The sequence below is a fragment of the Plectropomus leopardus genome, chromosome 16 (assembly GCF_008729295.1).
Source record: "Plectropomus leopardus isolate mb chromosome 16, YSFRI_Pleo_2.0, whole genome shotgun sequence".
NCBI classification, from domain to species: Eukaryota; Metazoa; Chordata; class Actinopteri; order Perciformes; family Serranidae; genus Plectropomus; species Plectropomus leopardus.
The window spans coordinates 7,164,216-7,294,453 of NC_056478.1; the positions used below are offsets into that span (position 1 = coordinate 7,164,216).

General features: G+C 38.8%; 7 protein-coding genes across 11 annotated transcripts; 3 read left to right on the forward strand and 4 right to left on the reverse strand.

The window, feature by feature from the left end:
* Positions 1–8,408: 8,408 nt before the first annotated feature.
* Positions 8,409–12,458, reverse strand: pigh (phosphatidylinositol glycan anchor biosynthesis, class H). The gene is made up of 4 exons (XM_042503693.1): positions 12,282–12,458; positions 10,723–10,932; positions 10,507–10,590; positions 8,409–9,264 (listed from the first exon to the last, which is right to left on the reverse strand). The coding sequence occupies exons 1-4, from the start codon at positions 12,456–12,458 to the stop codon at positions 9,193–9,195; spliced, it is 543 nt and encodes a 180-aa protein (XP_042359627.1). The 3' UTR covers positions 8,409–9,192.
* A 48-nt stretch (positions 12,459–12,506) lies between these two features.
* On the forward strand, positions 12,507–23,368 carry zfyve1 (zinc finger, FYVE domain containing 1). Of its 3 annotated transcripts, none has more exons than XM_042503691.1 (13): positions 12,507–12,582; positions 14,733–15,228; positions 16,155–16,398; positions 16,736–16,996; positions 17,087–17,301; positions 17,457–17,563; positions 18,904–19,012; positions 19,097–19,194; positions 19,336–19,453; positions 20,731–20,901; positions 21,455–21,635; positions 21,742–21,855; positions 22,188–23,368. In XM_042503691.1, the coding sequence occupies exons 2-13, from the start codon at positions 14,740–14,742 to the stop codon at positions 22,418–22,420; spliced, it is 2,340 nt and encodes a 779-aa protein (XP_042359625.1). In that variant the 5' UTR covers positions 12,507–12,582; positions 14,733–14,739; the 3' UTR covers positions 22,421–23,368. The 3 variants fall into 3 exon arrangements, with proteins under 3 accessions (XP_042359625.1, XP_042359626.1, XP_042359622.1); XM_042503692.1 differs by lacking the exon at positions 12,507–12,582 and adding an exon at positions 13,315–13,496; XM_042503688.1 differs by lacking the exon at positions 12,507–12,582 and adding an exon at positions 13,315–13,475.
* A 20-nt stretch (positions 23,369–23,388) lies between these two features.
* On the reverse strand, positions 23,389–34,339 carry wdr21 (WD repeat domain 21). The gene is made up of 13 exons (XM_042503694.1): positions 33,929–34,339; positions 32,642–32,775; positions 31,703–31,860; positions 31,504–31,586; positions 30,933–31,038; positions 30,071–30,214; positions 29,908–29,957; positions 29,729–29,808; positions 29,379–29,471; positions 28,983–29,080; positions 28,659–28,835; positions 27,668–27,782; positions 23,389–27,008 (listed from the first exon to the last, which is right to left on the reverse strand). The coding sequence occupies exons 1-13, from the start codon at positions 34,039–34,041 to the stop codon at positions 26,761–26,763; spliced, it is 1,599 nt and encodes a 532-aa protein (XP_042359628.1). The 5' UTR covers positions 34,042–34,339; the 3' UTR covers positions 23,389–26,760.
* On the forward strand, positions 33,976–66,752 carry dpf3 (D4, zinc and double PHD fingers, family 3). Of its 3 annotated transcripts, none has more exons than XM_042503697.1 (12): positions 33,976–34,062; positions 47,251–47,411; positions 48,884–48,991; positions 53,044–53,177; positions 53,301–53,396; positions 54,809–54,881; positions 55,392–55,433; positions 57,677–57,814; positions 58,783–58,911; positions 64,685–64,797; positions 66,386–66,467; positions 66,621–66,752. In XM_042503697.1, the coding sequence occupies exons 2-12, from the start codon at positions 47,333–47,335 to the stop codon at positions 66,686–66,688; spliced, it is 1,062 nt and encodes a 353-aa protein (XP_042359631.1). In that variant the 5' UTR covers positions 33,976–34,062; positions 47,251–47,332; the 3' UTR covers positions 66,689–66,752. The 3 variants fall into 3 exon arrangements, with proteins under 3 accessions (XP_042359631.1, XP_042359629.1, XP_042359630.1); XM_042503695.1 differs by lacking the exon at positions 33,976–34,062 and adding an exon at positions 34,916–34,975; XM_042503696.1 differs by lacking the exons at positions 33,976–34,062; positions 55,392–55,433 and adding an exon at positions 34,916–34,975.
* A 7,033-nt stretch (positions 66,753–73,785) lies between these two features.
* LOC121955771 (protein LEG1 homolog) lies at positions 73,786–76,745 on the reverse strand. The gene is made up of 8 exons (XM_042503848.1): positions 76,408–76,745; positions 76,126–76,197; positions 75,965–76,038; positions 75,618–75,722; positions 74,795–74,913; positions 74,508–74,649; positions 74,308–74,404; positions 73,786–74,215 (listed from the first exon to the last, which is right to left on the reverse strand). The coding sequence occupies exons 1-8, from the start codon at positions 76,703–76,705 to the stop codon at positions 74,067–74,069; spliced, it is 1,056 nt and encodes a 351-aa protein (XP_042359782.1). The 5' UTR covers positions 76,706–76,745; the 3' UTR covers positions 73,786–74,066.
* A 3,677-nt stretch (positions 76,746–80,422) lies between these two features.
* On the reverse strand, positions 80,423–84,104 carry LOC121955180 (protein LEG1 homolog). Its single transcript, XM_042503027.1, has 8 exons — positions 83,807–84,104; positions 83,460–83,546; positions 83,258–83,331; positions 82,363–82,467; positions 81,186–81,304; positions 80,856–80,997; positions 80,656–80,752; positions 80,423–80,571 (listed from the first exon to the last, which is right to left on the reverse strand). The coding sequence occupies exons 1-8, from the start codon at positions 84,102–84,104 to the stop codon at positions 80,423–80,425; spliced, it is 1,071 nt and encodes a 356-aa protein (XP_042358961.1).
* Positions 84,105–89,402: 5,298 nt separating this feature from the next.
* Positions 89,403–99,184, forward strand: stx7l (syntaxin 7-like). Its single transcript, XM_042503320.1, has 10 exons — positions 89,403–89,451; positions 91,140–91,233; positions 92,095–92,164; positions 93,029–93,119; positions 93,233–93,370; positions 94,588–94,634; positions 94,716–94,806; positions 94,893–94,965; positions 96,430–96,512; positions 97,542–99,184. Exons 2-10 carry the CDS (start codon positions 91,149–91,151, stop codon positions 97,635–97,637), a joined length of 774 nt encoding a protein of 257 aa, XP_042359254.1. The 5' UTR covers positions 89,403–89,451; positions 91,140–91,148; the 3' UTR covers positions 97,638–99,184.
* Positions 99,185–130,238: the final 31,054 nt, after the last annotated feature.

Below are 130,238 nucleotides of genomic sequence, written 5' to 3' on the forward strand. Positions count from 1 at the left end.
TAGAGCTCCAGCACCAGGAAGCCACGCCCAGCTTCTGCAGGGACAGAAACACAGCAGCAAAACACACAGCCAAAAAAGTCAGAAAAAATACCAAAAAACAGACAAAATCCTCCATCCCACCACAAAAATGTTCTCCAAAATTAACTGATTTGTGATTAAAGTCATGTTGTGCATATGTGCCAACCAGTCCCGACACAAAAATGATTTAGTTACAAAAATATGAAGCAATGAGTAGAGACAAGCAACAGCAACATCTTACATCAAAATAGCTGAAAGTAGCTGATTCCTACTCTCTGGATGTACCAGAGGAGGATGAAAGGGAGACACTTATGTAACATACAAGTACCTCAGAGCTGAGTAAATGTACTTAGCACTGTTGACTTATCATATTAGTTGTTCTAAAAGCCAGATCATCTTTAAACTGTGTGATATAATGTAATAGAATCGGATGTGATGTGAATCTCATGCCCTTAAGATGCTAAAATACTGGCAGAAAATTCACATAAAAGGGTTTACATTGACAGCTCTACAAAACATGATATACGTGTTGCAGCATCAGGCAAACAGAGTAAATTTATCCAACGTCAACACAACTGTAGTTATGTAAAAGCACGCTTGTTGACCACAACTGTTTACTTCAGGAAAACAAGAAGCTTAAGCTGTAAATTGACGCAGAGATGCAGCAGACAAAAAACACAGCTAAGACTCCTGCAGAGTCCTCAGATCTGATAGAAAAACTGTTCAGATGCAATGTTTCCATTCCTCTGAGATATTTGAGTTTTTTGCGACTGTGCGGATGTGTCGTGCAATCATGACGGAACAGAAACTCGCTGCAGGGCGTCCCAGGAATCGAGAAATGAGAGCCTGCGGGATGAACCTCCTGTGTCATTTTCCAGAGAATTTGGAATACAGCAAAAAAATAACAATTTTATTTTATTTATGTAATTTTTTTTCATGAGCTGTAAGAAAAGTAAGCCCCTTCAGGTATCTAAACCTTTCCTGCACAATTCTTGTTATGTTTGTTATTATCTACTTATTTTTAATCAAATCTTGTGTGCTTATAAAATAAAATAAAATGTCTGAAGAGTATTTCCTCAACCCCCATGAATACATTCAGAGTGATTTCTGCTTTAGATTGAAAACACATTCGTTCAGTTAGCGGGTCATTTCAATGCTGCATTTACCAAAAAAGGAGCATATTTTACATTTTACCTGTGGTGAAGCGTAGAAAAAAGGTGGTAGATCCTAATTAGCAGACAAACATAAACTTTGTCCAATACTGCCTGCAGTTTTTGTTTTCATCTTGCCTCTCAGGACTTCCGCAGTTACAACACAGTTATATAATAATCCTATCTTTCATCTTTATTGCATTTGCATTCTGATCCTCGCTCACTCATCCCGTCCATTGTCTGTTGCATGTGATGTCATTTCGCGTGAGGAGCGTGTGCTGTCTGTATGTGGAAATCATGAGTATTTCTGAATGAGTGACACAGCATCTCCAAAAATTCACATCTCTGCAACAGCTGATTACAGAACAGGCACACAGCACTTATCTGTGTCACACACGCAGTATCTGTGCATGCCTATCTATTATCACACATCAAGGAAACATCCCTGTCATTATGTTGGCGTTTTAGTTTTTCAGCGTTGGGATGATTCATAAATAGACACAAAAGTTAAAGATGAGTATCACCAGCAAACTTCAGAAAAAGCATTATAGCATCACGGTGCTTTAATTTAATAACTATTTACATCTTTGATGACCCAGCTGGCCAGAGGGCTCTGAGGGGCTTACCCCAAGGATACATTTTTAGAAGATTCACTGCTTAACTGACCATTTTAGAGCATTTGGAGGCAAAAAAAAAATTAGGTCAGGACTTTTCAAAGCTTGATGACTGGGAGCCATCCATCAGTGGTGCCTCTTACACAGTGTGTGTGTGGCGAGGCGGCATAATGGTGCAATATTCCTGCTTTCAACAGGCAAGTAAGAGGGGCTACAGTAAGACAAAATGAAAAAAAAAATCAGATAGGGTCAAGTTGCAATTAATAGTAAAAAGAAAGAAAAATCACGATTAATGACAGAATTTCAATAGTTAATCACAATTAATCTAATTTTTTAATCACTTGTTTTCACTTACATTATTTGCATTTCAAAGCAGTTTTGAAGTGTCTATTGACAATATAGAGCAATTCTCACCAGATTGTCTTGATGGGAATCAAATGACAGTGAAACACTGCATGGGACGAGCATAAAGTGGACGTGTCTGTAAAGAGGAGACTCATGGGTACCCACAGAACCCATTTTCATCCAGATATCGTGAGGTCAGAGGTCAAGGGACCCGTGCTAAATGGCCCTGCTGTTATTCCTTCACCAGAGTTTAGTCTAATTTTGGAGCATGACATTTTTGGTACCACTGGATTCCTCAAGTCTTCTTGTATCAGATGACACCAGTATCATCACGCCAGCTTTAAAACTCAGCCCGGCACCATCACGTAAGGACGAGAATGTCAGACAGCGATATGTAACACTGTAATCAACATTTTAGGTTTCCACTTTTCAATACATTTGACATGAATGATATACAGACATACGGCAACACCATTTGGACAAAAGACACACAGAACCGCAGTACACCATAATATGATAACCAGAAGTAATAATAATGCCAATTTGTTCTGTATGTTTATGATTCTGATTACATTTGTGAATAAATGATTAAATTGGGTGGTAGCTCTTGGTGTTTTTTGTTTTTTTTTAATAATTTCTGCCTGGTAACATCAGCAAAGTCATACAAGTTGGTGGTGTTTGTTTGTGGTCACATTCTTCAGCATAAACACTCCATGAATTATAAGACCCGCTCTAAACTCACGTATGTTTATTAATGGCCTTTTTCAAAATTTATTGCCTTTTAAGTTGAATGCAAACCACATGATGTCTGACTCAATCTCTGGTCACAGACACTGCGGCACCACTCAAAGTCGAGAAGCAGAGGAGCTGTCATCACATAGCGATGGTATATGATTGATATGGGAGTGGAAATAAAGTGGTATAACAAGGGCGCGCACACAACAAAGGGACAATTAAATCACTTATTTCCACATTGATACAAGCAAAAATATGACCAGAGGATTTGAATATGGCAGTTGAACACTCACACACACTCATTACAGAGGCTCGGCTCTTTTCTCTGGAGACAAACAGAGAAAACGGATGTGTGTTTGCAGGCAGCTCTGTGCTGTCAGCTCCCCTGACAGACCTGTAGAGCAGGCCCGCTCTCTAATCTGCTGCCAGCTCGTCTGACGGGAAGTTTGTCTCACTTACCTCACATCTACCAGGTGACGCTGCAAGGGCGTGGCCTGAGAAGGTTTCATTTGTTTCATTGTCGTCCTATTTTTTTCTCAATAATTTGCATTTAAACTGACTGGCAGATTCAAAACTCTCTAAGGAGGGAGCTTAGGTAGCTGTCAGCCTGCCAACGGGCTCATCGAGTCGTATTAACAGTGTCATTAAAGGTTTCAGCAGAGTAGCAGGCTGAATGAGGTGACAAAAGCTTTCGGTAAATACATTTTGGCAGCACTGAGGTTCGTCACATGTGAGAGGACAGAAGGAGAGCAGCACCGGACTTTCCTGTCCAGGGAGGAACCCGGTCCCAAAACAAATAACAAGAAAGAAACTGAAGGAAGAAAGTATAAATCACACTGGTTGCAAACATCAAAAGCAACGCAATGCCACTGCTTTCAGTTACAGCATTGATTTTATACATAAATATCCAAGCACATAGGTGGATTTATAACAATAAAGGTTCTTGTCAAACAGCCACAGTGGTTTATTATTATTCTACTGTCAGCTGAATCATTTTTTCAGAGACATTTATGATAATAAATAATATTATCATCTATATATAAGGCAATTCTTGGTCTGCTCCTGTACTACATGTGTTTTTATCATGCAGAAAACAGCCTTCACTGCATTTTCAGGACCTGTTATTGCTCTTTGTCCCAAAAGCTCAGACAGAAACTAGGAAAGGGGCTTTTGGGTATTTGTGTATATTTAGGTATTGCACCCTTTGCCTGGAATTTGTTGAAGAATGACTTGAAACTCAGCTGGTGTCATTAAATGTTTTTAAATCAAAAATGAAAGACTTAGAGTCGATGTTTTTAGCTGCCTGTTTGTACAAATTACTTCCAGAAAACTGTCTTCTGACTCACAAATAGTTCTCTTTTATTGCAGATTTAGTGCTTGTGAATTATATTTTGTCTTAGCTACGGCTCCCTGGAAAAAATACTCAATCAGACTTAATCTCAATGATATCAAATTGGTTAAATAAAGTAAAAAAAAATTAAATAGAAACAATAGAATCGAGGATTAAAAACTGCACGTTTGAGACTTTTTCCATGATAACCTGTAGCAGATACAATGTGCCTTTCATCACAGATCGTATTGCCATAAAAGGATCTAGAGTTTGGAAAAGCGATCCTTTGTGCCAAGACCGGTTCTGCAATGCCACCCAGGTTAATCCCTTAGACTACAGCTCAGTCTTATCGGCACTTCTGTTGTCATTAATGTGAACACAATGCAGTTTAGTGCGGAGGAGGCTGAGCACTGTTGAACATGAATCAAATCTTTTTGTTTTGTTTATTTTTATAGCCAGGTCTCTACTTATTTAATCATTTTTCATCATCGTAAAGGGACACATATTTTTCCTCTTACCTGTAGTGCTATTCATCAGTCTAGATTAATTTAGTGTGAGTTGCCGATTGTTGGAGATATCAGCCGTAAAGTTGTCTGCTTTCTCTCCAAGATAATGGAAATAGATGGCACTTGGCTTCTGGAGCTCAAAGCAACAAATAAAAAATAAAAAACAGCAGTTTCTCTTTCTACCAAAGTACACCCGGAAACTGTATCACTGTGCAGAAGGAACAGTACATCTACTCAGGGATGAGCGGTTCATGTTAACGCCAGCGCCAGATGTGAACATTAATGGTGTCTTCCTTGGCTGAGCGGTAAAGTTAGTTAGATCTGAGGTGATACAATTGGCGGGCATAGTTCGGTAGAAAGAGAAACCGATAGTTAGTTTTTCAAAATGTATAAAAATAGAAAAAAAAAACTTTACTAGGGATACACAATAATATCAGTATCGGTATCGGCAATGACTTTAAAGTGAAATATCAGCATTAAAGTGATATGGCCAATAAGATGACACTTTAATTATGTGACTTTAATTAGCTGAAAAAGGTCAAATTGCCCTGGTTTTGACAATTGTCAGGATTGTTGTATGGAGAGCAACATTCAAACATGTTAAAGTGGGAGGAATTTTACGGTTTTATTTGAAATTTGTTACATAAATATAAATATGACATTTGTATATGTAAATTAAGAAGGCTTTCTTGTCTTCCCAGTTTATGTGTACTTTGTATTTTATGTCCACATCTGTTACACTGTTACCATTTTACTTCATTTGAAAAGCGAGGTGATCAAGTGCATTTTGAGCGTTACAGAGAAGAACAATAAGGCGGCAGTTGGAGTCCCTGAGGTAAGCTCTAGTGACAAACAGTCAGAGGAAACTGATATGGTGCCTTACATTGTTACCTGCCCAAAATGCAAAAATATATATACATTTTCTCCACTAACTTTTTACTTCATAAACAGTAAAGTTAATACAGTCTCATAAAATCCTGCATGGAGAAATTAGCCCGCAGGGTAACATGTAAATTCGTGTCCCACAGGAAGACACACTCCCACAGCTGTGTGTGTTCAGCAGACAGAGAACGAGGTGGCCGGTAAAACCTCCTCCTGTGAGGCAGGGAGGGATTTTATCATTCAAATCCAAACTGACATCAGGTTACACCTGCCTGTGTGGACAGGTAGGTAGAGTGGATAAACTGACACATTTCGAACAATACGGTGACGCTTTCTTCCTTCCACATCTGTCAGCCAAGAACTCAGCACACCAGGAAAACAATACAATGATGCAACGCTACATAGAATAATGGCATTGTATGAGGACAGTTTCTGTTGAGTCACATGACAAGCCTTTCTTTTAAATTTATTGGTCAATGTTTAAATTTTCTGTTTTATTCCTTTTGTTACATAGACAACTGCATACTATTTTATTTCTACATTTTGACTTCTGCACTTTTTATGTTCTACGTCTTGGATTCTCATTTTAACTTGCATGTTTTTCTTTTATACATTTTACATTGTTGGAGAGAATTTGAGGACAACCACTGCTCCAATACTCTGGTTAAGCTGTGGTAAGGTTTAGGCATAAAAAACTAAGGAAAAGATCAATTTGGTGGCACAATCACAGTGGGAGAAGCTGCTGATGTCTCTGGTATAAAACAACCTTTTTCAGATCTATCCTGGCTGGAAAAGCAGTGACGGGTCACTACAAAACACCCTTGTCTGGAGCCTAACAAACCGTTAGAAACACAACCCTCTATCCCCTCCACCTCCGGATAACGAAGTCAGCTCATATACAATGTCACTTTAGAAATGTTGATATGATTTGTCTGAAACATACAAATGTAAATTATCCTTGGTTTGCAGAAATGTGCAATGCCATACAATTGTCTTTTGGCGACTAAGCAGCCTCACAACTCTTGAACGTGTCATGATTGTGTTTTGATGAAGATTTTGGTGTGTGTATGTGTGTGTGGGTGTGTGTCAGTGTGCACTGCAGGTGGTGAACAGGCTACTCCCCATCTCAGTGGGACTCCGGCCTCTCCCACTAAACCACGAGTTTCCTACACCCAAAACACCATAATCTGATTTCACACATCCACCGTTTAGACAACGAAGATCCACAAAACTGACATAAAACACAAATGTAATGAAAACCAACTGCAACAGGACAGACGGTTTAAATTGCAGGCTATTTTTAAATTTCAAAACCGTCACAGAAATACTGGAAGTGAAGCACAAAAGCAAATGTGCAATCACGGCCCGATTATAAACGGAGGTAATTAAGAGTCCACACCTCTGGCTGCAGAAAGCCTCACAGTGTTTTTGTGCTGCCAAACCTCGACACTACCTATGATTTACACTCAGGGGGGTTACTGCTGGTTTATGGGGCCCATTCAGAAGCCCTGAGGTGTCCCTCCGGGTCACTCCCAGGTTTTCTCCTCTGCCTCAATTCTGGCTGTTTCGCACCTCCAGGAGGGACTATTATCCCGTCAGAGGGCCGCTCTTCACAGCCACGTAACGCTTCAGCCCGTGAAAATCACACCCTTCTGCTTGTTTTGATGGCCTGCGGTGCGTGGAGTTCACACGCAGGTCTGACCGGGAACTGCAGATGGTCATGGAGAATCAGAGTGGAAAAAAAACAAGGCCAAGAGAGGAAACAGAGGCGGAGAGGTGGTGAAAACAAGTTCTCTGAACTTAAAACTGTGGGCACAGGGGACCCTTTAACCTTTCAGTCATATTGTTACAGATGAACAACCAGGAGGAATTATGAAGAGGTAAACTCTTATACTGGCAGAAACTTACAAACATATAATTAATGTCCTCACTTTAATATGTAGCAATGTGTAAACAGTGTTACTTAACAGCACCGTTATTGTTTTACAAGTCTCAAGTGAAGACAAACAAATCCCAAGTCAAGTCTCAAGTCCTAAGCCAGGACTTACTGTTTCTTGTGCAACTTCAAATGTTGCATTAAGCTGGGTGTTGTTGTATCTCCACCTGTAATTTATGACCTTTTTTTTTTTTTTTTGACCACCTCATAGTTTTTGTGCACATATGAAAGTTGGTTTTATGTTTTCTATTCTTCATGGTTCTCTCCTGCAACTTGATTGGACGCTGTTGGAGACACTGGTGTTTAAGTCCAAGTCGAGTTGCAAGTCTTATTTTGGTTTTGGCAAACTGAGATTAAAATTACCAAATTTGTGACTCGGTTCTGACTTGAATCTTGGTCATATGACTCGAGCCCACACCTGTGCTTTACAATGAGCACTGGACACTTATGATCCTCCATAATTAAAAACCATTGCCTCTTTGCTTTAGTGCTGTTCAAAAGTGATTGGTTTTTACATTAAAAGTGAGTTTAAAAAATAATTTTTTTAGAATTTGAGCGCTAATCTGAGACAAGATTTGTTGCATAATTACTCAAAATACAATTTAACAGGTTGCGTCAGGTCAGCGATTATATATTTCTGGAGTTTAGGCCTTAATTAGCTGTCAGAAGGGTCTTTCCACTGCAACAAAGTATTACTCATTCTGGATCTTACATATGCTGTCATTATTGTCATTTGGTCCATGAGGTAACCGTAAGTAACATCTCTGAAAAACAGGTTTGGTATAACAACAGTCTCAGTGAGGTGACAGCTGAGGTAAACGTGAACAACTGCCACTAAGTTTTATGAAGTTATGAGGAAGTGAAAATGCACTTAAGGAAGAAGGTGTGGATGTTTATTTATGAAAACACAACGTAAACACATCACATCTTACACTACATCTTTCTTTTCTAAAGCTTTGTGTGAACATACAGGGTAACCACAAAGGCTGCACTCTTATGTAACTGTGGACAAAAGTAGGATTACTTTTCTGTACATTTATGTGCATTTTGTCTGAAGTGATTCATGAAAAGTTTGATTTGGGTGAGTTTGAATAAGTGTGGCGCTGCCCCCTACTGGAGAGGGAGAGTAAAGCTCCTTAAAAGCATTTACCCTAAAAAGACACCATCTACAAGTTACAGCAAAAAATTTAGGAACAAAATTGATTTATGTTTTTTTAATCAAATTTATTTTTTATCAAAAATACAGTGCGGGAATGTTTGTAAAATACAGACATTTGCATAATATAGTCAATTCAAATCTAAAGGTATAAATAAGTAAAAAATATTAAAGGTAATTTATAACTTCTAATACAAATCAGTGAGAAGATTTGTCTCTTAAGGTTTGAACAAGTAGTCTAAACATCAGTGCTATTTTTCACATATTATTCAAGTCACTACACAACAGAAAACAGCATGAATTCATCATGAAACTATTTCCTTTAAAACATGGCACAGCTTACATTTGTATTCAGTACGTTACATTCACATTCATACAAGTGAGAAAAGGAGAAAAATTTAAAGAAAAAATATAAAAAAAAGATTACTGCTTTCATCCACTGAAAACAATAACGTTTAAAGAAATATTGACCGTATACTGCATAGCCAGAAACATCGCTAATGTATGACTTTTGTGTTGTCAGCACTTTGAAAGTATCTCCTGACAGCTTTTGTAAACTTTCACCAAGCAGTTGAGCCTTGGCTTTGAGCTCTGAAAAATGACAAAAGGGCGTTTATTAGAAACATGTTACTCTAAATAAAACTGTGTACATTCAAAACCGTTATACAGGAGGTAACCAAAACTCAAAATACTGTCTTTGTTCGTTTCTGCAAACTACAAATACTTTTGTTCATCATTTTATGATTGAAACTTTACCCTGTGGTTAATGTGTGGTAAGTTAGCCCTGTGGGGCAAACAAAACTCCACCACTAACCCAAAAAAGGGTTTGTGTTTAGTTTATTTGCACATTCAGAGATGATGGGGAAAAAAACAGAGAAAAGGGGATATTAAACAGTTTACAGTGCAGGTGAGGCAGTAACCCACAACAGGCTTTTCTAAGGACCTCACCAAAAGAAAAGAAAATACACAGATTTAAAAATACAGCACAACGCATGAAATAACAGCATAAGACACCTTTAAATACCCAAATCCAGTTTTTACCCAAAAACATGCAAACAAGACAATAAAGTCCCCAAAACTAAGAGGCAGCAAGACCAGCAGCTCTCACACAAGAGACCTCTGGTAATGACTGCTAACTTATTTTAAAACTTGATTTTAAATCATATTTTATCTCTGCATCTCTTGTCTACACTTACGCTATTTTTAATAGGGATTTAAAAAAAAAAACTTGTACTCATTTTACCTTCTTTTTAAAAATGCATCTCTTTATTCTATTATTGTAAATCTGCACGCTTTATTATGATTTTATATTGTATTGCTCTGTGATATTTTATTGTTCTGAACTGCCCTGTTGTATGAAATGTGCTACATAAATAAAACTGCTTTGCTTTGTGCTCTCTTCTGCTGCTGCCACAGCAGCTCTAAAAGAGCTCCCTCTCAGTACAGGTGCAGCTTATTAAGCAATGCACCTCGTCAGGCGACGCAGCACACATGGGCAGAGCTACCAGAGAGAAAAGACAACGGCACAGAAAGATACATGGCTCTAACAAGACACAAATCCCTGCTAGGAAACGGATTGTTTTGGTTAAAAAAAAACATGACGACTGCCTTTCTCTGCACTATCCTGGCAGCAAATGCAGCGATTTTTCAGTAAAAAATAACCGCTAAACAGCAAAAGGTTACAACAAAACACCCACGTTTTGTGCCTAAAAAGCTGCTGATAACACAGCAATGCCTCGCTAAAACACGACAGTGGTTTACAGAAACGTAAAAAGCCAACATTTGTCGTGGCAACTGAACTGACAAGAAACAAAACATCAAAAGTAACCTCACCTGAAACAATGGCACGACACTTGACACAGCGTTAGGATCTGAAGGGTCCTTCAACAGCACACAAAGGTAGTAGATGATCTGATGCTGAAATAAAAATATTAGATGTCAATGCGCTCTTCTCACAAACGCATAAAGTGACATAATCGTAGCACACAGAACAATGTGAATAATGTAAATTTGCACACAATTAATAGACACATAAATGTCCTTATTTACCATGTAAATAGCCTCATTGATGACAATATCCTTGATGTTGCTCATCTCGATGAACGTGGTGGTCTCGCGGCCTGAGGCGTAACTGGAGGTCACCTGTATGCCCAACGAGCCGATGACAAGCAGGGACTCGTGGTCGACCTTCACAAAGTGGATGTGAAGCATCATGCCGCCCAGAGTGACTAATATAGCACTGGACAGAACTGCGGTGTTCTGCAAGAGTTTAATGTGAATTATTATAAACCATTAAAAAAGAATAATACCCTGATCATTTAAATATATGGATAAAAAGGAGCATCACCAATATTTTTTCCACTACAAGAATCTTGGTCTAGTCTTAAGAAGTTAAGACAGGACCTCATCAACAGACACAGAAGTACATAAATAAATAAATGTAGTTGTACAAAGAGTAGAAGAAAATTTAAATGTTCACTTTAAAGTCCTGTTAAATTATTAGCTATAATAAATTAATTTTAAGCATCTATTAATAGCAATATTTGTACAAACATTTATTTATTCATTTTTTACTTATTAATTTATTTCAATATTCATTTCAGCATTAATTTATTCTTTTATCTTTTTATTATTCAAATGTGTATTTATTTATGCATTGATTTACATAGATTCAAGATTCAAATAAACTTTATTGTATATCATATAGTGACAGAAAATTGCCCTCGGTTAAGGGCTCAAACAACATGATAAAAAAGCATTCACACCCATGACACTCACATAAAATCACACAACAATATTGATATTTATTTTTGTATTTTTCTATTTAATTATTTATTTTACCCATTTATATATTTATTCAAACAATTATTCCTGTAATTATTTAGAAATTTAATATTTTTATTTACACATTTATTTATTTATTGAGGTCATGTTTTATCCTCCATAGCTAGAAACTAAAGTTATTAAATAACTGTAGAGGCGTAAAAGATACCAGTATGGCCTTGCGTAGAAATAGTGGTATAAAGTAGTAGTACTTTCCATCACTGTACAACAGCAATAAAGATAGAGTGACTGTTTAATTTACTTTGACTAAATGCTACATTTTTAGCCATTACAAAAAGGAAAATTATACATCTCGATACTAGAATAGAAGATGTTATAGTTTAGTTTAGTTTAGTTCAGTTTAGTTTAAGATAGGATAGGATAGGATAGTTTAGGATAGGACAGGATAAGATAAGATAAGATAAGATAAGATAATCCTTTGTTGATCCCCAGGGGGGAAATTCAAGCTTTGCAGCAGTACAGGGTAAAAGGTAAAGGTCAAATAGAATAACACATAACAGATAAAAGATCAATATATGCTATACAAAAAATACAAATCGAATAAAAAGTAGAAGCACAAATAAAAACTACAGATACAAAATAAATATTAAAGTGCAAGAATTTGTATTGTCAGTGCAGTGACAGCATGTGGCCTCCGCTGCTGATGGCGGTGGGTTATTGACATTAGTTTTGTTTTAGTCAATATTTAGCGATATCTGCACAGTGAATATGGCAGGAATGACTGATGTAAGGCTCAGAAATGTGACTCATTGGTGCGAACTCACCTCTGTGATGAAAAACACAGCGTAGGCCAGCAGCCACACACAGCAGGTGTACACCACCACCTTACCGATGGACACTTTGGGGACGCTGACAGTGAACTCCCTGCACAGACTGGAGTGACTCTGACAGTCCAGGGATATGGTTTTGCCTCTGATGTCAGTGAAGGCCTCATCTTCCATCGTGAAGGCAACAAAAACAGGAGGAGTGGAGGAAAAAAGTACCGTGGACAACAGTTAGCTCAGCCAGCTAACACTGAGGACAGGCTAGCACTGAGCTAGCTCCGGCTAACTGTAAGCAGACAAGGTCAGTCGCATAAAAAAACATAAAGTAGTGCTTTTTTAGATGGTAAATTGTGCATGCGTACATACAATGCCGAGTCTCTCTGGTTAAATATAAAAAATACAACAAATAACGGCAAAAATAGTGAATATTTACATGACGAGTTCAAATGAGTTGATGTCGAAATCAATTCGCACATTAGTTACACTCGTTATGTATAGCGGGTTCTCCCGGTTTGATGTTTACAGAGTAACTACAGATAAAATACCGGGTGGGCGGGCATTTCGCTCCGCATTTTCATAACCACTAGGGGCATTTTAATATTTGATACGGTCAATATTGAGTCAGTATGACGCAGCAATTTGTATTTAACACGATAAACACGGTGTACCAGTATCAGCCGCTGTCTCCGCCCAACTGTTAAACTTCGGTGTACGCCGGGTTGCAAATAAAAGTGAACACTACAGCAGCTGGAAGGTGCAAAGCATTGTGGGCAACGGTTTGTAACTTGTCAATAAATTCAATTTCATTTGTTTTAGAGCCCATAAAGTTATTTTCAAACTACTTAAAAAATAAATGTAGGACTTTAAGTTAATATATGTGCTGTAAAATAGTGTAAAAACAGAAAAAAAACACTCGTCTTTCGTCGCAACTCGCAAATCCTACATTTCCCAGAATGCATTGTGCTTCCGTGACTTTTGAACCCTGGATAAAAACAAGCCGATCAGCTGATGTAAAAGCAACAACATCTACAGGGGTCTGACACAGAATAGCTCAGCCTGCTAACTTTCTCAACAACGTTAGCCTTATGTGGCAGTCGGCGGGATGCTGTTAGACGGTATACGTGTCCAGTTTTAGACCGTGTCGAGGCAGCGCTTCAGTTAGCCGTCGTCCGTCGGACCGGTAGCCTCTGCTGGGTCAGTGGACTGAAAACGAAGGTTGTTTGTATCCTCGCAAGTGTGTCTCTTTGTGTCGATGGCAGTGACAGATTGGCTGTTTATTGCTGAGTTTCAGCACGTATTGTTTGGACATTAGGAGGAGTATTTAAATAGCAACTCCGACAGCTGCAACGGTACCAAAACAAGACAACATATGCTAATGTTAGCTAGCAAACTGTTATGCCAAAACAAAGTAATTATTACTCTGAACAAGTGTGTTTGATTTCTGACAACACTACTCTTATTATTAGTTAGCAGTAATATATCTCATCTTAACATTTCAAAGCACTTTTCGCCAGTATTGCACAGAGGTGAGGGAAAATTCAAATAAAAGATACAGTATGGCATTGTGATATTTTGCGTGACAACATTGTTACGATAAACAGACGCCAGATATAGATTTTCTAATTATACAATTATTAACATTGCTATTGCCATTTAGTTCAATAGATACGTTTTGCTGCAATAAAAATGCTTCGAGTGAGGTAAACTCATTATTAGGACTTATTATTTGGAAATTTGTTAGATAGAAAACAGGTGTTGACAAGGTTTTCCTTAATTTGCAAAAAATATAATAAATTGCAACACATGCTACTGCAATACTCAGCATGTGCCAAGAAGCTTAAAATACAGTAATAATAACAACATTGTAATGTGACATGAATCTCGTTATAATAATGCATCGGGAGGCCTCTTGTGATTCCCACCCCTACAGCAAAAATCAATAGTATGGTGATTATAACATATTATTAGATTAAAACAGATGTTGAACATTTTTAACAATAATAATGTATTTTATGCCATAGGCGCCTTTTAGAACAACCAAAGTCACTTTACAGAGTGTAAGTACCAACAAGTTAAAAACATACAGAACAAGACACATGAATTGAGCAGATCCATTTGTTTTTCCTTAATTTGCAGTTGAACAAAAATAATAAAATAAGTAATAATAAATAATAATATATCACAATACACATTTTCCAAATACTCAGCATATTGCAACAAGCTTAGAATCACAATAATACTGTATCGTGGCCTAAGTACTGTGATAATGTCATATTGGGGGCCTCTTGTGATTTCCACAGTATTATTGCACGTGAGTGAATTGTCTTTTATGAGAATTTAGACAAACAAGGTGATATCACCTTTAGTCTTAAAACTTTGTCATAATTTTGTGTCTTCCACTGGCTTGCATTTGTGCTCCTAGTTACTCTCAGTATCCTCCCAACCCATCAGGTGAAAGATGAGCGGTCAAACTCCAGCTATAGATAAAGGAATGAACACAGTCCTGGGCTGCCAGGAGAGCTACGCCTGCGGGGGTTCAGATGAGGCTGCGTTTGAGTGTGATGAATGTGGCAGCCTGCAGTGTGCCCGCTGTGAACTGGAGCTCCATCGCCAGGAGCGGATGAGGAATCACGACCGGGTTCGGATTGCACCGGGCCACGTTCCTTTCTGTGACTCGTGCAAAGGTGACAGCAGCTGCTCTGTTAACGGCGGACGGCTCAGAGCGGTGGTGCGTTGCCAGGGTTGTAAGATCAACCTGTGTTTGGACTGCCAGAAACGTACCCACAGCGGAATCAACAAGAGGAAGCACCCGCTGACACCTTACCCCCCTGCCAAAGCCCCCCAGGACAACAGCGAGAGTGCTGGGGAGTCACAGATGGACCTCCTGAAAGCAGAGCTGGAGAAGGTGTGCAGCTTCCTTTTGGTGGACGAGAGGGAGGAGATGCAGGTAAATACTTTAGAGAAGGGGTGTCCAAACTTTTTTGAATGGGGGCCAGATCAGATAATCAAAAAAATAAATTGGGAGCCAGCTGCTTTTTGCTTTACAGCGGTTACTAAAAATAATTACGTGCAAATTAGACAAACACAACAGTCTTGTCTTCCATTGGAAAAATATTCAACCTTTCACTGCTCCTGAAAGTGTCGGCCCTCGCTGTTCTTTTTTTTTTTTTGCTTGTTTATCAAATCTTTATGAAAACACATTAGTTCTGCTTTCATAGTTCCTACGTAGTGTATGTCTACAAACTGTATGATAGTCCTGCCATGAGTGAAAAAAGGAGTAATATCCAAATTGTTGCTCAAATAACCAATATTGTGGGCCTCATATATTATATTTTGGAAGACAAGCTGCAGGCAGTTTAAAATCTGGCCATGATTGGCCCCCAAACCAGACTTGGGATATGCCTGCTTTAGCGCATGTTAGCACTTCATTAACTCCTTATATGCACCATAGACAGCATTAAATACACAAGTCCAGTTAAAAAAATGTTGGGATGCTGAGTAAATGTAAATTAAAACAAAATGAAATATTTTCAAATCCTTCACTATCTCTATTTTAATAAAAAAAATAGAATTTTATATTATAATATTCAATTTCATTTAATAGAATGTAAACAACATATTGGCTTAGAACACAAAGAACAAAACATATGGCAATAATAAACAGAAATGACACTTCAAAATAAAAGCTGTAGCTGAAATTTACTGTACTTCAAAATAAAGTGTGTTTTTTACAAACTCCACACGTTCATGAGTCACTTGAGGTCCATTTAAAATGGGCCGTGACCCATCAGTTATGAACCACTGCTTTATCCAGTCAAGTCACCTTTTAATATGCTGTTATGACCGTGGGGCTGGTGTTGTGTGGATTCTCAGGTGAAGGATGAGGACGACTTTGTGAGCAGATTGGGCTGCAGGCCAGATGAGCTCCTCAAAGTGGTCTCCATCTTTGGAAACACCGGGGAGGGCAAGTCCCACACCCTGAACCACACGTTTTTCCTCGGTCGAGAAGTGTTTAAGACCTCTCCCACCCAAGAGTCCTGTACTGTGGGCGTCTGGGCGGCCATGGACCCCGTGCACCGGGTGGTAGTCATCGACACAGAGGGACTGCTTGGAGCTGGTAAGGGACAAACACTGAACTAACACTGCTGTTGAGTTTTTCAAATGTGTTTTTTTGGCGCTCTGAGCACCAGAAGCCCAGTGTCATCTTATTCCATTATATTAAAGAGAAGGCAGACATCTCTACGATATGCCTCGATATGCCTCGATATCTCCAACACTCTGCAACCACACTAAAAGAACCTAGAATCATAAATAGTTCTACAGGTAAGAGGAAAAATATGTATTTAAAAAAATGTGGTGAATTGTCCCTTTAATATCATGAAATAAATAAAGAGTTAAGCTGTTTAACCCAGTTAACATGCATTTATTAAGATTTCTGTGATTTAACACTTCAGGAGCCAATCAGGGCCAGCGGACTCGGCTGCTGCTCAAAGTCCTGGCTATCTGTGATGTGGTCATCTACCGAACCCATGCCGACCGTCTCCATGACGATCTCTTCAAGTTCCTTGGTGACGCATCAGATGCCTACCTAAAGCATTTCACCAGGGAGCTGAAAGCAACGACCACCCGCTGTGGTCTGGATGTCCCGTTGTCCACTCTGGGTCCTGCTGTCATCATCTTCCATGAGACCGTCCACACCAAGCTGCTAGGATCAGGTACAAGACTTTTTTATTATTTGGATGTTACTTTGTTGGAGTTTCATGAACAAAACTCCGTCACTCTGACTCTTTGTTCTCCATCTCTAGACAAACCGTCTGAATCGGCCGAGCGTCTTCTCCAGGAGCGTTTCAGGAAGCTGGGTCTGTTTCCAGAAGCGTTCAGCTCCATTCAGTACCGTGGAACTCGAACCTACAACCCTCCCACGGACTTCAGTGGACTGCTGCGCAGCCTGGAGCAGCAGCTGGACAACAACACCACCCGCTCGCCACGCTCCGCCAGCGTCATCTACAAGGCTCTGCAGGTAGTGATGCTTGATTGTAAGAAGAAGTGTATATTATACACTAGTACAGAGAGCACTTTTGTGTGTATACACTGTCAGTGGGTTAATGTTAATATTTACATTGAACGTTACTCACTCTCCCTGTTCCTGTATCTCCTCACATCTCCTGCCTTCAGGCCCTGAGCGAGCGCTTCAGCGGGGAGATTTCGGATGAGCACATGACCAGTAACTCGTTCTTTCCTGATGAGTACTTTACCTGCTCCAGCCTCTGCCTCAGCTGTGGGTACGTGTCTCTCTGCTCCCTGCAGCCTTTGCAGATCCTTAACAAAAACACTACAAAGACACGAACAAACAAATATGACAGAAAAGGTGACATATATGGACGGATAGAGATATCGGTCTCTTTATTTTTATACAAACAAGGAATACAGAGAACATGTACAAGGTATTAAAACACAAAAAAAGTCAATACGTGTGAAACGTTGAATCATACAAGCTTAACAAAAGGTAGCTTAAAACGTTAATATTGAGCTTTGGACATGTGTAAATACACCAGAAGAATTATTATTGTAAATCTCATATTTTTTGCCCAAAAGAGTTCAAGGCGTGAAGTAGAAAGGGAGGTCACGCTAAATACTTTAAACTTTTCACCTGTTGAAGTTGTTTTATTCAGAAATATTTGCATTTTTAATACTGAATACATATTTTTTGTATGTTTTGGTTGAACTTAAGTTCTGTTCGCTGCTGCTACTGTTACTAGCTGGAATGGTCAGAATGCCCTGAGCATGTACTGAGCTTTGGTTAACGATAGGTGATTACAAATTTTGTTTGGCATCTTCTGTCATTAGCTGGTTGACGTGAACTTCCATGAATATTTACTGCATGAAATAGTTGTGTGTTCATGCACTGTTACTCGAATAATAAACAGCACTGGACAAGAAGTAGCCCAACAAAGACAGTAGGTCTGTCATTTTTAAGCCAAACCTGACCCAGCTCGAGTCGTGTATCCTCACTCTACAAACAGTCAAATATACAGCGCCCCAGGGATGATGTTTTTCTGTAGGCCAACCTGGAAGCTAACATCGCCCTGGTTTTCACATCAAAATATTTATGTGATTTTTCCAGCTTATTTTGGATTATTGTGGTAAACAGACGATTATAATACTTACAACCTTTTCTCAGCAAGATAATCTTCAGAAATGAACACCACTTTTAGGATTTTTGAAGTCTAAATGCAGTCGCCAAAAGTAAAAAGCTATCACTAGGCTAAAACAAACTACACTATGGCCGCGTCGCCACCATTGCGAGGCTGTAAAGTGGTGTTAGGTGTGTCTCATTTAACCACTTGTTAACAACCACTTTTTTAAGACACATTAAAGCTTCAAAGTTTGTGAGTGGGGTGTTTACTGACATATTTTATGTTGTAAAACAAAATGTTAAAGTCTCTACAGCTCGTGTTAACTACAGACCTTATTTAAAGCTTCTAACCAAAAATCCATTTAAAAAAAACCCATTGACTTAGAGATGCTGCTAAAATGCTAACAGATTTCCGGGTTTTAGGACTCATTACTCGGGTTCTCTATTCTGGCCTTTGTTTCTGAATTACTGTGCTCCCACTTCCAGGTCAGGCTGTAAGAGAAGCATGAATCACCTCAAAGAAGGACTCTCCCACGAAGCCAAACATCGCTGCCGCTACTCTGCACAATATGACAACCGCATCTACACCTGCAAGGCAAGTACAAGCCCAAAATGCTACACATGTATGCATCTATAAAGTGAAGGACGAGGTTCTGAGCGTCTATGCTGAACTTTTCAGGCCTGCTATGAAGGAGGGAAGGAGGTAATAGTGGTTCCCAAAACGACAGCCTCATCTGACTCACCGTGGTTTGGCTTGGCCATCTATGCTTGGTCTGGGTGAGTCCAGCTACCACATTTGGCAGATGATTGGAAATGGCTTCGTTTCAAACACAGTGTGATCAGCCCACTCGTTAAACTGGAACTATTTGCTGTTTTTCTGTTTTTGCAATGTTGGAACTGTTTTTTGTCTGTGCCCAGGTATGTTATTGAGTGCCCCAACTGTGCAGTGATCTACAGAAGCAGGCAGTACTGGTATGGAAACCAGGATCCAGTGGAAACAGTGGTCAGAACAGAGATCCAGCACATCTGGCCCGGGGTAAGGCCACAGTGGAACAGCCTAAATCAGATTCTGCCTAAACCAATTAAACAAAAACACAAGCCAAGAATTCAAAGGCTTTAAGTTGAATGAATGTTGTCACGTCCATTATAGGCTGCATTTGTGGTTTATTCTCACCAGTTGGTTGTATGTTGATGTTCAGGAATGCAAAATGTGGTTTATGACATTTTTTCATGTTAACATGATGATTTAAGCATACTTATTGAAAAATGGTGAGTATGGAGGTGAAAATGCTAATCATTAAACATACTTTATGTCAGCTAGCGAGACTATACACAACTAATTCTAAAGGGACAGTTCACCCCCAAATCAAAAATACATATATTTTTTTATCTTGTAGTACTATTACACAATTGGTGTGAGTTGCCAAGTTTTGCACAGGGTCATGAAATTCCTGAAAAAGTGATGAAATTATAAAGAACTGTTTTCCAGGCCTTGTAAAGGTTTGGAATTAATAGAATTAATAGAAAAGTTTTTAACATTCTTTTTTTGTCTCAATTTTAAAAAAAATATATTCATAAAAATCCCATAAAATGTCTAACATTATATGAAATATGTTACTTATATTCGGTTGCAATAGTAATTTTTAGACATGTCTGCAAAACATATGTTTAAAAAAAAAAATGTACACAGATGTTAAAAAATTATAATCCAAACCAGTGTAGTCTTTTGGCATATGCAGCTGGAATGTCTGAGCAAGTAAACTTAAAAAGTGCTAGCAATTTGCTTGTGTGTTTGATAATATATGGCTGTATAGCAATACATGCTAACCCATTTTAAACTACTTAAACTACTTAAATAAAAAGTCATAGAAATGGGATTATATATGGAAAAGTTATGAAAGTTCATTGGTAAAAATGTACAGGAACACTGGTTGAAGATATCGTCTGTAGAGATGTCTGCCTTCTCTTCGGTATAATGAAACTAGATGGCACTCTGCAAAAAAAAAAGACATTTGGAAAGCTCAACAGCAATGCCTCTCTGCAGAAATCATGACCTGGTTACTCAAAATAATCCACAGATGTTGTTGCGAACAGTTTCATTTGGAACTATTTTCTTTCTCTGAACTACACCCCCAACTGTATCACTGCACAGAAGGAAATGTGCATCTACTCACAGGCAAACTGTCCCTTTAAATTAAGTTTTTATAAATAAATAAAATAAATATAGCTACAGTATGATGTGTATGTACAACAGAAAATGTGTCCACTAATATATTCACCTTAGCTCTGTTCTTCTTCTCCTCTTCTTTTCAGTCTGACGGTTTTTTGAAAGACAACAACAACGCCGCCCAGAGGTTGCTGGATGGAGTCAAATACATTTCTCAGTCAGTGTCTGAACTCAGCGTCAAGCCCGCCAAAGCAGTCACCTCCTGGCTCACTGACCAGATCGCTCCCACCTACTGGAAACCCAACTCCCTTATCCTGGTACGTAGCTAAAACCAGACTAAAACGAGAAGAGACACAAACACTGAGACAGAAATTCTCAATTAAAACAAACAATTTGAAATGTAATCACGAGTGCGTGCAGCTTTGTACTCGAGCTGAACTTTTCTTCTAACACAATCCAAACCCAGATCTCCACTTTGAGATTTAATGGAAAGAGAAAATAAGGTCCGGTAGAGTTCACGCTGTCATTAGTTTCCATGAGGTTCAACTTGGTACACGGCTCGGTTTCTTTGCCTCTTTACTTTGTGTATTTGGCGTTTGTAACAGTTCAAGAGCAGTTTCTGCAGAATTAGCCGACTGCTTTACAATTTATTGCAGTAATGAAACTTGTTTAAATAAAGGTCTGATTTTGTAGAGGAAAATTAAGGGTTCCTGTCACCATGGAAAACCTAAAAAATGAACAGAGGAAAAAACATACAAAACAAAAAATAAAAGTAGCAAATAGAAGTATAATAAAAACATTTTCAGTCAATCTTCAGGGTGACAGCTGGTCATAGGTTCACGTGTGTTATCCGTACTGTGTTTGTGTCAGAAATGCCATAAATGTGGAGAAGAGTTTCAGCCCAATGACACCAAGCACCACTGTCGTGCCTGCGGAGAGGGCTTCTGTGACTCCTGCTCCTCAAAAACCCGGCCGGTCCCGGAGAGGGGCTGGGGTCTCGCACCTGTCCGAGTCTGCGATGCATGTTTCCACAACAGAGGAATCCCAACTGGTAAATCCCTCTTACTATCTGATATGTTACCGTTTAACTGTTGTGGATGTGATTCTTAACAGAGTGCTGGTGCCTTAATTCATGTGTGCATGTTTCCTTGTTGCAGAGTTGCTGGATGCAGCCTTGGAGGAGGAGGGAGGCACCCTGATAGCCAGGAAGGTCGGGGAGGCGGTTCAGAACACTTTAGGAGCTGTAGTCGGTGCCATCGACATACCTCTTGGTGAGCATCTGTCTACATAATCAAAACATTGTAGATTTGGGATGGGAAGATGTTAAATTTTATTGCAAATCACATTAGAAGACGCAAATTTCTGTTATTTGGATAGTCGTGAAAATCATGTCCAGCAGCACCCAAACAGGCTGCAGGGAACCAACAACTGTTACTCTAATTTTAACTCGTAGCTACATGCATGTTAGCAGTGTCCATGCAGCCAGGGAGTGACTGTGACAGAAAACAGCATCACTTTCTATACTAAAAATCACCACTAAATGCCACCAAAATCTTACGCACTGCTTCTTTTACAACTGCTGCTTTCCCTCCCCTGCTTCCAGGCTTGGTGAAGGACGCCGCTCGCCCTGCCTACTGGGTCCCAGACCAGGACATCCACTCCTGCAGCGAGTGCCAGAGGGAGTTCTCCCCACGCCTCTCCATCCACCACTGCCGCGCCTGTGGCCAGGGAGTGTGCGACGACTGCTCCCAGGAGCGCCGCGCCGTGCCCTCCCGCGGCTGGGACCACCCGGTGAGGGTGTGCAACGGCTGCAACCAGAAACCCGGGGAGCTCTAGCAGGACGAGGAGTCACACAGGGGGCGGTAAAGGACGCCGGCTTCTACAAAAACTGGAATTGACAACATTTTTGACATTTGGCTAAAAGGCTTTAGTTTCCTTTTTGTCTCTTTAGTGGCATTTCACGGCTGCCAAGAGACTGTCTGTGGCAGATTGGACTTTTTTTTTTTTTTTTTTTAACGCCATCCTCACTTCACGTCAGTCCCTTGATGCTATTTCACTTTAATATGCCTCAATTTTTACACTGTGAAGAACCAGTCAGAGTGAGACTTGAATATCAAGAGCGTAGATTTAAAACAACTTGAAAGCATTTTTTATGAAAGTGAGTATCGTACGTGCTTGCTCACAGTTGAGTTCAGATCAATATAAAAATTCCCATTTTGATCCTTTAAAATTTATCTCGCTGCACATGAACCCCTTTGACAATCCTTCCCCCCCTAGTGTGACACACTCATACTGTTAGCACCTTTTGTAGTCTGGGGCTTCATGTGTGAACCGTTTTAATAATAGAAGTCCTGACTGAGCATCTTAAACTGTCTCCAGGTAAGCACTTTTATTTTAAGATTGTTTCTGCAGGAGCCCTGGATGCAGCATTCAGGGCTGGCTTTAGAGGAAAATCTGAAAAAAAAAGATCCACTATGATTAATTTTGGTGGATGATTTACAGTGGTTTTCCTCTCCTTCAGCCCTGCGAGCTTTAGCTTCCCTGCCGCTCTTTGGCTTCAGGAGGATTAGAACAATCAGGAGCCGATGATGTACTGTAGCACCGAGATGCATTCCAACTTATATAATTACTTCTTACATAATCGATACTTTGTGGTTGTTTGTGCATTTGAATGGGCAGACGATAAAAGAACAGCCTTAAAGGGGAACTTGAGTATTTTCCAAGGTGCGCCCTATTTTCCTGTGTTTTTGTGTCTTAGTGACCAATGGGAAAAGCAATTTTGGAAACTGGTTTTGGAAACTGAAGGAGCGCTGCAGCTGCAGTGGCAAAACAGGCTGCAATGTAACCTCTCTGAGCAATTGTGCATCTCAGTTTTCATTCACTAATGTTTTGAGACACTCATAATAACCTTGTGAGCCTGTCAGTAGCAAAAACAAGCACTTTTAACGGACATAAATTTACAGTTGTGCATCTGCCCTGAGTGGTTACATTGCAGCCTGTTTCACTGCCGCCGGCTGCAGCGGTGTCTCTCAGTACTGGACCAATTTCAAAAATTGTTCCCATTAGTTACGTAGATACAAAAACATGAGAAAATATGGTCCAGGTTGAAAAATACAGGGGTTCCCCTTCAATAATGCTGTCCACACTGACTGTTTAAATTTTACATAGAATATACATATATGGGGAAAAAGTTTACTTTAATAGGGAAATTTTTAAATGGCCTCATTTTGTTTTTAAAATGTTTAAACTACTATCTGCTAACAAGACAAATCTGACCGCAGTGGGATGAAATGCAGCAGCTTTTATAGAGTGGCTGGCTCACAGTAGCAATAAGGAACAGAAAAGACTTGAAACCATCTTTGAGGCTGGAACCTCAAAACAGGAGATAACTAGAAGAGTAACGCGTTACTCTGTCAACTCAGGCTGTGTAGCTAGTTAGCTAGGAGCACCATGTTATTAACGTTTGAGACTGTACCTCACAATTATGTGACAAATATAACGCGATGACGCGGTCAGGAGTTCGACTGCAGTCTGTGAGATCTGACTGATTAACGTGTTTTTTTTTTCAGCGACTGACTGGGAGAGTTTGTTTGGTTAATATTGCAACAAGTAAACTGAAATAACACTTTGAACGTCCCTCTCAGAGAGACGTGCTCAATGAATATCACAAGGAACAAATCAGTACCTTTATGCTCATGTATGCTCGTACAGTATGTATTAAACTGCAGAAACTTGAGTCTGTGTTTCATTCAGAGGCAAAAACAAAGCAGCAGACCTCTGAGTCTTTTTAGAATATAATTGTCACTCAACAATATGAAAATGTGTTGATTTACAGTATAAACGCAGCGTAATTCTTTTCAAGTTCCAATCAGAGAAATCGTAAATTACATTAAAAATCAAAGGTCAATCATAAGTAAGAGCACTTATTTGTAAAGGTTAAAGAACTCTTAAAGGGACTCTTCACCCATAAAATGACCATTTCAATATCAGTTACTCGCCGCATTACCTTTTAATCGTGACGTTTTTCTTGCGTGCCTTCATGGTGAATGAAGAATCCAAAAAAGGCTAACCTCTTTATGGACTGAAGTAACTGACGGCCACATTTAAAACAGCAAAACTAAACTTAATGTTGTCAAAAGGGGGTTTGACTACATGACTGACAGCTGTGTATGCTTACTGGTGTGCTTGCGATTGGTTGGAGGAGTGTTTATACACGCTGGCTCCAAATGATGTCCCAATGTGTGACGACAGCAGCTGTTTACGGGATATTTTGGCTTTATTTTTGGGCAGTGGGAGGAAGTGCCCATCTTTACATACAGTTACTGCTTCAAATGTACTTGCTTTTAATTTCCCCTTTTCTGGAGGGTCACTTAAATGCACCGCCTGCCGTGACATCTCAGGATCCTCATTAAAGGCAGCTGTATGAAATTAGTCAATAGGGAAGACACCAGAGAGGAAACAGCCCACAAGCGGCTGGTTTTTTGGTCTAATCTCAGTTTTATTGTTTGATAAATCTGTGATATACCTGTTTTTTAAAAGGCATGTCTCATTTTGGAGGAATGTTTCTCTGGAGTTTTGATTCTGTTTAAACGCTTCAAACTGAAAAATCTGTATCAAACAACAACTATCCGAACATCCTACAATCAATACACACCTGAAGAACACAGGATCATCAAAAATGGTGGGTAACAAAATGCAGCGAGTTGATCACATCCTATTATGTCTGTATGCGGCTATTTTAAGCTTTTTTTTAGAGGTTGCAGTAGTGCTAGTTTGAACTCTGTGGAGCTCATACATACACAAACATACTCAAGCTGCACTACTTATAGGCAGAAGTGCTTGACATTGTGATATTCTTTGCATAAATGCATGTGTTTGGGAAGAAGTGAGCATGTGACTGGATAAATGAGACTTGGATTATGCTGCACGAATTGTTTGAGGTTCTAAACGGCTGTTTTGATATGGTTTTGCTGTTGTTAAACATTGCTTCCTATTACTTTAATTCATTAAGAATGCTAGCTTTTTTGGATTCTTCGTTCACTGTGGGGTTATGCAAAAATAAAGATAAGCCTTCCGATGGTTATGGAAAACCCAGAAAAATCAAAAAATGTCATTTTCCAGGCCTGGGAGAGTTATGGAATTAGTAAAAAAATCACTGAAAGTTTTGGAAAAGTCATGGAAATTTGTTGTGTGAAATTATTACAACAATCCTCTGTGATGAACCTTCCATGTAATGTAACATAGTGGTACATTTTAGGGATGCACGGTAACATTGGCACGTCACCTGCATAGGCAGATATATGCTTTAATATGAAATATGTGAATTGGCCAACATGCTGATTTCTGCCGATATATTTTTGTTTTTATTTGACAAAGTGGACAGTAGAAAACATCAGCCCTCAGTATTTTTCTTATTTTGCACATTGAATGCACATTACATGTACTGAAAGGCATAGCGTTTTTGTCTCCATCTGCTGGTGGGCCGTCACAATAAGAGAATGCACAGTATGATGTTAATTCCACTACAGAAGAGACTTTATGATCACTAATATTGGGAGGGGAAAAAGTGAATATATCGATATCAGTTATCAGCCAAATGGGTTGTTATATATCGGCATATCGGATATCGGCAAAAAAATCTAATATTGTGCATCCCTTTCACATTTATTTATGGCTGTCAGCATAACTTAGCTCTAACGTGCCGATGTGCTGTCATGTAAGTTTCTTCATTTTCTCCCCACTCTCCATCTCTCCCTTCATGAATGCCAGCTACCTGGAATTACGTTTGAATAGAATTTGAATCTGATATGTTGTGATTTTTTTAAAAATTGATTCCTTGGAAATGTGTGGGAACCCTGAAAGATTTCTTCATAAATTCAACGAAACGCTGAGTAATTGATAAATGATCACTGTGCGGGGGAAGTATTCCTTCAACTGTAGTAACTGTGTGCACTCATGTATGCGGCACTTCTGTCTTCCTTTTGGCACAAACAAGTAGGTCAAAAATAACATTCCCCTGAGACTTAAACGCACTCTTCTGAGTTCATTTCTCCGAAAGTTCAGCACAGCCTCGTACAAATAAACTGCATACCGGCCAACCCCTTCAATTATGAAATACTTCATTAATACATTTGGCAGAATTTTTTTTTTTAAATGATTTGTGAGATAAGGCATTCTCAGTCTTCTCCTAAATTAAAGCTGGCCGGCTGCTCTCCTCCGTCCTGGTAGTCAGTGTTGTACGGGAAATAGTAGAGGTCGTGTTTGACGGCCATGAGCAGGCCGGGGAGCCCCCTGCAGCCGCCCAGCTTAGAGGAGAAGACCACGCTCGGGATCAAGTCGTTTGCGGCCGCGTGGGGTGACGGGATGGTCCTCAGCAGGTGGCCGTCTTTTAGGCTCCATATCCTGGTGTAGCAATCCTGACCGACTAGGGAAAGACGAGAGGAGAAAATGCAAAATGAGTGTTTTGTTTTTCCAATCAGGGTGGGAAAACGTATTGAGAGAAACATTAGACAACCAAAGTCGGCTTTTGAGCTCTCAAATCATCTCTAAAATAACTTGTTTGGCCATAGTGTGTTTTTTTTTATGAACTGGCTCAGTCTGAAAGCTCGTGTTGATGTACACTGAGGCTACGATCAGACTGTAGGCAAATCAGATTTGTTTCTCAAATCAGATCTGGAAGACTGTCTGCAGTGTTATTTGCAAGTAATCAGATGGATGTGTGTCCAACATTATTAACCTATCTGCATGGGTTGCCATGGTAACGACATCAGTAACTATGTGGCGACGCTGGTGACGCGGCTTCCCAACACAGAAGCATGAGAGGTTCATCATTTGGATCAAATTTGGAAAGACTTGTGGGAAAAATCATGTGGGTTGTTTTTTTGCTGTCCAGACTTCCTAAAGTCAATCTGGATTCAGTCTGGATATGCCAAAAAATGATTTGAGCTGACAGTCTAAACTAGTATGTCGGAGCATAGAAGATACAACCTTGATGTCTCATTGATTTAATTTATATCAGTTCAAGTTTTAAAAACCAAATAGCTCCACAGTGTGTTGACACAGTGTGTGCTCTCTCTGTCTTACCTGCCAGCAGAAGCCCCTCAGGCTCATTTACGTGAATGGGAAGGTAGGCGTGCTCATTAAAGTGCCCTTTGTACTCCTGTACCGGCTTCGTCACTCGCACATCCCATAGTTTAATCTGCAAAACCAAAAAAGAAGAAAATGCAAAAAGTTACAGCAATAGGAAAATCCATGTGGGTTAATATTTTTTATGATATCTTTTATTTCTTATCTTGTTTTTCTAACTTGGGTCTTAAACCTTATCATAGGACCAAAATGTAAGCCCTTACTACACAGAGATCCCACAATACTGCCGAGATAAAAAACCCTTCCTTACGCTGACTTTGTTTTTACAAAGGACCAAACAAAGTTGACGACATGCGTTTTCCCCCTCCAAAACCTCAACCAAACCCCATCCCAAAACAGCGTTTTCACTAGTATGTCAACGTTTCGGAAGGAAAACAGGCATAAGCCTCTAGTGTGACAAAGACATTGAATCAGTCAGCGCTGTCTAAACAATAACAACTAAATAAAATCAATAAATAAAAATAGCTTCCTGAGGTTTTACAAAGTAAAAGTTCCTCCCATGCTGACACTTTCTTTGCATGTTTTAATTAATTTATCAGTGATCATTAAAATAAAACGCAGATACAGATCTGCCCCAATAATCAACCAGTCCGATAATCTGTTGACCCCTAATAACAACTACAGAAAATGCCTATAACTATAATTTATCACCGCTGTTATACGGTGGCTGATCTTATTCTTTGCACTGAGGGTAAGGAGTTCCTGACCTCATTGTCTCCCCAATTTTCAGACATTTTTGACTGCTTTTCTTCTTCAAGTTAGCTGCCACTGCTGCTGATCTGATTTTTAAATCTCCCGGCGCAGCGTGTTGTAAAAATGTCACACCTGTCCCGGTGTAAAAGGAGCTCTAACATAACATACCAGCAATTCAGAACTCAGCGTTTACAGGGACCCACTGTTCATGTAAAAATCTCATTTTCAAGCTGACCTGGCCCAGCATGTCAGCAGCGAGCAGGTAGTTCTCATCCTGCAGGACGCGTACGGAGGTGATGGCTGACTCTTGATGGAAGCGGCTGGTCTTCCAGCTCTGATCCCTGCGTCCGCGCTGACGCAGGTCGATGCTGAAGATCTCTCCTGATCGGCAACCGTTAAACAGCACAGGGACCTCAGAGAAAAAAAAAGAGGACATATTTTAGTTTCTTGGCATTTTTTCTTTCATTAATTGTTCTTTGTCACACTTAAAAAGAAACCCATGCATGTTATAACTGAACTCAAACATACTTTAATCGCTTAAATGTAACAGATGACTCACTCTGAGGGCAAACTGCTGAGCCAAAACATCGCTGCCGGAGCTGTACGTCTGCGTTCGCCCCGTCTCTGCATCTTTAACTATCACCCTACGGGACAGACCTGCCAACACATGCATGAACACAATTACTCCTCTAAATCGTTTTTTTAATAGTGTGCCATTATTTTAATTGTCGAAAAAATAAAAATAAACAGCTACCAGGTTACTCTTTATTCCAAAGTAATCATGTGTTGCTGCAGCCTTTTCTCTGCCCAAACAAACCGAGTATGATTTAAGAGACTGTTTAACACCCGAAACTAAGCCAACAAACTCACGGCTCTACAGAAGCCAGTTATTATCTGAGATTAAATATCATAATTGATCATAAATTGCACGATAAATAATGTTGGCTGGACAGACCAGTGCTGAAGGTTTTGTCAAACTGGGGGTTGAGGCACCAAGCACAAGACCAGGCTGAGGAGATCTTAAAGCTGCACAGCATGCCCGGCTGCTCTGAGGAGAGAGAGAGGGACGCAGGACAAATGTTAAAACAGGGAGGTAAACAAACAGTGCAGGTGAGAAATCTAACTTATTTTAAAATTACTATCAGTCTCCAGACAGGTGAGTAAATTAGAAACTTTGATTTTGAAGCCAAGTGACTGATAAATAACTAAAAAATGGTGATAATGCATTATTCTGACTGCTTTATGTCAAAATCTATTAAATGTGAATGTTAAATGGTGTCAGAAACCTGCAAATATCGGTACAACCTGGGTTGGAGTTGCTGAAGAGGGAAGCAGGAAGTAAGCTGACACAGCCGGGGGTGTCCGCAGCTCCGACCAGACACAGCCTGACAGTCAGCTCAGTCAAGGGAAATACAGGCAGCGTAAAAACAGCACTTGAGTTTTAAGACAAGCAGACTAAGAGTTTTACTAAAGTTAAAGGATACAAGACGTGAGAGTCTGGGTAGTTGACAGAGGCCCAGCAGATGGAATTCACCTGAAACAACATTAAGCCAAAAACTTTGCTGGATTATTTTAATATCTAAAGTAAAATAAAAAAAAAAAATGTAATTTACACAATCAGTTGCTCCTCCTGTGAAACAGTCTCACCTTGCGGTTGGTGAAGTAGAGGTTGTCGCACATTTCCACAGACAGAGAGCCCCGGCTGCTGCTGCTGAAGTTCATGATGCCGTACTTGCAGCCTCCGTGTGACACGTCATTGACTGTGAAGACTCGCTCACATGCAGAGTCCCCCTGAGAGAGACGAGGGAGCACTGAGTTTAAATAATGTCCACATTAAGAGAGAAACAAGGAAAAATTATTCCTAGGATTTTTCCATCTCTAAAGCCTAGTCCACATTTTCAGTTTTTTTTTGCTTCCTTCGTTCTCAAAAGTACAAACCACACAAGCACAGTTTAAAAAACAAAATGTCCAAATGAAAACACAAAACAGAATTGAGGCGCTGTCAAGAGCATGCCAAACCAACAAGTGGCGATATAACAGTAACCCTAAAAACACGTGAAGAAGATGATGTTGGCCATTTAGACGTGTGTAAAGTGTACATTTATGTGTAAATATGTAAAAAGTCCTGTCAGCAAGGTTAGAGTTGGCACTATTTCAGTCAAGTACGCCACTGCATGAAATGTTAGCTCATTTCTGATGCCTCAAAAAGAGGATAAAGGCTCATAGTAACATTACAAGCCAAAAACTGTCTGCCCCCGTCTACACCTCAACTTTGAAAAAAGGAGTTTCTGAAAATCTTCATCCTGGATGGAGTTTTGCAACAGTCCGTTTTCAGTTATCTAAAATTAAGTTTGCATTTGGACACAAGGCCAAAACTTATAGAAAAAAGCTATGTTTTCAAATATACCCGCAAACATGTAGACAAAGCCTCAATTAAAACGTGTTCATACAGTACTTCTATCACGACTGAATTATTGTATTTGCACGGGCGTGTTTTGTGTGTTCTCACCACTATGAGTCTGAAGTTGTCGGTGTTGGGGTTGCTGCTGTTGTCCGTGCTCTGGATCTCTATTTTGTGGCGTCTCATTCCACTGACCTTCACCTCATGGACCAGCCTGGAGACACACAATTATCACGTTAACACGGACTTAAACCGCCTGCCCAAAATCCACATACTCAGAGTCATTAATTCACCTCCTCTCTGCTGTCTGAATATGTATCTGTGTATTTATGCACATACAGAAATGTTCGGCAAAATAATGCATACTTATGTAATTCGTCCATACTGTTAAAACTGTCAGGCTGCACGATATTTTGACTTTCTTTTAGCATACTTTCTTTTAGCATACTTTTTTTCTTCAAACCCATGTCAAAAACGATTAACATCATTATTAGTGGCTCGGCAGCACTCCAAAAAAAACTCACTCTACACATACAGAACCGATTATCATTAAAGTTAGCCTGTGTTTTGCTGGGGTTGTTTTCTGTAATGTATTACAGCTGTGAGCATTGCAATATGAACACGATACATGAAGAGAAGCTCTGTATGCATGTGTGCACACAGCAGTGTGATACAGTACCTGCAATAGGAGTTTTCGGGTAACAGGCCAAGGTGTCTTTTCTGCAGCAGCAGCGAACTGTTCAGTCCGTTTCTTGGTGCTTTCTAGTGAAAAAAAGATAAATATATGATTATTATTAGCAAACAAGCATGAAACCCCGGCATCTGGTGAGAAAAAGTAAAACTGGAGCTTCAAGCATAAAAAATTACAACAGACTCACTTTTCTAGGTTTTTCATCTTCTGCGAGCATCTTGTTTCTCTCTTTCTCTCTTTCTTTCTCCCGTATCTGCTCTCTGGTCAGCGGGTTACAGTTGTTGTGTCCAGGCAACAGGCGGAAGTAACGATTTTTCTCCGGGTCAAAGTAGAAACCAGGCAGCTCTGGTGACAGAACAGAATGGCAAAATTAAGCAAATAACTGTATTGCTAGGACTTTGTGTTGCAGCGTTTTCTGTTTTCTAAATGTGAGCAGCAACTGTTATGATATTAGTTACTTTTTGGTGTTAATAGCCCTTCCAAATGAATTGAAACAACATAAGTTATTGTAATAGGACATACAAGTAACATATTATAATGTGTGAGCTATTTTTTCTCTCTCTGTAACATTGCTGTTATAGCAATTTAACTAGCTTAGTTATTGTAAAAATAAAACCTGATTTGTAGGTTAGAAACACGAGATTTTGTTGTTATGTATAGCCAGTGTTTGGGGAGTAGCTAGTTACATGTATTTACATTAATAATAAAATATAGCATATAATAGAAAATGTGCAAAATTACGATTTCATAAAAAGAGGGGGAAATAGAAGAGGGAATTTTAATAAATCTGAAAATAAATGGGCCTATATTAAAAAAATAGACAGGCCTAAAAATAAATACGTTTTAAATAAAATGCATAAATAATTTCAAATGTAATTATGCAAGTGTTTCGAGTAAAAATAAGTGCTAAAGTAATTTAAACACACCTGGGTTCATAATAAAACCATAAAGTGATAAATGCTATAAAAACAATGGGTTTGGGTCGGATTTAGACGGGAAACACACACATCGATGGGAAAACAATCCTCGATACAACACCGGCCAAGAAAGCAGCATAAAGAATTTACATAAAAGACAAAACAGACTAAAAACACAACAGCAGAAGGAGAAAGTGTGTGGTACTGACCTGGTGCAGCACTGCTGCTCTTAGAGGAGGAAGAGGAAGATGATGAGGAGGATGAGGGTGTGGAAGAGGTGGACTGGTTTTCATATCTCCTCTGCGGTGCTCTGTATGATGGCCCTGCATCATTATATCCAAACCTGTGAACACAGCATCGCTTTTACTAACAGTAAAAACACTACTGGTACTGGGGCACTATCAGCAAAGACACATTTAAGCCCATTGTGAAATTGGATAACAAGAAATTGGCTGAACCCAGAGGCATCAGTTACGGAAAGAATGACCCATAGAAAAAGATATCGGGGTGATTTCTTTGACTCAAGTATTAGTACTATAAAATAGCATATTGTTTTGGAGAGGTGGTTGATCAATTAGTGTGTGTTTGCTGTATGTGCATGAGTGTGTGCCTGTGGATGGAGACAGGTATAAGTGGGTGTGTGGTAAATTTATGGAAAGGTCTATAATACACAAATATATCAGAACAAACTTTCAGGCCCAAACCTTTTTTTTTATGAAGTTTGTACTAGGGGTCGATATTTGGTATTTTGCCAATTATCTGACATTTTATTTTAATGATTTCCCATAAAATGAATTATGAATAAGTGTGTGTATTACACTCAACCGTCACCAGGAGAGGCAGTTTGCAATTCATGCAAAGAAAGTGTCAGCATGAAAGGAACTTTTACTTTAGGAGCAATTTCTGTTAATTTTTTATTTAAATTTTCACTGAACTTTATAAAAAATGTTGCATGGAACTTGCTGCATATGATGCTGAAAGTTAAAGTTTTGACATTTGCTAAAAGCATTTAAACAAAATTTTGTGTTTGAGTTTCCAAATTCAAAATTTCAACATAAATATTTCATTTTGCAATGCATATCAGTACAAATATTGCTTATCTGACTCATTAAGTGCAAATAATCTGTATCAGTATCAGTCGTGAAAAAAGGATCAGGGAACTGGAGTGCTGAAACTTTCTGGGATTTTATTTAGGTGAGGTTTGGTTTATGTTAGGTCACAATACTGTCTTTTTTTTCCCTGTTTTTCTGAAAGACATACTCAGTTCATCCATTAATGTGCAGCAGCAAAAGTATGATTCTGTACAAAATATGCATTTTTATAATATGCACAAATCTGTGTGCAAGCATTTTGCAGGTTTATTGTTTTATTTCTCATTTTGTTATCCTGATACAGATATCTTTATGTCTCTTAAAATCGCTACATAAACAATATGAAAAACTCAAGACACGCTTTAATTAAAACTAAATTTAACGTCAGTATTTCCTTGAACATACCACTGGTCCTCCTGTGTTGACCTGTGCCGGTTGCCTCTGTACCAACCGTGGCGCTGACCACCACCTCGTCGCCGGTAGGGTCTCTGTCCTTCTCTCCAGTTCCACTTCTTCATCCCGGCTGTTTGCTTCTGAAAGTAAGAATCCTCTCACCACGCTGTCGTTTATTAACTTCTGTGTTTACGAGTCTTAAAAGCTACTAGAAGCAGCATGTTTACTTGTTAGCAAAGTTAGCAAATTGTAGCCGTTAGCATTCGTGAGCTAACGTTAGCACACCTTTCTCGACACTTTTATACAAACGCCGGACATCAAACATGAATTGACGTTAAGAAATGATTTTAAAATGTCAATAAACACGCTTCCAGTTGAAGGTAAACAACTTTATTTTCTTATGAAATGGATGTAACGTTACAGTTTTAATACCTCATGAGCTAACGGCTAAGTGCTGTACAGTCAGACGCTGCCATGTTGTCCCGCCTTCAGAAGCTATTGATTGGCTGATCTCTAACAATAGCGCATGACGTCGAAGCTGTTCATTGGCTGTTTTCTTTGCAAGCTACGCACCAGAATAATAATGAATGAATTTGTTTTATTTCATGTGATTGACGGGTGATTGAAGATTAAAAATACAAAAACACTTAAATTCATAAAGTTTTATATTCCCCCCTATTAATTCAAATCAGTTGAAATAAAAAAAGTTGTATCTTAGACTATTATTATTATTATTATTTTTGTTATTGTTCAAATAGCCTTAAAAATCCCTAAATGGTATTTGATAGTCTAATTTAAATGTATTTCACACACAAAAAAAACATTTTATTCAATGAAATGAATACTAGTCCATGGTCCGGGACATTGATGTTGACAGATCTCTCCGAAGCCACGCCTAATGTCTTGATGCTGGTGTTGTATTGGTAGGGAGCACAGTGCCCAGGACCGCATTGGCTGTTGTGTTTTTTTCATAAGGGTCCCAAACTACACCGAGATTTGGAATATTACGTTACAGTCCTGCTGGAAAATGGCGACTGTCATTCATAATCCCCTAAAATCGTAAGTAAATTACATTTTTAAAAAGTCAAATTATTTCACACTTTGATTGCATGCGGTGATTGATCTATGCAGGGTTAAACGTTTGAATAAGAACCACAAAATGAACACAGCTGCCATGTACTTCTTGGACAGTCTCCGTGTGTTATGTGCAGGTACCGTTGTACTTGCCGTGTTGTGTAATACTAATTTAAAAGCATGCACTCGTGCACAATCTGCAGAGAAAACGTCTCCAACAACGCGCGTAAATGTCCGCACTTTCGCCTTCTCTCATGCACTTGGTTTCACTGAGACAGAAAGTTGCCATGGTATACATTGTGGTTTATAAACACGGTTGACAGAAGTTTGCATGCAGAGCTTCTTTGTCAGCGCGAGACGAGTGAATTTGCATAGATAATTTCATGCAATTAATGTCACAAAGCGCACATTGAGAGGGAGACTGTCGCTCGATGTGCCGCTCGGGCTTTTTGCTGCAAATGTCAAGCGCATGTAAACAATGGATGGCGGTTTATATGTTATTAGTATACAGTATTGACCTCATTTTCAATGCATATAGAGGGACGCCGCACTGCAATATAGGTTAGATATTGAGGGCGTGCAGTTTCCCTGAAAAGTTAGATTTAAAACGGATCACTTAAAGATGCCAGTGTCTGATCCTGGATCGGCACATAGACATTTTCTGATTTGTAGAAACCATTGACATTATGCTGCCTTGAGAAAACGTGCAAAAAATGGCAAATAGGAAAAAAGTTAACCTGATTTCAAACTGAATCCTTAATCACATATGAATTTGTTGATTCCCTTTTAAACAGGGGTGTCTGTAGAATTTGAGGGGGCTTCGCCCAAACCACAGTATGAGAGTCCAGGGGGATCCTTCCACAGGATTTTTTTTTTTTAATTAACAAGCTCTATGTTTATGCTTTTTGTGCACACTGGCACATTATAACATTATTAAAACAGTTTTCATTTTGTAACTTTCCAGATTAATTATGAGTTGTGATGAGAAAAATATTAGCAAAAAGATGGAAAACTCAAAAAAAGACAAGGAAATGACCTGGAAAAAACTGCTTAAAAACAGTCATTTTAAATATTTAGTTAAATAATCTTCCAAACCTACTGATTTCTCGTAATTTCCAGGACATTTCTGACAAAGCTGTTGACTTTTTTTCCTCGTGTTTTTGAAAGAAATCAAACTAGTTTGCTCAGTGATAAAAGGTTTAAATACCTGTAAAAGGCATCTTCACGCAGCACAAGAAAAGTGATGTCGATGCAGGCTACAAAGGGTTAATATTGAGCACAGAATCATTAACAAATACTGTCATTAAAATATATTGACTAGTTTTTGTAAAAATAGTTAAACGTGTCAAGATATGTTAACAGTGGTTGAATGTAAATAAGTACAGTTACTCAAGAACAAGTATGAATGGAACAGCAGATTATTAGGACTTTTTATTGTTATTTTTTTGGGGGGGGGGTTACTCATTCCTGTATATGTCTAAATTGGACCTGAATTGGCCTAGATGTTCTGCGCATGCTCCATAGTTCCCACGCTGGGCAACAATTTAAATTTGTAGAGGGAAGCCAGCAAAAAAAAAAAAAACACTACAAAGAGGGGATGAAAACAAAACAAGACAAAGGCATCAACAGCGCCAAAAAATGTATCTGTGTTCTCACCGTTCGACATGCAACCTGTTTGCCGCTTGCTACATTGTTTTGTATGTGATGTAATAGGACAACCAGAAGAAGTTCCATTAGAGACGAGCTGAAAGAGGGCATATTGCCGCCTACTGTGGAGGAGTTTGACATACTTAAGTCAATAAATTAGTTCTTCTGCAAGACTTGTGTATTGGGACGAGGACAGTAGTCCAATTAAATAGCCTAATCGAGCTGTAATCGTATCTCGACTTAACCGTGCATGTGAACATACTGACTGTATGTCTGTCTTCCTGCTGGCTGACAGCAGATGTTTACCACTGGGCATGTGGAATGTGCTTAGACACTTATCCCTAAATCTGTTGTGCAAGAGCCACATACGAATGTTTCTGATGCTGTGCATAAGTGTGGTATAAACTGCATATTTTCTTTCACTTTTGCAATAACGTGGAAGTGTAAAGAAATTTTTTTTTTCAGTCAAACATGGTCCGCCATCAGCTGCACGTCCTCTTGACTCAAAACTGCTCCATTAATGTTAAATAACATTTTTTTAATGTATATTTAGAGGAAAAGAAAAGAGGGAACTCAGGATGCTCTTTGTTGACAGCCAAAAAAGATCCTACTATACACGCAGCACTTGCAAAAAAAAAGAAAAGGCTTTAAGCTGCTGTATTCCACTAAAACAGATTAAGCTGTGGAGAATGTAGGTATATGGGTGTTTTGTGTGTTTGTGTGTGTGTCTGCAGTTGTGCATGCAGAACAGCAGATTAGGAGCGTCCCAGTATTCTCCCGGGTCCATCTGTTGAGAGAGGGAGAGGTACATGTAAAGACACACAGACTGATGGAGGAAGGGGACCCCATCTGCCCTTCATATATGGCACACACACACACACACATACACACACACACACCTCATCTGATATCTGCAAAAAGGGAAAACAATGCAAGACATGCACACATGAGCCCATACCATAACACAAAGGAAAACTGTGTGGTAGGAGTGTAAGAGCTAATATCAAATAACATGTGAGTTATGTGAAGTAACATGGTGGTGGTGTAGTTTGCAGGCTGCATATTTGAGTGCACCGTCTGCTGGAAACAATAGGGCCGGCTTGTCATCTGTCCTAAGGAAGTAGCTGGTAAATCATACGTACTCAGTAAGAGCGTGATATAATCTTGCCCGCTCTGAAAGATGAATTACAACCAGCTTGCAGTAAATGCATCTGGCTCTGTGGACTCTTTCAGTCACGTTCAGCTGTGCATATTTTAATTTTATTTGTCATTTTCATTTATTCATGTATTTATTTTTATGATTTTTAAATTTTTATTTGATTTTATTTACTTGATTTATTTAATTTATCACATTTTTTTTCTCCAAAGACCTCTCTGTGATTGGGTGGCCTGTGATTTAATGAAGAGCTAACATGAGAAGTATTTAAATGAGCGACGTGATTCATATGCAGAGATGTGTGTATGTTATGTGCGCTTCTTTTTCATCATTAAATTTGTAATGAACTCAGGAGCTCAGGTGGAAGTCGGTTTGACTTGTGTTTGCATAAGGATTAGAGGGACGTGGGCTGAGATTTAGGGAAATTTAGAGGAGGGGGGTCAACGTGTGTGGTTGTGTTTTTTTATTATGTGTGTTTTTGCATGCGTGGGCGGTTGTGTAGCCGCCCGCCCCTCCCCCAATTTGCGTGAGAGGGAGCGTGAGTGAGTGATGGAGGTTTTGGGTGGTGGTGGGGGGGGTTGTCTGTCTGGCTGCATTTACTGCATACATTTATACTACACCCTCAGCACAGGGGCGAACCCTGGCCTTTGTCTATGCGAGCCCGGGGAATGGGAATGTCTGGGAATGGTTTCCAGGCATGGAGAATTAAATGGCCAGGAACATTTTTTTTTTCACAGAAAGCTCCATGCAGTGATCAATCCTTTTTTTCCTCCCTGTTCAGCACATGGAACTGGCACGTTTCCCTCTTTATGTTTGTGTGAGATTTCTGACATATGAATGAATGTTGTCCTCCACATCTGAATCCCGGGTTTCCCCTTTCCTCCCCCCTCCGTCTGCACTCTGCACCTTTCCCTTTCACTCGCTTTGTGTGTCTGTTTGTGCACGGACAAGCGTGTGTGTGCGAGTGCGCTCGTGCGTACACACATCCGCGTGTTTGAGAGAAAATGAGTGTGACAGGGTTTGAAAGGGAACACGTGTGCCCCGGGACATATCGGACCCCTCCTCTTCCCTCCCATTCTGCCTCCTTGGCTCCTCCTCGTCCTCTCTGCTGCTCGGCCTACAAAGTGCCACAAAGACGCCTATCAGTGCCCGCATGCTGCTGCCACTTCCTCAGGGGCCCCTCACCTATTTCTAGCCAAAAGTGGGCTTCCTCTCCCTTTTCTATCTTTTGCCTGATTTGTGGTGAACCCCCATCATTCCCTCACGTGTCCAGTTCTGTTTAAAATGTCCCCGTATGTACGTTCTGCAGTCTTTAAGGAGAAGATGTGATTGTTGGAGAGGCTCTTGTTGTGAGCTAGTGGCTTATACAGTTTCACATTACATCTGAGTCAGTGAGCTGAATGAGGTCATGCAAACAACATTTAAACAGTTCATGCTGAGAAATGCGGCACCAGTTAAGTCATACAGGCTATTATCAGCTCATCTGTCGGTTTTTGTATATTTCAAACTCACTGCATGTCAATACGCAGAATATTTTGTACAATATCATATACCAGGGGTCTTCAATATTTTTTAGTCATGTCCAAGGAACGGCCCGACTTTAAACGACCTTTGACTTGTCTTTTAAAATCATACTTCATGATTAACACAATATTGGTTTATCAACTTTTAATCACTTTGCATTTTTTTTCATTCACTTCACATTGGCAGGAAAATCATACCGTTTGTAGACAAACTACTCAGGCAAAGCTAATGTGTTTTCATAGATTGACAATAAATTAATTTAACAATCCGCTAACACCAGATTTGTCCCGCTAAGTGGCAGACATGACCGCAGCAAAGCAGCGTAAAGCTGACAGCGAGGGCTGCCGCTTTCTGGTGATGTCGCCCAAAGTTAAATAATGTTTCACTAAAAGATGAAACAGTTGCATTTCTGTTATTTGTAAGTGATTTTTTTTAAACAACTCCTATAATGCCAGAAGCAGGAGCCCCCTAACCTACTACATATGTACTACTACTACTACTACTACTACTAATGGTAATAATAATAATAATAATAATAATAATAACATGTCAGATTCATGTTGATGTGTATTTTCATTTTCACATTTTATTTTTAGAAAAAAACAAACTTTAATTAAATTATCAAGCAGTAATTTGGCAGGCCCTCCCTGCAGAATTTCTGAGGACCCCTAGGGGGTCATGGACTCCCTGTTGAAAACCATTATCACAGTCTGTCTGTGTGTGATCCAATCACTCAAAACTCATGTAAATACCAAAGGACAACCCCTGAGGCTGAAGAGCCAAAAACTGCAGTTCCTCTAATGACCACTTGAGGCCGGCTCCAAAACAGAGTTAATCCCCATCGACACTCATGTCAAAATGCCCAATTTAACAACAGAAATCAAGATAGTGACAGCTTATAAATTGCTTTCGGTCATTATAGATAATTTCAACACTTACGGCAACCGTAGGAAGAGTGAATTTTGTTATAACTCATTCATTTAAATGTTATTAAGGCTTGAAGTTACTCATTTGAGGGCGAGGCCACTTGCTGCCATTTGCGAGGCATCACTACAGTCTGAGAATCAGATCCACCGCTCGCTCCTCCACATCTCCAACCTCTCGTCCAATCACAGTCACCTCTGGCTCCAAAAAAACTAGATTGCTGCAGCTGAAATGCTGAACTCAAAACTTCAAAACGTAGCTTGGTCCGTCATTTCTACGGTTTATGGTTAGGGGCCATAGTCCAGGATTTAATGCTTTGTTTGAGGAAAGAATTAGTCAGTTATTCTACTTGTTTATTTTTACAATTTAACTACAACAATTTTGACAACCAATTATGCAGTTCAGGCATTTTTCAAGAAAAAAAAGCCAAACTGTTTCCAGCTTCTTAACTAATGTAACATTTTCTCTATCATATATGATAGCAAACAAAATAATTTGACTTTAGAGAAGGGATTTTAATGTGCTACATTAATCATAGTGGACCTTTCCACTGATTTTTGGTATTTTATAAGATAAGTTAACCCTTTATTAGTCCCACAGTGGGGAAATTCAGTGTTGCAGCAGCTATGAGGTGCAAAAAAGTATTAGCAGCAAAAGAACAATAGAATAGTAAAAAAATAATTACAAATATAAAATTAATAAATTGTTAAATAATAAAAAACAAGGTGCCAAACCAAATAATTTGTTTAGTTAATTTAGAAAATACTCAAATGCAGATAAATTGCTGACGGAAACAACTTTTTTCCTTTCTTGAGTTATAGCAAAAAAAAAGGGTCTTGAGGCAGGAGGTTTTGTCAAACTTGTACTGGATTCACACCTGAGTCAATCATTTGAATGAGCTCTGTGCTTTGAAGCAGCTTCACGGCTGATGGCTGAGGCTACAGCAACAATGAGACCACCAGACAGACAGACAGACTCGACGGATTCCGAATTACAAAACTACAAACGTTTTCTTCTTATGCTCTGTTATTTTAACGTGAGAATTGAATGTGTTAGACTTTGATTGGTTCATCCGGGAAAATCTGAGGAACATAAAAGTGGAGCTCTAACACCCGTCTGTGGTGATCTGCAGAAGGTTTTTACCTTTAATTTCACTCCAGCAACCGCCGACTAATTTAGTTTCATTTCTTCATCACATAATAAAACCACTGATTATATTAACAGGTCAGAGTGTGTGTGTGTGTGTGTGTGTGTGTGTGTGTGTGTGTGTGTGTGTGTGTGTGTGTGTGTGTGTGTGCGGCTGAGCTTTGTAGTGTTGAAATTCTGCCCTGTGTCTGTAATTATGAGCAGTTAATTTGACATTTGAAGGAGTCGCTGTGATTTATACCCTCAATTAAAACTCTGATATATGTCCATGAGAAAAGAGCTTTACACTTGATATGTGCTGTTTGTGCTGTGTGGATATTTATAATTATATATGCTTCGTTATGTACAGATCATCTCAATGTTTTTGCATCTCATACAGTATGTGTCAGTTTATATGATTTCACTCTTATAGTTTACATGTTTTCTCATTAGGACTTGACAGTTTATTGATAGTATATTTATATCTTGAGAGTAGATGACGTCTTAGATTTTGAATATTGTAAGCGTTGTCTTTTCCTAGTTTTAAAGAATGAACTACATCATCATTAATGAAGAGTGTTGTATAAAATGAGCCAACTATCTTGTTCATATTGGCTCATTAAAATAACATACAGCAGCTCAAAACTGTGCAAGCGGATGCCGAGCGAACTACCACAGCCAATAGGATAAAGTTGCTGCATGCATTTTGTTTTGTTTGGATGGCGAAGGAGATACACATGCTCATGCTTGCAAAGACTTCTATCACGCACAATCATGATGTAAAATGCTGCATGAAGTTAAAAAAGTAAATGATGAAAAGGGCATCTCTCTGGTTTACTGTGTGCATCGCCGCTTTTTATTGCGACTTGAATGACTGATCCACTGCATTTTTTTTTAAACAGTTAAGAGTACAATAGATTGCAGCATCTGAACACAAGTGTTCAGCTGGGGACACATTATAGACACAAGTGTGAACGCAGACGTGTCTCGTCTGTCCACATGTGGAAACAAATGTTAATGCCAGGCGTAAACAGGCTGTTAGGGTCCTGACACACCATCCAATAATATTAATAATAATAAAAACATTAATAAAATAACAACAATAATAAAAAAATACTGAAGAAGAAGATAATTATAGCCTGGATTTCACCAGACTCAAGGATGCTTTTCGTAGTAAAGTAAACAAAACATACAAAAACAAACAAATACAAAAGACAAAGCTGAAGGTCGGCCGTTGATCGACTTCAGTCGGTGGAACAGCAGTGAGGAACGCAAACAAACAACTTAAGTCAGGAGATTGAAACAAACTTGTCATATTCTGTTCGATTACTTTTTTTAAAAACTCTTCTTTAGCAGGAAAAGATTGTAACTATTTGTGTCATGTTTGCTCGTGAATGGTGAAAATAATTTATTCTTTCATCGTGTTGTGTTATTAAAGTACCAACAGGCTAACTAGTGTTTTGAATCTATGCTGCCTATGTTCAGGTTTCCTTTTTTTAATGACAAACGCAGACTGTATGGAGAGTTATTTCCTCTCGTACGCACTGGTTGGCAGTTGGCTGCAGTCTTCGCAATGTGTTCAGGTGCAACTTTTTGGCTGAGACACGGGCGACGTGAGGCGGCACAACAGTTGGCCTTCATCGCCACTTGTTCTTTGATGTCTTTTGTTGTGTCTGGGCCTTAAGACGCGTCTTTAGAACTTGTCGTAACAAAGAAAACTGTGGATGAAATGAGGAAATGTGGAAAGACGTTTGACAGTGATTTATTAAAGCCACTGATGAGTTCTTTCAGTGATTAATTATCACGTAGCACGGAGGAAGAGAACATGCTGCGAGGAATACGTAACAGACAGAAATACGTGGCAGATTAGAGTAAGATTGATGGAGAGGACGGCAGACGTCCCAACAGAGAGTCTGATTAATAAAGTTTAGGATTAAGTGAAGCTTTGAATATTTATAATGTCTATAAGCTCTGTATCTGTGGGCCTTTACCTGGAAACAAGACTGTCTGACACACACACAAAGCTCCTCTGTGCTGGTATGGGAGCAATTGAGACAATCATAGTGGTATACAGACACACACACACACACACACACACACACACACACACACACACACACACACACACACACACGCACAGCAACTGCAGATTCCATCAGTATCCAGGAAGTTGTTGACCGAGAGGAATGTGTTTCTCCGACATGAAAAACTCCTCTTACATAATCTCCATCACTAGGATCAGCCATACAGTCGACTAATGGGCACAAACAGGAGCACAGTACAATCTCTGATGGCTGAATCTGGTTCAGGGGAGGGGGATCAGGGCACGCCAACCCCACAGACAGATGGTCTTGGAGGCATATAGACATACACACACACACACACTGTCTCTTCACTCTCATTTTACCAAAAAAAATGAACACACACCTCTCAGACAAAATGCACAGCGGTCAGACTAAACATGCACGAAACGCAAGCTTATGTAAGAGTTTATGAAGCCGCCCGGGGACGTCACACAGACACTCTGATGCTGGAAGTGGGACAGAAACGTACAGGCGAAACGGGATGACACAGGGGAGGAAGAAAAGTGGGGAAGACAGATGCCCGTAGGTCGACACACACGCGCACACACACGCTTCAGTCCAGGCAACAAATAGTGAAAGCAGAGATAACGTTTCACCTCTGGGAATGTGAGTTATGTGACAGGAAGTCTCTTCTGGAGATTTGGATTTGACCGGATCACTGCGACTGCTGGTTCGTACTGTAAAAACACGCGTGGCCGAATGCACCAGCTGCCTTCCTCGTTTCTGTAGGTCTCCTGACACAAACCTCAGCCAGCGAACGCCACATGTGTTTAAGCCCAGACGTTAAACACACACTGTGGCCCTGGAGTTGCACACAGAGCCACTGTAGAGGTTTTGCTTTTTGCATGTTTGCTGTGGTGCTATAAAAACAGCGATTTGTGGTTTTTATGTGGGGTTACATGCCGGACTGTTTGTTAGATGGTAGCAGTGACTTCCAGGGAGCTCCACTGGTTGCCTAATAGTATGCTATAACCATGATAATGGTATTTTACCATTGTGTCAGATTTGTCCAATGTTCCCATTTTCCCTCTTTTTATTCATATTTTAATTTCCTCTTTTTTTAAACGGAAATATCCGATATAGCAAATTGGCCTGATTTCTTTCAAAAACATTGTAAGAGGGCATTGAGCAACGAAAGGAGAAACGACGCAAAAATTAGCAAGAAATTAGTAAAATGTACGCGAGAATTAGTTAAAAGAAAAAATTAATAAACAAAACAAAATGAGCAAAAAAAGAAAGAAAAACAATCAAACGGGTATTTGAAAGGTGTTTTAAAACATAATCAAATCATAATTATTTTATATTATTAGAATTTATATTTAATTTTAATATATTTTTTCATCCAACACCCACGATTTGACCATCATGTTCTGTGTTAAAAGGCCGAACTAAACCCATGAATCATGTCTTTCGCGGAGTACCTGCCGGTTACCTGCGAGTACCCGACCTGGTGTAGTACTCTGCCCTCTGTTAGCTGTTAGCTGTTAGCCGCCAGCTCAGCCACCTCCATGTTGAGAGCCGTGCAGAGACAACCTCAAGATCGTAGATAAACTCTGAAAAGCACGACCTAAACCACAACCACTTATCGTCCCCATACCTGTCTCTTCCCCTGAGCTGTCCTCCATCAGCGCATGCATTACCTGGTTCAGTCTGTGCTGCTACTCCATCCAGCCTCTCACCCCTCTCCCTCCCTCCCCCATCCTCTTCCTCCTCCGTCCTCCCTCCTCTCCCTCCCTCCCCCGTCCTCTTCCTCCTCCGTCCTCCCTCCTCTCCCTCCACCTCCAAACACTGCACATCTTTGTGAGAGTCAGTGTGACCAGAGTGCTGGTCTTTGTCCAGCTTGGAATTCTTTACATATCTCGCTCGGCCGGTCAGACGGACAGAGTGACGGGCAGGCAGAGAGACATGTATGTACACGAAAACAGAGAGACAGACAAGATCGTCTCCCCAGCAGCAGGAGATTCTAGAGCACAGAAACTTGCTCTGCTTGGGGGCCACTTTTGCAAATCGACAGGAGGACAGCGGCCAGTTGCAGCCGCCCCAGACATGTTTTTAGGATAGTAGAACATTTGTAGGATTTTCGAATGTTTCACACATTTGAGGACATTAGTAGTTTTTAGGACATGTCTAGGCTTTTAGGATGTTTCTAAGATTTTAGGATGTCTCAGATTATCGGATGTTTCTCATATTTATGGACATTTTTGAGATTTTAGAATGTTTCGAGGATTTAAGAACGTTTCACGCATATTAGGACTATAGAAGGATTTTAGGACGTTTCTAGGATTATAGGACATTTCTAAGATTTATGGATGTTTTTAGGATTTCATAACATTTCTAGGTTTTTGGACATTTCTATAATTTGGGGATGTTTTTAGTTCTGTTTTATGATGTTTTTAGGATTTTATGATGTTTCTCAGATTTAAGGACATTTCTAAGATTTTTCTAGGATTTTAGGACATATAACTGATTTTGGGACACTTCTAGGATTATAGGACGTTTCTATGGTTTCAGGACATTTGTATGATTTTGGGACGTTCCTAAGATTTTAGGACATTTCTAGCATTTTGGGACGTTTCTCAGGTTTTAGGACATTTCTAGCATTGTAGGATGTTTCTACTATTTCTGAACATTTCTAGGATTTTGGCATGTTTCTAGGATTTTAGGACATTAGCGGCACAACTAGGACGTCTATCGGGGGGTGTGAGAGAACTTCCACTGGCACATTTTTGTGATACACAGGCTATATTTTGATAATATTTTATGCAGTCTAGCACCTTTATGTATACTAAATGTACAAAAACAATTCCCAGTGTGAATCACTATATTTTTATTGTGAATTAGAAAATAGTTGGGGGAGCAGATTTGGTCCACAGGCCATAGGTTGAGTATCACAAGTATAGCAGATACTAACAGAAAATGCTACTTTCTGTCTGGATCATTCAGGTAACTAAACAGTAAGCTGTGCCCAAAGACGGTTGACTCCTTCACCTCTGGAGCTGAGCCATGTGTGCTCCTGCTGGCTGAGACCCCATTAGATCTATCTTTCCTTTATCTCCCCCCCTGGATTTCAGCTATGTAATTAAATATAGAATAACCTACTTAGAGATTTTATTTTTGGCAAAACTGAGTTAATCTTGTTTTCTGTGTCTGTCTCTAAGGATCTTAGCTGCAGAATTCTTGCCTCTAGACATTGCAGGTTATTGATGGCTCACATCCTGATTTATACCCTCTTGTGGGTCGATCGTGTGTGTGTGTGTGTGTGTGTGTGTGTGTGTGTGTTCATGTGTAGTGTGTTGTGTGGACTTCGATCCTGCACACTCACTTATCTATCATTCTGACAGGATGAAACATTTCTTCTATTCCTATGGCTCATCATCGTTTCCTGCATGCGTGTGTGCCCTCGACCTGTATAGATATTCCGTCAGCTCTCTTCACGCTTCGGCTGATTTCTGCAGCAAATCCAGACTTTACACAACAAACTGAGCCAAAATGCGGAGAGAAGTCTGGGCGTGTTACATTAAGCTAAAGTTAACCAGGACTGAACAGGCCCGCTCATACTTGATTTGCAAACCGTACCAAATCAGCCGCCCAGCACATGTTAATGCCATTAACCATCCAAAAACAAAGTCAGAATTTAGCTGATAGGTCTTCAGCAGCAGGGATGACTCAGAAAGCAGAAATTGAAACATGCTGCAAATAGCTTAAATCAATGGCACAAACAGGACTATAATGTTACTTCCCGGTAACCGTCTGACTGTTCACCTGCCACGCTCTCTGTCTGTGTGTCTGTCTGTGCTCAGGCTCGGTGACCAGTTCTATAAGGAGGCCATCGAACACTGTCGCAGCTACAATGCCCGTCTCTGTGCTGAACGCAGCGTGCGCATGCCATTCCTGGACTCCCAAACTGGTGTGGCGCAAAACAACTGCTACATCTGGATGGAAAAGTGCCAACGTCAGCCAGGTGGGAAATATCATGGGACCCACTGGACAAACTCATGCTCCTCATATGGCTTTCTATATGTGTAAATATTAATGCTGCAAATCTGTTTTTTGTTACCATTTCGACATTTTATCTTAGCACAAAGACCTGACACCAGGAAACAGCTAGCCTGGATCTGTCTGTCTGCTCTACAGTTGTTATCACACTGACGTTTGTTCAAGTGTACGTTTTTCTGATAAGTTTGGTTTTAATTAATAATTTCATGCCATAAAAAGGGGATTTGACGTCATGATTGGCAGCTGTGTTTGCCAAGCGGTGTGCACATAACCTATGGCGCTGCCTGCAATTGTATGGGCGGGTTCATGGGCAGGAAGCAGATACCTCGGAGATCGCTTTGGTGCAGACTCTGGCTCCAATCGACGTCCCCGGCCACAGCTGTATCCGTGATATATTGGCTTTGTTGTTGTACAGTTGAAGGAAGTGAAGACATGTTGTCCATCTTTATATACAGTCATATGATTAAACACAGAGACTGTTATCAATCTCCTCATCTAACTGTTAGCACAAAGCAGAAATGCAGAAATATGGACGGATCAAAGTGATTTATTTATATGACAGCGTCTCCTCCCTCAATAAAAAAAAGCAAGTCGTCCCCTCTCTTTTGTGCATTTTATGACTTGCCACTTGATTTACCCCGAGACATGCAGTCAGAATGCACATCTGGGTCGCCTGCACATCCAGAGGGAACAATCTGCTCTTTACCGAGACTCGGACACAAATAGCCTGTTCTCCATCTTGTATGCAAAGCCCTTGAAGCCACACCCTATACTTTGTGGCAGACCTAAGTCACATTATATGCATTTATTCCGGGTTTATCCCTCCGCTCCCCCTCCTTCTCCTTTTTCTCTGCTCATATTGACAGAAAAAAAACATGCTTAATTCCCTTCATCTCTGCCTTCTACAAAGAAATGCTGGAATATGATTAGACAGGGATGTCCCAAAATATTCAAGTCTGCTTTGCTAATACAGTGGCAAAGAGAAAGTATTTGATTTGGAATTTTTTGGAGTAAAACTGAGTGTACTCATCCACGACATTTAGTAACTTTTCTAATATGTCTGACAAAGTAGCCCAAATTCCAGGTTTTATGTCAGTTTCTGGAGCAGGATTTTTTTTTAGAATATGTGGACCATTAGCCTGAAAGCGGGACATATTAAGTGTCAGGAAAACAAAACCAGTCCTCTGTGCGTATTTCTGTGTGTGTGTGTGTGTGTGTGTGTGTGTGTGTGTGTGTGTGTGTGTGTGTGTGTGTGTGTGTGTGTGTGTTCTGTGTGTGTATGGGGCCTCAATGCAAGTTTTGTTAAAATTGTAAGCCTGCCAGTGGTTGTTAAAATTCTTCCTGTGTGCCTGTGTCTCTGCATGTGTGCACGCCTTTACATATATGAACGTGTGTGTGTGTGTGTGTGTGTGTGTGTGTGTGTGTGTGTGTGTGCAGGCCAAGCAGCAGGACAGATGTATACCTACCCTGCTCGTTGCTGGAGAAAGAAGAGGCGACTCCACCCTCCACTGGATCCCCAGCTTCGCCTGTGTGAGCTTCGACTAGGTAAGACAAACAACACACACACACACACACACACATGCGCACTCTTACATACACACAGCCTTGCAGCACATTGACATGCATTGCACAGTGATGGCTGCAGCATTATTGACCTCAAGTTATACAAGTAAAGCCACTTAAACCATCTGCTCCTTTTTCAGAGTTTGTACGGTTACGAAAAACCTGAAAAAAACGTGGAATTTGTAATATCAATTTCCAGGCAGGAAAAAGTTTTGGAAAGCTAAATATACCCTGAAAGTCTTGAAAAAGTCATCAAATTTAGTTTCACAAACCTGTATAATAACACATGATGTGTTTAAGGACTGAAATCGGAAAATCCAACAATAATTTCGGTTTTTATATTTTCTGGCCATGATAAATGGTGTAATTTTTGGTGATTTTTAAAGGAAAAATAACTGTCAGCATTTTTCATTTAAAAGTTGCTAAAGAAAATCACTTAATTTTTTTTCTTTGGAAAATCATAAACAAAACCCAAAACACAAAAGTGTCATGTTTAAAAATCACCAATTTTTTTAAAGACAGCCCCCCCACCTCACCCCCAAAAGATCCCAAATTTTTTTTAAATCCGCTAAAAAAAATGAAAAAAATTTGCCAAAACTACCCCAAAAAAAGTTTGCCCCTCCCCTAAAGCCAAAATTTAAAAAACATAAGTCCCTCCCCAGTGCTTAAATTATCTGACATGCCTCCCCCTATTGTGCACCGCCCCCTCCCCTCTCATAAATCACAAACAGTCCCTATGATATATTTAAAAAGTCAGTTCTAATCCTGTTCTGAATTCATTATTTTTTTAAAAAATAATGTTTATTTTAAAAAGTGACATTATATAGTAATGAAAAAAACGATACGGAGTATCGATGGTTATTTCAGAGAATGTATGGTCCTCAAAATTTGCCTCAAAATCATGGAAAATTCAAGGAAATTTTTTGGTAAAATATGTATGAACCCTGCTTTTTGTAGTCGCGCCACTAAATGCACACACACACGTCGTGCGCTCTGTGTTCTTGCATGGCTGCACAGAGCTTTAGGCGTGCTCAGTGGCGTTAATGTTCGCTATCTGACCATCTGGCTCTGGTTAGCCCCGTCTCTCTCGCCAGGTCTCCAGGTTCATTCTCTCCCCTGAATCAATGCCTCCTCTCACTGTTCTCTGGCAGTAGACACACACACACACACACACACACACACACACACACACACACACACACACACACACACACACACATACATGAGCACACAAACACCCCCACACATGACTCCGTTGCAGCACAGAAGCACCCTAACTGGGCCTCTATAATCATTTGTCCATGAGGCATTAGAATGTAAGTGAGTCTTATGAGGTGGAAGTTGGTGCATTTTTTTATGCATGTGTGTGTATGAGTGTGTGTTGTAGGGGATTTTAGGAAAGGAATGCCCCAGGAACCTGATAAGGGGGAGAAATAAAGGCGAGTCTTTGTTTCGGCTTTGCCACACTATTGTTTCCCCCTCGCTGTCTTCCAGACGAAATATAATACTGCAGAGCGTTCCCCCAAGAACGATTCAGCTTTAAGCATAAGAGTCATTTTCATGTAGGAGGGAAGAAGCTCCCCAGAAGTGACTAACTAATGCATGTGAAGGAAAGAAAACTATAGCGATGTAGTTAACAAGAGCAGAAAATGTCTTTGTAGTGTGAAAGAGTCCCCAGTTCAGTTTTTCAGAGATCCATTTCTGCCGTTTGGCCCAGATATCTATCATAACACGACAGAGGAATGTGAGTGCTCCCCTTTCAGGCTTTTGGAAACGCTTTATGTTTATTTAATGCTTCCTGAGCAGAGAGGTTTGTGAGTGTGTGTGTGTGTGTGTGTGTGTGTTAGAGGATACACAGCCACAAGGTTACTTTGAAATAGTTTGAAACCAGAATTTAACTCCTTGTTTTGTACAGTAGATCCTCTGCTTTTTCCTTCATGTCACTGCTTTACATGTCAGTGGCTGTGCCTCAGCGGTAGGCACCACGGATCCTAAAAACTCTTAAAAGGCATTTAACTCATCAATGAGGCATTAATTGGTATTAAATTAACTTTAATTAATCTTTCAATACTCTTAAAAATGCTCAGACATGGGAACAAGGATTTTATGAATAGTTTTATTCTGATGTTGCATAGTGAAATTTCAAAAATAATTGGTAACGTCTGCTTTTTGTTAAATAATTTAATAAATTCCTCTTCTTGAATTTGTCATGATGGGATTCCAAGCAGTGGAATTTCACAAAAAAACACAAAATCACCAAGAAAACCAGCCAGAAACACCAGATAGTTCCCACTCTTATTGGTAAACCAAAAAGATACTTATTACTAATATAATATGTTCATTGTCTTTCGTGTGTTTCACTCTATAAAGGGTTGCTCTTTTTAACATTTGGCATAGATAATAGTTTTCGTTGGACAAAAGAAAGTTGTGTTTTAGGTTGCAATAAGAATTTTGCAAAATAAAATTGTCCCTCTTCGATTTTGATTACAAGAAAATTGGCCTTAACTTAATTCCAAAGGCTTAAAAAGTCCTAAATCTACCCTGCAGGAACCCTGGTAGTGCTGCATGATTCTTGCTAAAATCTGAATCAGGATTTTTCTCCTTATGAATTAGATCAGGATTCTGTCTCATTATTCTTATTTTTTCAACAACAGTTTATTGCACCCTCAGAGGCTCAAGTGCAAAAAGCTCACAATCAGTTATGATTGTGATGCGCTCTATATCATAGACTGAAAAATAATAGCATATCTTTACCTGCCGTAGCGGAGTCGGACATACTTCCGAAAATTAATCGATTCCTCCCCGGTGCTTGTATATTGGGAGACGGACAGTGGTCCAATTAAATGGCCTAACAGAGCTCTGTAGCTCGACTAAACTCAACGCACTGACTGTTGTTGAGGCTAAACATTTAGCTGTTTGTAACGTCACAGATGTGGAGAACTCAACAAGTACCAGAGCTCTACAAGGACATGTTAGAACATGTCAATTTAATGTTAGTTAAATACCAGTCAAAACAAAGCTGTTTTTGCTGAATTCAAAATGAAATACTTTTTTGAAGTACTGGCGTTGGCGGTTAGCCACTGAGATTATCATCTATAGAGAATTAAGGTGATGAGCTAGTGATGAACTGCAACTTCCGCCATCCCTCCGGAAGTTGCACCCTTAATCATTCCTACAGTAGCGCCCTCAGGAATAAGGTGGATAGGATGAGTTGGGGATGCAGGTTTAGAGTTGACCCACACAAACAAGACAAAAAAAATGAGAGGAGACCCAGAGGAGCAGCAGCTCTGTGTTCAATAACGAAAGCCTCAGCGCTCGATCCCTGCCTTTTTTTCTATCACATCCTGACTTTCATTCTGTTCTTTTTCTGGCGTTAAAGTTCAAAGACGAGGACAGAGAGTCAGTGCTGCAGCAAGTTCATCTCCACGGAAATGAAAAGAGGTCGAAAGATAAAGTAGAAGAAAGAAAGCTTTAGAGAGACACTGGAGATAGAATTTAGGCCTCCAAGCAGTGTTTGCTCATTTTTGTTCATTATTTCCTCCTCTTTTACTGTGCGTCTGGGGCCACTGTTACTTAACATGTTAGCATTCCAACCTATATCAGTGTGTGACCATAAAATTAATAGTTTTACCAACACTAATATTATTTCCACGCATGTATTCCAGATATTTGCCATTACAGTACCTTGAAAACATCTCAGAAATGGAAATCGAATTCCAGAAATTTGTCAGCAGATCACATTCACAAAACAGATGCATAAATGTTCCCTCTTTAGTTTTTCAATTAGGAAAATTTGATGTGTTATTTCTGGACATGTATGTAGTTTTATATAGATGGAATTTATTTATTAACTTTGCTTCCTTGATCGTGTTACTTGTAAATAAGAAATGTGTTCTTTTACAGATGTTAAGCTGAGTATTTTCATCTAAAACCATCCCTAGAAAAAAGAAAGTGTTAAAAAGTATTTTCCTCTGGTAAGGACACACAGACACCTGCCATCTCAAAGGTTTTTTTCTTTCTCATTACCTACTCAGAAGCCGAGCTGGCCCCTAAGCGTGAGGGGCCCCCAGGGGAGGCCACAGCCTTGGAGGCCCTCCTGAGGGGGGACAGCGTGCTGGAGAAAAAAAACAGCATCTGTAAGGAAGAGGAAACGTTGCTGGAAATACAGGTATTTTATCACATGTGCACAGGGTATTGTCAAAAATGTTTTTGTTTTACTCCTTAACTTCTTAATGCATTTTTCTTTTTACTTGGACTTCATGCTCCCACTGTCCGTATGTGTGCTCCGCAGAGAGTTCTGGAGGCGGAGGAAAATGGGGACGGTCTCCACGATGACGAAGACTTTGACCTGGATACTCCAAAGAGAAAGAACAGAAACAGAGGCAAAGTGAGTGTCACAGGCGTAGACGCACAGTCACACACACATACTTGTGTGTGTTGAGTCAAATTGAACAGTAACGTGGTTTCATCAATGCAAAATCTATGACATGAAAAAGCAAATGACTTTCATGGATTATGTTACACCTGAGCCAGATCTTAAAGGTCCCATACTGTCAAAAGTCATATTTCCATGTCTAGTTTTAATATAAAGCAGATATTGGTGCGATGTAAATACTGTGAAAGTATCAAAACCAAAAATCCACAGAGAAATTCACACAGGCCAACTTCAGAAACCGTGCCTTTAAACAAGCTGTTAGGACTTCTGTGAAGTTGTGATGTCACAACTATACTGCATAAAAGTGCCACTACAGTGCCGCAACATTAGCCCCTTTTACCCTGCCTGTTCAAGGCAGGATTACTGCGCCGTTATGCTACCTCGCCGTTAAGTACAAAAGGTACCATCACGGAAAGGAGGGACGGAGTTGTCTTGCCTTTTCGCTGCCAAAGGAGGTAATAACAGTGCTGAAATTGTGTTCACCTCATAGGGACAGGCAGGATGAGATTATGGGCGGGATGGGCGTGACATTTTGACGGCATGTTATGCGTGCAGCCTTCAGCAGGAGATCTAAAAAACAGCTGTTAGCAGTTAGCAGCTTACTCAAAAAGAAGACGCGGACGTAAATTGCAGCGTACTGTGTAAACGAAGAGATCAGGAGCTCCTTACCCTCCGAGATTAGCTGCCATATAACAGAAAAGGTAAACCATTGTTATTGCCTTGATTGTCACCCTAGAGGCTGACCCTTGTTGCATTAAATATTATGCCAATTAAGCCTTTTTTTTTTTTCTTCAGCGATGCCGGTATGCTATCTAAACTCACACAATGGATTGGCACGATGCCACTGTTGTTTGGCTTTGTGTAAAAAATGCAAAGGAGGCATAAAGAAGCGACTTCATAGCGGCACTATTGTGTGGTCTCTGTGGAAAAGTGTTAAGTCATTTACCTGGTTGCATTGACGGTTCAGAGACACCAAAAGCGTGGATGTGGAAGACCCAGAAACACCGACCAATCAGAGCAGACTGGGCTTCTTCGAGAGTGGGACCATAAAAAGACAGGCACTAAAACAGTGTTTCAGACAGAAGGTGAATACAGGTACATTCAGGCAGACAGTATGAGAAAAAAAAAAGCATTTTTGACCAAAAAAGCATGTAAACATTCTAGCAGAAATCCAAAATACAAACATGAACCTGAAAATGAGAAGAATATGGGACCTTTAAGGTCTTTGGTTTGTGTTTAATTGTCACAATTAACCTTGTTTTGGAAATATGGTCATTAATAACAACTTAAAGTAAATTTCTAAACATTTTCAAACATCTTAACTTATTTTTTTGTGATTTTTTTTCTGTTGTGTTTCCTTTCAGAACAGAGGATCCAGTCGCAGGAGGACAGAACCTGTTAACATCGACGACCAGGACAAACCATACGTCTGTGACAGTAAGGGGGAAAAAAAGCTTAATTTTTTGTAAATCATGTGATCAGTGTTAGTGTTTTCTGTACTTGTTAGTCTCCATTAAATCAGAATCAGTGTTTTCTTAAAGCTCGAGGAAGTGGAAACACTCTCTCTCCATATTTCTGGCTATTACAGAAATAAATTATTTAAGATGTTTTGTCAGGAAATCTTTCTCTACATGCTTTTTTTTTTTTTTTTTTTGCAAATGTTAGGCTTATATGTTTAGCAAACACAGACAAATCCCGTCATCTTCTCTCAGTGATAGCCCCCCTCTGCTTCTGTTCTAAGAGCTGTCCTCTGCAGCATGAAGAAAGGGTTTGCTGTTAATCCAGACCTGACTAGCATGCCACTTTCGTACTTTGACAGGGACGGATTGTGGATGCGGATAGAGAAAACCTCGCTGACTGAGCCTCAAACCAATGAATCTCATCCTCATTTTTGTGTCTTGTGCTGTCTTTCTTTTATCGTTTGCTTTTGTGTCTCCTCTGTTCCAGATAGATACAAACAAAAGCATAACTCAAAAAAGGCTGAAGAAGGTATCTGAACCTGTCGCCATCTTGTCTTTCTAGGAGCTGCTGTGATCTGTCTTTATGACTGGACGTTCTTTTTTTTTTAATTTTTGTTTTGCTCATGGGCATCTGGTGTGGGAATGGCCGACTGAATGCTAAACCCTTTGAGAAATCTAACGCTTTTAATGCTGTATGCTAGTCCAGGAATTCAGTGCAAGCATTGCATGACACTAACGCTATGCTGCAGGCTTTAATGCTTGCTCATTGCAAGGCATGCACCAAATGATGCTTTAGCAGCTGCAGCTCCACTAAATGTCACACCGAGGGATGCATGTTTTTTAACGGCCGCACTAGCTGTGATGTGATCCGCAGATGTAGCCATTGTAGAAGTGTTTGCACTGGGTCGAATTTCTTAACATGTTTTATGTGGATACGTTTTGAACCATGGGACTGGATTGGCAAAGTGTTGCAGTCTTGTGGTCAAAAAATGCAAATTTGTAAAGCTTAGACGGATATGGCAGCTGTATTGGGTGCAGAAGCAAAAGCAGCAGAAATATACAGTATAGTAGAAACTTCTATGATGGCTACAGCTCTAATGTGCTCATTAAAGTTCTCAATGACCCCAAGAGCCGCTACAGTATTAGACTTATTAGACTATAGATTAGGCTTGGGCAGTATCTAATATTTCATACCTTTCTGAAATTTCACAGGGAAATATGGTATCTGATGGATTAACTGTGCTGCGCTAACAGCCCCAGTGAGTGTGCTACTCAGCTTTTCAGATATAAATACAGAGCAGAAACTCATACAAATGTTAAGAAAAGTAATATCCTCACACCTATTTTCCTTATATAGCAAATAAATGCAACTTTACACCTTTTGAATTCAACTTTCTCTCGGCCACTGAAGACTGATGAGGCTTAATTCACGAAACACATTAAATCAAATTCAACAGAAACTAAATAAAACTCACCCAAACCATCTTGCTTAAGTGTGACGGGGTCTTGCCTGCTCCAACAGTAGAGACTGGAGACTGAGCTCTGGTGGTGCATGCTGTGCACTACATACAATGAGTTTGATAGAAAGTAGAGCGCCACTATGTGTGTAGGTATTGAAAATCATACCATCAGGATTTCTAAATACCTTGGTGTACTATAATAACGTGATACCGCCCAAGCCTACTATAGATCCTAGTTTTTATATTAGTAACGCATAAAACGCTTCCAAACCAATCATGTTTTTATGTTACATTTGTGACTTCCAGAGCTTCACAGCACAGCAACAGCAGATAAAAATATATCGTAAAGCTTGTGTTCTCGTAATTATCTATTTTTGGAAACAGTTGAAGGTGTACCTTTAATACACCTCTTGTGTTACGTTCCCATATCCATAAGTCTTTTCTCTACCATGTGAAGTGCTGAATAAGTCTGTAGATTTTTCATTTCAGCTGTCTGTCCCATCTGTTATCTCACCTCAAAGGGTAACTTTGGTATTTTCCAATACCTAGTGCTCCATTTTTTCATGTCTAAGTGACTAATGGGAACAATTTTTGAAATTGCTCCAGCATGGAGGGAGAGGGCTGCAGCCAGCAGCGGCAAAACAGACCGCAGCGTCGCCACTCAGGGCAGTTGTGCACCGTCTATTTACTTTCACTGCGAGTGCATGTTTTTGCCACTGACAGGCTCAGATTATTATTCTAAGTATCTGACAACATTATGAAAAAGATCCACTTTTAGTGGACGTAAATTGACGGTGTGTGCATGTCCGGAAGGATTAAGTTGTTCCCGTTTGTCTCTTTGACATAGATATGTGAAAATAAGCCTAACCCTTTAATTTAGCCCAATTTTAACTTATTTAATTCATAAAAAACATTTTCTTGGCAATAAAATGTAGCAAAGATTCTTCCTCACTGTCTCAGCAGCAATTTTCTCAATAACACTCTTTTAAATAAATTGTTACATCCCAAAATGCACTTGGTGTTAAGGTTGTTATGGTGAAAAAGTTTACATATTTATACAATGAAGCTTTTTTGTAGTCCACAGGTTACTTTTATTCACATAAAATGACTGCTAACCATCAAAGATGAATACTGACAGCAAGTTGAAGTTTCTGGAAATTGTTTCAGATACCTCCCGTAAAATCAGTTATCCGACAGTTAAGGCAGGGATGACAGCTGATATTGAGCAGACTCTAAGTCCTCTGTACTAGCTGCTCTTTGGTATTTTGCATGAAGTTTTTTACATGTTGGACCTGTGATGTTTTATCCGTAGTCTGTGGAAAGCGCTACAAGAACCGGCCCGGCCTGAGCTACCACTACACCCACACTCACCTGGCAGAGGAGGAGGGCGAGGAGGAGAAGGACACAGAGATGGCTCCGTCTCCTCCGCACAGCTCAGACAACCACAAACGTAAGCTGCTGCCTAGAATTTAATTACACAGAACAATAAGGATTTCTCAGTCGAATCAGAAGGCCCCATCAACACATTTTTTAATTTATTGAGATTGTTTATTTTAAACAAGCGCCCCGCACGATCCTTTGTTTATGTCCGCTGTCACACAGATGACGTGAACCAAGAGCACGATTTGCGGCAGATATTCAGGTTTTGTTGTAATACTGCTACTCAAATTTGTAGAAACTTGTTTTTTTAATGTTCAATTTAAGCTGCTACACAACTCTAAGTTGAATTATATTTTTTGTTGTTCATTTTTGGTGAGCTAGTTTTACTGTAATGCTGTAATGAGCAGAATTGTGACTGGTTTTTATTTGTTGTGCCTGGGAATATTTAAGTTCAGCTATAAAAGTACTTTGAAGTGGAATTGTGGTCATATTACTTGTTTATAGTGTTCTGTACTTTTATTACAATGCTGGACGAGGTGCATTCGAGAGCTTTTTCTGAAGACGCATTTCAGTCAGTTTGCTTTGTTATGTTGGTGGAAAAAAAAAGAAATGCTGCACTAAATTGATTTGAGAGCAATTTCTAAAGATATAGATAGATATAGATAAGATACAATAGTTTGTTTACTTTATTTTGTAAAAAATAAAATAAGATACTCTTAAGGAACTGTTTGGATGCAGACATTTTTCTTGTATTACATTGCAGAGCAGTTAAACTGTCAAGCAGACACTGGATTGATTTTAAGAACTTTAAAGTACTTGAAGTGTGCATTGTGCAGCTGTATTATCCAGGTAAATAAAAGTGTCAGTTTGAGACTCTGTATAGGCAGATGCTCAATATCAAATGATAATAAACAATATAAAAAAGCTTGATTGGGACATCCCTATAAAACAAGAAAAAGCTTCAGCACAGTCACATAAAAATCCCAGTTTCTGATAATTTGGGTCTGTCTCCTTACGTGCATGTGTTTCTGCCGACAGCTCAGAAGGCTGCGGACGGCACCATCATCCCCAACGACTACTGTGACTTCTGCCTCGGAGACCAGGACTCCAACAGGAAGACGGGCCAGGCCGAGGAGCTGGTGTCCTGCTCTGACTGTGGACGCTCTGGTGAGTCCCCATACTCCACAGCATCATTGGAGGGTTTCCATCAAAGTTTCAGGTTCTTTACTGACGTCAGCATTAGATGTCGAACACGAGTAGTTTTCCTGCCAATTAAGAGATTGTTATATGAGTGATTTCAGTAGGACAGCAAGAAAACTACTCTTTAAAATAGCCTCATAACAAAAGTTAGACATTTTGGGAGTATACTTTTTTCTTTTCTTATTGAGAAATACTTGAGAAGATCGACGAGAGTTGATCGGTGGTTTCCAACCGGTGGGTCCAAAAGTGGGCCATGGGTATATTTTGTATGGATCGCAAATGACTCGTGAATGTGTCTGTAGAAAAAAAACAAAACACTTTATTTTCAGGAATTTCAGGCACAGAGCTTTTATTTTGAAGTGTTGTCTCTGTTTATTCGTGCAATATGTTTTATTTCTTTGTGTTCTAAGCATGTTGCTTACATTTTGTGAAATAAAATTGAATATGTGGTAGTTTATCTCATGGTGTGTGGACCTTGAACTAATGACAAAAAAAGAGAAATCTGGCTGGACCAGTTGGGATCCACTGGCGCATTTCCCCAATTCTCAGGCTCATCCTTTTTTAAAAAAAAAATTCAGATTAGTCTCATAATTTAATTTGTGTCTACTACACATCTCATTTTTGTTTCTCTTTACTTCCTTCAATTCCACAATCTTGTTCATGTCTTTTCCTCGCTTCCTTGCGATGTTTATTTCTGTCACATGAACTTAAATGGTATAAATGACCACAAATTAGGTGCCGTTTAAGGGTAACTTTTGTAGTTTTCTACCTGGAACATATTTTCCCATGATTTTGTATAAAAATGCTATGAATAACAATTTTTGAAAGTTGTCCAGTATTGAGAGAGAGCACTGAAGCCAGCAGTGGCAAAACAGGCTGTAATATAACCACTCTGGGCAACTGTGCAACATTAATTTATGTCAACCAAAAGCGTTTATTTTTGTCACAGACAGGCTCAGATTAATATTTCAGATTTCTGACAGCATTATGGAAAGGATTCCTACAGAAATAGACCTTTTTGTTAGAGTAAGATCCTTTTCGTTTAAGTAGAAACAGCCCTGAATTTGCCATCAGCAAACCCACCAGACTCCATTTAAAAAAACAGTAATTTTAGCATGTTTAGAGCCAGCATATAATCACATCTAACTTGGTGAATTAAGGTTTTATTTCAACCAAACTAAGGTTGGCGATTGCTGGAACAGTGGAAAGATGAACTAATATGGATTTTGTGAGTTTTATTTTGTTTCTGTCAATTTTGAATGAAATGTGTTTTATGATGATAAATTAACTGTTAATTAAATGGAGTTTGGTGATTTTGAGGCTGTTTCTGGTCAAACAAAAAAGGATCTTACTCTTTTACAAAAAGGTCTTTGTAGGGATCATTTACAAAATGATAATTTATAATATTCATCTGAGCCCGTCAGTGGCAAAAACAAGCACTATAAGTGGACAAAAATTTATGTTGCTCATTTGTCCCGAGTGCTTTATATCACAGCCTGTTTCACAGCTGCCGGCTGCAGCATTTTTTTCTCAATTCTGGACAAATTTTAGAAATTGTTTTTCCCATTAGTCACACAAAAACATTGAAAAATAGATTCCAGGTTTAAAAATATTAAAGTTCCCTTTTAAAACTCTGCATCAGATGTCCTAATAAATACATACATTTCTTCATAAAGTCTTTTGAAAGCCACATCAGTAAACTGTACTATTATTACAGGTGCATCAATGTTTACACTGTCAACTGTTCAAAGTCATTTTTGTTGGAGCCAACCTGTGTCTTTACCTGATGACGTCGATCTGATTTCACATTCATAGTGTGCAGTGAATTTTACACTGCCACAGTGTATTTTCAATGGGTTGTCAATGAGCCTTGTAGACCTTCAGAAGTGAGAGCCAAAAGCTGGAAGTGTTTGCAGTTTCCCTCCTAAAAATAATATTGGTCTCTACGCTCTGCTGCTTGCTTCCATCCCGCATGCTTCTCCATGTCAGCCTCGCCCATCAGTCAGGACTTCTGCCTTTAGACGACATGCATTCACTCTTTTGTTGCTCAGTTTTCACGCATTTTACAGCACATTTGGCTGCATTTTTTGTTTCTTTTTCCCCCATTTTTTTCCCTCCACACTCGCCAAAGCCGCCTCTGCTGGATACCTCAGCAAAACATTTCTTGAACCAGCTCGACCGTCTCATGCAGCGAGAGAACGCTCATTTCAGCGACTGAGATGTTTTCTTGCTGCGGTAGAGTTTGTTAGAAAAGCTGCGAGTGTGTGGCCTTGTCTGTGTTGCTCTGACGCTGATGTTTTCATGGTAGCTGGAAGAGGAGGAGTGAAGAAGGATGGGAGGAAGATGAGTGCTCTTGAAGAGTTGTTCGGCAGCACGTCAGACAGCGAGGCCTCCACGTTTCATGGCTTTGAAGATGCAGAGCTGGAAGACATTTTGTTTTCAGACGATGATGATGATGATGCTGACAGCTGATGAAGAGACTTCCTGACCACCTGGACCTCGTGGCAATAAAACTCGTTTTCTGACTGAATGTTTTCATTGAGAGAAGACCGGACTACGTTGGCTCACCTTGAAGGCCTTTCTCCCAGAAAATCTTGAACTTTTTAAACGTAGGACGTGTATTCCTTCAGGAGATGTTTAAATCATCTTTTTCTTGAAAATTTTGTCTTTGATGGATACAATTGCATTTTTTTTTTTTTTTTTACCATGGATTTTACTTTTTAACATGTTGAGACGTTTTCCATAAACCAGCAATAATCTCACACTTGACTTGGCTTGAGTAAGACAATCATAGACTAAACTTCACGGCTAAAAATTCCCAGACTAGAAAAGGTTATAAGCAGACACAGTGGACCACTGAAAAAGGAATAAATTACTTAAGTTGCCGCAAATGTGGCGAGGGGAGGGATGAACTTGGACTCTTGAGTCACACCACTGGCTAAAGAGGACAGGGGGCAGAGAGGTAAGAGCCAATCGGCACTTCATTGCTCCTCTCTGTCTTTACAGACAAGATCTTTTCTTTTATCAGTAGACAGTGGGTGGAAATGTTTTTTCTACTGCCTGTTGCTAAGTGGTGTCCATTTATGGAGGACAAATAATGACTTAAATAAATAAATAAATGTGTGAATAAATACAGGAATAAATAAATAAATGTACAAATAAATACAAAAAAGTCAATAAATGGATAAAGAACTACAGAAATAAATGTATAAATAGATACAGGAATAAAACAATTAACATTTCAATAAAAAACAGGAGTACGGGCGCCTGGTCGCTCAATGGATAGAGCGGGGCCCCATGTACAGAGGCTGTGTCCTCGCTTCAGTGGCCGCGGGATCGAGTCCGGCATTGGCCCTTTGCTGCATGTCTCCCCCTCTCTGTCCCCCTTTCACGCTCACACTGTCCTGTCAATTAAAGGCAATAAAAGCCCCAAAAAAAATCTTTAAAAGAAAAAGTATATAAATAAATACATGAAGAAATAAATAAATGTATAAAAAATACAAAAACAAAGAAATATGTGTGTGAATAAATATGGACATATTGGACATAAGGAGATAAGTCAATAAATGTCCGAAAAAACACAGAAATAAACACATAAATGTATAAATAATTACAGGACTAAATACATAAATAAAGAAATTAAAGAATCAATTAATGCTGAAATAAGTACGGAAATAAATGCATAAATTTAAAAAATGAATAAATACATATTTAAAAAAATGGTATACATTGAAAATGACTATCTTTAATTTATTTCAGCATTTTATACAACTACATTTTTTATTCATGTAATTCTTTGTCTGTATGTTAACGCCATCTTTTAGCATTTATTTCTTATTTTATTTATTTATTTATTTAGTCTTTATATAGACAGCGATTGATTGATACTTTTGCCATTTTTTGTCCTCCATATATTTAGGCTGATAGGCCATCTTTCAAACTGCCACTGCTAATTTTCTCCATGAATGTAAATCTTTTAAAATGTGGAGCAGGCAGCAGCTTTAACGTTTCCACTTTAAATTTCACTCAGCTCTCATTTATCTTTATTCACCCATCACAGGCTAAAGGATGTTTTCATTGTCTCTGGTTGCTTTCCGAATTTAGATATAAATCAGTTCATCCTTGATTATGGCTCATTCATGGCTCATTGATACTCCATTGATAACAGGGTGATGCTGATAACTGTGTGCATGAGAGGCTGACAGCACCTTGAGGCTGCAGGGAGGCTGTAAAAGACGTTTACAGAGGCTGTAAAATGTTTGTTATTAAGACAGGGGAACAGGAGACAATTGTATATATGCCAGAGATTCTGTTTGAGCTCACAGCTGTAGATTCAAAGCTCTGCTCGGCTGTGTTTTCCTGCACGCACTTCACGGCTTGTTTTTTGTTTTCCAGACATATAATCACTCGTCTTTTGTGGCTAGATTGCTGTTGATGCTGCATTTCATCCAGCTGTGCAGCCTGCAAACACTATAGGGTGCAATTACAGATAAAGACAAAGTTAACAATCACTGCCGGCTGTTCTGAAGACATCTTCTTTTAAAGGAAGACAATGTTTTCCAAATGACTTTTCAATAACTTCAGAAAAAATGTTTTTTCATTTATTTGTTTTACATCTACAACATTAAAGATGAACTTAGGTATAATCCAAACTGGACCCTGTTTCCCCATGCTTTCGTGCCTAACTGACTAATGGGAACAACAGTTTTTATAACTGGTTAAGTATTAAGCGAGAGGGCTGCAGCCGCATAGCAGGCTGCAATGTAACCACTTGGAGCATTTGTGTACTGTTAATTTACATCCATTGAAAGTGCTTGTTTTTGCCACTGACAGGCTCAGATTGTTATTATAAGTGTCAGACAACACTTTGGAAAGGATCCCTACAGAGACAGACCTTTTTGTTAAAAAGTAAGATCCATTTTGTTTAACCAGAAAGACCCAAAATCAGTAATCGCCGAACTCATCAGACTCAAATTTAAATAAACTAATTTTACCTTAGTAAAACACGTCATTCAAAGTCGACAGGAACAAAATAAAACTCACTAAAGCCATATTGGTTCACTTTCCCAATGTTACAACAAGCACCAACTCAGTTTTGGTTGTAATAAACTCTTAATTTACCTAATTAAAGGTGAAAATATGCTGGCTCTGTACACACTTAAATTACTGTGTATTTATATGGAGTCTGGTGGGTTCGGTGATAGAGATTTTGGGTCTGTTTCTGGTTAAACAAAAAGGATCTTACTCTTGAAAACTAAGGTCTAATTCTGTAGGGATCATTTTTATAATGTCAGAATAAATAGGCAATTAAAGTGGACATTAGTGCACATTAGAGCCTGTTTTACTGCTGCTGCTTTAAAAAATTATTATTCCCATTAGTCACTTAGGCACAGAAAACATGGGAATAAAGGGTCCAGGTTGAAAATACCAAAGTTATCCTGAAAGAAATGACTTTAAATCAAATGAACAGAATCTGAGTACAGTGGAAAAACTGGCCCTGGGGCAATCAGATGCGGCTGCAGATCATGTAAATCAGCTTTTCATGGATTATGTAAATATGTTCAGATGTGTGTCAGTCTTTGTCCACTGTCAGCTCCAATTACGAGCTTCTGTCTCGTGTCTCTCGGGTATTACATGAGAAAAACACCACTGACTTTGATTTGTAAACTCTTCCTGCAATCCACTGTGACTCTCACTCCCTCCTCCACTTTTCTCGCCTCTCCTCACCGTCCCTCCGCAGGTCACCCCACATGTCTGCAGTTCACTGATAACATGATGCAGGCAGTGAGGACGTACCAGTGGCAGTGCATAGAGTGCAAGTCTTGCAGCTTGTGTGGCACCTCAGAGAACGATGTATGTATACCGCAGGAGAGCGGAGTCTTGTGTGATCCTCTGTGGCTGCATTTCACTTTGAATTTGCTTTGAAGTGCACCAAACTTGACGTGTTTTCCTTTTAATGTTGTGACCTTTTCACAGTCAGCATACAGCCTGTCGTAGGCAATACTTATATGTCAGGCAGATGTCATGTTGTAAAATAGATGGGTGAAAAAAAAGTGTTCTGCTTTATCCCGAGAAATACGAATGTGGTACAGAGCCCCGAGCTGCCGAGTGAAGGATGGTCAGGGGGCAGCTGCCATTTGAGCCAGGCGAAGGTCCTTAAAGATAGATGTACACAAAAATAATCCTCACATCAGTATGCATTTTACTTTATCCTTTTGTTAGATCTGTTGTAAATTTTATTTTGCCAGTGGCTTATCTGATAAATCCTAAAGATCGCTGTTTTCAATGTCCTCTGATGGACAGCCTCCTCCTCCATATATGCGTTGTCTGACATGTTCTTTTTTTGTTCTTTTGTGAACATAAATACCAACACAGTAATACTAATAAAAAGAAAAAGAGTAACAATTTAACTGAAAACAAATACAGTACATTTAACTCATTATTATATGCCTGAGAAAGCTGTATATACTTTGCATAATCACCTACTTATTTGTACATAAACTTGGATCAGTTTTTTGTTGTTTTTTTTTACCATCAAATATTGAATCTAATTCATGTTATGTACTCAGTGGCTCACTTTGTACTGCATTAATATTTCCAGAAAGAATGCAAAAGTTATTCAGAGAAAGCTTTTTTTTCACCCATCATTTTTTTCTCCCACATATTTTTTGCTCCCCTCTCTATTTTATTTTTTTTACTCATCCATTTTTCTCACCTATTTTTTTCTTTTTATCAACTTTTCTCTTCCCCATCTTGTTTCTTTTACGGTGATATATTTTTATTTCACCCATCTATTTTTTCATAACCATGTATTTTTTTCCTCACCCATCTTTTATTTAATTTTTTTCCCCCATATTTTTTTTTCATCCACATTTATTTCTCCCTAAATTAATAGATATGTTTATTTATTGATTTAGCTCTTTTGGATTAAAGATGTAAATGATCATTAATTCATAAGAAAGACAAATAAGTTTATTTGTGTAGCACAGTTTTACACAAATGCGTTCTAATATTATTCACAAGATAATATAGCATAAAAAAGACAACAAAATAATAAAAAATAGTAATGCAAACACTTAATAAAGGGACTAAATTTTAAAGTAATAGCAAGAAAACACAAGAAAGGTGTATTATATGAAGTTGCTTGCTACTTTGTTTTGGCAGATGTAGCAGCAGTTTGGGTATAACAGATTTGGCCTCTTTGAAGCTCTGTAAGCTGTCCCACGATGTTGTGAAAGCTCCCAGTACTCCTCACCAGACTTCTTTTATAGCCGATAAGTACTGCGACATAATATGTGCCACATTTATAGCAGTATTTGTAACTCTGATTTACTCTCTCCAGCATTTATATCCTTCTTTGGGGCAGGGCTCATATTTAACTCTTTGCCTGTGGACATATTTCATCGACATTATATACTGAATTTGTGTGTTTCTGATGCAGGACCAGCTGCTGTTCTGTGATGACTGTGACAGAGGATACCACATGTACTGCCTGAAGCCTCCAATGACGCAGCCTCCAGAAGGTACAGCAACCACTCTCATAGGTTTTTATTATACATCAGCGTGTTGATACTATATATGTCGCGCACTGTATATTTAAAAGAGGCTACAAGCAAAGGCTATATATGGAAAAGAGATTACAGCCTCTCTTTTTCTGTGTCTCTCTCTCTCCGCAGGGAGCTGGAGCTGTCACGTGTGTCTGGACCTGTTAAAAGACAAGGCCTCAGCCTATGGAGAAGCGTAACTTCCTTGGGCACAACATAATATATATAGTTGTTCTTATACATTAAAGGTTAACTTTGGTATTTTCCAACCTGGAACCTATTTTTCATGTTTTTGTGTCTAAGTGACTAATGGGAATAACAGTGGTTCCAGTAGTTTTTGTCATTTAATTTTATTTTTGTTGACTTTGAACAAAATGTGCTTTACGATGATGAAATAATTTATTTATATGGAGTCTGGTGGGTTTGGCAAGAGAGATTTCGGTGCTGTTTCTGGTTAAACAAAAAGGATCTTACTCTTCAATTAAAAGGTCTGTCTCAGTAGGGATCATTTTAATGATGTTTAAGACACTTTGAATAATAATCTGAATCTGTCATTGGCAAAAACAAGCACATTTTGTGGACATAAACTGACAGTGACTGACACTGCAGCCTGTTAAATGGCTGCTGGCTGCTCTCGCTCTCTACTGGACCAGTTTCAAAGTTATTATTCCCATCAGTCACTTAAATACAAAAACATGGGAAAATAGAGTCTAAAAAATACCAAAGTTACCGTTCAAATGTTTGACACACCCACACGTTAGTACATACTCTCTCAGATAAATTCAAACACTCACACACAGATACACTCTTTCACACACACTCCAGTGCATTAGCAGGCTCAGGGGCAGTTCCCTGCGCGAGGCGAACACTGTAGCCAAGCAACTCTCCAAACGGCATCAACATGCAATCTCGACCATATGTCGGCTAACAGCAGGTCTGCCTTTCAGTCATTTCTCTACCTCACCATTTAGCAGACGGCAAAACGCCAAAGCAAGATTGATAACGGCCAATACTGTGTAGTACTTGTGTATGTGAAGTACATTTTAAACCAAACATCTGAAATCCCTGGGTGTTTTCCGCCTGATTTACATTTGTTTGAGTACGATTTTGACGCAGACTTTTTGCTGGAGCTGTTTCACTTGTTTCCCTCTCTGCTCACAGTGACTTATGTTTGTTTAAATTTCTCCTCCTGGCTCTCCTCCTCTCCTGTGTTTAGACTTTACAGTGACATTCCTGTTTCATATCTGGACAGACTCAACATTAGTTACGCTATCTTTAACGGGTTTTTGTCGGGCTTGGTGAAATTTATATCCTGTGCTAAGAGGAAACGGGGTGATAAAAGAGTCTCGACCATCACTCCTGTCGGAGAGTGGTGACATTTTTAATCCAAGTCTGTTTTTTGTATCCTTTCTGTTACCATGGTGCTCAATTCAACACTATACAAAAATTCTTTGCGCAGAATGAAATACTATTTATTTATTGTCTATGATGGTCCAGTGTTACTACCAAGGAGATCAATGTTACTGTAACTCAGTCGTTCGAAACTGCCAGTCTTTACACACAAAAGGCACAAATGTGGTCTGCCACATAAACATGGAAACTAAAGATCAAGATTCTTAAAGTTTTGGATTAGACTGACACGTTGATGAGTCTCAACAATTATTCTTTTCTTCCCTGTCAAGTCTATTCAACCTTTAGGTACATCGCATGTTTTAACCTGCTCCGCACAGCTGGATTGCGAACCTGAATCTTGATAGCATCAAAGAACTCTTGTTTCTTTGTTGTTCCCAAATGAATCGACTTTTTCACAGCAGACAGTTTGACTTGTGATAGCATGAAAAGCGCAGGTGAAACTAATAAAATAGCTTTGATCGGGAATTTACTATTGACTTTTTGCTAAGCTCAGCCAGTTGGTATGCTCATAAAGTTATTTCCTAGCTGATGACTTTTGTGTTTTCAGGCGAGTTGGTATAGAGTGCAGCGGAAATGAGTTTCAGCACGTCTGGTTCCCTTGTTTCAAAGTCAGTGTTTGGTTTTTTTTGAATGGGTTTTTGGTTAGGAGCTTGAAATACGGTCTGTGGATACATTTTCCTGATTATATTTTATTACTTTTACTTAAGTGCCATTTTTAATTCAGGACTTTAACTTGTAACAGTATTTTCACAGGGTGGTACTCTTCTTAAAAGAATCTGAATACTTCCTCCACCGCTGGTTTATAGCCTAATCTTTGCTTTTTACTTGTGACTGCATTCGTTTTCTGCAGTGCTCCAAAATCCAATGGAAAAATCTGATAGGCTTTTGTTGAGAGAACCAGGGTGACGTTAGCTTCCGGGTTGGCCTACAGAAAAACGTCATCCCTGGTGCACTCTAATACCATGCACACAAATCCAAAAACAGAAAAGTCAGCCATGCTTAGTAACGGTTGCTAAGTGGCGATTGGACAGTTGTTGTTAGATGGAGTTTTTAACTTTTATTGATGACACCTGTGTTGGACATTTCCAAATCATCTGCTGTGAAAAGGGTGTATTCACCTTTTGTGGTCCACATTTTACCCTGACACACTGCATGTGTGAGCAGCACCGAACCTCTTTTTTTAAAACGTGTTAACAAGTTAGAGCTGCCACACTGCCGCTGGTCAGCTGCGGCTCAGCTGCAGCAGATCCAGAGAAATGCTCGCCAATTTTTCCACGTGCGGTTGTCAGCAAAAATAGACAGTGAAAATTGTGTTTTGATAATCATGTTGACATTATACCACCTTTTACTGCAGTTTCAATTACTCGATATGTCACAGACATTAAGAAATACAGTTATATCTGTTTTACTCAATCCTTCCTGTTTCTGTTTCAAAATAAAAGCCCTTACAACTTTTCTGTCAGCAGGATCCCTTTACTTGTTGATACAAGGATTTTTATTGTGAAATATTTGCAGGGCCGTGTTGTTGACATTGCAGGAGTTGCACAGCTTCATAAATTAGTGGAATAAGCGCTCATAATTGTGGAAAGTAGTTTTAGCAGCAGGCAGCTCTGCAGCAGCGTCGCAGCAACAACGCTGCGAGTGTGAACACTGCAGGTGTACAAGACGCAGCAGTTTGGCGAGGTTGCCATCACGTGCTGCTCATGCATGCAGCGTGTTTCGGGCATAATGGGTGCAACCTGCAGTACCTCTGCAGGGCACTTTGGAGGGCACCACCCCACAGTTTGGGAACCAGTGCTGTTAATTAATCAGAGCAATGTGTGTATCATTATCAAACTCTGATTTGTGACTATTTTGAGCAGGCAGAGCGATGAATAAATATGTCCTGAGGAAGCAGTATTTACTGCCGAGTCCTTTCTTGTACTTGGCACAGGTTTTGTATTTTTATTTTTTTAATTCAGTTTTAGCCAGATTATATTCTGGACAATCTGGATTTGTAATGCCACGAGAGGAAGGCCGATGTGTAAAACTGGTTTCACATAAAACCTCTGAAGCTCCATTTACATTTTTATACCTGAGAGAAATTTGGTAGCACTCATTTCTATAAACAAGGTTGATCATGAATAGGAAGAAGAATAAAGTCCAAACTAACCAGAAAAAGCCGTTAAAGTAGGGATGTCTTGATCAAGTTTTTTTGTCTCCAATCCCGAACGAGTCATTTGATATTGAGTATCTGCTGATACTGAGTCCTGATCTGATACTTGTATTTACCAGCTGCACACAGTAAGTACTTGAAAGTTATTAAAATCAATCCAGAGTCTATGTTTGACAGTTTAATCGCTCTGCAATGCAATACAAAAAAAAATGTCTGCATCCAAACTTAAGGGTTTTTTTTATTTTGTTTTCACAAAATAATAATATACACAAAGTAAAAATATTTGATATGGCTCTTATCACAATTTCACTGAGTGTAGCATTTGTTTTTGTTTTTTTGATAACCAATTCAACAAAGTATAAATGTCTTTAAAAATACCTCTCAAATCTACTCGTTATAAAAGTACAGAACACTATAAATGAGTAATATAATCACAATTTCACTACAAAATACTGTTATAGTCTGTCACAGTTCTGCTTATTAGAGCATTATAGTAGAACTAGTTTGCTAAAAAAGAACAACAACAAAAACAAAATTCTCCTTAATTGTGGAGCAGCTTTCTACTTAATGGAGTTGCACATCAATAAAACCAGAATATCTGCCACGAGTCATGCTCTCTATTTACAACACCTGTGTGACGGCGGACGTAAACAAAGGATCAGGTATGCTCAAAATAACCGATACTGATCAATTAAAAAATGCGTTGATGGGGATCGAGACATCCCTTAAAGAACACATATTGTGCAAGCCTTCACAGGATATCACAGTCTGAATTAGTGTTGTTTTTTTAATATTGTGAGTTTGTGTTTGATATTGCTTTTCCACAGACAATCATGAGCTAGCGTAGATACATGATGTTAATAATATGCAGAGGGTTTTATTGTGCTTCTCCATGGCGGATTTTAAGACCCTTTGTGTCTTCCTTTTAAAAAATGTCTTGGATGTCATTCAATGCCATCACATACAGTGATTTAAAATGTGTGTTGTATTTTGTTAAAGTAAATGTTACTTTTTGTGTTGAAATAAAGACTTTTCCATTTAGTCTTTGTTTCCTAGCATGTCACCTATCGCAAGTGAAAAATGCATTTACAGAAACACTTTTTCAAGTGTCACCTTTCAAGAATCCATTACCAGGAATCCCTAATGTTATGTTTCTGAATAGAAAATAGCCACTGAGTGTTTATTTGGCTCGGGCCAAGATGGCTGCATCTGATATGGATCCATTATAAACTAATGGGCAGATGAGCACCATTCTCCCTAAAGATATGGCCCCTTTTCTGCTTGTTTTGTACCGTCCCTGTGTACGGATGCTCTACCCAGGGATGCAGGTCAGACTACACAAGCAATTATAAGCATGTGAATTTCTTTTGCAGTTATTTATCTGAATGTGTAACACAGTTCAGTTAATGTTATGCATTTAAACATAGATTTTGCCACCATTTTCCAGAGTATTATTATAAATATTATGTTAGCACATTGCTAAAAATGTCAGAGTTGTTGCTCTGCCCTATGGTGAATTATTATGGGTTAGCATTTACATAAAATCACCACTAGGAAGCATCATTGGACTGGAGTAGAGCTCTTGATGGACCCTGTCTGATATAGTAGTCTCTATAATTTAACTGAAGAATAACTAATTTAACTAATTTAACTTTGAATAAATACTCTGATATTTTATTTAAAGAAAATTAGAAATACCATAGTGTAGAAAAGCAAATGTATTTATATTGCACGTTTTATACCCAAAGGCAATCCAAAGTGCTTTACAGATAAGTCATTGTCGGCCAATGACAAAGCATGCCCAAAAGGGCTGTGCTAATAGTAATATGTTCAATTAAAATAGTAAATAGAACAGTTCTATATCCAAAATGTTACAGAAGTTACTGCACAAAAGTAATTACATCAAAATATGCCTCAAGTACAAAAAGTTAAAGTACTCACTATGCTGCGTTTTGCATTTCAGTATAATGTTGTTGTTTTTAAATAATATTTGATTATTAATGCATAAATGTGTTCATCAATTTCATGTTGTTGGTCAAGGTTTCTTTGGTTTTTTTTTTTTAGTTTATTCCTTTACTTTTCACTTTCTGTGATGACTGCTTGAGAATTTCACCATACCTACAATAATGCATTTTAAGTTATTGTTTAATTCATATTTTGAATTAATGATCTGAACCCCAAAGTAACTAAAGTTGTGAAATAAATGTAGTGGAGTAAAAGTATACCATTTGGTTTCAAGATGTAGTGGAGTAGAGAGATTTAGTAGTATAAAATGGAAATAACCAATTAATTACTCTATATACTGTTAGGTTCTTTAATTCATGCAAAGCAACATATTTTTAACAATTATTTTGATGTAGTATTTAAAGCTGCACAGCAGTAATGACAGCTGTCAGGTGAATATAGTGGGATAAGAACATATTCTCTATGAAATGTAGTGGAGTAGAAATGTAAAGTAAAACTGTACTTACAGAAAGTATTGCACTTGAGTAAATGTACTCATGGGCGGTTTTATGAGACAATGGGCTAGTGAGCAGAAACAAAACCTGTAGTTTGTGGGTTTTTTGCCTCCTTTGGTTGTTGTTGTTTTGTGTGTCTTTGCAGTTCCTTTGCATCTGTCTATGATCACTGGCTTTGACCGTGGTTCGTATGTGTCCTTCTTGGTTGTTTTATTATGTTTTTGTGGATGTTTTTCCATTTTAGAAACCATCTTGTGTGTCGGTGGTTGTATTGTCTTTTTTTGGTTGTTGTATGTCTCTTTGTAGCTATTTTGTGTCTGATTGCAGTTCCGTTTCATCCCTTTGTAATCATTTCAAGTTTCTTCCTGGTCAGTGTTAGTTCATTTTAGTTACATTTTGCAGGAGAAGGCCAGGGAGGCACCTGACATGTTACGTCCCCTGGGCCTTTGACCAGTAGGCCTGTTTGGTAATCCATCCATAAATGTACTCAGCTGTACTCTGCAATCTGCCCCACATATTATGACATTGATAAAATCTGTAAGACCCTGATTTATTGCAGTTATAAGATTTAAGCTGTGCAAACAAACTGTGTCTTCAAACCAGAATTTGAGAACTTTTGTGTCTTTCCCTACTCCTACTATACACCATTTACATAAGAAGCTGTATGCGACATTTGGAGCATATCCATGTTTCAGAATCCAACTTAGCTGACATTGCTAACTCCATTAACAGCGCTAGAAACAGTCCTGACAGAGCTACAGTATGTTAATGTGGGCGGAGGGAAACTGGAGGGTGGGCATTATTCTCCTGCGACATTACCAATCCACCACTGTGGACTTGCATGGCATTATTGAGGCTAACTGACATGTGAGCTCACAGAGAGCTACTTCCTCTCACACAGGTGCAGACTGTATCTGCTAGTTGGAGTTTGGTTGAAGTGTGTGTGTGTGTGTGTGTGTGTGTGTGTGTGTTTTTTTTAAAGTGCAACTGTTTGGCCATAACACAGGCGATGTGAGGCAACGCAACAGTCTGCTTTCGTCACTACTGCTGCTTTGATGTTAGTTTGGTGTACCAGGGCCAGAGAAGCTCAGATTGAAACACACACAGAGGACTTTATATACTGCTCAGGACACCATTACTCCATTATATCTTTACATAGCCAGTAGTTTTGCTGCTCTATTGTATCTAATACTCTAAATGTTGCAGACAGTGACTTTAAAGTGCAATAACAAGATCAAGAAAACAAAAGAGGACAGTAATGACAGTAGAATTTGTGTTTATGATGCTTTACTGGACCACATACTGCATATTCACAAGTGACAAGAACGAAGACATATGGAGGATGACATGCTTAAAACTTTCATCTGGAACTATCTGTTGATCTACACCTTTTAAATAATCACATACTTTCTGTGTTTTTGGATTGAAATTGTGTTCTCTCAATGAAACCTGAGTAATACAAAAGTGTTTTTATTGTAAAAAAAACAATTATCTAATCAGAGTTGCTATTTCGTTCTGCTGTGTGTGTATCTGTGTGTGTGTGTGTTGGTCTCAGCAGCTACCCATTCCCGTCACGATGGTCAAGAAGGTGCTTGTGGCGTAGCTGGGATTGAGCAGGAGCTGCTCCATCATCTCTCTTCCTTTCTCCCTTGTTTCCATTGAACACATGGCCTTTTTCCACGAACTCACCAGTGATCCAACTGGTAGATGACATGATCATGATCATCATTAAAAGCTCATAAATTCAATAAAAATAAATCATATTACATTTTTTTGTGTGAGTTTCACTTACACAGTACATTGTTGATGTAATTCATCCAGGAGAAGGTAGCCAGTGTGCGGTTCTCTTCCTCAGACATATCAGCTATGTTAGGCGCACTATCGTTCGCCTAGATGCACAGAAATGACAGATAGAGCAGAAATTACATGAAAGCACAGTTTGTAAAACTGAGATTGATTAAGAAATAAATGCATGGTTGCAGTTGTAGTTACCTTTAACACACGGCTCGGGAGAGGGGCAATGAACGGTGCAGCTTTGGTCAAACTGGATTGGAAACGTGCTGCAGAAACGTACTCGGCTAAGTTAAGCCAGCTGTTTGCAAACGACACCTCTGTCGAGTAGAAGTGGCTCTGCCTAAGGGAAATGAGAGAATAAGAGAGAAAATTTATTACCTTTGCTGCTGAGGGTTTGATGAAAACAATGATACCACTCTAAGAGAGTGTATTTCCAAAAACATCAAACTATTGCTTTGATATAGGTCTATAGATTGATAGATTACTTGTCCTTGCATGCTGCAGAGGCGTAAGTTGAAGCCATTTGGGCCTCCCAGTAGAGACCGAGGAGAGTGTCTTTCTTCTCAGCATCAGAGAGAGGAGGATTATGAGTTGCATTGAGACCCTTTAAACGCGCGCACACACACACACACACACACACACACACACACACACACACACACACACACACACACACACATTCATGCAAAATTTCAGCCATGGATAGATTGCTGAACTTTTATAGCGGGCACAGGCTTGGGGACCCAAAGTTTTAGGAGCCCTGCAGCCTTCACCTGCAAAATGTCACTCAAGTTAATTATTATGTACTGACCAGGATGAGACTCGAAATGATCACAAAGGGATGAAAAGGAACCACAAAGAGAAACAAAAAAGCTACAAAGAGACACAAAACAACCACTACGAGACACAAAATGTCTACAAAAAGACACAAAACAACCACACAGATACACAAAATAGCTACAAAGGGACAGAAAATAACTTAAGACACAAAAAAACCCACAATGAGACACAAAATTTCTACAAGAAATAAAAACAACAAAGACACAACAATTATAAAGAGACACAAAACGGCTACAAAAGAAAATAACTAACCAAATGAAGGCACAAAAAAAACACAACATGTCTATAAAAACACATAAAATAAACAACAAAGACACTGACTTTCTGTTGAAAGAGGGCATTATATATCTGTCTACAAGGTTTAAGTTGTGCTCCCAGTGACAAATGATTTTGATATGTGTAAAATCAGCCGTTCTGGTATTATATTTTCACTCTGTGTGTGTGTGTGTGTATGTGTATCTCATAGACCTGGAAAAAGGCATCCCACTTAGTCATGGCGTCAGGGTAGGCAGCTGCACAGTCAGTATATGTAGTGCAGTAGCCTTCGACACCCTCGGGTGCCTGCATCTGGACCTGACAGAAACATCAACCGTAATTACAATCATCATTAAAATACCAAAAACAGCTTCAAGTTTTGTTGTGAGGAAATTTTGGGCAGTTTTCACCATAAAGGAACTATTTTCTTTCTACAGAACTACAGCAACCAACCGCATCACAGGAGTTATTTGGCGTTGAACTGTGCCCTTAACTTCCCATGTGGCAATGATCAGGGAAAATTTTAAATTTGAGTTTGAGATGTTGAGCTGCACAAGTACCTTAACGTCTTCTCCTAGGATGCCCTGCTGCGCAGCAGACAGGAAGGGCAGAACAGACACAAAGTAGTTCACACCTGGAGGAGAGAGAAGTGGTCTATGTTTTTCTGAAGGTATATATGCATTTCTTTGCGTGTGTGTGTGTGTGTCAGTGTCATACTCACAGGACCACCAGCTCTTAGGAGAAATTAACAAAGTATCTCCTGTTGAAGCACTGGTTGGATCAGCGAGACGCCCTACAGAAAGAACAGGTTGTACAAAACGCAATCAGTTTTTTCATGTATCATATACAGTACATGCTCTCTCAGTTTAGGGCTCAGTGACTCTGGGAGTCACAGTAAAAGGTGATTATTTTTTCATTGCATGGGTGAGAAGTCATCCACTTTTGCAATAAATATCATTTTGAGAGATGAAATAAACTATAAAGAAAAACAGAATCATGTCACCTGAGCTTTTCATCCATGCAAGCTGCAGCGTCAGTCCCCACATTGGACTGTCTGTGGCATTTGTCCCCATGCATGTCAGAAGCGGGTCTGTGGCAGTGATCATCAGCCGGTAAAGACTCATGCGGTTGACAAAGCCCCAGGGGTTGGGGGTCACAACGCCATCCTTCGATGGTAGGTCAGTCATTTGGGTGGACGTTTGGGCCCACATGAGGGGCATGTCATTGTCTAGAAAGGGAGCAGCGCCACAAAGGGCAACTGCAGATGCCACAAAGAGTCCGAGGGTCGCTGCGTGCATCATGGTCGATGAGCTGGGGACTGTAGGGAGCGATGGAGTTAGGAGGCTTTTATATCGCTCTGCTTACATCAAAATGATCTGATCACGGTCATGGACTCATGTGACTTTGGGTTCAGTGGACCCAAACTGGCAGACAGATAAGATGTGTGTACACAGAGCTCAGTGGTGTCAACAAACCCACAAAACGCCCACACAAAAGAGAACACAATGTCGTGTGAAGCTGAATGAAGAGAACTTAAAGAGCAGCCAGCCAACTCAACAAGCAACATCTACAGTTCAATTTCTTTTTTTTTTTTTTTTTACATCTGAACCGAATAACAAATAAAGATGAATGCTTTATTTACAGCGCACTGGATTTAAATCTAACGGTGATAATCATAAGCTGTTATTCTTTTTACAATTATCCATGCAATACAATAAATACCCCCTTGTACTGCTGTTTTCTATATTATCTGTCTTAAAATCAACAGGTGTTGTATGTGCAATGCATTATTAAGTCAAAGTCAACTTTGTCATTTCTGCCATTATGTAAAGGACCTAGACAGGATTGAGATGCCAATTCTCCCAGACTGCTGGTGTAAACATGCAAGTGCATACACAAAAAAAAAGAAAAAGTATTAAAAAAAAAAGACAAGTGCTAAATAAAAGTAATAAAATAAAATGACAGTTAAGGAAGACACACATAAAACACTTAAGCACCAACTTTAATTATAGAGCAGTAACTATTTTTTTCTATTATGAAGTGAATGATTATTGTGCAAATGGGATGAATAGTACAAATATAATAAAAAGTTCATATATATACTGTATATATAATTCATAACTGTTTGGTTATGAAACTGATTTTAACCTCAAATAACCCAGTCAACTATTCCACTGATAAGATAAGAGTAATGCACTGTTGGTCACAGTGGTAATTCCACATCTGCAGTACAGTGGGTTGCTACCTTACACAGTTTGTCAACAGTTAGCTGAGAGAGGCGTGTAAAGTTTTAGGCCTTCGTAGTTTAAAAGTCCAGTGTGTAGGATTTAAAGGGACATATTGGCAGACATGGAATGTAATATAATAGGTATGTTTTCTTTTGTGTATAATCGCCTAAAAATAAGACTACTCTTTTCTTGACCTTACAGTGAATTGTAAGCGGGAGGTCCTTGTCCTTTCTTTTCAAGAATCTTTCTATTAAACTTTTTTGAATAAAAATAAACAACAATACAAACACTGCAGCCACATCCGCAGTTAAGTCATGTTGAGATGGAGTGAAAAAATGTTTGGAGGCAATAGGACTGAGAAGGGCGAAATCTCCAAAGCCAAAGGTTCTCCTGAATTGGGCCACAATTTCAGGTGATGGCACACAACTAGGTTGTCTATTGGCTTGGGGAGAGGGTATTTAAGTGGAGCCCCAAGGAGTACAGAAAGAGTTGTATTTTAGCATGAGTTTAATAGTAGTGGTACTAAAAGGCAAGATATTGAATGTTAGCAGCCCAATAATAGTGGCGAGTCCCATGCCTCTGTCTCTTTTTTATCTTTGAAGTAGGACCTTGCTTACTTGAGGTCTCTTAATTTACCAAATGTATGTGGAGATAATGGAATCTAGTGAGACAATGTGTGACTTTGGGATAAACACTGGTATGCGCAGGAATGACTATGTAAATTTTGGGAGTCTAGTCATTTTAATAGAATTTATTCGGCCAGCAAGGGATAATGCAAGAGGAGATCACTGCTGCAGTAAAATTTTAACTTGATGTAACAGGGTGAAAAAAATTTCTTTAAAAGATTTTTAAATTTCTGCATAACTACGACTCTAAGGTCGGTGAACTACAGTTCTTCAATTTGGAACAGTATGACATTGTGATCTGTTTTGGAATTTGAATAATTTACCTTTGTGTAGGTTAGTTTTGTATCCTGATATGGAACCAAATTGGCCAAGTAGGGAAAGTGCAACTGGTAAAGAGGTTGCTGGATCTGAAACAAGTAACAGGAGGTCGTCTGCATATAAAGATACTTTATGTACCATGCCCCCTCCCTTTCGTATTCCAGCGCGGCTGGCACTGTCATGGAAGGCAATAGCAAGCGGTTTAATAGCTAGGTCAAAGAGGATCAGACTTAGTGGACAGCCTTGGGGCGCCCCATGGCTACTGCACTACATACATAAAAGGTTGGGAGAATGTACCATTAGTTTGAACTGTTGCAGTGGAAGAAGCATATACCAATTTGATCCAGTCTATAAACGACGATCCTAAACCGAATTTGTCCAGAACCGTAAAATAAGTATCTCAACTCAACTTGATCAAACGCTTTCTCTGTGTCTAAGGAAACAATGCACTCTGGGAGTTTTTCATCAGAGGATGAATACAACACAACAAAGAGACGACAGATTTTTAAAAAAGAGCGATGATTTTTGATGAAGCGTGTCTGATCTGCAGTGACAACCTCTTCCAATCTGTGGGCCAGGACCTTTGCTAGAATCTTGGCGTCTGTGTTCAACAGCGAGATAAGCCCATATGAGGCACAGTCTGCAGGATTCTGACCCTTCTTTGTGATGAAAGTTTAATTAGGGAGGAAGTGAACCCAGCTGAAGTTATTCAAGCGGAACAGTCGCTAGCTGTCGGGAGAAGAGCACCACAAACGTTTTAAAAAATTTGGTTGGGAATGTTAAATTATTGTTATTTTCTTTGGTTGCTCGCACCACAGGGTGAAGGGAGGTGGTAGAGGGTGGGCTTGGGTGGGTTGAGGAAAGAGGGTATGATTGCGTGATGAATTGTCATCTGTCTTTTTTTGTTAAATTAAATAAAACACTCCAAAAAACCGGGTGGCACGGTGGCTTTGTGGTTAGCACTGTTGCCTCACAGCAAGAGGGTCCCTGGAACGGGGTTCGGTCCGGGCGGGGGCCCTTCTGTGTGGAGTTTGCATGTTCTCCCCGTGTCCGCGTGGGTTCTCTCCGGGGTCTCCGGCTTCCTCCCACAGTCCAAAGACATGCAGCTCAGGTTAATTGATGACTCTAAATTGCCCTTAGGTGTGGCTGTGAGTGTGTGTGGTTGTTCGTCTATATGTGTCGGCCCTGCGATAGTCTGGCAAACTGTCCAGGGTGTACCCCGCCTTCCAGCCCCCCCGCGACCCTTACGAGGACAAGCGGTTGCAGAAAATGACTGAAATGACTCCAAAAAACCCAAAACGAAGTAAAGGGTCCAGCCCTGCATTGATGATATGGCTAGGACTATTTGTGCCTGGGTTATAGGAGCCTCCAGCTTCTTCACCAGGTTTGGAGAAATTGCTGGAATGGGGAGAGGGTTAAGAAAGGCTATGATCTGCATCATCTCCATCAAACTGGGAGGAGTAAAAAATGGTAGTAGAAGATTTTAAAAGCGTTATTGATCTTAATGTGATCAGAAGTGAGGACGCCACTTTCTGTTTAAATGTTTGGTATGAGTTGTTTAGCCCTCCGTCCTTTTAATTTGTTAGTTTACAGTTAGCCAAGAAAACAAAAAGAGTAAGTAAATGATTTTTGCATTTAAGACTCTTTTACTGGGTCACATACTGTATATTCACAAATGAGTGACAAGACCAAAGATGTATTTCATACTTTAAAGTTTAATCTGACACTTTCTGTTGATCTACACCTTTCAAATAACCACATACTTCAAGTGTTAACTCCCTCTGAGTAATCTAAAAAGTGTTATTTATTGGGGAAAAAGTTATCTGGTTCTTTGTTTTTGTTGGTCTCAGCAGCCACTCATTCCAGTCACGATGGACACGAAGGTGCTTGTACCGTAGCTGGGATTGATTTGGAGCTGCTCCATCATCTCTCTTCCTTTCTCCCTTGTTTCCATTGAACACATGGCCTTTTTCCACGAACTCACCAGTGACCCACCTAGTGGATAACATGATCATTATTAAAAGCTCATTAACTCAATAAAAATAAACCATATTACAATATTTTTTGAGTGTGGCTTACCCATTATAGAGTCAATGTAATTGATCCAGTAGGAGGTAGCCAGTGTGCGGTTCTCGTCGTCAGTCAAATCTGCTATGTAAGGCGCATTGTCGCCCGCCTAGATGCACAGATATGACAGAATAGAAATTACATGAAAGCACATGTTATAAAACTGGGATTGATTAGGAAATGAATGCATGAGTGCAGCTGTAGTTACGTACCTTTAACACACGGCTTGGGAGAGGGACAATATACATCGCAGCTTTGGTCAGACTGGAGTGGAAATGTGCTGCAGAAATGTACTCAGCGTTGTTAAGCCAGCTGTTTGCAAACGACTGCTCTGCAGGGGAGAAGTGGCTCTGCCTGAAGGAAATGAAAGAATAGGAGAGACAATTTCTTACCTTTGCTGCCGAGAGTTAGATGAAAACAATACCACTCTGAACTATGACAATGATATCAGTCTTCTCATCTAATGCGCATCATAAAAGCGAGAGAGTGTATTTCCAAAAACATCAAACTATTGCTTTAAGATCAGTCTATAGATGGATTACTTGTCCTTGCATGCTGCAGAGGCATGTAGTGAAGCCATTTGGGCCTCCCAGTAGAGACCGAGGAGAGTGTCTTTCTTCTCAGCGTCAGAGAGAGGAGGATTATGAGTTGCCTTGAGACCCTTTCAACACACACACGCACACACACACACACACACACACACACACACACACACACACACACACAACATTTCAGCCATGGATAGATTGCTGAACTTGCATACCAGGCACAGGCTGGCAGGAGTCTCCCTGACCTTCACTGACCAGTATGAGACTCAAAATTACCACAAAAAGAGATTTGCAAAGAAGACACAAAACAACCACAAAGAGCCACCAGATGGCAAGAGAAACCTAACCACAAAGAGACACAAAATGGCCTCTACAATGGGAAAAAAAACACCCAAAGGTAGGGGTGTCGTAATCATCATTTTAGTTTTTGGAGGGTCAGAAACTACAAACTAACAGGGTGAAAAATGGCTTCAGGGTCACAGTAAATTGTACATATATATTATAAATTGATTATATATAAATCTATAAACAAATATATAAAACATAAACAAATATGATTTATAATTTTTTTTAAAAATAACTATAGCTCTTCCTAATACTCTACACGTTACACTTGTATATATGTATATATGTATAGTCTCTTAGTTTTTAGTTTTTTAAACATATTCCTTTTATATTTTATTAATATTGTTTGCTCTTTATTCTCTTTGTTCTCTTGTTCTACTGTATGGCGCTGCTACACCCCAATTTCTCAGTTTTGAGATCAATAAAGTATATCTATCTATCTATCTATCTATATAAAATCAGAGAGAGCTCAACATGGCCTATAAAATAAGTTGATTGGAGATGTGCAAAAATTGAGCACATGTGCCAATGAAAGGTCAGTAAAGTTTAAAAGAAATGTATTTGAAATGTGCAGGTTTTTTTCTGTGTTTTTATGACAAGGAAGACCTTATTTCACAATTTACAACAATTATACATAACTGAAACATTTTAGACCCTGCAGATCCCCAGTTTTTAACACTGACCTTCTGCTAAAAGAGGACATTATACATCTTTCTACACTGTTTAAGTAGTGCTCCGAGTGAAAAATTATGCTAACATGTGTAAAATCACCTTTTTGTATTATATTTTCATTGTGTGTGTGTGTGTGTGTGTGTGTGTGATATACCTGGAAAAAGGCATCCCACTTAGTCATGGCGTCAGGGTAGGCAGCTGCACAGTCAGTGTATGTTGTGCAGTAGCCTTCAACACTTTTATGTGCCTGCATCTGGACCTGACAGAAACACCATCAACCATCATTACAATCATAATTACACTATCAAAAAGGGATTCAAGTTTTTGAGACGACATTTTGGGCAGTTGCTAAACCACTGATGATAAAGACTGAAATATCTCAAAAATGACCGGATACTTTGTGGTGAGGCAGTTTTTTGTAGGAACTGTTTTCTTTCTACCAAACTACACCAACCAACTGTATCACAGCGCAGAAGGAATCGTGCATCTACTCATGGACGAGAAGGTCGTGCGTGTCACAGTTCGAGATGAAACATTAATGGTGTCCTCCTTGGCTGAGCTGTAACATTGGCTTGCTCAGTGGTGCTAGGTGAGCTCGTCGTAGATGCTTGCTTCTCTCTGTGCAGTTATACAGTTAGTGGTTGTAGTTTGGTAAATTGAAGATAGTTCCAACATCAAACTGCTCACAACAAATCTATGGATTATCTTGAGTGACCGGGTCATGATTTCTGGAAAGAGACATTGATGTTGAGTTTTTCAAAGTTATTTTTTTGGTGCTTTAACCTCCACAAGCCAAGTGCCGTGGAGTTGCATTATATTGGAAAAAAGACAAAAATGTCCACAGCCGATATCTCTAGCACTCTGCAGCTCACACCAAAACAATCTAGACTGATAAATAGCCCTACAGGTAAGACAAAAAATATGTAATTATTAAATTTGATTAATACTTTTGTTGGCGTTAGCATTTAGCTGTGCCAGCACTGGGTGCAGTCTAACAGAAGCGACAGATTGTCTCTCTTTCAGTTTGAGATGTTGAGCTGCACAAATACCTTAACGTTTTCTCCCAGGAAGCCATTCTTCGCAGCAGACAGGAAGGGCAGAACAGAGACAAAGTAGTTCACACCTGGAGGAGGAAGAAGTGGTTTTGTTTGTGTTTAGTGTTCTATGTTTTCCTAAAGGTATATATGCGTGTGTGTGTGTGTGTGTGTGTGTGTGTGTGTGTGTGTATGTGTGTTAGCACACTATACTCACAGGACCACCAGCTCTGAGGAGAAATACACATGGTGTCTCCTGTCTTCAGGCCGCAGGTTGTAGCACCGGTTGGATCAGCGTAACGCCCTACAGAAAGAACAGGTTGTACAAAATAACATCAGTTTTTGTATATTCTTTGGTTGCTGGTGTTATGTTCTTGCAGTTTAGGGCTCAGTGACTCTGGGGCTCACAGTAAAAATTGATTATTTATTCATTGCATGGGTGAGATGTCATTGCTGAGGGTTTCATTTAAATGCATTTACATGATTAACTTTTCACTTTTGCAATAATTAGAATTTTGAGGAATTAAATAAACTATGAAAAAAAACAAATTAATATCATGTTACCTGAGGTTTTCATCCATGCAATCTGCAGTATCAGTCCCCACATTGGACCGTCTGTGGCATTTGTCCCCATGCATGACAGAAACGGTGTTGTAGCATTGACCATCAGCCGGAAAAAACTCATACGGTTAAGGGCGATCCAGGGGTCAGGGGTCACAACGCCATCTTTCATTGGCAGGTCAGTCATTTGGGTGGACGCTTGGGCCCACATGACGGGCATGCCATTATCTAGAATGGAAGCAGTGCTGCAAAGAGCAACTGCAGATGCCAGGAGGAGGCTGAGGGTTGCCGTGTGCATCATGGTTGATGAGCTCGGGACTGCAGGGAGTGATGGAGTCAAGAGGCTTTTATACCGCTCTGTTAACATCAAAATGCTCTGATCACTGTCATGGACCAGTCACGTTGGGTTCAGTGGACCCTCATTCATAGATAAGATGTGTGTATGTAACCAACATCGCTGAAATTCTCAGAAACAGTGGGTCTCTTGACCAACTCAGATAATGTATTCTACTATGTGTAAATATATGCATATATATTGACAGTTTAATGGTCCAGTGTGTAAAATTTAAGGGGATATATTGGCAGACATGGAACATTTACATCTGAACTATTTTCACCATGCAAATATCACACTTATGCAATGAATGATTATTGTGCGAATAGGATGAATATGTATATATATATGTATGCCTATCTATCTATCTATCTATCTATCTATCTATCTATCTATCTATCTATCTATATAGGCTTCTCACTGGTTTTAACAGACAGCATCATATCACCTCAATCGTCTCCTTTGGCACCCTAATTATTTTAGAATTGATTTTAGGATTTTAATGATCATTTTTAAAACTTGTTTGGGTCTCGCCCCTCACTACTTAATAGAAATGTTGACCCCATATGAGCCAGTTCGAAGCCTTCGATCCCCGGATGGGGCCCTCCCTGCTGTTCCAAAAACCAAAGTTGATTGTCCCTTTGCCATCAGGACCCCTCAGGTTTGGAACAACCTGTCTGAGGAGATAAGGTTAACGAAATCAGTGACTTCTTTTTCCCTGCCCCACCCTGTCACATGATGCCTGGAGCAGCCAAGCAAAAATCACTGGGAAAAATAACCCAAATTACTTTAGGACTAAGGAAGAGATACAAAGCAAAACAAAAACCCCCAAGAAGTCTAATTACTTATCTAGACTTAAATCACTTCTTAAAACCCATTTTTACAGACTTGTTTTAATGTGATGTCATCTGTTTAATTAGTCTATTTTTATTTATGTATTTTAGTTTGTCTTTTAATTGATTTTTTATTTTGTCTTGATCGTGTTTAATTTAATCATTGGTACTATTATTTCTGTGTTGACTGCTAATATTCTTTCAATTGTATTTACAAAGGACAAGGAAGATTTATTGCTCTATTTTAAACATAGTATAAAAAATGAAATTAAAATTTGTCCTTGATCCTGCAACATCTTTCGCAGTTGAAGGATGAGTTGAGGAGTCTCACAGCCTGGGGAAAGAAGCTGCTCTGTAGTTTGGTGGTTCAGCAGCGGATACTGTTTCTTCTACTGAGCCTTTCTGTCCTGGGCCGTGCACGAACCGTGCCAGTTATTGATGTTTCCAGTCAGTGTGCTTTCTATTGCTCCTCTGTAGAAGTTAACCAGGATTTTGCTCTGGAATTTAGCCTTCCTAAGTTTCCGTAGGAAGTAGAGCCTTTTCTGTGCTTTTTGATTTCCGTATTGTTGATTTCCTCCCAATATGAACTCTCATCGTTGTTTATAATACATCGATGATGGTGGTGTCGTCCGCATACTTCACAATAGAGCTCTCCTGATGTCTTGGAGTGCAGTCATGGGTGAACAGGAGGGGGCTGAGCACACAGCCCTGGGGGGCTCCGATGTTGAGCACTAAAGGAAGTATGACTGCCAATCCAAACTCTCTGGGTAATGCTACTTTAAATTTTGTCTGGCCTTATTTCAGCATTATTGTTTGGCTCTTATAGTTATGTTGCCTCTGCAAGAAACCAATGTTGCCTCTGCTTTGCCTTGTTTGTCAAAGCACTTTGTAAACTGTTTTAAAAGGTGCTATAAAATAAAGTTATTAGTATTACTATCTATCTATCTATCTATCTATCTATCTAAGCACTATCAATCTATCTATCTATCTATATAGGCTTCTCACTGGTTTTAACAGATGACATCACATCACCCCAATCCTGGCTTCTCTCCTATTGGCACCCTATCCATTTTAGAAGTAATTTTACGATTTTAATGATCACTTCTAAAACTTGTTTGTCAACCCCATATAATGTATATCAGGTTAGAGCATCCACACTGCCCATCTGAGCAGCGGTGGTCTGGAGCATGTCAGCTGCTGCACATCTACAGAAACAAATTTTTACACATGCCGCACACATTTGTCAACAGAAACAAACAGTGAAAATGGTGTTCTAGACCTCCTTTTACTGCAGTTTAGAAGTCTCCATCACAGAGATGAGGAAATACAAAGATGTCTTTTTTACTCCAACTTCCCTGCTTCCCTTTCAAAATAAAAGCCCTCTGACAACGTCTCTGCAGGCAGAATCCTATCAGTCGCTGACACAAGGCATTTTATTTTGAAACATTTGCAGGGCAGTGTTGTCGGCAATGCAGGAGCTGCACAACTTCATAAATGAGTGGAATTTTACTTTTATACTGTCCTCCATTTTAGAGGGTGATCTGAATGGAGTTCAACTGATTTTAATTTCTGTTAATGTAACAAAGAATAAACCACACTGTCTAGTAAGAACTTACTGTTAGGAGAATCTGTCAGACTGTGTAATATTTCACACTGTAAAAACAGGGTGCCGGTGCTCCGTTTGAGGGCATGCTAAGGTTACAGTAAGCATTCCTATGAAAAGTTTTAAAATATTGTGTTTTGTTGTTCCACTACTTACTTTCATCATAGTGATAATGGGGCCAGTGCATATAGAATTCAACAGTCTTGTCCCAACTGCGCCAAAACAACACTAAAATAATGTGTATGCATGTATAATTGAAGCATCAACAGAAATAACAAAAAAAGTAACCCAAAAATTATTTTTCTTAGTAATTAATCTATTTTATTATGCACTAATTTAAAAGTAATTGAATTACTTTTTTACAGAATCAACTAGTAATTATAATTAATTACTTATAGTAGTAACTTGCCCAACACTGCCTGCTGCATATCAATGTTGTTGCTGTTAAGGTCTCTCTCCAGTCTTGTTGCTTTTGTTTTGTGATTTGTTTCTCTCTTGTTTAATTCTATCATCATAATTCAATCTATCTATCTATCTATCTATATGTAAATAAACTGCTTGGTTATAAAACGTCTAAAGAACCCAGTCAACTTTTCTACTGACAAGATAAGATTACTGCACTGTCGGTCACAGTGATGAATCCACAGCTTGCACTGTTTGCCAAACAGTTTACTGACAGGGGCGTGTAGAGTTTTAGGCGTCCGTAGTTTAAAGGTCTTGTGTGTAAGATTTACAGTAGTTATATTAGCAGACATGAAACATAATATAATAGGTATGTTTTCTTTATTGTATAATCACCTCAAAATAAGAATTGTTGTATTTTCTTTATCTTTTAGCTGCAGGACTCTTGTCAGCAAAGATTTCAGTGTTGCATCAACACATTTGAACAATAGCCCAGAATGGACAAACCAAACACTGTTTTTAGATAGGGCCATTTGTGTCTTGGCATCACCCAAGCCATTCAAAACTGCTTTACTCAGTGTTTATAGTGGTTTAAATAACCAAGTCTGTTTATTTGGGGGAGGAGGAGACTTCTGCAGATTATTTGGCCCTCTTCTGAACTCCTGGATCAAAAATTTGCAATATGCCAAACAAGGTAGAGGAAACACTGGTTTGTAATATGAAACTACTTTTGTAAGTGCTTTTATTGGTTTTAATAACCAGGTCCGTTTGTTTTGGAGAAGAGGAGACATCTGTGAATACTTCAGCAGCTGGCAATAAAAACCTCCCAAACATCTCAATCTGAAGTTATCAGAAAAAAAAATGTGAGCACACATTAGCAGGTGCTGGGTTAGCGGCCTGTCTTCCAACATGACGTCGTAAAAATGCTGATTTGTGACGCAAAACTGCTTTATTCTGTTTTTTGCCGACACAACACAATACTGGCTTTTTGTGCCCAAAAACTCAACGCAGGTGCAACTAACTCACAATCAGATACTGTATGTCTTATGATTTCCATCATCATGTTACAAAAGATCCATGTATTGTTGAAAATGCACAGGCAAGCTAGTATGCTTCACTGCACCGAGGTCATTTCCTTTCATATCACCAATCCCCGTTTGAAGGCTGCAGCCACTGGGATCCTGACAGGCTTGTTTGTGTGATGACTCGGCAAATGGGAGAAAGTCTGCATTTGCAACTGTCTGTCCAAAAATCAGTGTGAATAAACCGACTGCACTTGGATTTCCCAACACTGCTGGGTTTACAAACGACTGCTGACGTCCTTTAAAATCAGTTCCTTCAGTGGAACCTATTAGAGCACTTAAATTCACATTTGTGTCCAGTTATTTAATATTTGCATATTTGATGTACTGTGGCCAAGATTTTAGAAAAAAATAGTCCATGTTCTCCCAAACCTGTACCTGCAACATTCTTGTAAATTTAGATCAGACACACAAATAAGTTCTGTAACTTTTTTTTTTTTTTTTTTATGATTTGGATTTTTGAACATGTTTTACATGTTTTATAATTTTAGAATCAGTCCATAAAATACCTTCTATGAGCAATTTGGCAATTTAGAATCTGTCTATCATAACTACATATTTAACATTATGTTACAAAATTATTGTAATTTTCTTCAAGCACTTTTCCAGGTTATTTCCTTGTAGTTGTTTTTTTCAACTTTCTTTTTCGTTTTTGTTTGTTTGTTGTTATTTTTTAAAAAAACTAATTTTCAGGTAATTTTTTAGGTAATTTCTTGTACTTTAGGTATTGTATTAAAGTATTGTAGCAGTAAGTAATAAAATTCTGATTTCCCTTGTGCTGAAACTGCTGATAGGCTGATCCCTTTACTTATCTATTCTTAAATTAACATTTATAATAATAATGAATTTAATTACAATAGCGCCTTTAAAAACAGAGTTCACAAAGTGCTTTGACAAACAAGAGGAAAGAAGGCCTTCTTGCAGAGGCAACATAACAATAAAAGCCAAACAGTAACACCGAACTAAGACCAGACAAAATTTAAAGAAGAATTAAACAAGAGAGAAACAACCCAAAAAACAAAGAAAAATACCAATTACAATCCATACAAATGAGAGTAAATAAAACTGAAAGAATAAAAGCAGCAAACACTGAAATAATAGTAGAAATTATCGAATTAAACACAATAAAGACAGAGTAAATTAAAAGATAGAAGAAGAGAAAAATAGATGAATCACATAAAAGCAAGTCTATAAAAATGGATTTTAAGAGGTGGTTTAAGTCTAGATGGCTGATCAGACTTATTATTTTATGGCTTTGAAACTCTTCCTTATCAAAAAGTAATTTGGGTTATTTCTCACAGTGATTTTTGCCTGACCGCTGCAGACGTCATGTGACGGGGCGGGGCGGAGAATCAGGAAACACACCGCTGCTGGTGCTGCAAGTCACAAGAAAGGTAAAGTTAAAACTTTTACACGACTGAGCTCAATTTATTAAGCAAAGAATGACAATAGTGAAGGATTAGCTTGAAAGGCACAATCTTATGATGCCGTGTCAACTTTAGCAGCAGCTAAAGTATTTTTCTCTCCGAAAAAAAAACACACACAAATCTTCAAATTGTGCTGCCACTTTGGTCATGTCTTCGTGCAGCTGTTGCATGTTTGAGGCAACGCAGGAAAAAAGTTCACATAAAGACAACTTTAAGTCGCGTTATAATAAGTGTCTCGTTGTAAATATAAATCATGTATGCACTCCTTTTCTTGCCTTTGGAAAACAACTGTGATTTCCGCATTTCTCTCGCTGCCATGTTACAGTAAAGGGACAGATACACACGCAGGAGCAACAAGTTTCATCACAGTGGAAAGTAGGATTCATTGTTGACGTGAAAATCATCAAAATTTCCACAGCAATAACAGGGCTGTGTAGCATCTGACAGTTTCCGTGCAGCTGGTGTTTTGCATACAGTCCACAGTTTCAGTTTTCTTAAGTCAACAGTACAGGAAGTCTTCTTGACTGGGTTAAATATTCCTGACCCAGCCCTGTTACATGTTTGGCTTCATGTACAGCAAACACAGACAAGCACAGAGCAAATTTGCAAACTTTAAGTAAGCATGGGGATGTATTGATGGTTTGGACTGCACTCCCCCGACTCCCACTTTACCCTTTGAAACCTGAGCAAAATGGCTTTCATTGATGAAGTAACAGGTTGTAAGAAACAGACCTGTAATTTGGAAAAACAATTAAAAAAAACAGTACATATATGTTGAATGCATTGTGAGATGTGATACTGCCATTGTGTGGGTACTTAGTAATGTTGAAAATGGACACGAAAAGACCAAAAATATAGATAGATAGATAGATAGATAGATAGATATACTTTATTGATCTCAAAACTGAGAAATTGGGGTGTAGCAGCGCCATACAGTAAGAACAGAGAATAAAGAGCACACATTATCAATAGAATATAAAGGAATATGCTTAAAAAAAACCTAAAAACAAACAAACAAAAAAAAAACTAAAAAAAACTAAAAATATGATAGGTATGTGAGTTTGTTGCAAACATCTCTGTTATATGATGCACTATGTGTTAACTTTATGCTTAAAAAAAACCCCAACAAACAATTCCTGGCAAGGTTATGAAATAAGAAAAACAGTTTTCCAGGCCTGGAAATGTTTTGGAAAAGTTTTGAATATGCACATTCTTTGTGGTATTTTTTAAATATTGTAAAACTTCAATTAATTGCCAGAGCTATTTTTTGCTTAAACCACTGAACTCCACAGGCTGATATTTCAAACAGGCGTCTTTATGGGACGGGCTTTTATTTCCTTTTATGCAAAACTCTTGCTCAGCCAAAGATGGGAAATACAATCAAGTTGGTAGTTTAAACCTCTTTTTTTGTGCAGGCATTACTTCTTCTTTGGTGCTCATAATTTTAGTAAAATAAACAATAGTTTGAATTTCTTAAGCTTTGATAAGATAGGACACAGCCATTAGTTTAAAAATTGATTTTGTAGATTCCCAAAGGCATTTCTTACATGTCAGTCACCAGTGCACTGAAATAACTGCTGTTACTATGGCAACAGACATCTCTGTCTGACTCCTCGTTGACTCTGGTGACTGCTTTTGTTGTTGTGTCCTCACAGCTCTCCATCATGGCCTACCAGGCTGGGATTCTCGAGGAGCCCAGTGCTCTGGTTCAAAACATCAGCTCCAACATCCAGAGGCTGACACTGCTGAGTTAATACACACACACACACACACACACACACACACTAGTGTTGGGTAATCAGTGTAAAGAAACTACTTTAAGTAATTAACTGCATTTTCAGTATTTGTTGGAAGTTCAACTACTTTCATATTTGCATCATGATTCAAGTAGATGTTTTGCCGTTTAAAGGAAAAAGAGTAATTTTCAATTTTTATTTTCCCATCTTGACTGTGTGAGGTGTGAAGGTAACACTGACTTTGCTAGCCAAAATAACAAAGTTTAGATAATCTAGCCAAGTTGAACATTGTACAAAATCAAAGCTGACATTCCCTCAATTTTCCATGAATTATATTTTATTTATTTTTATTTTAAATTTGTGTTGACTTTAAATTTTAAGTCAACATTTTTCACCATAAACTTTGGCATTTTTTGCTGCAGTGGGACTTTTTTTGTATTATCCTATCGCATATATACATCAAGTCAAGTTAACTTAAATTATAGAGAGCCAAATCATAACAAACTTTATCTGAGGATATATTGTCAATTTTAATTGAATTGAATTCAATTTAATATTATTTAATATTATTTGATATTATTTTATTTTATTTTATTTTATCTTGTTTTATTTTACTTTATTTTATTTTTTCTTATTTTTTTTCTTACAAATTTGTTTGAACTGATTTTTCTGAATACTCAAACTTCCTCCACTCTGGTTTGGTAGCTTTCAAAGCTTTGGAAGTAGCTCTCCAAATGCAGCACACAACCACAAGCCCTCATCATCAGTTCCACCACTCATATTACTCCCATTACTCCACTATGTGATTTACGGTCAACATGTGGAGAAACTTCAGCACAGATAAACAATGTCTCCACTCTTTCTTCCTCCCCAGCGTCTGAGCTGCAGAGGGCAGTTTCTCTGGTGGGGACGGAGCAGGACAGCAGCCAGCTACTGCAGACGCTGTGAGTTACAGAGGCTGGACGGGGTTTACAAAATAGTCTATTATGGTCGACATCTTAACCCCAAAGGACTTTTTTACATGCTTTTCATTCGTCATTTAAAAAATAATAATTTGGGCTGTGTTCATGCATATGGCATTCATTTTGGCAATATTGTTTATTTTTCTTTAATCTTGGATTTTCCAGCTCAGCTCCTACGATAAGTCTGAAATATACTGTGTGATTAAAAATTGTTACATTAAGACTGTTAAGTGCAAAAAATGCACCATTCAAACTGCAGTTTGATCCCACAGCCATCAAAGGGTAAAAACTTGCAGTGCATTATTTCTGGGTGTCAGTTTGGACTTTTGCTTTCATATTTGGAATTTTTACTATTTTCGACCTGATGCTGTCATTTTTAACATATTTGGCAGATGGAGAAAATACATACTATTTCCACTCGGTCCACTGTCACAATCAGTGTTGCTTCAAATCACTGACATATCCCCGGCTGTGATAATAAAAATAAAAATACTTTGCATGTAGTATATTGAAAATAATTCATTTTTTGTGTATTTGTTTGCAAGTTGTGGTGGTAAAAAGGTTAACCCTTTAAAGCATGCTTGTTTGAAAGTTAATTTTTTGAAATATGGTGCTTCAATACTGATTCTGCATTTTAAATCTTACAAAGCTCAATGCCAGTCGACACAACAGGACGCTTTTTGTGTGTTTTGTTTTTATTCTAATCAGCTTTCTATGATTTCTACTTAAACAAAGGTCTCATGGCATCAGTCTCTCTACCACTTCTCTGCTTAACAGTCTTTTTTCTTATTGCTCCCAGTTATTTCTTTACTTTAACTAATTACAAAAATTGTCTTTGTTCATCAGGCAGCAGAAACAGCAGCAAGGCAACCAGCTCGCGAAGGAGACTGACAAACTGATGAAAGCTTTCAGTGCACTTCCTGTCGGCCCTGATCAGGTGCTGAATCCATAAACTATTGTTCAAAGTCACAATGTACCTGCTGCTTAATACCGGTTTTGTTCTACACTTGCGTTTTGTGACATTTTTTGTACATTTCTATCTTTGTTTAGCGGCAGAGGAAGTTACAAAAAGAGCGTCTGGTGAACGACTTCTCCGCCGCCCTGAATAGCTTCCAAAAGACGCAGCGGCAGGCGGCAGACAAAGAGAGAGATTTTGTGGCCAGAGTCAGAGCCAGCTCCAGGGTGTCGGTGAGTGACCTGCTGTACCTGTTATTGTTGTTTTTGCCATGTATATATATATATATATATATATATATATATATAATACATATAAATTCTGCTCTTAACCCTTAGGGCCTGCTTTAATATTACACACACTTGCCTCCAATATCAATATACGCATGGGACTTTTATCAACACCCACAATATTTGCACATAACACCACTTATGTCCTCTCACCTGTCGTGCTTTTTATCAGTCTAGATTTTTTGGTTTGAGTGGTTTCATCTAAACGTAACACGAGAAACTGCTGTCGATCCGCGTTTCAAAGGGTAAAGTTGATTTTTCACATTTGTGAGAACTGAGAGTTCACACAAGAAGTCTCACAGTAAGTACAGTGCCACTTTTTTGGACACAGTTTTGTTTTTGGAGCTTGGCAGCTCCGTCCCCTCGTCGCTTATCTCACCGCACAGAAAAGTATCTGAATCTTCTGCGTTCACACTGATAAGCAGGAACAGTTCTGTACTGCTTTATATATTCGGTGAGAAACACGTCTCAGCTGGAGAGCGTAAAGCTTCAGTGCAGGTTTTTTTGTGTCACCTACCATGTTTACACATATGAGCGTTATGTTGATACTTTGAAACCTGAGCAAATTGGCTGGATTTCTTCCAGAACATGTGCTGAGGGTGACAGGCAACTTAAGATTTAGCCCAAAAATTAACAAGACATTTGAAAAGAAATAAGAAAGAAAGAAAGCCAAAAAGAAAGAAGGAAAAGAATAACAATATGAACATTTGAGAAAATGACCTCAAGAAAGTGCCTAAAAATATTTATTTTTTTCTTTTCGCCTTTAAATATACAATTAATAATATAATAAAGACAATTGTAAATATAGATCTGGACATCTTTTTAAAATATTTTTTATTAATATTCATTAATTCCTCTTCACCTTTTACTGTTTTTTTTTCTGTTTTTTACAGGATATTTCTTGCCAAGGTGCTTATTATGTTTTATGTTTTATTTCCTGTGTTTCCTGTGTCATTTAACCAATTTTCTCAGGTTTCAGAGGTTTGCATGCTTGTAAAAGGTGTCCGAATGCAACACAAGAAAACTAGTGTTGATCCAGGTGTTAAAGGGTTAAAATGATATTTATCGTGGTATAATCGAGGTATTTCTCTGCAGGTTATTTGCAGTAACAAGCACATAAGTATAGTATGTTTATTTAAACCTTTTCATTTTTTGAACAGGTAGGACAGCCTGAGGACAGCTTTGGAAATGAGCCTTCTTTCCTTAGGTAGGGAAACTATTTCTGATCACGATTGTCGCTTCTGTTTTAAGTATTAAAATTGTATTAATTTCATCTTCATGTGTTCAGTGACTCTCAGGTGCAGGCGCAGACTGAGGCCATCACTGAAGATGACCTGAGGCTGATCCAGGAGAGAGAGATGTCCATCCGGCAGCTGGAGGTACAAATAAGAATCAGTTTTCTTTATCAGCATGGCCACTAATTTGTATGTCCATGAACCATCTCTCTGTATGTTTGTTTATTCAGTCCGACATCACAGATATCAATGACATCTTCAAAGACCTGGGGATGATGGTTCATGAGCAGGGAGACATGATAGGTGAGCTTTCGTCACCTCCGTTCATGTCTCTTCCTGTAATAATGTGATTATTTACTAAATGATAGCAGGACTGTGTGTTGGCCATCAGTCTCAAAAACATCACCTTTATGGTTTGGATCTTTATTTCAAACGTGCAAAATACAATGGGAAAATAAAAATATAATGTTAAAAAACAACAACAACATACCCATTAGATATATCCGGTAAACAACAAATTAGTAGGAAATAAATACTTATCAAATTCTACCTCTTTGAATCAAAAAATCTTTATATAAAATATTCCCATTTTATGCCCCAGCATTCACAACATACACATCTAAATAAAAAAAAAAACAACTCAAAGCAGTCCTGCCCCTTAATTATGTGTAACTTAAAGGCTGAATAAAATATAAAAATAATATAAAAATTCACTCCTCTACAGTTGTCGTGAATGTTGTAATTAGCTATAGAAACTAACTATTGTTTTTTGTACCAGGCTGTAAGCATGTTTGATTCTGTCGTAAAGTTGGGCATTGAAACACTGGGGTCTCTGGGGATGGACTCGCTTTTGGAGCCAGTCTCAAGTGGACGTTAGAGGAACTGCAGTTTTTTTTTTTTTTTTTGGCTCTTCGGCGTTGGCTTCAGTTTTCAGCCCTGCAGGTTGCCTCTTGCTTCCAACTTGGCCTTCATTTTTATCTCAACTTCACACGTGAAGTTTTGTGAGTGCAGAGTGAGACAGACAGATAAACAGACATTTAAACGCCTGCCAACATGCTCGTAACAGCTTCTGCTGTAGTTCCCCCTAGAAGAAGTGTCTCCACATTTAGCCTGATGAGAGACAGACAAAGAATCACAAGCACAAAATAAGACCAGCTGTCTCAATGCGGCTGCGGCTGGTAAATATGAAGAAGGAGGATGACAATATTAAGTAAGCCGTGAACACACAAAATGAAGACTCGTTCGCGAAAGCATGATTCAGAGAAAATTGAGAAAAAGTCACAAAATTTTACATTTTTTAAGCAGTAGACCGTCGGAGCAATGATGTGGATGAATTAAGAGATAAATATAGTGAAATTATATGCAGTACGGGATTTGCTGCACAAACACATTTAGCAGAGAAAAAGAGGAAGAAGATGGAAAAAAAGACGAATAATGAGAACAAAAACAATCACCATCATTTATTTTATTTAAAGCCTCAGAAAACAAATTGAGGGTGAACCCTCTTTTTCAATGTTGCTGAGGTACATACAGCAAACAATTATCGAAACAGAAAATATAAGGTATTTACAATACATAAAAAATAAAAATAAACAAATAAATCAATATATGGGCCTCCAGCAGTGAGAGTCACTAATTGGACCCATAATATGATTTTATTCATTGATGTTTCTGTCCACTTACTGACTGAGAAAATACATTGACTTGTGCCACATGTGCACACCGTCACCTGCTGCATGTAAAATGTGTTTCCTGTGTGTTCTGCAGACAGTATAGAAGCCAACGTAGAGAATGCAGATGTGAACGTTCAGAACGCCACCCAACAGCTGGCACGTGCTGCAGACTACCAGGTAAAACTTCACACAACACATACGAAAAAGGAACAAGGAGAGGATGATAAGAGAGGAATTTAAATGTGTGAAGTTACAGAAAGTTAGCTTGAAACTAGTGGACCAATAAAAAAAACAAATCTAAATAAGAGTGATTACTGTCGGGGTCTCAGAGGTATCAGTATTTGTGCAAGTATGACTCCTCCACCTCTGGCACAAGGCCTCCCTTGTGTAACCAGGTTCTTAGTCAGTTTGTAAATAAGACGTAGATAACGAGGCGGACTGGAGAAAAGAAAAGAAAAGGCTGAGTCACAAGGTGATCTGAATCATGCAGTGGTTGTGAGTCACTTCAAACTATCAACTATCCTGAGTAAAGTCATCTATCTCCCCATTAAAATCCAGATTATATGTAATTAATGAACCCTTTGAACCCTAGAATGACATCACTTTTATTGAGCTGCAGTCAGATGCCTTTATTGTGCATTTTAACCTTTAAAACCTGAGAAAATGGGTTTAATTTCTTTTTAATTTAAACATGGTTGAAAAAGTGCAGTTAAAAAAATGGGAAAAAGGTGAAAATGACCTGAAATTAGTTTTAAGAAAGAAGTGTGTATATATATATATATATATATTTGTATATATATTTTGAAGGATGTCCAGAAAGCTCTTGTCATTATTTTGAGGTGAGATTCTCTTATAAGCCTAGGGGTTTTCTCTATCTCAGCTGCACAATCTCCTTCTAGTGTGTGTTGATGTTTTGCTGTTTTGTTTTTTACTGTAAAAATAAGTGTATATATATATATATATATATATATATATATATATATATATATATATATATATATATATTATTAATTTATATTTTTTTTTTCTTAAAGCCTTTTTTTCATTTTTCACCTTTTTTCCTTCTCTTTTTTGTGCTAAATTATTTTATTTTTTTTAATTATATTTTAAAAGAAATTGAACCAATTATCTCAGTTTTCAAAGGGTTGATATCTAATAATTATTTTTAATTCACAAACAACCGCTCTGTGCTTCTCTTCCCCTTAGCGGAGCTCTCGGAAAAAGATATGCATCCTGGTGATAGTGTTGGCTGTAGTCGCGGTTATTGTTGGACTCATCATCTGGGGAGCTGTCAAAAACTAAGGGCTTCTTCCTCCTCCACTCCTCTGCCTCTCCTGTTTAGTCATCAGCCTGGATAAAGGATGAAGCACAGTCATTCCTCTTTTCCTCATCCCCTCCTTTTCTCCCTCCACTCGTGAAGGGGAGTCACAGAGACGGTCTGCCTTTCTTTGATTTGTTTATATTTTTGTCTGTTGCAGTCAGGACCGCACACTCCTTCACTGTGAAAACAAAACCAGCTCTGGTAGCTTTATTGTTATAATCAGCTTTAATTGCGTAGTTTGTCCGATTTAGGCATGATTTAATGTCAGGAGAACGCTTTTAGGTTCACCTGATTGTCAGAGGGAGGTGTAAACACAGGTGAAGCTGTGTTGTGTGGCAGCCATTTTGGCTCCTCCAGCTTTGAATGTTGAGTCAGACACATTACAGACAATGCTTCTGGGTGCAATGAAGCAGCAGGTTGCTCTATACAAGTAAGAGTGGATTAACCACATTATTTTGCTGCAGCTGCTTTCTTTTATCAGGTCAAATATGAAAAAAACATGCTGAATGTGATTCAACAATTAAATTATGAATGTGCACTATATGTATAATTTTGGAGTAAACAAAAGGCAGCCTCATCCATAGCACAATTTGACCAAACTGCTCTTAGCTTGCTGCAGTGCGGTGCTCTAAGTGACAGTCGGGCTGGGTGATATGGGTGGTATTATACACTGAATGCATTATATAAATCTCGGTATGTAGCACCCATTCTCCAGTTTACCCCCAGGTTAACACCTTTGCTGTGTTAGCACTGTCGCCCTTTTTAGCACTGTCGGCGCCGTTAGCACCATAAGCTGCCACTTCAGCCACCTCCATGCTGAGAACCGTGTGGAGCCAACCTCTGAATCCTAGACTTGCTCCAAATATTGTATCGAGCCCCTTGACGTTATAACTAGTAAATTTCTGTTCCACTTTGTTCTTGTAATGATTCTAATTCTAGTGATAAATCAAGAAATCCTGTGCATACCAATCGTAAATTTTGTAGTTAGCACATCATATTACACTCGATAATGTCTGCCAGTCATTCCAAGCAATTAGGAGTATTTTTTGTCACTTAATTGGTGGTTTGTTTCCTTTGTTTATAACTGCACAGATTAGAGAGATTGAATGGAAATCATTTTATTGAATTAAATTACCTGCCACATTATAAATGACCTCACAAAGAATGTAAGTGCAACATTTAATAGTTTAAGTGGTGTTTTACGGTTTTAACTTACTGCACTTTGGTATGCGTCTTTTAAAGGCCCTGCACACCACACAGGTGTTTTCAGCAATCTGGCCAATTAGACCTGGTTACAAGTCGAAGGTGGCCATAGCTACACCAGTCACTCATGGTCCAAAGGAGAGGTCTAATCAGCCAAATTAAGTGAAATGACTTGTGTGGGTTGACAGTTTGTTTTGTGGGGGGCTTTACTCATAGAGAAGTACTGAAAAAGAATAGAGCGCTTCAGGGATGGCGTTTTTCTGTAGGCTGATGCGAATGTGAGTGTCGCCCTGGTTCCCTCGTCAAAATTTTTACATTATTGATTTTAGATTATTGCAGAAAATAAGCTGTGGTAAAGAAATGTTTATGATACTTTCACATTTTGTTGAGCAAGATAATCTGTACAAACAAACACCACTTTCAGGATTTTTTAAGCCTAAATGCAATCGCCAGTAAAGAGAAGCTAATGTTTGGCTTTGAACAATGCCGCGTCACCACAAAGTGAGGCAGTAATGCTGTGTTTGGCCAGCTTGACTTGATGGTGTTATGTAGTCTCCTTTGGCCACTTTTTTAGCAAAATTCTCTTGTTAAAACACATATAAGCTTAAAAGTTCTCCAGTGGGTTATTTACTGACGTACTTTATGTCGAAGAACAAAATGGGAAAGTCTCTTCAGCTTGTGATGACCACAGACGTTATTTAACACCTAACATCTAACCAAAAAAACATTCAAAAAGCCCTTTGACTCTGAGACAAGGGAACCAGAGGTGCTGAAATGCTTACTCATTTCCAGGTTTGAGGACTCATTTTTGGAGTACTCTGTTGTCATTATTTGTCTGTGACTTACAGCCCACCATAACTGTCTTTAGCAACACATTCTCCCTCTCAACTCATCAAATATAGAGGCGCAATCAACACGTCAAACTATGACGCTCTAGGTACCCTCCAGTATCAGTTTTGGACGCTTTGGGAGGGTGTGTCAATTTACATTCATTACATGTGTTGTGTCTTTTTTAAATAAACAGTTTCCATTCGCTACATACATACATACACTCTTTTAAAAATGAGAAAAAAGATTGTCTTTTTTATGCCTAATATGAAGAAACCACATTTGTTGTAACCCAAAGTAAAGATAAGTGAAAGCAAACACTAATAATTTTTTGCTACCACTATGGGACCAATATGTAAAATTCTGATCACGTGTATATTTTTCATACTGAGATTAAGCTGCCTACCAATAAATAACCTGTACTGAACCTAAAATGAGAAAAGTGATTTTTTTAAATGCAGTTTTATTCTTAAATGAAATTCTAAATAACCACTTAAGGTTCATTTTTATTTCCGACACAATCGCTCTAGCCTAGAGAATTCCTTAAATTAATTGTACATTACAAGGTACAAAGTACAAGGTACATTTATTTGTTGTTTTTCTTAAACGTGGTTTAAGAAGAAATGAAATAAAGAATAAAATAAAAAATGAAATAAGGCTGACCCTAAATTCTGCGACATCTCGCAGCCTGGGGAAAGAAGCTGCTCTGTAGTCTGGTGGTTCAGCAGCGGATACTTCTGTATCTTTTCGAGATAGCAGCAGGGTGAGCAGACTGTGTCTGGGGTGGCTGCTGTCTTTCAGTATCCTTTGGGCTCTGTGCAGACACCTCACTTCACCGAGGTCACTGATGCTCTGTAGATGGGAACCAGTGATATTCTGGGCAGTTTTAATCACCCGCTGTAGATCCTTCCTGTCCTGGGCCGTGCACGAACCGTGCCAGTTATTGATGTTTCCAGTCAGTATGCTTTCTATTGCTCCTCTGTAGAAGTTAACTAGGATCTTGCTCTGGAATTTAGCCTTCCTAAGTTTCTGTAGGAAGTAGAGCCTTTTCTGTGCTTTTTTAAGCTGGGTGGTGATGTGTGATGACCAAGATAGGTTCTCAGTGATGGTAGAGAGAGTGATAGTGATGCTCCACCTCAGCTCCACTGATGCAGACAGGAGTGTGTGTCTTTGCCTCCTTCTTTATTAAATCAACAGTCAGCTCCTTGGTTTTATTGACATTGAGCAGTAGGTTGTTCTCTGTGCACCACTTGATTTCCTCCTAATATGAACTCTCATCGTTGTTTATAATACATCGATGATGGTGGTGTCGTTCACATACTTCACGATAGAGCTCCCCTGATGTCTTGGAGTGCAGTCATGGGTGAACAGGAGGGGGCTGAGCACACAGCCCTGGGGGGCTCCCGTGTTGAGCACTAATGTAAAGGAGGTATGACTGCCAATCTGAACTCTCTGGGGTCTGCATGTGAAGAAGTCCAGTATCCGTTTGCAGAGCATTGTACTAAAGCCCAGGGTGTTAAGTTTTCCAATCAGCTTTATGGGAGAGATTGTGTTAAATTGTGAGCTGAAGTCAACAAACAGCATCCTGATGTAGCTGTTCTTATCCTCCGGGTGAGTGAAGACTGAGTGAAGAGCAGTAGATAAGGCATCCTCTATGGATCTGTTGGTTCTGAAAGCATACTGGTGAGGGTCCAGGCTGGCAGCAGTGTTCTTTCTGATGTGCTGGAGAACCAGTTTCTCAAAGCACTTCATCAGGATGGGGTAAGAGCCACAGGGCGGTAGTCATTAAGACTAGACATGGCAGACTTTTCAGGTACATTACTACATTATTTTGCAGTTAAAATACAGTCTATTTGATTTTTTTATATTATCTTACATATTGCTTCTTTGGGTTAAGACTATTCTACGGTGTTGATCTGGTACCACAAAGCATGGTTGTCAACAACGCTGGAGAAGTCGATTGTTTAGCCAGTTGTAAATTTCTCATTCAAAGTTAAATAGATGAGAGACAGACTGTCAGGTTGTTAGTCAGTGGACAGGTCACTTTACATATATTTTGATGCTTATTTATTTATGTACAAGTGACTCCACACAAACAAAGATTGAATATCATTGCCCTCCTTTTCCAAGGGTTTGGATAGCACCATATTTAGGGACTATAATTAAGTATTTGTCTTCCCACCCTCAGTATCTGTTGATGACTATCTGTCTTACCCTTGATCAGGACATTAAACCCTAAGTTGCTTTGGTAAAGTGTCCACCAGCCGAGGACAGTAATGTTGCACGTGATGCTGGAAAACAACTTGTGTGCTCAGTTGATTTTCACTGGTTTTTAGGACTTGACATCATTTGGAAAAAATGTAGGACAAATGGTCTAGTGGCTGAAATAGGGAATGTCAGGTCAGAGTACTTGTTGTGCAGTCATGAACTGTGTCTGTTATGTGACCCTGTTTCTTGAGAGAATTAACCCAGCATTTCCTGCCTATGGGAAAAGCTTATGTTTGCAAAATATTAGATTGAACCTTATTTGAGGCTAACCGCAGCTGAGTAAATGCCTCATAAACTGTAGGGGCTGAGGCAAATATGACAAGATGACATCTGCATAAACATTAAAATCTACATTGCAGAAACCACGCTTTTTAAATTAAAATTAAATCCCTTAGATTTATCAAGCGATTGATTTATCAGTGGCTGCCAAACATTTATGAAGCTGTTCTCCTTTCTTTTTACACGTAGTCTTTCCATGGGAATAACTCTGTCTGTTATATGTGATGCTTGAAAACAACTCTCCCTGGAAAAGTAAAGTTTTAAATAAGGTTTTAGTTTTTAGTAACAGACTCTCTTTCTTACCCATGATAAGGACATTACAGGAAAGTGAATGTCTGCTGATGTTTAGATAAGATATGTATGCTCAATTGACCTTCCCCAGAAAAATAAAGGTTCACATGAGGTTTTTAGGTTCTTACATCATTTATGTAAAAGACAGACAAATGGTGTAGGGCCGAGCTTTGTTGCACAATAGGGTATTTGAGTTAATGGTTCAGTCCAACTATCAGTGGTGATGTTAGGCCTGTGATGTATATGTGTGTGTATATATATACAGTTATATTTCACCACTCTTCACATAAATTGATACATTTCAGTGTTTTTCCATTTCTAGTCACTGCATTTTTTATAGCAGTTGTAAAGTATTCTGTTATACTGTCTACTAAATAATAATAATAATAAGAAGGTTTTTAGGGTAACTAAGGTGCCAGAGCGCATAAGAAGTATTGAAATAGAGCTTATTATAAAATAAATTATTTTAAAAAATAGCAGGGGATGATTCCTTCAGTGAGCTGAAATCCCCGAAAAGCGCTTGCCAACTACCAATCCAAGGTTGGCAGTATTTGATGATTTGGGAATTACACTAAGCAATCAACTCCAGAATTAGATGTTCAATTTCAGTCTTTAAAACTAAGATTAACTGCAGCTGAATAGATTTCTAATATATTATAGGGACTAAGCCAAACATGCCATGATGTCATCTGCATTAACATGAAAATCTTAGTCATAAATGTTACAAACCACGTTTTTTTATGTTCAGATATAAAAAACATGAACAAAAGAGGACCAACAATAGATCCCTGTGGAACACCTTTTGTTAAAACAGTTTTACAAACATAAAGACTAGTATGAAAAGAGTTAAAAACCACTGTATATTCCGTCTCCTTGTTTACCCCATATACAAAACAAAAGTGAGTTTCAGGCAGCCATGAGAGAATGACATCAAGGAACAGACAAGAGTTGACTTGTATATGTCAGAACAGAAAGTGTTGGACTTGGATTGGGATGTGGAAGTAACAGACTGCTGTGACGCAGAAGGCAAAAGTTTCCTTGGCAGAGAGCGAGATGTGGAGGATTTGGACACAGTGTTGTAAATACATCACTTGGGCAGAGAACAGGTTGAAATGGGCGTCAGTGGGACAGGGAGTATTTTTGGCTGGTTACGCACACAGAAAGTAGCAGGTTGCTGCAAAGAGCTGAGCAAGATTTTCCTTCCAAACAGAAATGTCACAGCTCATGAGGATGAGGAAAGTTTGACCTGGTGCAAAGTTACAGCAAGAAAGCAAGAGGTGTTTTGGTTTGAGGTGGATAGACAGGTAGGAAATTTTTAGGTTGCTTTTCAATTAACACCTCATTTTCCTTTAAATTTATTTTACTGCCTCATTTAAGAAAAATGACAAATAGCAAAAGCCTACACATGATTCTAGTAGACAGGCTGAACTTGGCGGTAAAAATAACATGTTTATGTGTCTTGCTGCTCATAATAGCATAATGTTCAGAGGCACAGAGGCTGTTTTTCCTGGTGGTGTAGAAAATCACACACTAGCAGAGGCTGGACTCACTGGAGGAGTGTGCATAAAAGTTTCACCTGTTGTGATGCACACTGGAGAAATAACTCATCTGGGCAAATACTGAGCTCACTGTTAGACACTATTAGGCGTCTTTTCAGTAAAAAAAAAAAAAAAGACTGAAGGGAAATAACAAGGTGTTATTAGTTTTCCTTTCCCTCAGTAAGCTGATAGTAGCTCATCGGGCTATGTAATTTAATTTTGAAAACACAGATAACGTACCAGTTCAGCCTGATATTGTTTTTCCTTTTATTTTATGCCATTTATGTGTAGTTTTAGACCCCGGACTGAAATTAGAATAGGCAAACAGAGATCACATACGATACGATACACTTTATTGTCCCCGCAGGGTAAATCTGTCTTCGACTCAGTGCTGCACCAATAATGTCTAAACACTTACAACAAAAAGAATTTTCACACCATGACATTAAAAACACAACAGCCTGGACAAAAACAACACCAGATATGCAACTGCACATTTTCGCAGTTTCACTTAATACAAATTTTGCACACAGGACACACAACACCTATTGCACTCACCCAGTAATAAAAACACCATGAGACCATGTAACACAATTTCTCAGGCAGCATTGTTTAAAACGTTTACAGAGGAAGGAACAAAGGAGTTTTTAAAACTATTGACTTTGCAGTGTTGACTCTATATCGTCTGCCAGAAGGCAGAGCTTGTACTCTGAGGAGAGGACATGAGACGGGTCAGTCACTGTCCTCTGGGCCTGCCTGAGAACACACTCCTCGTATATGGACTGGAGGGGCTGGTATTCAGCCTTCCCCATTACCGTCATGGCTGTATGTACAAGATAAGCAAGTTTACTTTTGAGCTGTACAGTAAGGCTGCCATACCATGCTGACAGCCTGTATCTAATCCAGCTCTCCAGAGCGGCCTGATAGAATAAAACCATGACTCTCGGGTCAACACCAAATACTCTGAGTCTGCGTCGGAAGTAAAGCCCCTTCTCTAGACGAGAACACAGACTTTTGACATGGACCTTCTAGCTGAAGGTGTCGTCCAAGTGAATACCCAAATACTTGTACGAGCAGACCTGGTTGATGTGGGTATCAGGAGTATGGTCCCCCACTGATCTAGGATCCATGATTATCTCCTTAGTTTTGTTTACATTTTATATTAGATGGTTGGTGTCACATCATTGCACTAATTTTTCAATTTCAGACAGATAAGCTTATTTCTATCTTTGTGCAGCTGGCTGAAGTTAGCTGTGTCGCCAGAAAATTTCAAAACAAGGTTCCCGGGGTGGCTGCTTATACGGTCATTTGTGTATAATGTGAAAAGAACTGGGGAGCTTACACAACCCTGTGGGGCACCTGTGCTGATTGATCTGGGATCTGAGAGGGTGTTGTTGATTCTGACGAGCTGATGTCGATTGGTTGAAAAGGACAAATACTACTTTATTAAAAAAGGATTAACACTTATCTGCTTAAGCTTTGAAATAAGCAGATGAAGCTGGAGTGTATTTAGAGCTGAGCTAAAATAAACGAATAAAATTTGTGCATGGGCTGTGGGGTGTTTCAAGTGTTAAACAGTGACGTGGGTAAACTGTTAATTACACCATCAGTGCCCTTCCTCTGCCTTTAAGCAAATTGAAGTCAGAGCCACAGGTCCAAAATCATTATCGGTTGGACATGGTTTCTTAGCTATAGGAACTATAATAGATTTTATCTAGAGGGCAGGGACAGTGTGTTTATCCACTGACTGTTGAAAGATGGGGCACCGAGCTGGGGTGAGCTCTTCTGCACGAGCCTTCAAGAGCAACGCAGAAACACCATCCAGATTAGTGAATTTTTTCACCTGTTTAAAAATGGGCTATATCCTGTTTGGGTTGACTAAGGTCCTATGGCATTGAATGGTAGAAATGGTTTCTAATATGTTGTGAGATGAATCATGAAAATCATATTTTTCGAACCTAATGAAAAAAATCATTCAGTTCATAAGCTTTTTGGATGTCATCATTAGTGAAGAGGCGCTTCTTAGTTGTGTTGATATTTGTAATCACCTTCATAGAGTCCCATAGCTTTTTAGAGTCCATAGACATTAAGTTCTGCTCAATAATGTTCTTGTGATGTCTCCTGGCCTTCTTCAGCCGCTGGTTGAGATCCTTTTGAACTACTTTCACGCCTGCTCTGTCATTATCGTTTTCCTGTTTTTCCTTCTTGAACTTTGTCACAGGACCATAAAGCGTGAATCACATGCCCTTCCTTAGACTTGCATTGCCAGCAGTTTGGCATATCTCTTAACCCAAGTCTAAACAATCTGGAGGGAGTCCAATAGAAGCAGTGCATGATCTTAAACTGAATCTTTTGCTTCCTGAATTGAGCACTTGCTGAATGATCGAGTTGAAATTTGTTAAAAAGGTTTTTTTTTTGCATCTTCATTAAGGTATGTAAATATTGCTGCCAGCAGAGGGCAGTGCTGGACTGCTGACCGGAACCCTCATAAGTCCAACATACTGTATGTAATGCTGCCAGCTTGTATTGCTAGTATTGTAGGTACAGTTGTACATATAGCCACACACAGAATACTGTCACTGCCCACTGTTTAAATTGTACTCAAATGTAAGGGATAAATATGTTATTCGATTATTATATCTTATATTATAGACACATAAATCCAATCGCTACTGAACCCCCTCAGACCTTCATCAGAGCCAGTGAGAGCTTTGATCTCTCCCATGTGAGATTTTTCTGGTCCAATCCATGTTAATTAGCTCAGATCAAAGTCCAGACTGTCCTTCGAAGTGGCTGCTCAGTTTCAAGCCTTTCAGCAGCCATCATGCACAAGTGTCCTTGAGAGAGACAATAAACCCCTGTCTGCTCTGGGGTGCAGATCAGCTAATAATAATTATCATCAGATGGAGCAGTAATAGCCAAAGAGTAGTACATTATTTTTTCAGCTGAATTCTCTCCTCTCCTCTTCTCTCCTCCTATCATCACATTTCTCTTTCCCTCTCTTTTCCTTTCTGTTGTAGCACATCTACAGAGCTGTATCTATGGCTTCAGATGTCCTCCCTATTTTTAGGGCCAGCCAAACCCCACAGGATGTCAGCTCTCTTTCAGGACAATCATGATATCATTTTAGTGCCGTAGAGCGCATTAACCCGAGCTCTCATATCTAATGTGAAAGTTAATAAGTCAGTTCTTTAACCCTTTGAAACCTCAAAGAACATCAGTTTTCCTGTGCTGCGTTCAGATGCCTTTTACAAGCTTTTTAAGTGTTTGTAACTTGGGGAAATTGGTTTAATTTCTTTGAAAAACATCGGGGAAATGGGGGCAATGACTAAATTGGCAAGAAATATCCCACAAATTCCAAGAAACTTGTAAAAGGTGACATGAGAATCACCTCAAAATTAGTTGGAAAAAAACAGAGGGAAGTTAAAAAACATATTTAAAAAATAGTGGAAAATACTCTGTTATACTACTATAATTCTTATCCAAAAACTATATTTAGAATTACTATAATTTTATGTTTAAAGTTTTGTGATGATAAAAAAAATCATCTACTTAGCATGTAGTATATTGAAAGTAATTGATAAGGACTGATGTTGTTTAAAAAATTAACAAAATTAGAGTAGAAAATAATATAAAAATAAAAAGCTCATTTTGTGCACACAGCGATAAAAGTATGTGTAATCCTAAAGTTGGCCCTATGGATTAAACCATTAAAATCTATTTACATGACCTGGTGGTGTTGACATCTTTAAAACTTACCTGTAACAGAGCATCCCAGTCTCCGTCAGTGATCCCTGACTTGTAATTCTCGGGTCTGCTCCAGATCCCCAGAGGGCAGCATTCCTCCCAGCAGCAGGAATGTAAACTTTACTTTGGAGTCCAGCTCAGGTCCAGCAGGAGGAATGCAGAGTGTTTGCCATCAAAATGTCCTCCCTGAGGTGTACGCTCTCTGAAAAGGAATATTTTGAGTCATAAATAAAGATGTGGTAGAGCTGGCACTGGTGGGATGACAACTGGCACGAGAACAGAAAATCATGCTTGCGGGTTTTTAGATTTAGAGGCTTCTGTGTATTTTGGTAAATATTGATGTTTTTCTGAAGAGGAAGCGGCTCTCAGGTATGTGACAGGATGTTCCACACTGAGAGGAAACTGCTGCACTCACCTGCCGTTTCAAAGGTAAAATTCCTCGCTCACACAGCAAAGAAACCTTCAATACACCTGTGCAGACGTGTTTACTCCCTCTGCACTGAAAAACAAATAAATAACTAACATCAAGTAAGTCCTTTGGGCCAAGAAAGTCAAAATATCTATCTATGTTACCTCAGTCAACCTTTTAAGCGACCACACCCTGTATCCCATATTGCATTTGCAAAAAAAAAAACACATTTATAGCGAAGTCAAATCAATTTTATTTAGAAAGCCCATTATCACAAATCACAATTTGCCTCAGAGGGCTTTACAGCATACACCATCCCTCTGATCTTAGACCCTCCCATCGACTAAGGAAAAACTTCCCCCCAAAAAACCTATAACGGGGGGAAACAATGGTAGAAACCTTGGGAAGAGCGACTGAGAAGGGATCACTCTTCCAGGATGGGAAGACATGCAATAGATGTCATAAATGACAATTAAATTACAGTAATGACATAAAGGAAAGGGAGAGAGAGAGAGAGAGGGAGAAATACACCGCTATAATGGTAACAATAGCATGTTATATAACAATAGTGATAGGTGAAAAATTAATAAATGCAATATATGATAGCATGTGATGTTACATGCAAATATTGTAGGTGTTGATAAGAGTCCCATGCATATATTAATAGTGGAGGCATGTCTCATAATAATGGCAGTAGAGGGTCGCATCGAGCAGGATCATGGCCTCGGCGCAATCAAGGCCCTCGAGATAGGCACAGCCTCAGACAGGCCCACAGCAACAGCACAACCAAGACCACGATCCAGGTGAGCCAGAGGTACAGCATCAGTGGAGGTATTACTTTTGGAGACTTAAGGAACCAAAAGTAACCCTGCATCAGTTCTGGATTTTACAGGCAGCCAGTGTAAGGAAGCAAAAACAGGAGAAATATGATCCCTTTTCTTGGTTCCCGTTAGTACACGTGCAGCAGTGTGGGAATAGGGCCTTGTTCTCTTATGTAGCCTCATCCCTATATCAAGCTTTATTTTTTGGTCATGGAGGTTGCTGCTTGATAATAATACTTTAAGGTTGTGTTTACAGCTTGTTGTGTTGCCCCTGGTGGCCAGAAATAACTTTTTGAGTTAGGTTTAAGTCATCTTCAAACACTTCTTCCTCTCTGTTATCATGCTGTTGTTATATATCTGTATTGGTTCTAGGTCTTGCCACTTGTTCCTCTCTCCTAGCCTGCAGTTTCTTAAGCTTATAACTGAATCTGTCTGTGTTCCTGCATCACAGGGATACCACTATATTTTCATAATTTTAGGTGGGTCCCAGTGTGGAAAAACTCTCAGTTTGCGTTTTTTAAAAAAAGGTCTTATTCTTGTTTCAATCTCCGTTCTCCCATCTCTTTACAGTCTCAGACTTGTTCCTATAACTACTTGTGCCTTGTGGTTTAAATGCTGACCTTCCAGCCGAGAGTTGTTTGTGAGGTGTTAGCTGATATTGGCAGATGATTTGTGTTGACGCTTCCCTGAACTCCTAGTTTCTCATCCTGCAGTCGTCTCTGATTACAGCCCAAATTGATTTATTCATTTGCAACAAAGGAGAAAGTAAGCGAGGCCTCCCTAACCTCCACCTCAAATATTTTTTGTTGCATCCTGTGTGAACAAGTTAAATACCATCTTGGTTTGCTCACCTCAAATCATCTCCTATATGTGTAGGGAACTGTTTGTATAGGGGAGCGCAACCAAGAGAAAAAATGCAGTTAGACAAACTAAGGTGACCTTGTGTAACGCAACAGACGTCATAACCCTGTAGCCACCTCGCCGTTGGTGGGAATCAAGAATGAGGGATGGAGGTAGGCATGGAGGAAGGCAGGGAGGTAGTTGAGGAATGGATGTGTGTCTCCTAGGTGGCCATGTTGTTGCTCTGGAAGGATGTGGGCACTGGTCAGACCACACACACATACACACAAACAGAGACACACATACGGACACTGGCATCAAGGGCTCGCCAAGCTACGTTCTTATTATTGTTATGTAGTAGTATTGAGGAACCATGGAATTAGAGCCTGGTTAAGTACACTGGTAGGTATTTGATTCGTGGTTTTCTGTAATGGTAGGTAATAAATTGTGGCTGCTTGTCATGGTGGGACTGGAGGAATTTGGCTGTGGGCTTGAAGTTCCTGTGGAAGTACAGTTACACTTGAAGGAGCTGGATGAAACAAGAAAAACATACCAGCAGAGAAAGCTAGGCGGCTTCCCATCCAAACTGCATAATTTAAGGTAATTAGGGAAACCAAAACTACATAATTTTCTACATTAATTGTTCTTCCACAGTGATAGCTACGTACAGTCTAAAGTAGACTGATAGTGGACTACACTGTGAAATGAAATACTCATTGTTTTAATTTTTAAAAAAGCTATTGTCTGGGCTACCTTAAAGTATTAAAGTGTCTGATGAGTTGGATTTAGGCGGATATGTTAGCAAAGTATGGTTTCTTTATTGTATAATCACCTGAAAATAAAAATAATTGTGTTTTTGTTACACTAGAATGAGCTGTTAATGTCTAAATAGGGGGCAGGGAGTTTGCCATGATTCTACAGTAGCCCAGAACCGACAAACCAAACACTGGCTCCAGATAGGGCCATTCACATTTTTGTGTTGGCCACTATAGTGAACAGGTCCTCTGCAACGGCTGGCGTCAGAAAGATACTGACTGATTAATGTAAAACTGCTTATAATTATTACTTAAACTCACTGATGACCTCATTATGTTTTGGTGTTCATAGGCCAAAGGTCAAGGTCATCGTGATGCCTCATCAACACCTTGGCGGACTTTTTGAAAATTAATGATAATAAGAAGAAAAAGAGGAATAAAATACAAAAGAAAATACACAAAGTAAAACACAAAATTTCTCAAAAATTATAATGAAATTTTTTTAAAAAAATAGTGTGAATACAAGTGTTGTCAAAAATAATTGATTTATCGAGACATCTCAATTCTGAATACTTGAAACATTTAAATTCTCATTTTCTGCAGTATCAATACACCAGTACCAATTGTGCTAACCAAAAAAGATAAGTCACCATTGTGATGCTATAGCCTTTTTATATTTATCTTTTACTGTAATAGATATTTAAAGTAAAGTCAGTTCCAGTGTCATGATAACACTAGTGAAGTTAGGAACCTGTCATTGATAGTTAGACAAGGATTGAAAAGGAGGTTCTCAGGGCCTTTACATTTTGTTTTGGAGGCACTAGAGTATTTACAGTATATTTGAGTATTAGTACAGTTAAGCATGGATGTCTCACTTTGTGATTATTAAATGTCAATTCAAATATCACTCTGGTGATAGGATTAAAATAAATACCAATAGTATTGCAGACTTTGCTAAACGATTAATCCCTCAATGTTTTCCTTTGCACGAAGGGAAATTAGAAATGAGATTTATCACTTATTTTGACAAATTCTTTTTTAAAATAATTTGTTGCAATGAGGTCAATTTACCGGACACAACACCGCACAAAGCAGGAATGCACTCCTGTTGTTTTACAGATCCCTGCCTTCAGCTGTGAGTGAATTATACCTGTTAATCAGCTGCATTGAAAGGCGTTTGACGTCAGAGGTGGAGAAAGCTAACAGAACAAGACGTGTGAAGAGTGTGTGCTTATTTAAATAGGCAGGTGGGGCAGTTAGGGTCAAAGGTTAAGAGGGGTTGATGGGTGGGGCGGTAGCGGTGGTTGGGTGAAAGCTGCTTGGCAAACACAGCTTGCTGTCACAAAACAGCAGATATATGAATAGCCACAAGTCTATGAGAGAGACGGAGGAAGGCAGAGAGGGAGATGGACAGCTCACGAGAGGGAAAGAGTGAAGGAGGGAGGCCCTAGGTTTACTCACAGTGTTGTGATATGTTCGTCATGTTTTCACACCGGGGGGATTCTCAGACTGCTTGTTTCCATTTCGCTGTCTGGCCTCAACTGTCAAGATACAGCTGAGCTCTGTGCAGCTAACAGATGAGACAAAATGAGATGAAGTATACAGATTTGATGGGACTGAGATAAAACGAAATGGTCGTTTATAGTCAACTATATGAAATGAAAGAATAGACAAAGGTGAGACAAGGTTAATACCAATTGATAAATGAGATGATAAATGAGATGAACTTCCGGCAACAATAAACAAATAGATAGTAACATAGTTAAATTAAAAAAGAAAATTAATTGATAAAATAAGTAAAAAGAAGATCAGAAACTTGCTATCTACCTGTAGCAAGTGCATTTATGTGTGCTATTTCATCTGTTGTGTTTAGGACATAGTTGCCAACAAGGCGCCCTATTTCAACTGCTTAGCCTGCCTCATGAAGCTGCTTCCTCTGCAAGCTGCTTTGCACCCACCCCCCACCCCCGCCCCCAGCGCTACCCACCCAGTCAGTGTGTTTCAGGAGTTAGGCTTTCCACATAGGTATAAGGAAGGGCAGAAAAGCCATAGAAGAGAGCCATACCATGTATCATTATGCAGTGGAAATGAAGTTTTCATTGACTAAAATGGTCCTTGCTGTAATAACAAGAGAAATATGAAATAATATAATGTGAGATGAGACAAGATATTTTTTTCTAACAATATGAGAAATTGATCATTTCAAGAAAATTCAAAATTAAGAAATATGAGATTAAAGAAGGGTAAATTAATTCTATTGAAAGATGACTTCCAAGATTGTAACTTTATGATATGTAATGAGCTAAGATGATCTACACTGATGAGATTCAGCTGAGATTTAATAAGAAATGGTGACACTGACTAATAAAAGAAATAATGTGAGTTAACACAAACTTTATTGAAGAAACAAGATAATATGAAACAAGATGTGAGATTACAGGTGGTGAGGTTTAAGTTAAATTAGCTTTACCCATTAGATTAGATGTGATGAGATGTGATGCCGTTTGTGATGCCCAATTTCAGGAAAAAAAAAATGAAATGAAATTGTTAAAATAAATAAATAAATAAATAAGATTAAAAAAACATGATTTTTATTAAGGGCATAAAATTAGATATCTTATAAAATGAGCAAAGTAAGATTAGATAAGAATACATTAAATTTACTGATGTCATGAGACAAACCCACTTGATGAGATGAAAAGAAAGATGAGAGAGAAAATAATATAAAAGATTTATTTTCTGTGCATATTCTCTGTGGCCTCAGGCAGCATCTTCTCAACCAAAGATACACAACAAGGTTAACGGGCAGACTTCAGCTAACACCATCCCCATGTTTCTGCTCTGTGACCGGTTCAAACCGACCTTCAAAGCACAAATCTGTCACCGCATCAAACATTTTCTTTTAAGCTCTCAGTATAGACCTTTTGCTTTTTGCCTTAATTTATCCTGGGAATATTTGCCAAGCACACATGCTCTCTTTCATCAACACCCTGCTTCACACATACAAAGTTACACACATTCATACCTGGCTGCTTCCCAGTACAGCCACAGTCTTCTAGTGTTGATCCACTGGGCAGCTCCACCAGAGCAATTTGGATGTTAAGATATGTGCTCAAGGACATTTCTATGGTGTTAGCTGAAGGAGAGGAGAGCAGGCTGCATTCACTTCCCTGAGCTACATTTTTCTTGGCAAATCTGGGATCCAACATCTCAGTCTTCAAATCAGCCCACTTATATAAACTTAAGGCCTAAATGGAACTAAACCTTTTGTGTAGTGAAAGACATTTAAAGAAAATAATTCAACTTTCAATAAAAGGATTCTAAAAATAAAATTAAAAAAGCACTTTTATGTCTTCTATAACCTATGTTATGGTCCCTATCCAATTTTAGAAGCTTTTTTATGTGCTGTCTTAATGGTAAGCCAGACTATGACATTTTAAATTTATTTATTTATTTAATAGAATACTATACTATACAATGCCACTACTATGACAGTCATTATGACTTATACTATTATGAAGTTTTTTGTAACATACTATTCTATCACATATTTTATGTTGTCTTTAATGGCATACTCTACTTTTTGGACCATTTCTTTACCATATTATACTATAATCTTCATCCGCATGCTTAACTTTTTTGTCTGTTTTATATCATGTTATAGTATGGCATTTACTGGCATATTATACAAATACTTTTTTCAGCACTTGAAATGTTGACTTTTTGGACTTTGACATGCTATACTATAAACTTCATCAACATGATATACTATGACATTTTCTCGACATGTGGAACAATTACTTTTTTGACTGTTTTTTAGGCAAACTACGGTACGGCATTTTTCGACATACCATCCTATGACATTTTTTTCAAAATTTAAAAGGTTGACTTTTTGGACAGTTTTGTCAACATTTATACTACAGTCTTCTTCAATATGCTATTTTATGACTTTTTCTGACATTTGGAACAATGACTTTTTCAACCTTTTTTTCCAACATGCTACAGTGTGCTGTTTTTCAACATACCTTACTATGACTATTTTCAGCATCTGAAATGTTGACTTTTGGACTGTTTCTTTGACATGCCAACTACAGTCTTCTTAAACATGCTATATTGTGACTTTTTTTTTGACATTTTAATGTATTTTTTTTCGCCTTTCTTTGACATTCTGTAGTATATAATCTTCATCAAATTGCTATATTATGACTTTTTTTTGACATTTGGAGTGATGACTTTTTCGACTATTTTTCTATATGCTCTAGTAAGTTTTTTTTTGACATACTATGACTTTTTTCAACATTTAAATCTTGACTTTTTGGACCCTTTCTTCAACATTTTATATAGTCATCTTCATCAAATTGTAACACTATGACAACACTAAGTCCATGTGTGTTTCATTACTAAAAGTGTCCACAGAAGGCTCACAACGTGCCGTGAGCACCCCAGGTCACATACTGTTTATTGTGTGCTAAAATGTATGTATGGTCTGGTAGACTGCAAAACTGAATTGCTCTTTGGGATAAATAAAGTTATCCGAACTAAATATACACACCTACATACATACTGAAGTAATACTATTTTCAGCATTTTGATTTTTTGCCATACTATACTATGAATTTTTTTAACTTTAAAAGTTGATTCATTTTGTATCATTTTTTCTTTATTCTATACTATGATCTTCATTAAAATGCTATGCAATGACATGTTATATTTTGACATTTATCTCCATACGATTGTATGGCGTTTTCGGTTATTTCTTCGACATGCTCTATTATGATGTTTTTGGCCGTTTCATTCTATACTATGACATGTCTCCACGTGTTATTTTATGTAGTTTTTAGCGGGGTTTTTTTGGACATGTCATATTTTGACATTTTTCAACATACTATACTATGATGTTTTCAGTCATTTTTTTGACATGGTATGTTATGATATTTTTGGTCTCTTTTTTGGACAAGCTATACTATGTTGTTTTCAGCTGTTTTTTGGATGTCATATTTTGACTTTTTTCGCATTTGCAGTATAGTGTTTTGGGTTGTTTTTTTTAGACATGCTATTATATGGAGATGTTAGATATTTTTTCAACATTCTATACTATTACATGTCTCCACATGCTATTTTGTGTTCTTTTAAGGACATGTCTTTTTTGGACATGTCATATTTTGACATTTTTCTCCATACTATAATATGCCTTTTTCGGTCATTTTGTTGACCTTCTATTTTATGAGGTTACAGGGCATTTTTGGATGTTTTTAACCACTGTACACTACAACATCCCTCGACATGTTCTACTAAGTGGTTTTCAGCTGTTTTTGAGATGTGTCAATTTTAGGATATATCAATTTTTGCCATTTTTGCCATACTATGGCCTTGCTTCTTTGGTCATTTTTTCAACATGATAACTTTTGGGGTTTCTGGCCTTTTTTGGATGTTTTTTTCACCACTGTGTGCTTTAACATGCCTCTACATGCTATATTAAGTATATGCTAGGTGGTTTTCAGCTGTTTTTAGGATATGTCAATTTTCGCCATTTTTGCCATACTATAGCCTTGCTTCCTTGGTCATTTTTTCCATGTGCTATTTTATGACGTTTCTAGCTTTTTTTTGGATGTTTTTTCACAACTGTGTGCTTTAACATGCTTCTACATGCTGTGCTAGGTGGTTTTCAGCTGTTTTTAGGATATGTCAATTTTCGCCATTTTTGCCATACTATAGCCTTGCTTCTTTGGTCATTTTTAACAGCATGCTATTTTATGGGGTTTCTGGCCTTTTTTTGGTCATTTCATCAACATGCTATTTTATGATGTTTCTAGCTTGTTTTGGATGTTTTTTTCACAACTGTGTGCTATAACATGCATCTACATGTTATATTATGTGATTTTCAGCTGTTTTTAGGATATGTCAATTTTCGCCATTTTTGCCATACTATAGCCTTGCGTCTTTTGTCATGTTTTCAATATGGTATTTTATAGGTTTTTTTGAGTCATAATAGGATGTTTTTTTTAACACTGTATAGTATAACAGGCCTGTATATGCTTTACTAAATGGTTTTCAGCAGGTTTTTGGACAAGTCATATTTTGAGATTTTTCGCCACAGTATAGTTTTCCTTTTTTTTTGTTTTTTAATTATGTTATTTTCTTGCAATATCATTTCAACATGCTGTTTTTGTTTTGGGGTGTTTTTTCAACATTGTATACTATAATATGCCTCTATATGCTATTTTTTGTAGTTTTCAGCTTTTTTTTTTTGGATATGTTATATTTTGACATTTTCTCAACATACTATACTGTGATGTTTTCTTTCATTTTTTCTTTAGCTGATGATGTTTTTGGATGCTTTGTCGACATTTGATACTATGACGTGTTTCGACATGCTATGTACTGTCGTACTCAGCAGGTTTTTGGACGTGATATTTTAACATATTTCATTTTTGGACATTTTATCAACAGCAGCCTTTTCGCCATAATGCATTATGGCGAAAAGGCATTTGGAAGGCTTGGAAGGCTTGACCATTTGTTTGACATTGTATAGTATTGCATTTTGTGAAAGACTATACTATGACCATTTCAACAGTTTCATGGGTTTTTTTTGTACCATTCTTTGAGATTCTGCACTTTAATCTTCATCAAAATGCTACAATATGACTTTTTTCAAGATTCGGAACGATTACTTTTCCGAACATTTTTTTGACTTGCTATAGTATGGTGTTATTTTTAACATACTATACTATGACTATTTCCAATATTTTAATGGTGATTTTTTTTTTTACCCTTTCTTTGACATTGTACACTGGAATCTTCATTGAAATGCTATAATATGACTTTTTTCAAGATTTGGAACAATTACTTTTCCGAACATTTTTTTGACTTGCTATAGTATAATAGGCTTTTTTTTTTTTTTTTAACATCCTATACTATGACTTTTTTCAACATTTAAATGGTGACGTTTTGGACACTTTACTTTTACTCTTTAAATTTCTATACTATAATATCAAAAACTTAAACTATGACATTTTTCAAGATTTGTAAAAATGACATGCTGTATTATGGCGGTTTTTGACATATTATACTACGACTTTTTCATAAATTTTCATGTTGAACTATAATAGCCATCAAATTGTGATACTATAACTTTTTTAAACATTTGGAACAATGACATTTTCCACTGTTTTTGGCATTTCTTGACATACTGAGATGTGACTGCAGCTGTGCCAGTGGGTTGTCTCCATCATCAGATAGAGAAGCTGTGTCCTCTTCATGGCTGGATCCTGCCATGGGAGCAGCTGCCCCTTCGTCCTCTTCTGACATTCCTCAGTTTTTAGTGTCTTTATCACAGTTGATATGTTTCTCTGTCTAACAGCCCTGAGGATGTCAAAGTCAGGCCTTCCTCCTCTCCAGCAGCTCATAGCAATGATGCAGACGTCCCTCTCTTCGAGGAATGCCAGCCACAGGTCACACACTGCTGCACCAGGGATGCCACACCTCAGCTGTCACCCACTCTGGCTCCAACTTCTGACACCACATTGTGTGGTCTGGTCATAAAATGAAGGGACTGGACACAGACTAGATTTTCCCATGGGTCCTTATTCTTTGAATAAACCTATAAGAAACATAAGAACAGTATTAATACTCTAAACTGAGGATTGTAGATAATCACAGTGGTAATAGTGCAGGATGGTGTACTTGTTCTTCTGGTTTCAGTACAACTACTCCAATGTATTTCCTCTAGTACTCCAATAAAAACAGTGCATTAAGGCCACTCCTTGATACCTGTGCACCTTTAAAGTGACTGTAGAGCTTACTGTTGATATAGACTGGACTTTCAAACAACCCAACAATAAACAACATAGACTAAGTAGCCCAAGGACTAAATTACATTGACAAAGGGTCACTATAGACAACTGTACAACAGACATAAGTAGTGGCGGGCTCCTAAATAAAGAAAACAAAAATACAGTACAAATTGAAGCTGCAAGCAGCGATGAAAGGGCCCTTGCACCCAAACATATGTCAAGGTACTGGTGAACTCCAGCTAAAGCTGACGTTTATTTCTGTAAAAAGTCGGATAATGCACGTAGAGAGTTTGGACCCTGGAGTGAGGTATTTGACATGATGTAGCACTTTCAGCACACACTAGATTAATAAATTAATTAATTACTTCATATTTAAACAAAACACCTATTTGGAATGTTGAGTTTGAATATTATCCAGGGCAGGTAAGATTTACGGGCCCCTTCCCAGAGAAGAGTCTAAAGTGCAACTTAAAACACAGTTAAAGTTTTTTCAAGAGGACTTGCCTTCACATTAGCTGAATGACACACTGTGATAATCAAGGGGTTTAGCTCATTGGACAACCATTGGGTTGGTGTACAAGAGGACCCTGTCCCAAGTCCTGCTGGAAGTATTTTATTTTATTTTATTTATGCTGTAAAATATGATTTGGCTGTAGATTCATACAGTTTAGACACTGACTGTGATATTGCTGAACAAATTAAAGTACAGTTATTAACGTAAAGTTGAATGACATGTCGTTTTTGCTAATAAATCAAGTGAAGTGATACTACTGATACTGAATTTTGCCCTGAAAAAACTTAGTTGGATTATCAGCTTGCCTCATATATCAACTAAATTTTCCTCAGATGTGACTACCAACAAATAAGCTGAATGACAAAAATAAATTGTGTAGGAGTTTAGCTCAGTAGACTGTGCATGAAGTTGGGATGCATGAGGTTGTGGGTTCAAGTCTCAGTAGAAACATTTTATTTTATTCATGCTGTAAAATATGATTTGGCTGTAGATTCATACAGTTTAGACACTGATTGTGATATTGCCGAACAAATTAGGTAACGTAGGCACGTAAAGTTGAGTGATATGTCATTTTGGACAATAAATGAGGTGAAGTGGTCCCAAAACAGGTAAAAGCAGTATCTGCAGATGCGTCTGTCGAAATCAAGGAATATCAGCCGGACTCATATATCTATATAGTGTATATAGTATATATAGTGTATATGTATATAGTATATAGTGGACTTTCGACAGACGTTGCTGCCGTTACTGAATTTTGCCCTGAAAATAACTGAGTTGACTATTGGCTCAACTCATCTATCGGTCAAGCTTTTGTGCAAAAGACCACAGTGATTTTGACCAAAAGCAATATCTAGAAGTGTAATATAGTGGTCTATTTATTTAGTTGGAATACGAAAGATCGCTGGTTTGAGTCTAACTGGAAATACTTTATTTTATCTACTCCGTAAAATTTATACAGTTTAGACACTTGTTGTGATATTGCCAAACAAATTAGGCACATAAAGTTGAGTGATATGTCGTTTTTGACAATAAATGGGATGGAGTTGTCCCGAAACAGGTAAAAAGCAGTATTGGCAGATGCGTCTGTCGAAATCAAGGAATATCAGCCGGACTCGTCTATCAGTCGACTTTCGACAGATGTTGCTGCTGATGCTGAATTTTGCCTTGAAAATAATTTAGTTAACTATTGGCTCGACTCATCTATTGGTCAAGCTTTTGTGCAAAAGAAAATCTAGATTCCAGCTAACAGCAAGGTCTAGAAGTTTAGCTCAATAGATTAATCCTTTAGTTGGAATACAAGAGATTAGCGGTTCGAGTCTACCCTGGAAATACTTTGTACTTCTCTGTAAAATATATTTTGGCAGTAAAATTATACAGTTTAGACACTTTCTGTGATATTGCCGATCAAATTCGGCACGTAAAGTTAAGTAACATGTTGTTTTTGATAATAAATGGGGTAGAGTGGTCCCGAAACAGGTAAAAAGCAGTATTGGCAGATGCGTCTGTCGAAATCAAGGAATATCGGCCGGATTCATATAGGAGTTGACTTTCGACAGACGTCGCTGCCAATACTAAATTTTGCCCTGAAAATCTTGATTGATTATTGGCCTGATTTATAGTGTTCCTCTGGTGTCACTGCCATTAAATAAGCTGAATGACAAAAAGTTACTTGAGAGTTGTTTAGCTCAGTGGGCTAAACATTTAGCTGAAGTGCAAGAGGACGCTGGTTGGAACCCAGCTGGAGGTATTATATTTTATTTATGCCGTAAAATATGATTTGGCTGTAGATTCAAAAAGTTTAGACACTGATTGTGATATTGCAGACAAATCAAGGTTTTTTTTAATTAATGTTTAAAATATAATTTGGCTGTAGATTCATACAGTCAACTTTTAGAGCTGAAAAACCTTTTGGAGAAGAGATGAAACATCTTCAAGAAACTGAATGATATACTATCCTATGACTTTCTCATGCTATATTGGATAACATACAATACTATGACTTATTTATCCTAAAACAGTAAATATCCTATACTATGACTTTCTCATGCTATTTTGGACAACATAGAATACTTTGACTTTTTTTATGATATTTTGGATGACATACAATACTTTGTTAATGCTTTTTTGGATGCCATATGCTAGTATGAACTTTTCTTGCTACTTTGGACAATATTCAATACTTTTTTGTGCTATTTTGGAGGATAGGCACTTTTTTGTGCTATTTTGGAGGATATGCTATACTTTCTATACCACACTATAATATGGTATAACTTATTAAACTCAACATTTGTAAAAAAAAGTATGACATTTTTTAGTCATTAAAAAGTAATTGTATGACTAACAGTCCAACACTACAATCCTTTTACTTACGCTACTAAGAACAGACTAACCATGTCACAGCTCATCTACTGCATATGATTTCAGTCCATTATGCTGACAACGTTGGCACTGACATTATATAATTACCAAAATCAAGTGCCAGACAGCAAGGATGGTCATCCTCAATACTTCAACTGTGGCTCACTGTTCCAAGCAAATGGCTCAGTGCTCACCTCTTCATAAGAGCACTCCCTTCATGCGGCAACATGTTGCTCTGCGCAGACCAGTCTGAACTGCCCCTTGCTAGGACACGGCCGCTCCAGCATCAAACGATATTTTTAATCAAGTGGTCAAAAGCTATTGCACAAACATTCTAAAGTAGCTTAGGTCAACAGCGTCCCAGAGCCTGTTCTGTTAGCTGGAATGCTCCTGTACGCTGCGAACAGGCCTCTCTTTGTGTTTCAGACCAGCAGCCTCACGCCACACCGCACCGCTCTGGAATCCTGTTTGTTTTCTTTCAAATTTCTCAACCTAGTTCACTCCGATGTGGGAGCGCAGTGTGCTGTGCGCGTGCGTGTATGTGCTTACTGTGTTTTAAGGTGTGCGCTAAGTGTGCATCTGTGTTTGTACCAATGCAGTAACAGTATGGCTCATTGAGCATGTGCTCATTTTAAGCCAGTGCCAAAGTTCACATGCTTTAAAGAGGAACATACTGGAGAGTTAAAATAATTATAAACTTGAGCCTGGGTAAATCCAGCCAGCTCCAGTGTAGGTTGTTAATATGAAAAGTTACAGATAGATGGACTAAACTCTGCTTTCCATAGCCAACAGGCCTTGTTTTCAATTCAGATTCAATTTAATCAATGCAGGATTTTCTTAAACAGAGTTTACTGTGGTATTTATATGTTTGTCTTCCTGAAGCTGAATTTCCTCTACATTTGGGGATAAGACAAAACCTTGAACTTGAATCTTTTGCTTCACTTTTCTAGACTCTCCCACATTCATTTCTAGTCAATCCACTTATCTAACCAGTAATCTGCAATTATCCACAATACAGAGGGCTTGTTAACGCCCTAAGTGCTGACTGGACAAACACCTTCCCTCTCATACATTTAGTCCTCCTCCCCCTTTCTCCTCATTTCTACTGTTGGCTGACCAAACCGGAGGAATTCATTATCCCGGAAGCTTTTTGCAGAACAGTGAGCCAAGCAGGGCAAGGCTATTCTTCTTCCATGTCCTTCCTGACAATGAAACCATGGCATTACAAGCGGCCCATTATGACTGCTACAGATGACCACTGTTCTTTTGCCATATGAACTGTAACCCTGGCTATCTGCAAGTCCTGTTTTCACCCTGAACAGCCTACCTGCATCTGATTCTTCCTGAGAGAAAAATGTCAGGCTCATTACAGCTTTACTCCAGATAGCCCATCTCAAAAGATTTTACCTGGTTAATAATGGTTTCAATAAAATAAAAGTCTTTGCAAGAGTTGAGTGTGTTTCAAGCGTCTTGGCATATTTAAGTATAAACGATAATATTGCTCTATGTGGATTGAATTTGTGTTGCATCATTAGGGTATAGCAAAGAAACTAAATGATGTGAACATCAACAACTAAGTGATCAATTTAATTTAAGTGAGACAAATATTATGTCTAAAAATATTTAATCTGCTTTCTCATGCACCCATTCACTATCTTTACATACTAACATTTTGGAGGGTTGTGGGGAGCAGGAGCCAATCCCAGTCCAGACTCGGCAAGAGGCGGTGTCCATCCAGTACAGGTTGCTGGTCTATGATGAGGCTGAGACAGTTAACAGTTCGTCAGACTTTCATGTCTTGGGACTGTGGGGGGGAAACACACACAGAAAAGCCCCCAAAGTAGGATGAGTAACAAGAAATAATACAACAATACAATATACAATGCATAAAACAAGAGCAAAGAAAAAGGGGGAAAAGATAAATACAACCCAAGACTAAACCCAATCAAAAGAACAAGGATCGATCTCTAAACAGAGAGAGAGAGAGGAACAGAGAGAAGAATATTACATGACACGTCTAAGCTTCACAAGGATGGGATATTAACAAAGTGGTAAAACTTGTATTCTTTTTAATGGCCAGCAGGAGGCAACTACTGATTGCAAAACTTAGTCCAATCGTACAGAAATCATCAAAAATGACCCTATTTCTCAATCACAACATTATCTCTGTAAACATTTTCCTAATGAGATTATAGCTTAAATCCCAACCTTCAAGTCTTTTTCAATACAGAATGATGTTTGTTTGTTTGTTTGTTTGTTTGTTTGTTTGTTTGTTTGTTTAACACAACAATTTGGGGCTGTAAAAAGATAGAGGCTTTACAATGACCTGCTCACTCAAGTCATATCAGTAGCAGACACAATATTAAGTTCACTTTTTATGCAGATGATATACAACTATATGTCCCCAATAAATCCTGCTACCCTGATGTTTACTGTATTATATCTTACCTTGATGTTGTCATAAATTGCATATCCGAATTGTCTTGAAGTTGAATGACTCCTCATAAGAAAGTCAGATGGTGCCTTTTCTGTAAAATCAAACAAGAAGCCTGTAAATTTGGAGAATTATTTTCCTCCAAGCTGTCATTTGATGCACAGGTGACCCAAGTGGCACAGTTTCTCATTCAACTAAAATATTTAAACAACAGTTTTAGGTCATTCGTTTGCAAATCTAATGGAAATTTATTTCCTCAAAATTATTATGAATATTATATTATATATTATATTTTTGCATTGTGGGAAAAGGAGTAAAAAGTAAAGTGAAAAGAATTGTATTTGAATGTCTAGACCACAATATGTTCAACAACCTTTCTTTGAGACATTTTTTTTAATTACATAATTAAAATGTGACGGATGATTTAATGCATACTGAGCACTCCTGCTGTTCATGTTATTATGTCATGATGTTTGTCAGAGCATCCATCTTTCGCCTGTCCTTAAAACATTTCTCGCTCTGATGTGTTTGACTTTGTTTCCAAACCTTTACTGCTCCATTTCCAGTAACCTGAGGAAATGCCTTTTCTGGGTTGTCCCACTAAAATGCCACATATAGGCGGCCCCTTCTAATACTGCAGGGTAGGCTGCTCTGAAAAGCCCCTCCAAAACACTCTGCAGGGCGGTGTGTCCTGAATGTCCTGCACCTGCATAAACACACCGAGCCAGGAGAGCCGCCCACCGCCCAGCCAAGCACGCTAAACCACATGTCCAAAAGGCAGGAGAATAACATACCTGGGAACAGTTACCGTGAGAAGCAGAGGTAAAGCAGAATACAGTTAAACCACAAAAAGGTTACAGTCAAACAGCAGGGTAAAAAAAAGGTGCTGCCTCCATTTTTGTGAGTACAAAGTAAAGTTTAAGTTTAGCAAGAACACACAAAACATAGATGGGAACAAAAAAATGGAACATTACGTATGTGTGATATAGAACAAATAACTTGTAAAAGATCCATGTCTGTCAGACTAAAGAAAAAGAGAAACCAGATGGGTGAAGGAGACAAAGAAAGGGTGAAAACGTCCAAAGTGAAATCAGATTGGGTGAGAAAAACAATTTTCTAGCCCCAGCGATACTTATGTAAAATGAGAATATAAAGGGTTAAAGCAAAAATGTGTTAGGACCTGAGAGAGTGCAAATCGGGCCCCTGAGACAGGCTGCGTATTGACACGCCGTGACAGAACACCTACCTGTCAGACGTGCCCCATAAAGGCTCTCCGCAGTGGGACAAGGCCTCATATTCACACAGCATCACACGACACCTTGCAGTTATGTAACTGTCGCACCCTTCAATCATTGTACTGTAAGTGAGACCTCACAAAGGGCCCTGGTCATATATGCCATACTGCTTTATTGCACAGGAGGCTCCATTTTTGCTAGTGGGCCTCCACTCTTGGTCCTGGGGGATACTCAGCTGTAAAAATGTGATCTCAGAAACAGGAACTGAAGTTAGGGAGCAAAAATGCAATGCTATAGTGCAAATTAGCAATAAAAATACTTGAAAACATAATTTATTCTGGTAATAACTGGACATTATGTTATCACATCTACCAAATGCATTACATGAATCGTAAAAAATCCTAGTTGGCTGCCACAGATTTGACAGATAGCAGCATGATAGCTGCTTCCTGCGTCATCGCCTCCTCCTCCTCTGCTGCTGATGGATTTATACACTGAGCAGGACTGGATACAGCTGGAAAAATAGCAGAGGACTTGCAGTTGATGATGCACGAGATACATATTTGGGGTAACACGTGTGGTGATGATGACACTTTCAGCTGGATTAACATTTGTAAATCTGACAAGCTAATAATCCTTAAAGCAGACATTACAGTATCTGGCTGTGCTGCGTTTTGGCTCTTGATTAAGTCTCATGCTGTTGCGTCAGCCGGAGATGTACTGAAGAATAAACTGAGTTTTAGCTGGACTTGGTTTTTCTATAAAATAAACTTTTATATTGCATTGCATTCATTTGAAACCTGCCAACCAACATGTAGTAAATTTGTTGAAACTAAAAGGAAAATTTTGACATTTATGAAAATGTACTCACTTGTTTTCTTGATGAGAGTATCTATGAATCTATCAATACCACATTCATATGTTATTGCTCAATATGAAGAATGAAGCGGTAAGCTTAGTTTAGCATTAAAACTGAAAACAAGGCAGCCCCATATTCTCCTCCCAACACATTCTCATCCCAACTGGTCAGATACCAACGCTTGGTGAGTGGCCCTGCATGTCAAAATATGATGTGCTAGATACCCTCCAGTGTCCGTTTTCAATGTTCAGGGACATTGAGATGATATAGGTTTGTTAAATGCATTGTGTCTATTAAAAAAATATACAACTTGGGTAAAAGGTTTTTTTAGGTTTAGGCAACAAAAGCATGTGGTCTGTTTTTTTTAAACAGTATGGTGGTTTTTGTTGTTACATGATATTAGAAACAACTGTCCATCCATCCCTCCATTTTCTACCACTTATCCGGGGTCCGGTCGTGGGGGCAGCAGCCTAAGCAGGGAAGCCCAGACTTCCCTCTCCCTGGCCACTTCATCCAGCTCTTCCCAGGGGATCCTGAGGCATTCCCAGGCCAGCTGGGAGACATAGTCTCTCTAGCGTGTCCTGGGTCTTCCCCGAGGTCTCCTACCAGTGGGACATGCCCTGAACACCTCAGTAGGAAGGCGTCCAGGAGGCATCCTAACTAGATGCCCAAGCAACCTCATCTGGCTCTTCTCAACGTGGAGGAGCAGTGGCTCTACTCCGAGCTCCTCCCGGATGACTGAGCTTCTCACCCTATCTCTAAGGGAGAGCCCAGCCACCCTACGGAGGAAACTCATTTCAACCACTTGTACCCGCGATCTTGTTCTTTCAGTCACTACCCAAAGCTCGTGATCATAGGTGAGGGTAGGTACGAAGATCGACCGGTAAATCAAGAGCTTTGCCTTTTGGCTCAGCTCCCTCTTCACTACAACAGATCGGTGCAGAGTCCGCATTACTGCAAACGCTGCACCGATCCGCCTGTCGTTCTCCAGCTGTACTTATTTTAATGATATATGTCACTAGCATAGTGTGACACTATGTGACATATACTACCACTGATCAAGTGTCAGTATTTCACGAGTTGGGAGTGAGAGAAGATTTCTCCTTCATGCTTGCCAGCAAAAGAGAAATTAAAAGACAACCATATATTCACTCAGATTTTTTCAAATGAGCTTTGTTCGCTCTGCGTTTAGCCTCACCTCATTATTGGCTTGCGGCAACACTCTCATAAACATACCGAAATGAAAATAAAATAAGAAAATTTAGGCCAAGGACAGAGTCTCTACAGAAGAACAAACCACCTCACACTTCTAATCAGTCAATTGAGGATTTGGAGGAAGTACTTTTCTGAGTCTTTTTTTTTTTTTTTTTTGAGGAAAACCCTGCATAGTATACCTTTAAGCTTCCTTAGATTGGCCGTTGTCCACATTGTAGTAAGTCCCAAATGGACAGCATGGTTTACTCGCCACTAATTAACCACAAAACTATTTCAAAACTTTCGCTCTGATTCACTCTTGCTGAAAGTGGAAAAGATATTTCTTTCATATTTCCTGTCTGTGTTGAGGTAGGAGAAACATGTGAAACTCAGGTTGTCTGCTTACCGGTTTGACAGCTAGCTGAGCAATGACTCCTTCCTGCGTCATCACTTCCTCCTCACTTTGCTGAGAAATCCACGTTCCACTGTTTCAGCTGGGGGAATATTCCATGTTGTTGTGAAGGGGATGATGGGAGTGTAATATATTCCACTGTCAGTTTGAGAGTGGGCAGGCATGCTGCAAGGTAAACAACACTCATATCACATATGGACACAGTTGGATTGCATTGTCCTTCTTGGTTATCATTACCTTCAGAAAAAGTAGCAGCACTCAAGAAAATATGATACTGGGAGAGCTACTTTTAGAAAAGGAAAGAGAAAACAGTGAGTAACAACAGGCCAGCTGTGACCTTCCAGCAAACAGACACATAGACGAGTAAAGAAGGGTCAGATTGCCACCAGACAGACATGCAAACAGACGGACAGACATGGGGCGAGGGTGTAGGCTGCCGTCTGACCTTGCAGCTCACAGACAGATGGGGAGAGGCCTTTTCGTTCCAGACGTACAGACAGACAGGGAGGGGTGCTGTTAGCCACTGTGCAGAAACTTCATATCTGGAAACAATTAGAGCAGATGGGAGCCCTGGCTGCTTCTATAAGGCACAGCACAATTCGATCAAGACTTTATTAAGGGAACACTTTGCTTTCCTAATGACCATAACCACCAGTCACAACAGCACAGCTCATTATTCCAACATCATCTTACGAAGCAGCAGCAAACAATATTGTTTTTTCGACTCGTTATTTAGTTAAGAACACGTTTGTGTTTACCCTGACAGCCCAGCAAAAGGGAAAGCCCTCAAAGAGAAATATTTTCACAGCCGTTTATAAAGGAACAGTCCACCTCGCGTTAATCGTTCACCTTTTGTTCATTTTCATTAGTCATCTGAGAACGGCGTTGCCTTTTGCAGCCTTCAGCACAAGCAGCTCCATTAGAGGACAGATCTGTTGACTTTGAATGTTCTTTCAGTCAAGACACCACACAGACGCTGGTTTTGCCAAAGAGTCCGACTGGGTTTTCATCGGTAGAGCCAAAACTCCAGCAGTGATGAGAGGCACTCATTGCACACTTTCCTAATATGGGTGTTTGTGGCTTGAACATTGTTCTGTCAAATCGAAGAGGATTTTTTTTTCCTTTGGGTGGATGTTAGTGCCAGTATGGGAAGTCAAATCCGTGGGCTGGTATTATGCTTAAACCACACTCAAAATACTTTGAAGTTCATGAATTTATGCCATTAGTCATACACTTGCTATAGCCATACAAAGCTATGACTAATTTTGATTACATAAGGACAGTAGACAGTATACCTCTGCAGCCTTTTGTCTTTGTATTTTATAAGGACAATGCACATTAATCAACATTTCTGTAAATGTGCCAGTGCTACTTTTCAACTGTAGTCCTTTGGCAAGATGTTTTGAAACCTATAAATGATAAAAAAAAATCACTTAACACCAGCAGGACACCATGAAGACAGCAACAGCCACAACAACCGTAAATACAAGCCAAGCCAAGCAACATGAAACAGCAGAACAACAGCTCAAAACAATAGCACAGCAACAACATAACAGCCTTTTAGCACGAAATACCCATGCACACGACATAAAGCAACAATACATAGCTTTTTAGCACAACTCATGCACACAGCATGAAACAATGACACACACTAAACATAACATGCAGTGGCATCAAGAAACAGCAATGGACAGAATCAGAGATAAAATGCAAGAGTCATAATGTAGACCCTTAATAAGATCTTTAAAAATGCAGTAACAGGTTTACAGTATATGTGTATGCACTAAAACACAGGCAGGCCATGCAACACAAAGTTAGGTAGGTCGTCCATCATATTCAACAATTCACCTTGTCAACAAAACAATCCAGTCACCACTCTTTTAAAGGTTATTTTAGTAGCTGTTCTGATAACAATCGTCTCACAATAATGACATTATCTCAGTAGATGGAGCTTTATGAGTTGTCATGCTGTTATAGATGTTAAAATATCTAGCATTTCTGAGCACTTTAAAGGTATAATTTACCCTTAAATTTAAAGAAAACCAACAACATATTTTTCCATTCCCCCGTGCTGTTGTTAATTGATCTAGATTGTTTTGGTGAGTGTTGGAGATATCAGTTGTAGAGATGTCTGCCTTCTCTCCAGTATAATAGAACTAGATTGCTCTTGGCTTTTGATGCTCAAAGCCTGAAAAAATAAATTTAAAAAACTCAACAGCAATCTCTTCCCAGAAATCATGACCCAGTTACTCAAGATAATCCACAGACCTTGTGAGCAGTTTAACATTAACTATTTTCTTTCTACCAAACTAAATCCACCAACCACATCAACCATGCAGAGGGAAATGTGATCATTATTTTCTTTTTAGCAAAAAAGCCCCTCAAAACCAACTGTGCTCTCAACAGCAGCCTAACACAGTGAGCAGCTGGGTGGATTTCACAGCCAAACAGCCAAATAGCTCATACAGGAGGAGACCAAAACAGAGCTAAAAGGAGAGTAAACATTGGTCATTTTGCCACCTATTTGCCAACGAGTTTGCCATATCAACTTATGATATATATCACAATTAATTAGGGATGGGTATTGTACAAAAAATTCGATACGAATACCCTTAAAGTGATACTAATAGCAACAGAGTACTTCATTTAATACTCAGCCCTAGATATGATCATGTGATATGATCAAAAGCTCCCCAACAGCTATCAACTACACCTCAAAGTCAAATTGTTTTCAAGTTCAAGAATGAACTTTATATTTATCCATTATGACTACAGGGAATAATCCTACAAAGAAGCATAAAAAT

Coding starts and splice junctions, on each gene's coding strand:
- pigh (XM_042503693.1), bottom strand. CDS start 12,458: ATGGAAGATGAGGCCTTCACTGACATCAGAGGCAAAACCATATCCCTG. Junction 10,933..12,281: donor CTGTGTTTTTCATCACAGAG/GTGAGTTCGCAC, acceptor AAACTCTTGCAG/AACACCGCAGTTCTGTCCAG. Junction 10,591..10,722: donor TCAATGAGGCTATTTACATG/GTAAATAAGGAC, acceptor TTTTTATTTCAG/CATCAGATCATCTACTACCT.
- zfyve1 (XM_042503691.1), top strand. CDS start 14,740: ATGAGCGGTCAAACTCCAGCTATAGATAAAGGAATGAACACAGTCCTG. Junction 16,997..17,086: donor CACCAAGCTGCTAGGATCAG/GTACAAGACTTT, acceptor CTCCATCTCTAG/ACAAACCGTCTGAATCGGCC. Junction 21,856..22,187: donor TGCCATCGACATACCTCTTG/GTGAGCATCTGT, acceptor CCCTGCTTCCAG/GCTTGGTGAAGGACGCCGCT.
- wdr21 (XM_042503694.1), bottom strand. CDS start 34,041: ATGAAGAAGTGGAACTGGAGAGAAGGACAGAGACCCTACCGGCGACGA. Junction 31,861..32,641: donor GAGCAGCAGTGCTGCACCAG/GTCAGTACCACA, acceptor TTCTGTCACCAG/AGCTGCCTGGTTTCTACTTT. Junction 29,472..29,728: donor CTTCAGCAACTCCAACCCAG/GTTGTACCGATA, acceptor CTCTCTCCTCAG/AGCAGCCGGGCATGCTGTGC.
- dpf3 (XM_042503695.1), top strand. CDS start 34,944: ATGGCGACTGTCATTCATAATCCCCTAAAATC. Junction 57,815..58,782: donor CAGCTCAGACAACCACAAAC/GTAAGCTGCTGC, acceptor TTCTGCCGACAG/CTCAGAAGGCTGCGGACGGC. Junction 58,912..64,684: donor CTCTGACTGTGGACGCTCTG/GTGAGTCCCCAT, acceptor GTCCCTCCGCAG/GTCACCCCACATGTCTGCAG.
- LOC121955771 (XM_042503848.1), bottom strand. CDS start 76,705: ATGATGCACGCAGCGACCCTCGGACTCTTTGTGGCATCTGCAGTTGCC. Junction 76,198..76,407: donor TGCATGGATGAAAAGCTCAG/GTGACATGATTC, acceptor TTCTTTCTGTAG/GGCGTCTCGCTGATCCAACC. Junction 76,039..76,125: donor TCCTAAGAGCTGGTGGTCCT/GTGAGTATGACA, acceptor TCTCTCCTCCAG/GTGTGAACTACTTTGTGTCT.
- LOC121955180 (XM_042503027.1), bottom strand. CDS start 84,104: ATGATGCACACGGCAACCCTCAGCCTCCTCCTGGCATCTGCAGTTGCT. Junction 83,332..83,459: donor TCCTCAGAGCTGGTGGTCCT/GTGAGTATAGTG, acceptor TTCCTCCTCCAG/GTGTGAACTACTTTGTCTCT. Junction 82,468..83,257: donor TCCTGGGAGAAAACGTTAAG/GTATTTGTGCAG, acceptor TGTTTCTGTCAG/GTCCAGATGCAGGCACATAA.
- stx7l (XM_042503320.1), top strand. CDS start 91,149: ATGGCCTACCAGGCTGGGATTCTCGAGGAGCCCAGTGCTCTGGTTCAA. Junction 94,635..94,715: donor AATGAGCCTTCTTTCCTTAG/GTAGGGAAACTA, acceptor TCATGTGTTCAG/TGACTCTCAGGTGCAGGCGC. Junction 94,807..94,892: donor TGTCCATCCGGCAGCTGGAG/GTACAAATAAGA, acceptor TTGTTTATTCAG/TCCGACATCACAGATATCAA.